This window comes from Carassius auratus, chromosome 46 (genome assembly GCF_003368295.1).
Source record: "Carassius auratus strain Wakin chromosome 46, ASM336829v1, whole genome shotgun sequence".
In the NCBI taxonomy this organism is placed as follows: Eukaryota; Metazoa; Chordata; class Actinopteri; order Cypriniformes; family Cyprinidae; genus Carassius; species Carassius auratus.
In genome coordinates this window covers 12,860,254-13,004,432 of record NC_039288.1, presented here as the reverse complement: position 1 = coordinate 13,004,432, position 144,179 = coordinate 12,860,254, and the positions used below count along the sequence as shown (strand labels likewise).

The 144,179-nt window shown below is 37.3% G+C and overlaps 10 protein-coding genes and 1 pseudogene across 12 annotated transcripts; 5 read left to right on the top strand and 6 right to left on the bottom strand.

The window, feature by feature from the left end:
• Positions 1-1,051: 1,051 nt before the first annotated feature.
• Positions 1,052-1,987, bottom strand: LOC113063663 (olfactory receptor 52E8-like). The gene has a single exon (XM_026233998.1). It carries the CDS (start codon positions 1,985-1,987, stop codon positions 1,052-1,054), a length of 936 nt encoding a protein of 311 aa, XP_026089783.1.
• A 5,383-nt stretch (positions 1,988-7,370) lies between these two features.
• LOC113063662 (olfactory receptor 52E8-like) lies at positions 7,371-8,306 on the bottom strand. The gene has a single exon (XM_026233997.1). The coding sequence runs from the start codon at positions 8,304-8,306 to the stop codon at positions 7,371-7,373; it is 936 nt and encodes a 311-aa protein (XP_026089782.1).
• A 2,358-nt stretch (positions 8,307-10,664) lies between these two features.
• On the bottom strand, positions 10,665-11,600 carry LOC113063661 (olfactory receptor 52Z1-like; annotated as a pseudogene).
• A 2,315-nt stretch (positions 11,601-13,915) lies between these two features.
• LOC113063746 (olfactory receptor 52D1-like) lies at positions 13,916-14,839 on the bottom strand. The gene has a single exon (XM_026234070.1). The coding sequence runs from the start codon at positions 14,837-14,839 to the stop codon at positions 13,916-13,918; it is 924 nt and encodes a 307-aa protein (XP_026089855.1).
• Positions 14,840-28,344: 13,505 nt separating this feature from the next.
• On the top strand, positions 28,345-29,289 carry LOC113063660 (olfactory receptor 52Z1-like). Its single transcript, XM_026233996.1, has one exon. The coding sequence runs from the start codon at positions 28,345-28,347 to the stop codon at positions 29,287-29,289; it is 945 nt and encodes a 314-aa protein (XP_026089781.1).
• Positions 29,290-39,106: 9,817 nt separating this feature from the next.
• Positions 39,107-40,051, top strand: LOC113063659 (olfactory receptor 52Z1-like). The gene has a single exon (XM_026233995.1). It carries the CDS (start codon positions 39,107-39,109, stop codon positions 40,049-40,051), a length of 945 nt encoding a protein of 314 aa, XP_026089780.1.
• A 10,144-nt stretch (positions 40,052-50,195) lies between these two features.
• LOC113064252 (transforming growth factor beta-1) lies at positions 50,196-54,578 on the bottom strand. 2 transcript variants are annotated; one of them, XM_026234918.1, is made up of 8 exons: positions 54,314-54,578; positions 53,725-54,220; positions 52,922-53,182; positions 51,839-51,913; positions 51,619-51,766; positions 51,370-51,520; positions 51,176-51,286; positions 50,196-51,088 (listed from the first exon to the last, which is right to left on the bottom strand). In XM_026234918.1, the coding sequence occupies exons 2-8, from the start codon at positions 54,062-54,064 to the stop codon at positions 51,041-51,043; spliced, it is 1,134 nt and encodes a 377-aa protein (XP_026090703.1). In that variant the 5' UTR covers positions 54,065-54,220; positions 54,314-54,578; the 3' UTR covers positions 50,196-51,040. The 2 variants fall into 2 exon arrangements, with proteins under 2 accessions (XP_026090703.1, XP_026090704.1); XM_026234919.1 differs by lacking the exon at positions 54,314-54,578 and having other exon boundaries at positions 53,725-54,236.
• Positions 54,579-58,437: 3,859 nt separating this feature from the next.
• On the bottom strand, positions 58,438-60,174 carry LOC113064251 (B9 domain-containing protein 2). Its single transcript, XM_026234916.1, has 4 exons — positions 60,023-60,174; positions 59,462-59,556; positions 59,233-59,358; positions 58,438-59,146 (listed from the first exon to the last, which is right to left on the bottom strand). Exons 2-4 carry the CDS (start codon positions 59,547-59,549, stop codon positions 58,833-58,835), a joined length of 528 nt encoding a protein of 175 aa, XP_026090701.1. The 5' UTR covers positions 59,550-59,556; positions 60,023-60,174; the 3' UTR covers positions 58,438-58,832.
• A 4,897-nt stretch (positions 60,175-65,071) lies between these two features.
• Positions 65,072-66,028, top strand: LOC113063745 (odorant receptor 131-2-like). Its single transcript, XM_026234069.1, has one exon. The coding sequence runs from the start codon at positions 65,072-65,074 to the stop codon at positions 66,026-66,028; it is 957 nt and encodes a 318-aa protein (XP_026089854.1).
• A 3,984-nt stretch (positions 66,029-70,012) lies between these two features.
• Positions 70,013-74,729, top strand: LOC113064250 (diablo homolog, mitochondrial-like). Its single transcript, XM_026234915.1, has 7 exons — positions 70,013-70,115; positions 71,261-71,368; positions 71,596-71,728; positions 72,480-72,605; positions 72,692-72,802; positions 72,923-73,019; positions 74,078-74,729. Exons 2-7 carry the CDS (start codon positions 71,328-71,330, stop codon positions 74,212-74,214), a joined length of 645 nt encoding a protein of 214 aa, XP_026090700.1. The 5' UTR covers positions 70,013-70,115; positions 71,261-71,327; the 3' UTR covers positions 74,215-74,729.
• A 7,053-nt stretch (positions 74,730-81,782) lies between these two features.
• Positions 81,783-143,855, top strand: LOC113064249 (nectin-3-like protein). 2 transcript variants are annotated; one of them, XM_026234914.1, is made up of 8 exons: positions 81,783-81,993; positions 108,845-109,195; positions 112,289-112,588; positions 114,828-114,945; positions 115,626-115,777; positions 131,049-131,193; positions 139,430-139,529; positions 142,679-143,855. In XM_026234914.1, exons 1-8 carry the CDS (start codon positions 81,900-81,902, stop codon positions 142,844-142,846), a joined length of 1,428 nt encoding a protein of 475 aa, XP_026090699.1. In that variant the 5' UTR covers positions 81,783-81,899; the 3' UTR covers positions 142,847-143,855. The 2 variants fall into 2 exon arrangements, with proteins under 2 accessions (XP_026090699.1, XP_026090698.1); XM_026234913.1 differs by lacking the exons at positions 131,049-131,193; positions 139,430-139,529; positions 142,679-143,855 and adding an exon at positions 118,480-121,007.
• The last annotated feature ends 324 nt before the right edge of the window (positions 143,856-144,179 follow it).

The window sequence follows — 144,179 nt, the reverse complement described above, 5'->3', positions numbered from 1 at the left end:
CATAAAACACTTCAAAACTTTAATAAACAATTATAACATTCAGTTTTCAGTAATTTGAACAAATATTATTTAGAAACTCACCAAATCCGTGGTTCATATGCTTTTAATCATTGATTGATTGTGATAATGACTGTCTAAATAACTAATTGTCCGTACATTTTCACACATTTACACACATACTTTTCAAATAAACATAAATACATATGCATAAAATATTCTTTGTTTACACATTTTTTTAAAAGCTCTTGCTTATTTGTAAGCTTCCACATAGTGTATTCATAAAAAGTCCAATATAGCATAGAATCAGCAAGATGCACAATGCAGCAATATTAAAATATTAATTTATATATACATATATGTTGTATAATAAGTAAGTGTAAAACAGGTTAGAATTCTGCTATATAAGAAACAGAAAGAAAGAATATATAATTTTCAAATAATTATATTTCTAATAAAATACTGAAAGTATTAAACAAAAAGCTGAATAAAGTCATTGCAATTTAAAATAATAAAATAAGTAAAATGACTAAATGCCTAATTAACATTCTATCTGGACGGAGACTGCGCGTGACGTCATTGAGACGAGACGCGAAAGCAACTTTAGACACAGGCATTGCTGATCACGAGAGAAAAAGCAAAGATGAATCTGAGGCAAATATCTAAATAATCCTTTCTAATAATATGATGTATAATATGTTGCAGACCTCTTATTTAACTATACTGGGTTATTTTTAGAACGTGATTGTTGATATTGTGAACCCCTGTGAAATCCAATGTGGGTTAAATCGATCAATCAATTAATAAAAAAAACACCTTCAGGGTGATACAAGTCCTTATCATCTTGTTAAGGTGTTTTTAGTCACTGTAAAAGATGAATGTATGTTATTCCATTAGCAAAGTTTTAAATGGTTTTCACCATGATGAGAATATAAAAACATGATTGTTGCTTGATTTTTCTATTCCTTGACTTGAATCTTTACACAAAACCCATGCAGGCAACAGTTCACTTTTTTCCCTGACAGAATACACTGCAGCATATACACAATATACTTCAGTCTTTGTCATCTTTGGTACAATTCATGCATAATTTTAGAACTCTTTTGCGAATTTCTGATAGTTTTATGCCATAGATTACAGGATTGAAAAGAGGTGGCACTACAATCATCTCTAAAGCCAAAAACATACGGAAATTTACAGGGAAATCACTTGATCCATATCTGTTATAGATTGTGTCAAAAAGTATTGCTACAGTGAGATTTATCAATGAAATTACATGAGGCACACATGTCTGCCAAAATTTTCTTCTGCATTCTAATGATGCTTTACATGCACTGATAAGTTTTATATAGGACATCATAATTACAATCACAAGGCCAAAATACAGTGAAATAAAAATAAACCCATAAATGTTATTGATCACAGTTGACTCACATGAAAGTTTCACTATTGACCAGTTGTCACAAAACAATTTGTCAATATGATTTCTACATGGTACCAACCTGTTTGATAAGAAAACTGCAATGAACATAATAAGAAATGGTATAACCCAACATAAGCCAAGTAATATGCTGCATGAAAATTTGTTCATTTTTGAGTGATAGTCTAAAGGTTGACATATGGCCACATATCTGTCATAAGCCATCACTGCTAATATAGAATATTCACACATAACATAAGTATAAACAACAAAAGCCTGGAATGCACACATGTAAGATGGAATTACATATGAATTCAATATTAAATCATGTAAGAATTTAGGATAAAATGCTGCTGTTCCATAAACATCATTTACACACAGATTACACAGAAAAATGTACATTGGTTCATGAAGGGCTTTTTCCAAAACAATGACTACACTGAGCCAAATGTTCAAAAACAGTATCATAGCATAGAGGAACAAAAAGCCTGTGAAATAAATATACCTGAATGATTTAGCATTATGTGGTTCCATCAGAGTGTAGGTTTTAAAACGTGTCATATTTTCCATCATGTATTCAACAAGAAGAAGTAACTGATGAGTACTGACATCATCTTCAACTTAAAAATATGGCATACATGCTTTTAAAATACAATAAGCTTTAACACCAATCAAACATTACTATTTCATTACCTTGAACTGTGATCTAAAACTCACATTCATGAAATGAAAGCACTATGGACAACTGACCCGCTTATAAATAGCTTTTTTTCACAGTTTAAGTTCTCTGCTCTACTAAATAGACTCTAGGGAAAATTCAGAGAGCACTAAAGCCATTAAAGCTTTTTTTTTTTCAAGGAAAATTAGACCCAAAAATCCCGGCAAACAGAGTAAACTGAAGAAAAAAGTCATTAAAAACATTTGTATTAACCATAGATCAAGCTTAGATGACAAATACAACGTCAAAACGTATTTAAGTTATGATTAATGTTCCAGTGGTTAAATAATAAAGCCATAGTATTAGATTTTGAGAGGATGTGGAATATTGTACCTTGTAAAAAAAAAATCACCATAAAAAGAATATATCATAATTTTTTTTTAATCCATAAATGTATCTAGGAGCAGTGAAACCATAAATTATATATACATATACAGATGTTGCAAGTTTTGAGGGAGCATGCAATTGGCATGCTGACTGCAGGAATGTCCACCAGAACTGTTGCTCGTAAACGGAATGTTCATTTCTCTACCATAAGCCATCTCCGAAGGCGTTTCAGAGAATCTGGCAGTACATCCAACCGGCCTCAGAACCACAGACCCTGTGTAACCACAGCAGCCTCAGGACCTCCACATCCAGCATCTTCACCTCCAAGATCATCTGAGACCAGCCACCTGGACAGCTGTAGCAACAATCGGTTTGCATAGCCAAAGAATTTCTGCACAAACTGTCAGAAACTGTCTCAGGGAAGCTCATCTGCTTGCTTGTCATCCTCATCGGGGTCTCAACCTGACTGCAGTTCTTCACTGTAACCAACTTTAGTGGACAAATGCTCACATTTAGTGGTGTCTGGCACTTTGGGGGAACGTTCTCTTCACGGATGAATCCCAGTTTTCACTGTACAGGGCAGATTCCAGACAGCGTGTATGGCGTCGTGTGGGTGAGCGGTTTGTTGATGTCAATGTTGTGGATCGAAGTTCCCATGGTGGCAGTCGGGTTATGGCATGGGCAGGCATATGTTATGGACAATGAACACAGGTGGATTTTTCTGATGGCATTTTGAATACAGAGATATCATGATGAGATCCTGAGGCCCATTGTTTTGCCATTCATCCACGACCATCACCTCATGTTGCAGCATGATAATGCACGTCCCCTTGTAGTAAGGATCTGTACACAATCTGGGGAAGGTTAAATCATACCAGTTCTTGCATGGCCAACATACTCACTGGACATGTCACACATTGAGTATGTTTGGAATGCTCTGGATCTCTGGAACTTTGCACAGCAATTGAAGAGGAGTGGAGCAACATTCCACAGGCCACAATCAACAACCTGATCATCTTTATGCAAATGAGATGTGTTGCAGTGCATGAGGAAAATGGATGTCACACAAGATACTGACTGGTTTTCCACCCCCATAATTACAATAAAACTGCACATTTTAGAGTGGCCTTTTATTTTACACCTGTGCAATAATCATGCTGTCTAATCATTATCTTAATGTCTAATCATTATCTTAAACTAAAGTGTAGTATTTATAATTTGATTAATTAGTGCCCAGCAATAATATATAATTGTTTTTTTTTTGGTTTTTGTTTTTTTTCTGTAATGTTATCATACTGTTCTTATGATGTTCCTACAATAATGTTGACCGGTTGTACATGGTTGTTTATCAAACGTTCTGTAAGAATTCATTCATAAAACAAATTATAACATCTTTTCATGTCTGTATCAGTACATCAAGTAACTGCTATGTTTTAAGCCTTTTTAAACTCCTGAAATGTTCACACTTGTCGAAGTATATGACACAAAATCGTTTGCTTTAAAGGAAATTTTAGATTTGTACAATTCCACAATTTTTATTTGTTATATTGATTCTTCTAAAGCCTTTGATTGTGTAAATCATGAAAAATTGTTTTGCAAGTTAGGAGTTCCTAAATATCTAGTGGAGATCTTAAGCTCTGTCGCTCCTGATGGCAATGGCTCAACAACCATGGCAGGCTCTGGCTCTCTGTCTGCGGTGGGCTTGGGTTCCGCGCCATGGGGTTGTCCTTGACTGGGCTTTTTGTCCAATGTGGGGCTGGTGTCCACGGTCCATGGTCGGATGAGACTTGCAGGACACCAGCACCCACTCAATGAAGGTGGCGATGCTCTCTCGGAGGCCATATGTGGACAACGGCACTTGTGTGGAATTATTAAGTCCAGCTAGATAGAACTAGCAGAAGCAGTTGTTCTGGTAGTGTGACAGGTTAGCTAGGAACAAAAAATATTTTATGTGGTCCATGAGAGGAAAATTCCCCTGCTCCAGCAGGAGGACAAGGACAGAAGGGTCTTTCATAATAGAAAATAAAAAGTAACAAAAACGGAAAACAAAATGACCGGAAGATACTGCTTAATTAGCTTTTGTATAGGTTAAGTATTCTGTCACAATCATGGTGTGTGGGAACAGGCAGGACAATGAAGAATTCCAATAATCACTTTAATAATCCACAATAGGTAATCAAGACAGGACAGGAACACATCAGGTAACATTCTCAGTACTCGACAAAACAGAACTGAACTAGCTTAGCTCTAAGTACAGGCACAAATGGGGGAAGTCATGACCTAGTGGTTAGAGAGTTTGACTCCTAACCCTAGGGTTGTGGATTTGAGTATTGGGCCAGCAATACCACGACTTAGGTGCCCTTGAGCAAGGCACTGAACCACCAACTGCTCCCCGGGCGCCGCAGCTTAAATGGCTGCCCACTGCTCCGGGTGTGTGTTCACTTCTGTGTGTGTGCATCTTGGATGGGTTAAATGCAGAGCACAAATTCTGAATATGGGTCACCATACTTGGCTTTATGTCACCTCACTTTTACAAATGAGGATAATTAATTGAAGTCAGGTGAACAGAAAGGCACAATCAGACACGAGGAGGAATTAAGGTCACACTAAGCACATGGGGAATGAAAACACAACAAGACAGTTCTGTGGTGTGACGCCAACATAAGCCAAGTAATATGCTGCATGAAATCTTTTTCATTTTTGAGTCTAAAGGCTGACACATGGCCATACGTCTTTCATAAGCCATCACTGTAATGTAGAAAATCAACACATAACATAAGTATAAACAACAAAAGCCTGGATTGCACACATGCAAGATAGGATTAAATGCTGCTGTTCACTAAATATAATTTACACACAGATTACACAGAAAAAAATTACATTGGTTCACGAAGGGCTTTTTCCAAAACAATGACTAGACTGAGCCAAACAGTATCATAACATAGAGACAAAAAGCATGTGAAATAAATATACATGTTTGATTTAGCATTATGTAGTTCCATTAGAGTGTAGGTTGTAAAATGTGTCATATTATCCTTCATGTATTCAACAACAAAAATTAAGTTAGTACTGACATCATCTTCAACTTGAAAAAATGGCATACATGCTTTTAAAATACAATGAGGTTTAACACCAATCAAACATTACCATTGAATTGTGATCCAAAACTCATATTCGTGAAATTAAAGCACCATGGACAACTGACCCGCTTATAAATAGCTGTTTTGCTCAGTTTAAGTTCTCTACTCTACTAAATAAACTCTAGGGAAAATTCAGAGAGCACTGAAGCCTTTTTCTTTTTTTTAAAGCCCTTGCCAGCTCCCTCAAGGGGAAACCCTCGTGACGCTCTTCTGTATCGGGATGATGTTCCATGGTGCCCTGAATGGTTACTGCACTGGAGGCCTACTGTTCCATATCTGTTCTGAGGGACCTAATAAGCACCCACACCCACTCTCCTTTGAATGTTATGTGGCGTTAGAACAAGCCTTCCCAAGGGGGATTCATGGAACAATGTTCCATGTTGTGTTTGTGTTTTTTCTCCCTGTGACACAGTTTTCCTTCTCATGTTGATAATTAATTTGATTCCAGGTGTTCCCCGTTTGTTTCATTAGTTTAAAGTGTTCCTCATCTTCCCCTTATGTCCTGTGTATAAATAGTGTTTCCAGTTTAGAGTTCCTTTGTCCACTGTTAAGTGTCTTTAAGTGTTTTCCCCATTACAAATGCAATTAAATTCCATGTAGAAGTGTTCTCCAGCATCACCTCGTCTCCCAGTTCCAGCATATCGTGGCACTTAGGTGACAAATACAGTCAAAATGTATTTAAGTTATGATTAATGTTCCAGTGGTTAATGAATAAAGTTATACTATTTGATTTTAAGTGGATGTGCATAATTTTACTGCCCCAACCCCCAAAAAGGCCATAAAAAGAACAGACGATAATTTACCTCATGTCATAATAAGCTATATGTGTATCAGCAAATTCCCATGTTCTTTTTTCTTTCTTTTTTTTAAGACAAAAATCCATGAATGTATCTCTGAAATCAGTGAAATCATTACAAAATAATATATTAAAAATTGTTTCTTTTTCCCCCCTGGAATATTTTATCATATTGTGCTTAATGATGTCCATACAATAATGTTGACAAGTTGTACATGGTTGTTTTACTGTTACGACTCATTCATAAGACAAATTATAATGTTTGCATGTCTGTTTCAGTGGATCAAGTAATTGTTAAATGTTTTAAGCCTTTTTTAGCTCCTGAAATGTTCACACTTGTTGAAATACATGAGTCAAAAACTAATGCTTTAAATGGGATTTTAGATTTGCATATCAGGCACAATTCCACAATATTTATTTATAGTTCCTAAGTGAGAATTCTGGTTTACTGATTATACAACATATATGCATATATAAATTAATATATTAATGTTGCTGCAGTGTGCATCTTGGTGATTCTATGCTGATTATATGATGGACTTTCTCATGAATAAGTGGAAGCTTATCAATAAGCAAGAGTATTTTCAAAAATAATGTAAACAGAATATGTCATACTTATGCATTTATGTTTATTTGAAAAGTACTTGTGTAAATGTTGGAAAATGTACAGACAGTTATTTATTCAGACAGTTATTATTACAATAAATCAGTTGATCGAACAATTAATCAGTCAATAAAAAACATGTTGATCAAGTCCATATCATCTTGCCTAGGCGTTTTTTTTTTTTTTTTTGTGACTGTAAAAGCTCAGTGTACATTGTTCCTTTAGCAAAGTTTTAAATGGTTTCTATCATGGGAATATAAAAACATAATTGTCGCTTGATCTATATCTTCCTTGACTTATCTTTACACAAAGACCAGGCAAACTTTTTTTCCCTAACAGAATACACTGCAGCATATACACAACAAACTTCAGTCTTTGTCATCTTTGGTACAATTAATGCATACTTTTAGGACTCGTTTGCGAACTTCTGATAGTTTTATTCCATAGATTACAGGATTGAAAAGAGGTGGCACTACAATTATCTCTAAAGCCAAAAACATACGGAAATGTACAGGCAAATCACTTGATCCATATCTGTTATAGATATTATCAAAAAGTATTGCTACAGTCAGATTTATCAAAGAAATTACATGAGGCACACATGTCTGCCAAAATTTCCTTCTGCATTCCAATGATGCTTTACATACAATGATAAGTTTTATATAGGACATAATAATTACAATCACAAGGCCAAAATAAAGTGAAATAAAAATAAACCCATAAATGTTATTGATTACAGTTGACTCACATGAAAGTTTCACTATTGACCAGTTGTCACAAAACAATTTGTCAATATGATTTCTACATGGTACCAACCTGTTTGATAAGAAAACTGCAATGAACATAATAAGAAATGGTATAACCCAACATAAGCCAAGTAATATGCTGCATGAAAACTTGTTCATTTTGGAGTGATAGTCTAAAGGTTGACATATGGCCACATGTCTGTCATAAGCCATCACTGCTAATGTAGAATATTCACATAAAACATAAGAATAAAAAACAAAAGCCTGGAATGCACACAAGTAAGATGGGATTACATATGAATTCAATATTAAATCATATAAGAATTTAGGATAAAACGCTGCTGTTCCATAAACATCATTGACACACAGATTACACAGAAAAATGTACATTGGTTCATGCAGCGCTTTTTCCAAGACAATTACTACACTGAGCCAAATGTTCAAAAACAGTATCATAGCATAGAGGAACAAAAAGCATGTAAAATAAATATACCTGTCTGATTTAGCATTATGTGGTTCCATCAGAGAGTAGGTTGTAAAATGTGTCATATTATCCATCATGTATTCAACCACAAGAAGTAAGTGATGAGCATTTGACATCATTTTAGACTTGAAAATATGGCATACATGCTTTTGAAATACAATAAGCTTTAACACCAATCAAACATTACCATTGCATTACCTTGAACTGTGATCTAAAACTCACATTCATGAAATGAAAGCACTATGGACAACTGACCCGCTTATAAATAGCTTTTTTGCTCAGTTTAAGTTTTCTGCTCTACTGAATACACTCTAGGGAAAATTCAGAGAGCTCGGAAGCCTTTTTCTTCAAGGAATAGTTCACATATTTTTTTTTAGACAAAAATACATTAATGTATCAGGGAGCAGTGAATCATAAAAACATTTTATCTTTATACACAGTGGTGTGAAAAAGTGATTTCTTCTTATTATTATTTTTTTGCATGTTTGTCACACTTTAATGTTTCAGATCATCAAACAAATTTAAATATTAGTCAAAGATAACACAAGTAAACACAACATGCAGATTATAAATTAAGTTTTTTATTATTAAGGGGGAAAAAATTCAAAACTATATGGCCCTGTGTGAAGAAGTGTTTGCCCCCGTTAAAACTGTGGTTTATCACACAAGTTCAATTTCTCTAGCCACAACCAGGCCTGATTACTGCCACACTTGTTTGCAATCAAGAAATATCTTAGGGCCTGCCTGACAAAGTGAAATAGAACAAAAGATCCCTTAAAAGCTAAACATCATGCTGTGATCCAAAGAAATTCAGAAACAAATGAAAAAGAAAGTAATTGAGATCTATCAGTCTTGAAAAGGCTATAAAGCCATTTCTAAAGCTTTGGGATTCCAGTGAACCACAGTGAGAGCCATTATTCACAAATGGCAAAAAAATGGAACAGTGGGGAACCTTCCCATGAGTTGGCGGCCGACCAAAATTACCCCAAGAGCACAGCGATGACTTATCCAAGAGGTCACAAAAGACCCCACAACAACATCCAAAGAACTGCAGGCCTGAACTGCCTCAGTTAATGTCAGTGTTCATGACTCCATCATAAAAAGAGACTGGGTAAAAATGGTCTGCATGGCAGAGTTCCAAGACGAAGACCGGTGCTGAGTAAAAAGAACATGAAGGCTCATCTCCATTTGACAGAAAACATCTTGATGATCCCCAAGACTTTAGGGAAAATACTCTGTGGACTAGCGAGACAAAAGTGTAACTTTTTGGAAGGTGTGTGTCCCATTACATCTGGCATATAAGTAACTCCACATTTCAGAAAAAGAACATTTTACCAACAGGAAAACTCGGTGGTGGTAGTGTGATGGTCTATTGCTGTTTTGGTGCTTCAGGACTTGCTGTGATAAATGGAACCATGAATATTGCTGTTTACCAAAAGATCCTGAAAGAGAATGTCTGGCCATCTGTTTGCAACCTCAAGCTGAAGCGAACTTGGATTCTGCAGCAGGACAATGATCCAAAACACACCAGCAAGTCCACCTCTGAATGGCTGAAGAAAAAACTAAATTAAGACTTTGGAGTAGCCTAAAGTCCTGGCCTGAATCCTATTGAGATGCTGTGGCATGACATTAAAAAAGCGGCTAACGCTCGGAAAAAAACCCTCCAATGTGGATGAATTACAACAATTCTGTTGTACAACAAATGCTTGATTGCAGTTTTTGCTGCTAAGGGTGGCTCAACCAATTATTAGGTTTAGGAGGCAAACACTTTTCAACAAAGGGCCATGTAGTTTTGGATTTTGGTTTCCCTTAATAAAAACCTTCATTTAAAAGCTGCATGTGTTCACATGTGAGGGATATCTTTTACTAATATTTAAATTAGTTTGATCTGAAACATTCAAGTGTGATGCATGCAAAAAAGAAATCGGGAAGTGGGCCGATAGTTTTTTCACACCAGTGTGTGTGTATATAATTTTTTTTTTTTTTCTGGAATGTTTTATCATACTGTGCTTAATGATGTTCATACAATAATGTTGAAAGTTTTTACATGGTTATTTTTCAAAACTTACGTTAGAATTCATTCATAAAACAAATTATAACATGTTTGCATGGCTGCATCAGTGCATCAGGTAATTGTCTACGTTTCTAAGCCTTTTTGAGCTCATAAAATGTTCACACTTGTTGAAATACATGAGGCAAAAACTTTTGCTTTAGAGGAGATTTGTATATCAGGCGCAGTTCCAAAATTTTTGTGTTATATTGATTCCTCTAAAGCCTTTGATAGTGTAAATCATGAAAAACTGTTATGCAAGTTACACAACAGAGGACTTCTTAAATCTCTAGTGAGAATTCTGGCTTACTAATTATACAAATATGTATATATGAATCAATATTTACTGAACGAATACACTGCAGCATATACACAACATACTTCAGTCTTTGTCATCTTTGGTACAATTCATGCATAATTTTAGGACTCTTTTGCGAACTTCTGATAGTTTTATGCCATAGATTACAGGATTGAAAAGAGGTGGCACTACAATCATCTCTAAAGCCAAAAACATACGGAAATTAACAGGGAAATCACTTGATCCATATCTGTTATAGATATTATCAAAAAGTATTGCTACAGTCAGATTTATCAATGAAATTACATGAGGCACACATGTCTGCCAAAATTTCCTTTTGCATTCCAATTATGCCTTACATGCAATAATAAGTTTTATATAGGACATCATAATTACAATCACAAGGCCAGAATACAGTGAAATAAAAATAAACCCATAAATGTTATTGATCACAGTTGACTCACATGAAAGTTTCACTATTGACCAGTTGTCACAAAACAATTTGTCAATATGATTTCTACATGGTACCAACCTGTTTGATAAGAAAACAGCAATGAACATAATAAGAAATGGTACAACCCAACATAAGCCAAGTAATATGCTGCATGAAAATGTGTTCATTTTTGAGTGATAGTCTAAAGGTTGACATATGGCCACATATCTGTCATAAGCCATCACTGCTAATGTAGAATATTCACACATAACATAAGTATAAACAACAAAAGCCTGGAATGCACACATGTAAGATGGAATTACATATGAATTCAATATTAAATCATGTAAGAATTTAGGATAAAATGCTGCTGTTCCATAAATATCATTTACACACAGATTACACAGAAAAATGTACATTGGTTCATGAAGGGCTCTTTCCAAAACAATGACTACACTGAGCCAAATGTTCAAAAACAGTATCATAGCATAGATAAACAAAAAGCATGTAAAATAAATATACCTGAATGATTTAGCATTATGTGGTTCCATCAGAGTGTATGTTTTAAAACGTGTCATATTGTCCATCATGTATTCAACAAGAAGAAGTAACTGATGAGTACTGACATCATCTTCAACTTGAAAATAAGGCATACATGCTTTTAAAATACAATAAGCTTTAACACCAATCAAACATTACCATTGCATTACCTTGAACTGTGATCTAAAACTCACATTCATGAAATGAAAGCACTATGGACAACTGACCCGCTTATAAATAGCTTTTTTGCTCAGTTTAAGTTCTCTGCTCTACTGAATACACTCTAGGGAAAATTCAGAGAGCACTGAAGCCTTTTTTTTTTCTTTCAATGAATAGTTTACCCAAAAAAAAAAAAAAAACTGAAAAACATAGTAAATTGAAGAAAAAAGTAATTCAAAATGTTTGTATTAACCCCAGATCAAAATTAGATTTTAGATTTATACAATTCCACAAATGTATGTGTTATATTGATTCCTCTAAAGCCTTTGATTGTGTAAATCATGAAAAATTATTCTGCAAGTTACACAACAGAGGAGTTCCTAAATCTCTAGTGAGAATTATGGCTTACTGATTATATAACAGATATGTATATCTAAAAAAATATTTTTATATTTCTGCAGTGTGCATTGTGCTGATTCTATGCTGTATTGCACTTTTTTATGAATAAGTGAAATCTTATCAATAAAGAGCATTTAAAAAATGTAAACAAAGAATATTGCATATACATATACATTTATGTTTATCTGAAACGTACTTGTGTAAATGTGGGAAAATGTGCAGACAGTTAATTATTAAGACACAAATGCATTAAGCAGCCGCAGTGGATGGATAGGCTAATAAAAAACAAACTAGTGATCTGAAACAATGGCCTCAGGACCCGAAGTTGTTTTTCACAATTCATTGGGAGTCACAATTCATTGTTGATTAACTGAATGTGTATCAGTATTACATGCATGCCTTCTGTCTTGAAGGGACAGCATTCCTAGTAAATCTGTCATTAATGCTAACCAACAAAAGATGTTAAATGAATACATGTTAAGTAAAACCTACTGTATCTGAAAAATTTATCTCTATTGTATTTGTATTATTGTGCTTCTTTAAGTTGCTCCTTTTTCACTTAAAGGGATAGTTCACCCAAAAATGAAAATTGTCATATTTTTTTTTCCAAATTCAGTCCTGGATTCAAATTTCCCATAAGCTTAATTGATTGACTGATTAATTGAGAGAAGAATTAATGATTATTTTAGTTTAAAGACTACATATAAAAACAACTACCAAAATAAATTTTGGTAACTACAGTTTAGTGAAAACTATTGACTAAAAGTTGACAAAAATGCAATGACTTTTTGTCGACTAAAACTAGACAGAAACTAAGAAAGACTCAGATGACTAAAATGTGACTAAGACTATTACCGTATTTTCCGCACTATAAGGCGCACCGGATTATAAGGCGCACTTTCAATGAATGGCCTATTTTAGAACTGTTTTCATATATAGGGTGCACCGGATTATAAGGCGCATAGAATAGAAGACTGGGTTTGCGTTATGCATCCACTAGATGGAGCCATGCTAAAGTGAATGTCAACATTTTGACAGATTTTTGAGAAAATTAAAGGCTTTTACGTGCGCCTTATAGAGCGGAAAATATGGTAAGCATTTTCGCCTCAAGATAAAGACTAAGACTAAATTAAAAGTGCCTGCCAAAATTAACACTGTTCAGAGTGCCATCAATATAATGCTCCTGTGTTCGTTGCTCATACCATATCCCACTGCCACCATGGGCCACTCGATCCACAACATTGACATCAGCAAACCGCTCACCCACACACTGTCTGCCATCTGCCCTGTACAGTGAAAACCGTTTCAACCGTTTCAAGTTAATTGTGTTTGTGGTCACAGTTTCGCAGGTACTTTATGTCAAATATGACTGACTGACCAATATTGACTTATTGCATATTACGCCCAAAGACCACAACCATTATTCATTAAGAGAACAGAGACAACCCATTTAGACTATGCGCCCGGGTGCTCCGACAGTTTTCCTGTTATGAAACTAGCAAAAAGTGTTTCAGACATGCTCTGAGTACACCTGCACTGTGTGCTTAAGACCATGCGCTTAGATCATTATGTTAGGGCCCTAAATCACAAATATACACCAAACTGAATTTATGTATTTTGGTTCTTAGATTTAAAAAGCAGTTTTTGAAGAGTGCACATGTGCATACAAAAAACTTTTTGTTAAAACTAGTAAAATTTGCAAAAAAATGTATTAGCATAATAAATAGCATCATTATTACCATAATTATGTGTGACAATTTGAGTGAATATAATATAGCAAACAGTACCAAGTATAATTAATTCTTTATTGTATGATATTTACACATGATTTTAAACCTTTTTTACGCACCTCTTTGAGTTTTAATACATAGACTAAAGGATTGAAAAGAGGCGGCAGTATAAGCATCAGTAAGGCAAAAGCAACATACACATTCTGTGGGACATCACTTGAGCCATATCTATTGCACATGGCATCAAAAAATATAGTAAAGCCACAATTAATCAATGAAAATAAATGTGGTCCACATGTCTGCCAAAATTTTCTTCTGTTTTCTAGAGATGCTTTACATGCAACAACAAGTTTTATATAAGACACAATAATCAGAACTGTAAGACAAATATAAAATAATGAAACAATTAATGCCATGAGGTTATTAATAACCACTGATTCACATGAGAGCTTTACTATTGACCAGTTGTCACAGTATAATTTGTCAATATGATATTTACACACAGCCAACCTATTTGACAACACAACTCCAATGAACATAGAAATAAATGGTACAGTCCAACAGAATACGAGTAATATGCCACATTTATTTTTAGTCAGTTTTGAGTGATAGTCCAAAGGTTGACATATGGCCACATGTCTGTCAAATGCCATCACTGTTAATGTTGTGCACTCACACATAGCTGAACTGTAGATCACAAAAGCTTGGAGGCTGCACATAAAAGAAGGAATCACATATAAATCCAGAATTAAATCATGCAGGAATTTAGGATAAAATCCTGTTGCTCCATATAAATAATTTATACATAAATTGCATAGAAAAATGTACATTGGTTTATGAAGGGCTCTCTCCAAAGCAATGACCACACTGAGCCAAATGTTAATCACCAGTATCAAAGCATAAAGAAGCAAAAAACATGTAAAATATATATGCCTATAAGATTTAGAACCTCTTGGTTCCATCAGAGTGTAGATTGTAAAATGGGTCTTGTTGTCCATATTCTATTAATGTTAATCCAAAAAGTTGTCTCTATACAAAAATCATGTTGATTTGATTCCTAAATAAATCCAAGTTGAGACTAAATGTTATTGATTAACAGCAATATTCCAGTTGAAAATATGACTCAAAAAATGACACATTCTCTACAAACACATTTGATAAACCATTGCTGGTGAGTTGTTATCTTGTATGTTGAAAATCATGAAATGGAAGTACTGAATTTCATTGATGTGCATATAAATAGCTTTTATTGTGCTCTGGAAAATTCTCTGATGTTCAGAATAAATCCCAGGGGCTCTATAAACTCAATAAACAATTGTGTTTTGTTTTGTGCTTTTCAGAAAAAGTTATTTCTATTAAATATATTTAGAAAAGAATACATAAAATATAATGTTGATATGAGTTACAACAATGAATTTGTTGTTAAAATAATTCTAAATGATTTACAAAAAAAAAAAAAAAAAAAGTATTGGAAACGTGAAGCTTATCAAAGAAACCATATTAGGCACGTGTCTGCCAAAATGTCCTTCTCAACTCTAATTATGCTTTACATGCAATGGCACAATTTTAAGAAAAATGGTTCTAAACAGTACCAGAAAAGGGTTCTTCGACTTGTAACAATAGCAGAACCCTTTTTAGTGCTTAATTTAAGCTTTTTTATAGGGTTTCATGTAGAACCATGCTTTGAAAATGCTATATAGGACCTTATTGGTGCTATAAATAACCTTTTTAATAGTTTTTCATTAATATGTTAATACCATTCATATTAATATTATTTGTATATATTATTTATTAATTTAGTTTTTTACCCCTCAATCGGCTTGGTTTTATGATATTTTGAATTGTCTTTTAGGTTTTTACATAAAATCAACAACAACATGTCAATTAGGTACTTTTTTTAATGACCTGAACTGAAGAACAGTTAATAGCAGAATACATTAAAAAATGACAATGGACAATGAACATAAATAAATGCTTTAAGAAATAAAACAAAATAGAACATAAAATAGTTTATTGAAGACCAAGCTCCAGTGAAATATCCTCTTTGATGTCTGTAAGCTAAACATTATGTGCATTTTGGTGTGATTGAATGGCAGTTTCTCTCTGCAGATAATGAGGTTGTAGGATGTGACAGCATCTAAAATGGACAATTGAGTTTAGATATACAGTTTGTGTCATTTTATTTGTTTATGTGAAAACAATTGTTTATGAAGGCCAAAAGCAGAATGTTGTCAGGGTTTGGCAAGGAGGAACTCAGGTGCAGACAGGAAGTAACTAAACAAAGGATTTATTTGTACAAAAAGGGAAAAACAAAACCCACGAGGGGGAAAACACTGAATAGGGTAAAGACTAAATAACTAAACAGGACTGGGCTGACCAGATAACAAGGACTCTAAACACTAACTATAAACAAACACTCACGGTAATACAAAGACTTCTTCAGGAACATATAGAGACACTCACGATATGGTAAACAATCACATGTAGGAACAATCACAATTGTGGAACAATCTCAGTGGAACAGTTTGAGGAAACAATGAACCGACAAAAGACAGAGCACACTAGGAGATCTAAATAGGGGAACTAATTAAGCCACGACAGGTGGCACAGATAGGACAATCACGGCAAGACTAGGATAACAAGGAGGGCGGGGCAAGGGAACGAGACAACACAAGCACATGGCCCAAAGACAAGGCCATGTGCTTGTACACAAAACACGGGTCTGTCATGATCCTGCCTCAAGACTAGAGAAAAGTCAGGACATGATGGCAGAACCATGAAAAATGTAAGCACTTCACAAGGGCACATGTGATGTTGTTAAAAATAAACTTATTTTGTGTTTTTGGTGTAATGAAATGTGTTTATGTGGTTTAAGGTTAAAAAAACACATTATTTTCCACACATTGTACATGATTGTTTCTTCGCTATGCCCCCGCCTTTCTCCGCGTAATTTTTTACAAAGCTCATCATTCTGAAAAGAAAGTTGTGCTCTGATTGGCCAGCTATCCAGTGTATTGTGATTGAATGAATGCATCAAGCATGTGACAAAATTGTCAGTGCTTTTAGCAACAGTTATTAACTGAATACATTAGTGAATGACAATTGACATTGAACATTAATAATACATAAAGAAGTAAAACACAAAATAAGAACAAAAAAAATAGATGTGATGAAGACCAACTTTCAGTGAAACCATCAAAATCCAATCAATATGATGCTTTAAATTCAATCATTTTGTAGTGATTGAGTAGTGGTTTTTCTCTACAGATGATGAGGTTGTGGGATGTGAAACATCTGAAATTCATAATTGAGATTAGATTTACAATGTCACTTAACAGAGCACTACTTTATATATATGTTCACTCATCTCCGTATCTCACTGACTGTTTCACTTCAACTTCTAGAGCTTAAGTTATGTTTTAGTTTTAAAACTTACCGTTTAAAGTTCTACTTCAGTTTGTGAAAATAAAGAAGCTCTGAATTGTTCTTCCTGTGTATGCCTCTTTATCCAGCCGTGACAGAAGACCAGTTCTACAAAACGGAAGAAAATTTACAGATTGAAGTCTGTTATGGAGGCACAGAGATCACTCACTCCAGATCCCTTCACTGAGCTAGTTCAAGCACGCAAGCTCTACAGTCTTCTACTGTCATGCCATCAGCTTCGGCAGGTCCCATGGCCAAACCTGTGACCTGTTCCAGTGAGGCGGCCACCTGCAGCATTTATTTTTACTCCAATGTTCACTATACTTCGAATTACAACTACTTCAATTTGTGAATCATCAAGTGAAGATCGCACTACTGTCTGGAAGGGCCTTGCAATGGGCTGAAGCTCTCTGGAACTCACGCAGTCCCCTAGTGTGCTCCTATGAAGCTTTCTTTGATTTCTGTGAGGTGTTTAGTAAAACTACTTCAGCATTCTCAGTGCACAAACTCTTCAGACCACGGTAAGTTTGTATGTCCATCCATGATTATACCGTTCGATTCCGTATTCTCACAGCGGATGGAACGAAACGACTCTACTATCAGCATTCTGACGTGGTATAAAGTCTACAATCAGACAGCAAATGTCCACCTATGAAGACTCATTGTGTCTGGAGAGTTTTCTACAAAAAGTGCTACACCTCTCTCAACATCTAACCACTTCCTGAGCAGATGCAAACTAACTGTTATCATCTATCAATTGTGGAACAAGCTCGCAGAATCACCCAAGGCCTCTGTTTATACCGTGGATCCAAGGAGAACCTCCTGCCTTCTTCACCTCACATGCTCAACAGTGAATACGGTCCATATTCATCCTGATGTCTCAAATTTACCTGTGTTAATGTCTGTGTTTGTGTAAAAACAATTGTTTATGAAGACGGAAAGCAAAATTGCACTGTATGTGAGCCCTTCTGTTGCAGAGCCACCAGCCACCTGCACCCATTCACAATTACCTGATTACTTCTTACAAACACAGGATGTCACTTACCAGAGCACTATATCTTTTCACTCACCTCAGTATCTCACTGACTGGTCTCAAGGATACATGCATCCCTCTGAATCGCTGTGGGTCTGTGTCTCGCACCGTCTTGCTGGATCTTCCTGGTGAGGACTATTATATGGACTGTTAGAGGACTTTCCACAGCTTAGCAAAGCTCCACACACTTGCGTTACCAAAAAAAAAAAAAAGGGTTTAGAAAGCAGTTACATTTGTATTAACATTTTAAGAATTAAACCATTCACTTGTTGACAGTCTGTAGTTGGATCACTGAAATCCAGAAAATCAGTAATGAAGTGCTTTGTCAGTTTCAGATTTGAAAAACACAAAGGCGGGAATAAAGAACCCTAAACTCTAACACAAAGAACCATTTTAGCATGAAATGTAATATTTAAAATATTCACACATTGCTGAACTCACACATACATGTTTGTCTATATTAAAATGGTATAAAATGCAAGAACCCCACGTATCTGATTTAGTCACTTATTCCTCATGGTATACAGCACATGTTATCAAAATTTAAATGAAGTAAAGTAACATAACGTAAATGTAAAGTTAACCAATTTGCTTTGGATGAGCAACTGTGCAGCACCTGAGTATCATAGCATGTACAGTATGGTAATCAAATAAGTTATTATGAGTTGTATTACTGGCCTTAGACTGGATTCTGGAGGAATGTGATAAACATCTGCTTTAATTTTGATGCAACAATCTTTTTTTACTGTATTGGTCTTATATTTTAGAAGGATAGTACTCAAAATAAACAATGCTTGTCACTGGTAGCCATATATTAATCATATTAATCTTGTTAATGATCTGTCTAGTTGATTAAATATTGTTTTAAAGTCAGGTTTGGCACTTACTAATCATTGTGGTGAAAGGAACATTTAAAAAAAGAATTTAATCAATTCTCCTGATGTGTCAGAAAACCCAGAAATTTTAAGACAAGTTCCTTTTATAAGTCAGTTTGCTCAATCTGCTTGGCTCAACCTACATACTGTAATTCAAGCATCAGACAAACATAAGCAAACCACCATCTTTTTCAGTCATACTGGTTCAAGGTTTGGGCCATCTTATTCCAAGTCACCAGACCAAAGTGTATCAGAACCAATAGCAATATACTAGCCTTTGTGGGCTGTAAATTGAAGCGGTTCCTTAATCTGTTTGTTTGGGAGAAATTAAAACACATCAGGGTGAAAACGTTTGCCCTTCAATGCTCTTTGGATTGTTTCTCTAAACAGTAACACTGTAGTAGAATTAGGCTCACATTAAATATTACATATAAATTGCATGGAATGTTTGCCATCTTACATCTGAGCACATTTATCAAATAGTCATTGGTCTATAACTCTAGAGTTACTTTGTAAAGCCGTATCATTACAAAATGTCTGTGTCACAAAATTAGATAATGTTTACTAGGGATTAAAATGGCCTGAGAGGAGAATAAAGAGATCCAGAGGTCATTAACTATCATGGGTTTGATAATTGACCCCCTTGGGACATAATTTATCTGATTGGTCCCAGCTGTGAGACCCTTGGACAGATCACAGTGCATTTCATAGTGATGACAGGCAGGCCACAATTTGACAAAAATTTGTTTTGATGTGTAGGAAAAGTATAACCCATTCTCGGAATTTGTCATAAAATGAAAATTATGTCAAAAATTACTCACCCGCCTTTCATTCCAAACCCGTAAGATTATTATGTTATTTTTTATGAGATCTGAGAGCTTTCTGGCCCTCCAGAGACAGCTAACTTCAAAGTTCAAAGCCCATAAAGTTAGTTAGAACATTGTTGACATGGTCCATGTGACATCAGTGGTTCATCCATAATTTTACAAAGCTACGAGACTACTTTTTGTGCGCAAAAAAAAAAAAAACAATAACGACTTTATTCAACAATTCTTCTCCCGTTGAGTTAGCATTTACCACCATTATCGAGGTTAACATGACTCATGTGCATGATGCTGTTGAATAAAGACTTTTTTTTTCTTTTTTTTTTTTGCACACAAAGTATTATCGTAGTTTCATTATTATGAATATTTATTATAAAATTATTATTATTACAGTTGAATCACTTATGTCAGATGGATTATTTTATTGATGCCCTTACTACCTTTCTGGGCCTTGACCGTGGTGCACGTCCTGATTTTGCCAAGTCCGATGTGTTCCTAGGTCAACATATTTTGTAGACCCTGGAACAACATTTTACTCCAAAAATATATTCTTAACCATATCCCTACACCTAAACCTAACCTTAACCATGAGTAATCCCTAAAATCAGAGGAAATGATAGATAAATGACACTGATGTACAAGCACCAAACACTGATTTTAAGCATAAACTTCACAAAATCTATAAACTGGTTCTTCAAATCTGATTGGTTAATCACAATGTTGTTCCAGGGTCAACAACGATGTTGTCCCAGGAACATGTCTCACTTGGTAAAATCAGGTTAGGCTGACCATGGTAGTTACCTTGCTGCCTATGGAGGGTCAGAAAGCTCTCATATCTCATCAAAAACATCTTCAGTTGTGTTCTGTGTGTCTTACATGTTTTGAATGGCATGAGGGTGAGTAATTAAAGACAGTATTTTCATTTTTGGGTGACCTATGCCTTTTAACACATCCAAGAGCACACACACACATCAGTGATTAGTGAACATACACACACCATGTGCACACACCCAACGCAGTTGGAAGCCATCTGGAGTAATTGGGGTTTAGTGACTTTCCCAAGGGCACCTAAGTCATGGGTACTGAAGATGAAATAGTGCACTGTTCATTCACTGCCCCCACCTGAGAATCAAAGCCACAACCTTTGGGTTACAAATCCGAATCTCTAACCATTAGGCCACACCTGCCGATTTCTGACTGTGTACACTGTAAAAAAGAAAAAGTTAGTTCAACTCAAATTTTCAAGGCAAACGACTCCACAGAATTTTTGAGTTGAAGATATCAACTAAAATTTTAGGTTTTGAAGAACTACAAATATTAAGTTGCGTCAGCTACGTTTTTCAAGTTCTGACAACTAGGTTTTTTTTTATTCAAGTTACTGGAACTTTCAAATCTGTAAAAGCTCACAAAGCCTTAACATTTCAACAATATGAAATTCTTTGTTCAGACAACTGTGTTTGACTAGCTGGGGCAACATTTGGGGTAATTTTGTTGGTCTGACAAGGATTTTTGGTATTCCTCAGAAGAAACCAGAGGAGGTCAAGGATGACACGGATATGTTTCACATCACTCAAATGGAACCCCTGCCTGTCACAAGTGCTCAAATTCAACAGGAGACAAATCAAGATCCTGTACTGGCCAAGATGTTTGATCTGACCATGAAAGGATGGCTAGCTAAAGGTGATCTATAGCTTCCCAAGGATGTGTCATGTGGGGTACCTGAGTGATTATGTTACCCAAACTGTGCCAGGATACTTAGGTGTCATTAAAATGAAAAGCCTGGCTAAAAGCTATGTTTGGTGGCCTGGACTAGATCACCAAATTTAATATTCAATTAGCATCACAACACTTTTATATTAATCTGCACCCTGCCTCCAGTAAATGTTTGATATTCCTTTTGCCCCAAATGAAGAACAAAAAAAAAGAACTTTGTTTGAAGTATGTAAGGGCGGCCTTTGACAAACATTTGAGAATGGAAGAAGTCACCAATTCTCATGATCAACATAGAGCTTCAAACTAAAGTCAACCATCAAGTTCTCTGATATAGTTTGAGATATCATTTTGTCTAATCAAATTGTGGTATACAGTCAATAACATAAGTAATCCTGTAAATGTTTGAGATTTAATAATAATTTAATATTTAGGACTTTTAAATTCTTTATCACATTAACGATAGGATAATTGTAGGTTCAGGCCTATGCCTGCGATCTTCAGTGAATATTCTCAGAATAGATAGAAAACAATGGCAGTTGTATTTAATATTTTTAAAGATGTAGCTGATATTAAACTGTTAAACAGGATACCTATCTTTTTTTTTAAGATTAAAATGGCCGGCAACAGTTGCTAATACACAACTGTGGTCATGTTTAATCACTGTGCCTTTGAGAAAACAAAGACAAATTTGAAACTAGATAAACATGTTAATTAGGGGTCATTATTTCTCAAAACACACAAATTCCCAGGGAGGCAATTAAAAAAATTCACTGATGAATCTAAAGTACAAGGTCAACAAACTGACCCCAATGGACAGTGTCAAGATGACAAAATCAAACTATAAGGCCATAATGACATCCCCAAAGAGGGCTGGCTACCGTAATACTATGCAAACAATGCATACAAACACTGATGCAATCAAAACACAACATTTCACCTTTTAGCTAAAAAAAAGAAAATTATATTACATATGGAAATAAAGGTAAACTCTTAAAGGCTTAAACAATTATTGCAAAGAAAAGAAATAAAATAATTAAGAGTAAGATCTATAATATGCATTCAAAAAAGAGTGAATTTTCATTTCAAGCCAACTTTAAAAAGTGCCTGCAAGTGTTATGTTTGTGCATTTACATAACATTATACAGACACTCAGATCGGAGCTAAGCTTGAACATTTATTTACTGCACACTTGCAATCATGACATTCACACTAGAGTGTGCAAATGCAGAATACTTTCTTTTTAGTTATTGACTCAATACACAACACTCATCACCCTAAGGGTGAGGGTTTCACACTCTCTGTTGTGTTTTGAGGAGAGTTAAACTGTGTTGCGGTTGCATCCAAAAGATGATCAATGTGTCAATGCCAAACCATGTTAGTACTCACTCGTACAGTGTAAGTGAAAGGTCCAGTCTTAGACAATGACGTTTGGAGTGTGTGTCTATAATCTCTAGCAAGCACATTTTTACCAACTTGCAGGGTCCTGAGATCAGATCATTTTGGATGTTGGCTACACTGCTTGGTTTGCACATGTCAGCATAAGTCAGGTTTAAGTAAGTTTTCGACGTGAGTGAAGACTTCTTGCCATGAAGAGCGTGGATGGAGACTGACCTGCGGGTGAGTGACCTGAGTTCCTATAGGCAAAGAGAAAGTTTGACATCTTTTCTTGCAGTTTTACTTTCTCCTCTCCTTATGGCTTTCAGTGATTGTTTTGGGGACTGAATAAAGCGTTTAGCCAGGCCATTCATTGCAGGGTGGTAAGGAGCAGATGTAGTGTGCTTAATTCCATTGCCCTTAGCAAATGACTGTAATTCCTCTGCGATAAACTGTGTACCATTATCGCTGACCAAATGCTCTGGTAGGCCAGTACAGGAGAACAATGTGTGAAGCAGCTCAAAAGACTTTGTGGACGTAACGTTTTTGACAAGAAATACCTCTCGTCACTTTGAATGTGTGTCCACTAATACCCGGAACATTTTGTCAAGGTATGGTCCTGCATGAAAAGTTGAATATGTTGACACCCAGAACATGTTTTAATTGAATATTAAATTTGGTGATCTAGTCCAGGCCACCAAACATAGCTTTTAGCCAGGCTTTTCATTTTAATGACACCTAAGTATCCTGGCACAGTTTGGGTAGCATAATCACTCGGGTACCCCACATGACACATCCTTGTGTTACAAAAAGCTGTTCACAGTGGTTTGAGGATTTAGGAAGCTATAGATCACCTTTAGCTAGCCATCCTTTCATGGTCAGATCAAACATCTTGGCCAGTACAGGATCTTGATTTGTCTCCTGTTGAATTTGACCACTTGTGACAGGCAGGGGTTCCATTTGAGTGATGTGAAACATATCCGTGTCATCCTTGACCTCCTCTGGTTTCTTCTGAGGAAGGCACAAAAATCCATCTGCATAACCATGGTACTTTGTGCCTTTGAACTCGGTTGAATAGTCATGACCACTAAGGAATAATGGCCAGCTCTGTAATCGTGCTGCTGCCATCACCGGAACACTTTTACTAGGGCTATAAATAGCCACTAAAGGCTGATGATCAGTAATCAGAGTGAAGTGTTTCCTGTAGAGGTACTGATTAAACTTCTTTATTTCCCATATCAAGCTAAGAGCCTCTCGATTGATCTGGCCGTATTTGCATCCTGTAGCAGTCAAGAACCTAGATGCAAATGTGATCGGTCTCTCAGATCCATTTTGTGAGACCATACAGCGCCTATTCATAGTGTGTTAACAGTCTCTGAAGTAATCAATTGTTTAGCTGCTTTGAAAGCCATGTCACACTCTTTGGACCACTTCCATTTGATTTCCCATTATAGCAACGCACTCAGTGGATGTATAGTGGTAAGATTTTATCATAATAATTCACAAGTCCAAGAAATTGTCAATTTGATGTCCACAGTACTTAACTAATTCTTAGAAAATTTTGCATTTGCTTTTGTTTTTTCTCAATCCATACTCCACAAGCCTTTCAAGAACAGCATTCAAGTTTGATAGGTGGCCGTCATGGTCGTGGCTATATCAGCTAAATAATACCGTATGCCTGGAATCCCTTGCAAAACTTGATTTATAACTCTTTGCCACAGAGTTGGTGCTGATGACATCCCAAAAATGGAACGGAAGAAACCCTGTAACAATCCTTCATAATCTTCGGGAAGAAGGAGGCGGGAACCGGCGGACAATCAAAATGAAACTTTAATTACAAAAATAAACACAAAACAGCGCATCAGCCCCTCACGGACGACTGATGCGCACAAATAAAAAGCAAACACAACTAAAAGCCCAGGCCTGGTCCTATCTCGTCCGTCACTGTCGTCGCTCCTGTTTTATATCCTTCCATCTCCTCCGTGGGACTTGAGACCGGTGGGTCGAGCAGGTGTCGCTCATCTCCAATCACTCCACCGGCCTCGCTTTGTTCCCACGTCTCTCGGCCCCGCCCCACTCATCACAACTCCAATCAGTGAGGTCAAAACAAGCTTGTAATCACTCTCTGCTTCATAAGTCCATCTTTTAATGGTCCTTAATACAGGTTTAGCTGATTTCAGTTTTTGCCTGTAGGTCGGTATAAGATGAACCAAACAGTGATCAGAGTCACCCAAAGCTGCCCGTGGAACAGAGTGATATGCATCCTTTATTGCTTTGTAACAGTGATCCAATATATTCTCTGGTGGGACACGTAATGTGCTGCTTGTATTTTGGCAGTTCACGGGAGAGATTTGATTTGTTAAAATCCCCAAGATTTATTAAAATAGAGTCTGGGTACCTTTGCTCCATTTAAGTTATTTGTTCGGCCAACTGTTGCATTACAGCGCTCACGCACACATCCAGAGTCATGTACACATTCACAAGAATGAAATAGGAAAACTCCAGCGACGAGTAGAAAAGATTTACAGTTTATGATGAGTGCCTCTAAGTTAGGACACCATAACTTTTTCAGTGTTGTTACATCTGAACACCAACTTTAGTTGATGTAGAAACACAATCCATCACCTCTCGTTTTCCCCATGAACTCTGCGACGCGATCGGCTCTGAACAGCTGATATACCCCGGCAGATCAAGTGCAGTGTCTGGAATGGCTTCACTCAGCTAGGTTTCTGTGAAGCAAAGTGCAGCAGAATTTGAAAAGTCTTTATTGATGCGTGTGAGGAGAAGTTCATCCGTTTAGTAGCAGCCCTTTATTGTCACTAGTCACAAGTACCAGCGAAATAAGCCATCAACCTGTCCAAACATATATACACAACATACATACAATATGACAAGGGGGTAGACAGGACAGGAAGACAGGGAATTGAGGAAGAAACACAGCATAACATTAGGGAAGCAAGCAGAAAAAAATAACAACACCCAGACTATGCTCCTTTGGGAGTACAGTGTAAGAACAGGAACAAAAGCACTTAATCAATACAGCATACAGCATCAACACACGACTTTGCAACAAGGTAGGGAGAGTTTGGGGGGGTCGAGGTAATCCAGCGCAGGCAAGCAGCCGTCCTGTCCTGCAGCCATTCTCGGCGCTGGTCACAGACCCGCTTATCAGACTAGCGGTACAAAGCAGCGAAGGCGAGGGATGGGGGCTGTGAGGGTTTAATGCGTATCTGTATATATGTGCGTATGTGTGTGTGTATGTATGTAAGCGTTCCTGTATTTGTAGGCCTGGAGAGCTGGCATTCAAATCTAGGTGCATCAGTCCACAGCTTGTGATAGCGACACAACAGTTGCCATGGAGACAGTCCTGGTCAGGTCCTAGACAGAGTCAACAATCAGGAGGTGTCAGTGGACTGGGGGGACGAAAGCAAGAGCGTCTTGCTGCAGTGCTCTTCCAGGGTAGTTGTTGTTTCCAACATTGGCCTCGGCAGAGGCCAGTGCTGGTAGAGGGGAATGACGAAAGAAGATAAAATTTCAGATTGTTTGGTCTAGGGGCGAGTAGCCGCATTCTAATTTACCGGCTACTCTCTTTGTCCATTCTGGTCTCCAAATCCATCAATTTTTCTTTGCAAAGCCATGAGCTTCTCTGTGATGATATCCATATTGCAGTTAATAGTCTCAGTCTCAGTGCTGACCGCTCTGCAGACTGCTTCAATCATGACGGGCATCCTTATGAGGCTTTGGACAGCTGTTCCCATTTTCTGAAGGATATAAAACAGAGAGAGTCTCTCAGAAGTATTAGGGTGCTTTCACACTTGGTACACTTGCCTGGTCCGAACCCGAGTTCAGTTGCTCCCCCCTCCCCCTGCCCCCGCTGGACTGTGTTCATATAATAATATTTGAGTCCGAACTGCTGTTCGCTTGCATCATCAAGCCAGCAGCTGTTTACCCAGTTGCTTAGTAACGACAGCGCAGGAGAAGGTGGCAAATGCATAACATTACTCTGTGCACTTTTATGTATTACATTTTTGAACTGTTTGTTTTGTTGATAAAGCTTCGGTACATAACGGCACTTGCATCTGTCTTACAAATTTCCTGAAAATGCTCTAAAGAACGTAAAAGAACGGCGAACATAAAAGAGATGTACAGCTCTCTGCTTGCAGTGCGTCAGTCACGCTCATCAGGAAAGTGAGTGAAACACACGCACAAACAGACATTTTCATCAAATAATTTGTCATTAAAAGCGGTTCACTTCGGCGAATTGGTACGATCGCGTTCACATGAGCAGCGAACCGTACCAGAGTTCACATGAAGTGTACCCCAGACCACCATTTTTAAGTGGACTCAGGTACGGTTTCGTGGGTGCGCATACGAGTACGGAAGACAGCATACACATCATCCAAACGAACCGAATTCTGACGTCAATCGACCCCGGGTGCGCACCAAAAGTGCTAGTGTAAAGGCAGCCTTAAACGATAGACAAAAAGAGATGAGAGCAAGCAGGTTAGTTAAGGGGAGGACAGGTAGAAAATGCGTTCACCTTCACTGAGAACCACAGAGAGAGATCACTGTTGATCACAATGGAGATCACAGGAGTAAACTCTACAGATCACTAGAGATCACAATCTTGTGTTAACTCCAGAGATCTCCAATGTTTACTCCAACATTAACTACAGCGATCTTCCTTGATCTCCAACGTTAACTCCAGTGATTCCCTACTTTATCTACAGCAATCTCCAACATGAACTCCTGTGATCTCCACCTTTAACTCCTGTCATCTCCAATAATATCTCCATCATTAAAGTGATCTCAAAAATTATCTCCAGTTCAAATGTTCAACTGTTACATAAAAAATTATAATTATAAAATAAAACAATAAAATCTGATTATTATTTCATGTCAGACTTTAACAGTACAATACATGTAGAATAAATAAATATTTTTAATTCAAGAAGAATACACAGAAGAATACTAGACACAGAGAAATTCATCATCATGTGATCTGAAACCCCAAGACAGTCATCCAAAGTTAAACACAATGCTCTATATAAACAGCATGAATGCACAGTAAAGTAAGAGCCATGATGTTATTCATTTGTGTTGTTCATTTGATTTGAACTATTTTGGATTACTGTTTGTAGGTATTTTAACTTTACACATTGACTGGATTACTGCCAGCACCTAGAGACAATGAAGACTGAATCTAAAAAAACATTTTAATCTAAATATTTTGTGTTTACAGTGTGTTGAACATTATTGGGATGAAAAACTCATCAGTTGTGTCATTGATAATACTGGAAGCCTTTTACAGAATGGAGGACCTGAAATATCTATACATTGTCATCTTTTTCATGTTATACATGCTTGTACTCTTTGCAAACCTCACTGTGATCTTTGTCGTTATTAGCAACAAAGTGCTTCATAAACCAATGCACATCTTTCTTTGTAACTTGGCTGTAAATGGCATCTATGGTAGCACAGCTTTGCTTCCCCCCATGCTATCTACTTTAATGTCTCCTTTTCATGTGGTATCTCTGGCATGCTGTAAGGCTCAAACTTACTTCCTGCACACATATACTATCATAGAGTACACCATTTTGTCAGTGATGTGCTATGATCGCTATGTGGCAATCTGCTATCCATTGCAGTATCACACTATTATGACGATCACAAAAGTGTATAAACTAATAGTTTTCTCATGGGGTTATCCTTTAGTGGCATTCGCATTGTTTTTTATTCTGACTCTGCGCTTGACACAATGTAGAAACATTATAGGGCGAGTCTACTGCTCCAACTATTCGCTTGTCAAACTGTCCTGTGATGACACAAATGTTGTGAGTACTATTGGACTGGTTTCTGTTGTTGTATACAGTTTTCCTCAGATTGTGATGACTTTCTATTCATATGGACATATTCTTAAAATATGCTTTACTGCAAGTAAAGAGTCTAAAATAAAAGCACTGAAGACCTGCACTCCACACTTATTTGCAATAATGAACTATAGTGTGGGATGTTTTTTTGAAATTGTACAAAGTCGCTTTGACACAAGTTATCTCCCATTTGAAACACAAATATTTATGTCACTTTATTTCTTGATATTTCCTCCTATTCTGAATCCTGCCATTTATGGGCTGAGTATTCAGGCTCTGAGAAGCAATATTTTTCGACTTTGTGGCTCTAAGAATAAGTTACTGCCTTTAAAGTAGGATCTTTGTTATTTTCTAGGTGAAAAAAAGCATGTTTTCAAATGTTTCATTGTGTCAATTAAACAGCTTACTTTCCAAACATTTTTAAGTTATATCTGAATTATGCTAAGGTCTCCACGCAAGATGATATGTTTCCCTCCGAAAGCAGTAGTCAGTAAACAGTGTAATGAACACTGATTGTCACCATTCAAGAAAACAAGTAATTCAACAAAGTTTCACTTGGTGTTCTGTTCTTCTCCTTACTGAGAGATGTGGGAGAAAAAAAGAAAAGTTCATGGATATGGGTTGATACAGTAGATGGTGCTAGCAGGTATTGTGCAGAGGCTGGAGAGTCTGTGGTCAGGACTGCCTGAGCTAGCCCCTATAGGCCAAATCAATCCCTGATGTTTGTCTGCATCAACAAACACTGGGCCTAAAAAAAATTCAGCGACTGGGGTCTAGTCATCAAAAGGCACTCCAGTTAAGCTTTCCATCCCAAGAAAGACTTAGGAAATAACAATTAAGACAAATAAAATGCATTTCCTAGTGATAAGTTCACTCATGATTTTTTTTTTTTTCAGGGGCTGCTAAGGCCAGACTCCTATTTCTGCTTGAAAGCAATCTCAGGTTAAACAATGCAGCCAAGAACAAAAATAAACAGTTGTTTATTTTCTGTCAAAAACAGTTACTTCTAAAGCTGTTGTATAATGTTGTTCATTTTAAGGAATTTGCATGCTTTTTATTAGTATATGTTTTGCCCTGCCTTGCAATGATATGACTGTCATGTTGTAGTATCCTATTGCGGAGTGTTAGAAAATGTATTACAGTAATTACTAAAATAATTTGTCTACATTACTATAGTAGAATTACCACAACAAATGACCATACATAGGTTACAATTTACTATAATACCTTGACTATAATATGGTTCAAAACACTACAGTATTTACAATGGAAATATTACTACATTTTCTAGAAATAATTTAATACAGTACTTTAATACAGTACCGTACTTTTTCATGTGGGCAGCCAGAGATCAGTTAAATATATGGGATCTGTTTAATTATCTTCAACTTGCGAAATATTTTGACAACATTTTTTGAACAGCGGATGGTAGCAAATAAAGACAAATCACAATAAACAATACAGATTTTAAATGCTTTCCCTACATGCCTTCTTGACTCACACTCGCTGATTCTGTCATTACAAAGGCAAAACCTGTTGTGTATATAAAGTTTTGACATTAAATTTGCTATTACCTGTAACCTTATTTGCACCTATCATTTGCATTAATACTAATAAAAAAATAAAAATAGCAAGTGGAATCACTGAAATTATATTTATTTTAAACCTATATTAAACCCAGTAAGCTAATAGTTTTTGAACTATTAATTTGAACTAAGTTAATACTTCGAGATCTTTTTTTTTTTTTTTGATTATGGTCAAGTCAAGTCACTCTTATTTATATAGCGCTTTAAAAAAAATACATTGCGTCAAAGCAACTGAACAACATTCATTAGGAAAACAGTGTGTCAATAATGCAAAATGATAGTTAAAGGCAGTTAATCATTGAATTCAGTGATGTCATCTCAGTTCAGTTAAATAGTGTCTGTGCATTTATTTGCAATCAAGTCAACGATATCACTGTAGATGAAGTGACCCCAACTTAGCAAACCAGAGGCAACAGCGGCAAGGAACCGAATCTCCATCGGTAACAGAATGGAGAAAAAACCTTCGGAGAAACCAGGCTCAGTTGGGGGGCCAGTTCTCCTCTGACCAGACGAAACCTGTAGTTCAATTCCAGGCTGCAGCAAAGTCAGATTTTGCAGAAGAATCATCTGTTTCCTGTGGTCTTGTCCTGGTGGTCCTCTGAGACAAGGTCTTTACAGGGGATCTGTACCTGGGGCTCTAGTTGTCCTGGTCTCTGCTATCTTTCAGGGCAGTAGAGGTCCTTTCTAGGTGCTGATCTACCATCTGGTCTGGATACGTACTGGATCCGGGTGACTGCGGTGACCCTCTGATCTGGATACAGACTGGATCTGGTGGCTACGGGGACCTTGGAATAAGAGAGAAACAGGGTAAAATTAGTTTAATTCAGTTTAGATTCAAGATGAATGGCGTGCTCAATCCCTTTTAAGTTTGATTTGAGTGCTCTTCAGTCCAAGGTAGAACATCTTAAGAGGCAGTGTAGAGAAAAAGAAATCTCTGATAGCCGAGGCACTCCATAATTAAAATGTCTTTATTGCAAAAATGACATGTCCTAAATGGACAACTTTAAAATGCCCACACGTAGCGGCATGGGGCCTTCTTCAGGGCATAGTGAAGCAGATAAAAAAACTGATCTTATAATGACAAAGACACACAGGTAGAAGCAAACACACAGGTGCTGACAATCAGTATTGAAGGTCTGCAGGTAATTACTAGGACACACCTCTCACACCGTTCTCAGCACTAAAGCTATTAGTTACAATAATAAACAGAAACACAGGCAACAGATAGCATGCATATATATTCATGCATACATTGCTAGGACACGCCTCTCACATGGTTCTCAACACCGAAGCTGCTGGTCACAACAATAAACAAAGAAGCAACAAATAGCATGTACATAGATTCATGTATATATTACTAGGGCACACCTCTCACATGATTCTCAGCAATAAAGCTGTTGGTCACAATGTAAGCAAAAAAACGAAAGCAACAGGTAACATGCATATATTCATGCTTACACCTTCATGTATACATATGCATACACATTGTAACGGAAACAGGTCAATTTAGCTCAAAGAGAATGATTTAATATTTTAAAGGGAATTTGAACAGAATCACTGTTTCACAACTGATTACTGAGACGCCCTGCAATTCACTGAACAAGCCGTTTAACATCAAATCTGCGCTGGATATTAATATCCAAACTATAGTGAAACACTTTCAGTTAGCACAGTAATAAGATCGTCAGTTTAAGACATTAACTTGTAAGCACAAAACACAAGATACTTCTCTTTTCAATATGAATAAGGCTTTATTGGATAAATCTAAGACATATAAATTGATCTAACACATTCACACAAGTTTCAGGAAGATCAAAAGTTAGGGAAAGATGAGTTTAAGAGAATGGAAATATGAAATCCCAAGTTTACAGCATTACATTAAATTGCATAGACATGAACAACCATCAATCACGTAATTAGCCCTCGCATTGAGTTCCTCAGTGAGGTTAAAATTATATTAGATACACCAGTAAAGGTCACAGTCTGGAGGTAAAGTTACTTGCGTCTCCTGTGAAAAAGGAGTCCCGGTGAAGGGGCTATCCTGAGGTCGTTGATTGGCTAGAAGTTCAGTCGCTGAAGTGACGTCTTGGGAAGCCCGTGGTTGTTGGCCGTTGGCTGAAGATGGAGTTGTGTGGCTGGTTGGAGTTGAAACGCGCAGACGAGGTCGACGTTACAAAACTTAACTCAGAACACGAAACTCTCAAATGGAAAAGAAAAGAAATAAAGTTTGACGAGACGAGGTGGTGTTCCTTCTCATTGTGGCTAAGTAGCAGCAGGCTTGCAGGCCGAAGCACGCTGGAACCGCGCTCAAAGAACAGTGATGACAAAAAAACATGGCTAATAGCAGAAACACAGCTAGAGACTAAAAGCAACATTTTATGGTGTCCTAAGTATTTAAACTGGCCTGTTGGCCACACCTCAAATGTTGTCTTGACCAATCAGATATTGTCTTGGCTCGGGGGTATCATAAATCATGTGTTTATCTTACCAAGCATGTGGTCCGAATTTTCCCGCTCTGGCAGGGTCTAATTTTGGAAATGATTCCTATAACATGAATACGATACATGGGACAAATAAATTATTGTCTGAACTAATTCAAGAAAGCAGATTCGATCACACACATACCAAACATAATTATGAATCATTAAGCTATGCCATAGTTATTAAAAAACATACACAATACGTGATTATAAGATGATAGTCAAATGTGTGGGTTACACATAAATGAATATGGAGTGAAGCGATGGACTGATTCATTTATAAGTCTTTTTGAGTTCATTCTGGTCCATATATATGTACAAAAAGCAGTTTCTTTGCCATTCTCATGATAAAGACTTCTGTGGAGACTAAAGACTAAAGACTATTCCCCCTTAGGAATTTCAGTCTGGTTCTGCTAGGTGGGGGGAAGTCAATGGAAGTGTTTAACTTGATCTCCTGGGTTTACATGTGATGTCCAGCGTTGCATTTCCATTACGAACAACACATTTGACACCAAATTTCTCGTCTTTCGAATTGAAATTGTAAATAATTGTTCTAGTGGTGTTAATGTTGAAAGCTGTTGTGTTAACAAGTTGGTTGCTCATCTTGCTTGGGACTTGTGGCACAGAATGTTTTATGACTTCCTGAGGAAGTCGGCTCCGTAATTCACACACAGCTTTGATAGACTCTTTAATTTGTCTGGTTCGACTCATTTCTGTTACAACATATACATATACAATATGCGAAAAGAGTAGTTACAGGAAAGAACAATATTACAAAATCACAGAAAAAGTCTATAATCTATCTCCTCATTAAATCCTGGATAGTCCATTGCTTTGAAACTCCATATCCAAAAGGTTTCGTGTTGCAATAACTGTTTTAAAATATCACCTCCACGTATTGATTTTTTTATAATTTCAATGCCCTGAATTCTCAAAGATGAAGGGTCACTATGGTGTATTTCTTTATAGTGTTTGGCCATAGGGTAATCTTCGTTATTGACTGTAATTGCGTATTTGTGTTCATAAAACCGCTCTTTTAGTTTTCTTTTAGTTTTCTTTTTAGTTTTCTTTTAGTTCTGCCCACATAGAAGCACCCACATGGGCATTGTAGGCGGTAGACCACGTATTCAGAGTTACAGTTAATAAAACCATTAGTCTTAAATTCTCTCTGCATTCTCAGATTGGCCATAGGGTAATCTTCGTTATTGACTCTAATTGCGTATTTGTGTTCATAAAACCGCTCTTTTAGTTTTCTTTTAGTTCTGCCCACATAGAAACACCCACATGGGCATTGTAGGCGGTAGACCACATATTCAGAGTTACAGTTAATAAAACAATTAGTCTTAAATTCTCTCTGCGTTCTCAGATTACAAAAAGTCTTACTTTGAATGAGTAGCTCACAATGACTGCAAGATCCACAACTATAGGTTCCCCACAACCCTTTTTCTAGCCATGTTTTTTGTCTAGGACCTGGAAGGTAACTTCTTACAAGTTTGTCCCTTATGGATGGTGCCTTCTTGAACACAGTCATAGGCGGCTCTGGAAAAACTTATTTCAGAATAGAATCACTGAATTAACCCCCAATTGGACTTAATAATTTGTTTAATTTCAGAGGCACTACTACTATATTGGGTAACAAAGACAGGTCTAGAGTTGTTTTTAGACATGTCTTTCCTCTGCTTTTTTTTCTTTAGTAGATCAGAGCATGTTGTGGAGCGTGCTTTTATTATTGCTTTTTCTATTATCCTTGGTGAGTAGCCCCTAGCCCTGAACCTTAATTTCATATCTTGAGCCTGCATTTTGAAATCAGAGTCATTATTGCAGATGCGTCTAAGACGCTGAAATTGTCCAAAAGGAATGTTATCTTTCAGGCTCCTCAATAAAGGGTTTCTGTCTGTGCTTTTCCTATATATTGTTGTGTGCAAAAGATTATTGTCATCTATGGAGATAGTCAAGTCCAAAAAATTAATTGATTTTATTGAATGTTCAATTGATAGTTTTATATTAGGGTTAGTTGTATTGATGTACTCATGAAAATGCAAAAGTTCTTCCTCATTCCCAGACCAGACAAAGAGGATATCATCAATAAAGCATCCCCAAAATACTATCTTGTCACAGAATTTGTTACTAGATCGATTATATATGTATTGCTCTTCCCAGTGACCTAAAAATAAATTGGCATAGTTAGGAGCAAAACATGCACCCATCGCTGTGCCCTTGAGCTGTCTAAAGAAATAGTCTTGGAAGAGGAACACATTATAATGTAAAATCCATTCTGTTAGAGAAAGTAAAAAATGGTTGGGTGGTGATGTCTCCGACCTATGTAACAAATAATGTAAGGCTGATAGGCCTTCCTGGTGGTCAATATTGGTATATAGAGAGGCTACATCTAGAGTCACCAAATACAAATTTTTGACATTTGTGATATTCATAAGTTTACATAGCACATCAGTAGTGTCTTCAATGAAAGAAGGGAGATCCCACACTAGAGGTTTTATAAAAAAAATCCACAAATTGGGAGCAGGGCTCAGTCAAAGATCCATTGCCTGAGATAATGGGTCTACCCGCAGGTTGTTCTAAATTCTTATGGATCTTCGGCAACATGTAGAAACATGGCATTTGGGGATTCTCATTCATTAGAAAAGCAAATTCATTGTCTGAGATCCATTTTTGGTCTCTACCAAAGGATAAAATGTCCCTCAGTTCGTTTTTCATTTTTACAATTGGATTTCTCTGCAATTGTTCATAATAAATATTATCTCCTAGTTGTCTTTGTGCTTCAATAATACATGAACATTTATCCATTACTACAACTGCACCCCCTTTGTCAGCAGGCTTTATTATTATCTGCTCATTCTTTGTTAGAGAATGCACTGCATCTCTTTTGCGTTTTGAAAGATTGTGTTTTATTCTGTTCTGTCTTTTGTCAAACATATTGTCTACGTCATGAGAAACCTTTGTGGTAAAAGCAATCAAGGTGTGATTAGAACTCTTGGCATAAAGTTTGACTTAGGCTTAAAATGTCTATTGGCATCATGAGTGGTATCAAAGTTCAACTCAGGTGTGCTATTCAAGAGTTTATTCGATTGATAGTACCATACCTTCAAATGAAGGTTTCTGTAGAACCTAAAAAGGTCCACCTTAGTTTTAAATGCATTAGCTTCACTTGTAGGGGAAATAGTCAATCCTTTTGATAGCATATTCTTCTTGAGTTAATATATATTTTGAAATATTAATTACCGTGCATTCTTCTTTTGGTTCCGAAGATTCCAACGTGGTTTTTGAAGAACTTGACAGACCTCTCCCTCTTTTGTTTTTTTTTCTTCTTCTTCCTCCTCCCTTCCAAGTCGATTGTCGACCTCGAGCTGTTGAGTGTGGTTGGTCCTCCAAAAAATCCTTGGACATGTGTGTAACATCAGATTCCTCACCACTTGTACTTAGGTTGAAGGACACAAATCGTTGACGGCATTTTGGTCTTGTAATTTCTTTCCATTGGTAGACGTTGCCATCTTTGTAGTCTCTCTCATCCCTCTTGAATTTTTTCAGCTTATACTTATACTGTATGCTTATAGAGGTCAGTCAAGTTCTTCAAAAACCACGTTGGAATCTTCAGAAAAAGAAAAAGGAAATTACATATTTACATGTTGTTTGTCACTGGTACAAATTTTAACACATTTATGAATGTCAGATGGTATTACAAACAATTTTGTACAGTCTAAATAACCTGTATTCTTCATTATTTATTAATTCATGATTGTTCAATTGTTCATAATTGAAGCATAGGCAAAATTATAAGAATAAAACCAAGCAAGAATAACCCAGAATCACAAAAAAGTTAACACATAAATGGTAAAAATGACTATATTTTGGGTTTTCTCAACAACCCATCCTGCTGGGTTAAAATGTGTAAACCAGCATGCTGGGTTCTGTCCAATATTTATCCAGTGCTGGGTTGCCAATTGGTTTGTTTTTATCCCAGCCATTTTTAGAGTCTGAAGCTCAGTTTGAAACCATATATGCAATTTCCGAAGGTTTCTAAATTATTAACCTGATCAAAACTGCTGAAAAACAAGCATGTTGTATACAGTCCACTACTTTTATTCTGTCATCTGACTGATAATTGATCATCTTTTAGCTAATACATTTTAGTTAAATTCTATAATGTCAACTGTCACAGAACTCCAGACATATGACACTAGATGTTATGAACCAAATCAGCAGGTATTTATTGCACAGATGTAGAGTAATAGCAGTTAAATACATGATCAGGTATGTCAGTGATGGAGTAACAGTTTTAATGATGTCTTTGTAGGTTCAGCACGGCCATATGGGAGCAGACAAGAGTATTTATGAAGACATTGGAGGTCGCTGGAGATAATGTTAAAGATCACAGAGGTGGATGTTGGAGGTTGCTGCATATAAAGCTGGAAATCACTGGAGATAACGCTGGAGATCACAGGAGTTAAAGTTCATATGATGAGATTTAAATTTTTCCTTTCTCTTTGGAGTGTTTCAAATTCTTGGTGCATAAATTAAGAAGATGTGTAAAGTTGCAAAGACTAAAGTCTCAAAACCAAAGAGATATTCTTTATCAAAGTTAAGAGTCAACCACGCCTTTCTAAAAATCATGTCTACGTCATGATGTGGGAAGATTTGCATAACACCGCCCAAATGTTCATGCAAAGAAAGAAGGTGTAACTATTGTTCTTGCTGTTGCCGCTGCAGCCATGCTGTGGAGTCGCTGTGTGTTTTGTTGTGAAACCGAAATTACTTTGTTTCGCCTTCTAAAACAGGACACAACTAGAAATCGGTGGTTAAGTTGTATTTACAACACTGTTCCAGAAAAGTTCCACCTAAATATTCAGATGTGTGCAATGTAAGTAACTCTGTAAGTAAGTTATTTATATTTAAAAAAATTGCCAATGATGATTCAAACTTGAGTTTTGAGCATTGTAGAGTAACGCTTGTTGTTGTTTCTCCAATCACAAATGCACCCATGGTTTTATGTTTACACAGTGCAATACAAAGCACGTAAAAAAAACAGTATACGTCTTTATAATCAGTAATCATGTGCCCACTGAATGCAACAAATGCCTTGTTTGTAATGTTTTTTTTTGGTTTTGTCTTGTCTAGTGATGTCCAGAGCAAGGATCATTCTATTTAACCAAATCTTCTTAGTGAACCAGTCAAACCTGAATCATTTGAAACGGTTTGCATCTCCAGTACGCAATAATCTACAAATTACTTAAGGTATTCGGTTTCTAAACATGCCTGACACTCCCTCTGATGCGAAAATAAACAAATATACTGAGTTATTCAGTTACTCCTTATAGTACATTGACTGAACTGCTAAAAGAGAACTGATGATGGGATGTGCATGAGCAGAGCAGCTGGACCGAGCTTTGTCCTGCTGGGAGACGGCATTACAGTATGTTAAGGGGCGTAACAATTCCATCACACGCTTGAGGCATTTAGCCGACACACTGGATAGCTGGCCAATCAGAGTACACCTTGCTTTTTTAGAACAATTAGCTTTGTAAAAATCTATGCGTATTGGAAACAATAATGTACATTATGTGGAAACTTTTTTTTGACTTAAAGTTGACGAAAGAGATCGCTGGTGATAACAATGGAGATCACAGGAGTAAACTCTGGAGATCGCTGGAGATCACAGAATTTCTTTCTATATTTATTTTATGTCAGGCTTTAACGGTACAATAAATGTAGAATAAATAAAAAAAGGTTAATCAGGAAGAATACACAGAAGAATACTACACACAGAGAAACTCATCATCATGTGATCTGAAACCCCAAGACAGCCATCCAAAGTTAAACACAATGCTCTATATAAACAGCATGAATGCACAGTAAAGTAAGAGCCGTGATGTGTTATTCATTTGTGTTGTTCATTTGATTTGAACTATTTGGACTACTGTTTGTAGGCATTTTAACTTTATGCTTTGTCTGGATTACTAGAAGCACCTAGAGACAATGAAGACTGAATCTAAAAAAAGTAACATTTTAATCTAAATATTGTGTTTACAGTTTAATTACACAATTACAAATATTGTGTTGAACATTATAAATATGAAAAACTCATCAGTTGTGTCATTGATAATACTGGAAGCCTTTTACAGAATGGAGGACCTGAAATATCTATACATTGTCATCTTTTTCATGTTATACATGCTTGTACTCTTTGCAAACATCACTGTGATCTTTGTCGTTATTAGCAACAAAGTGCTTCATAAACCAATGCACATCTTTCTTTGTAACTTGGCTGTAAATGGCATCTATGGTAGCACAGCTTTGCTTCCCCCCATGCTATCTACTTTAATGTCTCCTTTTCATGTGGTATCTCTGGCCTGCTGTAAGGCTCAAACTTACTTCCTGCACACATATGTTATCATAGAGTTCACCATTTTGTCAGTGATGTGCTATGATCGCTATGTGGCCATCTGCTATCCACTGCAGTATCACACTATTATGACGATCACAAAAGTGTATAAACTAATAGTTTTCTCATGGGGTTATCCTTTAGTGGCATTCGCATTGTTTTTTATTCTGACTCTGCGCTTGACACAATGTAGAAACATTATAGAGCGAGTCTACTGCTCCAACTATTCGCTTGTCAAACTGTCCTGTGATGACACAAATGTTGTGAGTACTATTGGACTGGTTTCTGTTGTTGTATACACTTTTCCTCAGCTTGTGATGACTTTCTATTCATATGGACATATTCTTAAAATATGCTTTACTGCAACTAAAGAGTCTAAAATAAAAGCACTGAAGACCTGCACTCCACACTTATTTGCAATAATGAACTATAGTGTGGGATGTTTTTTTGAAATTGTACAAAGTCGCTTTGACACAAGTTATCTCCCATTTGAAACACAAATATTTATGTCACTTTATTTCTTGATATTTCCTCCTATTCTGAATCCAGCCATTTATGGGCTGAGTATTCAGGCTCTGAGAGGCAATATTTTTCGACTTTGTGGCTCTAAGAATAAGATACTGCCTTTAATGTAGGATCTTTGTTATTTTCTAGGTTAAAAAAAAATGCATGTTTTCAAATGTTTCATTGTGTCAGTTAAACTTACGTTCCTAAAATTTTTTAAGTAAGTGATATCTGAATTATGCTGAGGTCTCCATGCAAGATGATATGTTGCCCTCCGAAAGCAGTAGTCAGTAAACAGTGTAATGAACATACTCATTGTCACCATTCAAAAAAACAAGTAATTCAACAAAGTTTGGTGTTCTGTTCTTCTCCTTACTGAGAGATGTGGGAGAAAAAAAGAGAAGTTCATGGATATGGGTTGATTCAGTAAATGGTGCTAGCAGGTATTGTGCAGAGGCTGGAAAGTCTGTGGTCAGGACTGGGACTCATCAAAAGGCACTCCAGTGAAACCGTCCATCCCAAGAAAGACTAAGGAAATATCAATTAAGACACATACAAGTAAATTTACCAGTAATAAATTAACTTGTGTCTGTTTTTCTCAGGGATTGCCAAGGCCAGACTCCCATTTCAGCTTGAAAGCAATGTCAGGTTAAACAATGCAGCCAAGAACAAAAATAATAAAAAACAATTACTTCTAAAGCTGTTGTATAATGTTGTTTATTTGCCTTGCCTTGCAATGTTATGGCTGTCATGTAGTATCCTATACTGGAGTGTTAGAAAATGTATTACAGTAATTACTAAATGAATTTGTCCATATAATTATAATAGAATTACCACAGCAAATGACCATTCATAAGTTACAATTTACTATAGTACCTTTACTAAACTCTTGTTCAAAACACAATAGTATTTAAAATGGAAATTGTATTACTTTTTGTAGAATACGTTTTCTGTAGTATTTTTTCATGTTTCATGTGGGTAGCCAGATATCAGTTATCAGGGTTAAAAGATCTGGGATCTCTTAAATTATCTTCAACTTCCAAAATATTTTGACAACATTTTTAAACAACAGATGGCAAATAAAGACAAATCACAATAAACAGCTTATTTCCATATATATATATATATATATATATATATATATATATATATATATATATATATATACTCAAAATAAAAAGCAATCACATTGAAGTGGAATCAATGAAATTATATTTATTCTAAAACTCAGTATGCTTATAGTTTTTGAACCATCTCAAGTTACAACAAGTTACAAATTCAAGATTTTTTTTTGGGGGGGGGGGGGTTAAGTTTTATTCATCCAGGGATATTAGCCTAAACAAAAATTACAAACTGTTGTTCTTTCCTTTGAATATATATTCATTGTCATATTTATTTGAAAGTGTGTTTCTCGTTAAGCAATTTTCTATTTCAGCATCTATTGATAACCTATTACCTATTACTCTTTCGACGTCACGTCAGTGACTGACAAATTGGGATATCGCTTCGATAGACCAATCTACTTTGAGTGTAAATTAAACGAGCCAATGCATATTGGCATGCAATTATTGCATCTAGCTGCCACCGATCACAGAGTGAGTATTATAAGGCAGCAGGTGCAATGCATAACAGCTTTTCAATTCTGCGCCGAGTGACAACATCGCTCTGCTCCATCCAAGTGTCTTCAGTGAGCTATGAGTTCAGTGTGCTCTTGAAAGCTTTTGGTGTTGGCGGTATGGCGCTTCAGCAGTGGTCGTTGCTGTGTCGAGTGGTTTGCGCACTTCAGGCTGCACTAGCCCCTGTTATGCTGCAAGAGGCCATTCTCTTGTGCGCCCCAGCACATAAAAGAGCATTTCCCTAAAAAGCCATTTCTCTAAAAGGGCAATAAATGGGTGCGTCTTTGTAAAGATAACGGATCATCCTTATAAGGATTTCATCCATGCGTTTCTGGGTGCGGTCATTACCTGGTGATGGTCACGATCGCTGCCTCATGTGTCTGGGCATCAAGCACTCTGAGGTGGCCTTTGTGGATGAGTCATCTTCCCACTGCGGGAAGATGACTATGTCAGAGCTGCCAACCAGGCTCGCTACCTTAAGTGGAGTCCCATTACCGCTGCCATGATCTCGGGCTCGTTCTGGCAGCCGACAGACGAGAACCACTTCCAGCAGTAGTGTGGGTGGTGGCAAACTCCACAGGAAACCAACCCTCTGGGGACCATCACTCCTCCAGCACATCTGATCCAGTGGAGTGACCCACGGAACGCATTGGGCCCTCTTCAATGAGTGTACCATTTGTATCCATTGGACCTCCATTGGAGCAGTAAGGGGGTATACAGGGGTTCCTCCAGTGGAGCGGTCAGTTGCAATGCAGTTGCATTCTAATACCACCTCCACTCGACAGGGCAAACCATGCCTCCCCTCCCTGGTCTGTAGGTATTCCCTGGCCTGTCCGGCGATGCTTACAGTATATAGCCTGTGGAGAAGCTGCTAAGGTGGTTTGTAGCACCCTATCCTGACAGGCTCTATCTCTGGGTCCCAGGAGGTCACGAAGAGTCACGGACGGCCAAGCACTGGACCACCTGCTTCGCCAGATTGGCAGATGCAGACAGTTTGAGAGCATCAACAAAGGCTCTACTCATGCACCCTCTGTCAACCTGTGGAACTAGGTGAGCCTTGCACCCCACACTCACACCCCTCTCCTGCCCTTCTGACTGTCCCTGTATCCCCGTGTCTACACGAAGCTCGCAAAAGGGGCTCTAGTTCCCCTCAGAGAGCAAGGTGTTCGCATCCTCAACTATCTAGACAATTGGCTTATACTAGCACAGTCTCAGGTTCAGTTGTGCAAACACAGGGACTTGACTCTCTGGCACCTCAGCCTGTTGGGCCTTCGGGGTTAACTGGGGAAAGATCTAACCCATGCAGAGGATCTCTTTTCTCAGTATGGAGTTGGACTTGGTTGAACAGACAGCATGCCTTAAAAAGGAACATGCAAGGTCGTTGCTAGACTGCTTAAATACATTCAGGGGCAGGACAACGGCCCCACTGAAACTTTTTCAGAGGCTGCTGGGGCATTTGACGGCCGCAATGATACTTACACTGCTCAGCCTGTTACATATGAGACTGCTCCAGCACTGGCTTTATGGCCGAGTCCCGAGGTGGGCGTGGAAGCGTGGCATTCACCGGGTCCAAATTACAGCAGCCTGTCATCAAACCCTAACCTGTGTTCAGCACTTACGTTCCTCTGGGCAGGGGTACCCCTAGAACATGTTGTGGTTTACATGGATGCCTCCACCACTGGCTGGGGGGGGGGCACATACAGTACAGTACAGTACATACAGTTTCTGAGGTCACTTTGTGCTATTCAAATTCAGAGCCTGCACAACCATACAGCCGATAAGCTGTCTCAAGCAATGCTCCCGGGAGAATGGTGACTCCATCCCCAGATGGTCCAGCTCATTTGGAGACATTTCGGAGCTGCTAAGGTAGACCTGTTTGCCTCTCCAGAGACCTCTCATTCAGCCCCCTGGACTTTGCCCAGTATCTGTGTGAGAAGCAGTGGCGGCTCCAGACAATTTTGATTGGGGGGGCAATGGGGGGTCCTGGTCTTTTCAAGGGGGGTCTCATGAAAACCAACAAAAAATACAGTGGACATGGCTAATAACTGCTTATTACTGCTACTCGACAACAAAAACACCTTTGCAATGTAAACAAATGACAGGCTACATTTGTTATTCATATCCTTCACACTTCACTTTCATGTCAGGTATATTATACATTTTTATTGACATTGATATTTTAACATTTATTTCCAGATAGATATTATTGAGTTTACAGGCTAAAGTGGTCTTGCTGTTGTAAACACTGTTGCTATTGTAGAAAAAATATTTGCATCACATTTAAATTATAATTATATTTTAATTCATTTCTGAATTGTTTTTATTTTTATAATGATAATTCAGAGAATGAGAAAATCTGAATAAGCCTTACCAGTGTTGTGATAATTATTTTTACATGTTAAAAATAAATAGGTACTGTAATATAATAAAAGTTTATTCAAATAACATAAAAAAGACCAGACCCCTCGATGCATGTGAAACTTTTCTCCCTCAAACCGCACGCTAGTGTTACTTCTACACTACAGGCTATGCACAGCAATATAAACAACATATCTGCATGTTCTCACATCACATCGTTCTTGTAAAATAATAATAAGTAAATAAACATCAAAATCACTTCGCTGAGAATGAAACACCACTTACCAGCTGCCACGATGTTGAAAATATCCTCTAGCAATTCAAAAATGCGCGTGCAGAATGAGGAATCTTCCCGGTTGGATAAGGTCGTTGTCAGGTGAACGGTCATCATGTTGGTCATTTTATTTACGGCTAAATTATTATTAATAAATTGTACTAATATTATGATTGGGCATGGGCAGGCATTCACAAAAGTTTATGTTATTACAAAAAAAATTCGAGGAAATTTTGCTTTTGACAAAAGGGCACTTAAGGGGCAAAGGAGCAGGTGCTCAAATGAACCGGTTCTTTCGGACAATTCGATCAAATAAACCAGTTGAGAAAAAAAAAATGGTTCACCGGTTCTTTTGCGCTCGATGTAATGCCGTCATTGGCGATGATTGCCCTTCATTCAAGCCTTTGGTTTACACGCGCTTATAACATTAGCACAGAATCAGTTCAGAATCAATCACCAAAAGAATCAGTTCGGTTCAGATGCGCTCTGTGTCAGTCTGCTTCGCGCTGAATCACGCATGCGCAGTTATCATCAGCTCATCGGTTCTCGAATCGGACACGTCCGACAGAAACGGTTCTCGGTTCAGTGTATGAATAAATGTCGAAATAATTATTATTTATTATTGTTCTGCGTAGTTTGAAGAGAAACATTTTTGGATCTTTATCCCGAATATATATTTTTTTTAATCAGGAAGAGGCTGGGGGGTCAAATGGGGGGTCAAGGCATTTTTTGACAGGGTCTTGAGACCCCCCAAGACCCCCCCTGGCGCCGCCGGTGGTGAGAAGGCCAGTGCATGCGTGCCAAATGAGAGGTCTCAGGAGAGGCAAACAGGTCTACCATAAGCGCCCTTTGAGACGGTTCAAGGCAAGGCATACTGCTGACAGCTCTAGGCAATTGATGTGCCAATGCAGCTGCGGGCCCGTCCAAACCCCTGATACTGCATGCCCATTGCAGGTGGCCACCCCAGCCAATGGTGGAAGTAGCGAAAACCATCACTTTGGCAAGAGCACCATCTACGAGACATGCTTATTCCTGGGGCTTATGCCCTGGAGGAGGCAGACCCAGCCCTGGCTTTGCTCTGTCCTGTCCGAGCATTAAGATGCTACATAGACATGGACTGGGTGATGACCTACACGTTCGCTAGATTCTCACCTCAAACGTGTAGTGGCACTGAGAGGCCCCGGTTAGTGTCGGCTTGCTAAAACTGCTCCAGAGTGTCCATACTGTAGACCCTGTTGAGATCCTCCATCACCCTTGGGAGCTGGATGCGGCGTTCCATATTGAGACCTAAGTGGTACTCGTATGTGTCTAGTCCACGGTATAGCCTTAGAGCCCGCGTTTCACCGGCAGACTTCTGCCTTCCCAAGAGGGTTACAATCACCTCCTAAACGGCTGCTATATGTGTATTAGCTTCTGAAAACTCCTTTGGGAAGGATGGGGTTTCCACAGCGTCCAGGTTCTCAGTGGAATGGCTATGTATTGCACCTGTTGCCTTAATATACTCATGCTGTCATCAGCGGCAGCTGGAATGCCAATATGCATTGGCACATTTAGTTCACACGCAAAGTAGATTGGTCTATCGAAGCAATATCCCAATGCTCCCTCCAAGAAACGAGGGTTACCATAACCGAGACGTTATGTCAGCTGATAACTACAATTTAAGATTTTATAACATTTAATATAATGTGTATTTAAATTACACCTGAGTAATAAAGCTATCAATAAAGTTTATCAACATGATAAGTAAGCATGACTTGCACTTTCTTGCTGTTGTCCGGTTTAGAGGAGGAGCAGCTTCGCACTGAACAAATACTGAATGTCCAAGAAAATAACATTTCAAAGCTCAACAGAAGACTCTTTATTTCATGACTTAATGGGATACTCCAGACCAAAATGAAAATTCAGTCATTATTCACTTTCATTCCAAACCTGTGAAAGTTTAGTTTATTTTTCGGAACACAATTTAAAAAACTTTTGGATGAAAAATGGGAGGCTTGTGACTGGACCATTAACTGCCAAGTAAATTACACTGTCAAGGTCCAGAAACCTATGAAAGACATTGTCAGAATAGTTGATCTGCAATCCGTGGTTCAATGAAAAAGGACTAAATTTGGGTCATATCTCAGTGTAACTTTATATAAACTCACAACAACATATATATCTCCCATATATATGAAAACCTACAGTGAATAGGCTATACTTAGGCTACAGTAGATCCTGTATCATTAAATTGTTCATTTGATCCAAATATGTGTATTATTATTTTTTAAATTCACTAGGTAAATGTTAATGTATTGTTTTTTTTTTTCAAAAACATTAATTCAATTGTCTCCTGTAGGCTATGTATGCAGACCAACAGTGAATATTTACAGATATTTTAATCTATAGTGCAGATCATCTGATATCTTAATGTAATCTTTATATTTAAATTCACACACAAAATAAACAACAACAAAACTCTCAATTAGTCCATTTCTATAGACGGGACCAGTTTCAAGTGTTGGTTTAATAATTTTACAGTACATCCTCCTTCCCCTACTTGACACATCAGGAACAACAGAGGCGTAAAACTGTCTGGAACGTGAAGCTGTCTGGGCCAAAAGTCTGCCTGCTGCTGTATAGGACTTAACGGCAGACTAGAAACCCACAATGTCCAAAAGAGTGGCTGTAGTTACAGAGCAAAGGCATCAGACAAAAAAAAAGGTTTCAATGGAGATATTGTCCTTACTGCACGGAATGAGAAACTGGGACAAGGGGCGGTGGCTGGCTGCAGTCTGAAGAATGCAAAAAAAAAAAAATTAATCTTCTATCAACTTGATATATTTGACAAAGGAAGCTCTCTGAAACTGAAAAGGTTTCTGGAGGAGAAGTACGGCAGCCTGGATTTTCTTATTAACAGTTGCCTTCAAACGTTAGATTCAAATACCTATATTTCAACTGAGAAGTGTCAGAGAACAATTAAAATATTTTTCAATTAAAACATTCTATATATAATAGATTTAATTTGTAAGGGATAATGCAATGCTAGCTGCTCTCTGCTTCGCATTGGGGGGTTCTCGGCCTATGTCGTGCATTAAAATCGTTTGATGCATGGTTAGCTGCATTATATTCGCTTATACCATGATCATTTGCCAGCATTGACAACTAAAAGCTGTTGTTTGATTGTTTGAATGATGTTTACAGTGCAATATTTGAGGTTAAAAATGATGGTTGTTTTCATCAGTTACGTCTCTTTAGCGCTAGCAAAATAACACAGACATTAAATATTGTGTTAAGACCACATTTATTCAAATTTATTTGAATGAATTTCCATTGCATATTTTGTTTGTCAAAACATTTGTGAACTTGTGCTCTTAAATTGTAACCATTTAAATTATTTGTAGTAAGACTGACTGCCTTCACATTCTTCATGCTCAAAGGTTATTTCTCCTTAAGTCATGTGCTTATTCAAGGATACTTAAAGCATTCAACAGATAATTATTTACTGTATTATAGAATACTGATTACTGTGCTCTGCAATTACAGTGCACAATCCACAGTCATACCCACCTCAACACTTCTGATCACATGAAGTAAAACACCAGTGATGTTATGCAAGCTTTTGTTGGTTCAAACTCTGCTCTTGAGAAATCAAAGCCATCATAAAGCAATTTGTAGAACAGTCCAGCTAATAAACTGGTAATGTAACCAGTGTAAAAGGTACAGTATATCTTAAACCATATTGGCCATCAGAAAGTAGTTATCACTGCAGAGAATGTAATATAGGATTTTTGTAATGTATCTTAACTATTACTCTACCAACTGGCAGATTAAAGTTTGGCATATGTCAGAAAAAAACAGCGCTTGACTCAAAATCCCCACTCTCAGGATCATTAAACTCTTGTTGTTTGGATCATTCTCACAATATTACATTACTAAAGTCAATGATGTATTCATTGAGAGAAAAAAACAACAACAACAATATTACTTATTTCCCGTTTTACATTTTTAAATAAATGTTTGTATGTATGTTTAGCAGCATTAAAATAACTCCCCATAATTATTTGGACAGCTAGCTTAAGCAATCGCTCTGTTTTTAACTGTAATAAATTTGTAAGGTACATATTTATCCAATAGAGGGCGCCATAGATATTTGTGTAAATTATTTAGCACGAGGGCAGGGAAAGCCTGCAACACAATCAATGCAAGCATAATAATTATTGGAGCTGGAATTCCATATTCAGAGTTAAGAATGTCATAATATCTTTTATAACAAATATCTAATCACTTTAGAATCATATCGAAGAACCTGTATTCATGTCCATTCGTTTGTGGAAAGTCCAAATACAGTAATACTAAAAGCGCTTCACTCCAGTTGTTCCACTAGATGGCAGCATAGGACAATTTCTAAAGAATATCCTCAAACTCTTTACCTCTCCTGTTGGGTCCTTCAGACTTTTTGAAGTTGTGATTGACCAAATATTACATTTTCTCATATATATATATATATATATATATATATATATATATATATATATATATAAAGTTATGTCCCTTAGTCTGAATTTAATTTAGACTCCACCCATATGTGACATAATTTATCCAAAACGACATCATTCAGGTATCTTTAATAGCGGTGCAGGAAATGGTAAGCAATAGGCCTATCATACTTTTTATTCCAATCTTTTATTTTGGATGTAATATGTCCACTTTAACCAGCAACCCACATCAGTTGCAGAAAAACAGTGCTGGACATGCAGATATGTTGACCCAGAAAGAAAGGGAGAATATGAGAGACAAAAAAACCTGAAAATTCAAATTGAAGGCAATGTATCCCTTCAAATGTGTTAAAGTCTTCAACCCCGTAACCATTTGTCACATTAATATTTTTCTGAAAAAAAAAATAGGGAAGACAATTAAGGATGAAAGCATTTCTTTCTGATTACCATCTGGCATGTTACAGACTAAAACAATAAAAGTGTGGTTTTGCTTTAACATCTACATTAACTATATATAGAGAGAGATTTTTTATTATTGTTCTTTTCTCTTTTTTTCCAGATAAAGAGATCATATACAGTGTCACTTGAAAGTTTGTGAACCCCTTGCAGAATCAGTAAAAATGTGAGTAATTTTAACAAGAGAGATCATACAAAATGCATGTTATTTTTTATTTAGTACTTTTTGGAGTAAGATATTTTACATAAAAGATGTTTACATTTAGTCCACAAGACAAAAATATTAAAATAACCCCTTAAAAAGTTTGGGAACCCTTGGTTCTTAATACTGTGTGTGGTTACCTGAATGATCCACAACTGTTCATGAGTCCGTTGTTTGTTCTGAACAGTTAAACTGAGCACTGTTCTTCCGAAAAATCCTCCATGTCCTGCGGAATCTTCAGTTTTCCAGCATCTTTTGCATATGTTAACCCTTTCCAGCAGTGACTATGATTTTGAGATCCATCTTTTCACATTGAGGACAAATTAAGGGACTCAGACACAACTATTAAAAAAGGTTCAAACATTCACTGATGTTTCTGTAGGAAATAGGATGCAATTTAAGATCAAGGTAAAGTGTACCTCTTTTGTTTTCCGGTACACATGCAAGTATATTCTGTTGCTTCCGAAGGGCAGTACTAAATAGAGAATAATTATATTTCTACAAAGTAAGAAATAATTGGACATCTTCATCCTGTTCAAAAGTTTTCACCCTCTAGCTCAATGCATTGTGTTTCTTTCTGGAGCATCAGTGAATGTTTGGACCTTTTTTAATAGATTCAGATTTTCACAGATTCTGCAAAGGGTTCACAAACCTTCAAGTGGCACTGTATACACCATTTGGCCTATTTTTAACTTCAGTCCCATAAAAAAAAGTAAGATAAATGTTACATTTTTTAATATCAGCTGCTATGTGGGATGCATGTATATTTATGCATTATATATATATATATATATATCAAACTGGTATATACTGTAAACATTATTGATCAAAATAAACTGGCTCTATTTCTATTTTCAGTAATCATAAAATAAATTACATAAAATGCAGTAATCTACCACACAGTGTACAAACTTTTAATTCACTTCCTTAATAAAGAAATAAAAAAAATAAAAGCCTTGCCAGCTCTGAAGCCACAACAAAATAGCTTGCAGGAAATAGTCTTTCCTGAACACCTGTAACAAATGTGGATTCTGGGAAAAACAGAAAAACAATATGCACTGGTACATGCAACAAACAATCAGTGGTGATCACAAATACAGTATACAGCAATAAAATTACACCAACAGCACATACAAATTACACCTGAAAGCAATAAAATTAAATTACACAGCAACTGTGCTTACTTTTGGAGCTGAGGGATTAATTTGAGAAAATAATATAAAATAATTTGCAAGCACATACTGTATTAAAAATCAAGGAAAGTTTTTCAATGTCAACAGCATAGTTAAGTAACAACAACATAATTACGTTAGCAATGCAAGTACAGATATAAACAGTCTGCACAGAACGGAGAGATATTATATTCCACTTAATACAGTAAACGACGTGTCCAATAGTTTTTATATGCAAACTTTTATTCAGAATAATCTACATCGAACTGTGATGAAAATTTTAAGTCACAATTTGATTTTCTGTTAAATAATAGTTGACACCTCTAAATAAAACAATGAATATTGCCACTTTTATGACAACATGTACAGCAAATGTAGAGTATCATCAACATAAATGTACAACAGTATCAGTACATCGAAGTGTGGTACAGCGGAGTCAAGTAAAATGAAAAGGACCAAAATAACAGGAATAAAATAGTTCCCCTCCAAAAATACTGGGTTAAAACTGCTTCAAAATGTTCCTCTCTTGATTTTGCTCACAAGAACCAAACAGAGATATGGCTTTCAGCAACACTTGCAGGTCTTCACAATCATATTTGACAGTTGTTCTACCTGGGGAAAGTTATAGCGAGCATTATTTAGTTTATATTTCTGTTGACCACTGATGACATCAAAAATGTCAATAAAATCTATTCCAACCTTATGTTGCCGGCCCACATAGTAAAGGATGGGCAGTGGGTCTAGAACCTGAGGTACACAGCAGGGTTGAGCAGATGCACCAGGATTGTGATGCCTATACAGCGCAAGAACCTGTAGGCAAAGAAAATCAGACAAAATCAGACCCAAATTTTCGGTTAGTTCAGTTCTAAGCATATGTCAGTCCTGATTGCTACCTGTGAGTATTTATTTTCTGAAGTCCAGACGAAAGAGCAAGAGCCAGTGCAATAGTTGGCGTAATAACCAGAAGGTTCATGTATCCACTTCCAGCCCAGGTCTTTGCGGAAGTCAATGTACAGACTTCTGACACAGCAGCTGTCAGACTTACTGCATTTAACAGGAAGATGGCACACTGTGTAAGGCTTTTGATATAGAAAGAGTAAAGAATATCCATTTTACTTTATGTTTACTCATAAAAGGCTTACTCGGTACAAACTTGTTCTGTTTCAGTTTGACGTTTTCTGCGAGATTTTGATGAGCTGCGGCCTTCAAGGGGAAGTGACATGACCAAAATGTGAGGCTTTGGCATATGGTCTGCTAAGGTTTCTGTATCACCTCTTGTAGTTGACAAACCTGCAAACACAAAGAGCAATATTAGCTTATTCCATCAACATCAACACAGGATTTGAATTTAAATTTACAAACCTGCTATTTTGAGTGGAAATGTAGTCGAAGGGTCACAGTTATCTGCCATCTTCAATTGAAATCCCTGCTCTGCCTCTATGAAACAAATTTTATAGAAAGTTCTATTTTTGTTTATAATGCATACATTACATATATGTAATAAACACTTATTTTAAACAGATACACCAGGAGATTAACCTCCAAAATGCTGGACATCATCCTCAGGATATCATCATGTAAATAATTTTATAATTATAATATTAAACATTACATCAATCTGAAAATTAAATAGATTCGATTTTAAATAGATTAAAAAAAAGTAAGATTAAAATGTAAATGCAAAAAGAACTACACACAAAAAACGAACAAGTTTGCAAATTCTGCCAATTTTAGTTTGCAGCAGTTTTATTTTAGTATTATGTTTTAGTTTTATTATTTAATAATATTGTAAACTAGTTTTTATTTTTATATTTTCCATTTTACTGCATTATTAATGTAATTAATATACTTTATGTGCTTTTGTCATTTTATTAGTTTTCATTGGTATATATATATATATATATATATATATATATATATATATATATATATATATATATATATATATATGTTTAGCTTCCATTTATTTTAATTTCAGTTTTAGTCATTTTAGCACTTCAAAAACATTTTATTTCCATTTTTCAGCTCAATATTTTAATTACCACAAACTATTTTAAATATGATTTTTAGGCATAGTTAACAATAACACAGTGTTGCAGTTATTAATAAACATGATTTGAAACTGTATTTGTTTTTGAAGTGATGGAGGGAAAATGGTTTGACACCTTTTTAAGGATTTTTCTGTATCAGGGAAAAGTTATGTTTTAAGGTTGAATGCAAAATGTGGGACACAGCTAAATTCAGATTAGAAACCTAAATAAAATACTTTTTTAGTACAATAAATGTAACATATTATGATATGTAAGATTTTAATGATTACATGCAGTTGAGTTCGTCATTTAATGTGTTTTAAATGAGCTACTTTCTATGCTAGGTTAATTTGACATTAGACGGTAGTTTCTCACAAAAACACGGTCATATTTGGCAGGCAGCACTGATTCTCACCATTTCTCTGGAGCCAGTCCTTCAAGGTCTGTGTCACATCAAACGTTAGCCATTTGCTTGCCATTTTGTCGGAAATAAAGCGTGATTCCAAGTAGCGCGACTTGTTCCCAGTGCCCTGATACAGCTCCAGTCTCTGCTCTGTAGCACCTGAAAAACTCATGATGCGCATCCGGAGCTCCACCTGGGAGATTGTGCAGTCTAAACCCAATGTGTGGCTTATATCTGTGATGTTGAACAATATCTTGTCCGGGGTTCCCTGTTCTGGTGATAAAATAGAAAGCAAAAATGTTGGAAATATGACCCTGTTTGAAAGGAGCACAGGAAGAAGAAAAAAGTGGAGAACAACGGATGTTTTTTAATGCATTTAATGCAAGCTGTGGGGGATGAACTAGAGACAATAACTACAACGGGGCTCTGTGTTTTGGCACGTGGGTGTGCGTGTGTGGCAAACCAAGTGGCTATTGTCATTGTCAGCGGGTTTATAAGTTCATTACAGACACCAAAACACCCCCAAACAAGTGCAATGTTGTCTTTTACATATAAATAAGGCTTTAAGAAACAATAAAATATCAAGAGATGTTTGGAGTTGAGTGGTTCTATAGTTTACCAAGGAACTCTCAGGCTCAAAGTCACTTCATTAGCATTCTCTTAGCAGCCTTCCTTCCTGTTTGTGGTTAGATAATTTGCACGCACCCTCAGTTGTCTGAGGAAATCGTTGGGCACATGGCATTTCAGCCATTTAAATAATGCATTGTAATCATTTAAGAATTGACAGACAACAAAGAAAGGACAGACCCACTCACTCAGTTTTATGGTGAATTTGTGAACCTCTTTAGCATAGTATTCCTCCTCCATAGGATCTTCTCTGGGTTGTTCAAGAGGGGCCGCCTGCTCCTCATTTAGCTCCACGGTGCTGTTGTATACTGAGATGAGCTCTGCTGGGACGTTTTGTAACTCCTCTTCCTCGTCTACTTCTGGTTCTTTATACAGTCGTAGTTTGCTGAGAATCTGTCCTCGAATCGCTTCGATTCGCTTTCTCTTTATTAGCTCTAGGTCTAAAGAACTGCATGTTGACAATCCTCCGCCGTAGTGTACAAATCCCAGCAGGCATTGCAATGCTAGTAATAAACTCTCCACCTTCATGGTCAGTGTCGCTGGAATTTATGTTGAGTCTTTGAATGTGGCACTAGATGGTTACAGAACTGAAAGGTCTTCTAGACACTTGCTACAATACTGGCGTCACTTTAGCATTGCTACAGAAAAAGTTGGTGTTGTCTTCTTTACTTCAAACCCACCGGCCTGAATAAGAACCCAAAAATCACTGAGATATTGATGCCCATAATGCTGGCACAACAGAGTCAATGGATCTGAAATAAAACAAGCAAAACTCACCAATAAAGTCAGAGGACCATAGAAATTACTCAATAGATGTCTTTGCAAGCCACCATGCTTCAGTTAAAGTAGTTTCCATTCGATAACCTCAACGTTTCCTTGGGTCCCGCTCAACAGGAGCAAATAAATGCACGTATTTGAGGTTCAAAGTAATATCAGTTACTTTCTTGTGCCGTATCCTTGTTCTGAAAACACTTAAGTTTGCTCTCAACTCAAGGAATGACAAAAGAGGAAAAGGAAGCAGCAGAGTTTAACCAAATGACACAACACTTCCTTTGCAACGCAGCAGTTTCCCTTCTAGATTTAACACAAACTGTGGACAATATGTGAGGCAAAGGGTTTAAATGAAATCATGGTGGCATTCATGTGCCTGGAGTCTGCTGGCTACTGCTATCCACTCAAATTCAACATTTAGAATGAAACAGAGTGTGTTGAAATGTAAAAGACAAATTCGGTAAAAAAGAAAAAAATTCAATGTGAAGGATTGGATGACTGATAATTTTCTCCTATTAAATTCGGATAAGACAGAGATATTAGTTATTGGACCAAAAAACTGTACACAGAATCTAGTAGACTACAATCTGCAACTAGACGGATGTACTGTTACTTCCTCTACAGTCAAAAATCTTGGTGTTATATTAGACAGCAACTTGTCTTTTGTAAATCATACTTCCCATGTTACAAAAACTGCATTCTTCCATCTTAGAGACATTGCCAAGCTATGAAACGTTACCTGTTTCTAATGCAGATAAGCTACTTCATGCATTCATGACCTCTAGACTGGAATATTGTAATGCACTTCTTGGTGGTTGTCCTGCATCTTCAATAAACAAGCTACAAGTAGTCCAAAATGCAGCACTTAAGAGTCTTTACCAGGTCAATAAAATATGATCATATTACCCAAATTTTACAATCTCTGCACTGGCTTCCTATTAAGTTCCGTATCAGTTACAAATTATTATTACTTACCTATAAGGCCCTTAATGGTTTAGCTCCTGTGTACCTAGTCTTCTACCACGCTACAACCCATCACGCTAGGTTACAAAACTCTGGACTTTTGCTAGTACCTAAGATAGCAAAGTCCATTAAAGGAGGTAGAACTTTTTCGCATTTGGATCCCAAACTTTGGAATAGCCTTCCTGATAATATTCTGGTTCAGAAACACTCTCTCTGTTTAAATCTAGATCACATCTCACATCTCTTTAGCCAATCATTCAAAAAATGCCTCCAATAATCTCGGACTGCAGTTATATCTGATCTAAAGTGCATTGTTATTCTTCAGCTTGGGTTAAACAAATTAATTTTACTTGGCCGGAACAGCAGTTAGATACGCTAATTATGTATCTATTTGTTTGCTTCAGTCTGGATCCAGAACACCAGAGAAGAGATGATGTCACCCCCTCAGAGGTCCTCAGATGATGCTAACCCCGAAACAACATACAGAACTAACGAATATTGCTACAAGTTTGATTGCATCATAATAATTGCTGTTAATAGTGTTCATCATCTGTTTGATTATGTCTTTAATTTTTTTGTACATTTCTGCCATATGCACATAAACTGAAAGTTACCACTGTTAAGCTACTACTAAATATTGTAGAAACTTAATTTTCTGCAAAGTTGCTTTGCTATGATCATAAAAGCGCTATACAAATAATGTTATGTCATAGGTGGGTATACTCTGGGAATACAACTTATTTGACATTGTTGTGTTGTTGTACTGAACTTCCGATGCAAGTATATTGTGGCCTTTAGGATACTGCTATCTCATGTGTGAGTTTTGTACATATTTCTCAAAGGTATTAATTATTTATATGTTAAACTTTTTTTTAATGAGTAAGAAATTAACAAGGTTAGTTGGGTATGTTAAGGTAACAGTTAAATGGCAGAACACAGAAATGATGCTAGGGCTGCAGTTTATCTGTTTGGAATATCTTCCACATCTTGCGTTTACAGAATACAGACTCAATTCCCAAAGGAGCTATTCTACTTTCAAACACTTAGAAAAAAGCAGACACTTTTTAACAGTAAATTAGTAGAGGGTACCAAAAAATTACGACAGCTACACACTTTTTTTTTTTTTTACACATTTTTTTTTTAAACGCCCTCCCCCATCTTTATTTCTGTCTATATATAAAAAAAAAAAAATTTAAGAGAGGAACTGATGAAATTCAATGCAAGAAGGATGTGAAACAGTGCATCAAAACATTTCTGAAACAAGATGGTGTCAACATATGTGACCCTGGTCTCAAGTCACTGGGGTAGCCAGCAATAGCCATAAAAATAAAAAAACATTGTATTGGTCAAAATTATAGATTTTTCTTTCATGCCAAAAATCATTGGGATAATGAGTAAAGATTATGTTCCATGAAGATATTTTGTACATTTCCTACCGTAAATATCTCAAAATTAAATTTTTTATTAGTAATATGCATTGCTTAGAACTTCATTTGGATACCTTTAAAGGCGATTTTCTCAATATTTAGAATTTTTTTGCACCACCCGCAGATTCCAGATTTTCAAATATTTGTATCTCGGCCAAATATTGTCCTATCCTAGCAAACCATGCATCAATGGAAAGATTATTTATTCAGCTTTCATATGATACATACATCTCAATTTAGAAAAATTGGCACTTAAAGGGTTAGTTCACCGAAAAATGAAAATTATGTTATTAATAACTCACCCTCATGTCGCTGATTTTTTGAAGCATCGAAAATACATTTTGGTACAAAAATAGCAAAAACTACGACTTTATTCAGCCTTTTCTTCTCTTCAGTGTAGTGATATCCGTTCACCAAATCGAACTGAATCATTTGAAACAGTTCTCATCTCCAATACACATTAATTAACAAATGACTTAAGCTGTTAACTTTTTTAATGTGGCTGGCAATACCTGTGAGTTAAAACAAACTAATTTCCCCGAGTATTTCATTTACTCAAACAGTACACTGACTGAACTGCTGTGAAGAGAGAACTGAAGATGAACAGAGCCGAGCCAGATCATGAACAAAAGACTGACTCATTCTATATATATAAATGAGCAGTCTTTTAAATATTGTTCCGCTCACTTTGACTCACCATAGCCTGCTGATTGCTGATGGCAAAAATGAACTGTAACTTTACTTACTCTTTGATCTTTTTTTAGTCTCACTAAAACAGCTTCAAACTCCACACAGGAAATGAGCAAAATGTGATAAGCTGATTCTCAGTATCTACAAAACGCAGAGCATGCTACAAAATGTTACAGTTAGTATGTTTTAAGTCACTGGGGTATATTTGTTGCAATAGCCAAAAATATATTTTATGGTCAAAATTATAGATTTTTCTTTTATGCCAAAAATCATTATGATATTAATTAAGGATCATGTTCCATGCAGATATATTTTGTACATTTCCATTTTTATTGTATTTATTTCTATATATATATATATATATATATATATATATGAGTGAAGTGACATTCAGCCAAGTATGGTGACCCATACTCAGAATTTGTGCTCTGCATTTAACCCATCCGAAATGCACACACACAGAGCAGTGAACACACACACACACACACACTGTGAGCACACACCCGGAGCAGTGGGCAGCCATTTATGCTGCGGCGCCCGGGGAGCAGTTGGGGGTTCGATGCCTTGCTCAAGGACACCTAAGTCGTGGTATTGAAGGTGGAGAGAGAGCTGTTCATGCACTCCCCCCACCCACAATTCCGTCCGGACCGAGACTAGAACCCACAACCCTTCGATTGGGAGTCCAACCCTCTAACCATTAGGCCACGACTTCCCCTGCTATATATATAAATATAAATATAAATATACATATATATACACATATATACACATATATACATTTTACATATATATATACACACACACACACATATATATATATATACATACATATATATATATACATACATATACATAGACATATATACATATACATATACATATATGTATATATACTGCATAAGGTTTTCTCATATCAATCCTTGATGAATGACTTAAAAAATATTTAATTCAGAAATGATAAACATTTAAAAACTGCCAAATTGAATTGGATCAAAACAAAATACAATACATACATATACATAGACATATATACATATACATATACATATACATATATGTATATATACTGCATAAGGTTTTCTCATATCAATCCTTGATGAATGACTTAAAAAATATTTAATTCAGAAATGATAAACATTTAAAAACTGCCAAATTGAATTGGATCAAAACAAAATACAATTGTATAAAACATATAAAGTGTACAGAAAAATGCACAAACTGAAACAAAAAAATATTGTTTGAGATCCAAACACATGATCAGTCTGTGAAGATAAATCAATCACATACCATTTTAGTCAACCCCTTGTATAACATACTACATTCAACAGTTTTACATTCACACATACCTTACAGAACTACCTCCTGCTCATTATGACACAATATTTTACCTTCTTTTCACTCCATATATCTCTGATCTGAAATGTGTGACAATCAGCAGTCCATTCTCAGCTCTCCACACCATATCTGTCAAAGTGGCGCAGAAAAATGCACAGCTCTAGTTCAACTGTGCCCATGCCAACTGTGTGGAGTCTGTATCGGTCTGCACCACTGTAAATGAGATCTGGCGAGCGCAGCTGTGGACCTCCTCCTACAAACATCTCAGAAAGTTGATCCTGCCAGGATCCCAGCGGTCGCCATGTCACGCACTGCAAACGATGCTGTCCTGGGCTTGATGGTATGTGGATATAACCATAGCCATACAGCTGGCATCGGCCAAAAGAGTCCTGATGCCACACTTGGAGATGAAGCTTTGGCCATCCTAGAAGGAGAAAATGCTTCTATAAATTAAATCACGCCTAAGTGATTATAAACTCTTTCTGCCACTCTAAAACTCAAGATGAATACCTTGTAGGCCCTTAGTAGTGTAGTGCAAATCAATGGGATGACTCCAGTATGCCATGTCCCCTGTCTGAGGCATGTCTACTTGAGTCTGGCCTTCCTTCAGACCAGAAAGAAGTCTCCACGCTCCTCCTGGATGGCATTAAGTGAAAAAGGTTGTATTACTTCATATTAAGACAAACGTTGGGATATCAAATAAACATTAAAATAATAATTCATAAAATAAAAAGGACACCTGTGTGTACACCCCATTTGCAGAAGAGGCTGTTCTGTGGGAATCCGGTGGCCCCGATGATTTGTCCAATTATATGCAATTCTGCCATAAGAGTCCTGAAATATCATTATGCAGTGTATTAGTTATCACATCCATCTGTTCAAACGGCTATATAATCAATTTCGTATACTGTATTTCCATTATTCATATATTTTGAAATTCGTACGTTTTATATTTCTTTGTGTTTTGTTGTTTTTTGCTCCAAGATAACATGTTTGTTATTTATTATACATACTGTATCGTTTTTAGCATCGACAAACTTCATAAACATCATACTTTTCTGATATAAATACAATTTTCACACCCGTTACAAGTTCATTGGGTGCGTTAAAACAGGTTTAGACAACAACTTTTGTTTGTAGTTAAGTCTAACGTTCCAGATATCTAACTACACCTCCCGTAACTTAGTCACTGGCGTAAATCAAAACTAACAGATCGCTAACGTAAGCTAATTAGCGACCCATCTACACTCGTTTCACAACTGCATTAACAAAGTTGAACAGTTCAAATGAACACTCATACCACAGTCATCACAATCGACTCATTGATCGGCAATGCTGTAAACTAGAAAGCGAGCTAATCCAGCAAACTCGCTAACTGTTTTCTTTTACTGTCTATGGTTTACAACGCCTTCCTGTCGTCAAGGATGATTTCCTAAGCAACTCACTTCCTCGTGCTCTGTGTTTGTGGAGATTCTTAGTTTGACGAGGGTTGAGTCTGCCATCTGGCGGCAAGTGTCTGTGTTGCATTGCAAGCAAAGAGGAAGAGGTCATAAGAGTCCTTTCTTGTTTTCTCGTGATTATCTCATGATCTTGACATAACAAAAGCTGTTTTCTCGTTATTACGACTTTATTTTCTCGTGATCTCTACATAACAACAGTTGTTCTCTAAGTTACACAACTTTGCCAAAATGTGGCAATATAGAACTGAATATAACTGATGGGGTGATTTATACTGTATATCCGTTTTACGTTTGGGACAGAATAAGGACCTTCTTCGTGATTGCTATAATTTTAGCAGTATTGTTCATTACTGACATTTAATCAATTCATAAATTGTAGGGTAGTGGGGATTCAATATGAGATATGTAATGGGAAACCTCCCAAAAGTGTGAAAATATTATTCATTTTGTGCATTTAGGATACATAAAATGTTAGTTATGTGGGTGAATGTTTTGGCCTAAATTCAGCAACTTATATGACAGCTCCAACGAGGTTCATGCAACATAATACTCTTTACATGTTGTTAGACAAATGGAGAGTAAAATATGTTCCAGTGTCTGTCACTACATGTCAACTTCTTAGAACATCCCCTGAAGATGTCATGTTTATTTAATACTTTGATGTTTACATAGTGCACTCAATAACAGCATGTGCCAAACATAAGGTCCCCTTCTCCCTGTGGCCCAAAGTATCCACCTCAGGAAGACACTAATACCACATCTCAAACCCTCAGAGTCCACATTTGTACAAATACACAGACAAATAATAAATATTTAATGAGACTCATAATTGAAACGCAAGGGACTGTGTGTGAGTGGATTCTGATGTAACCTCCAAGATTGACATGATGTGGTTATGAAGTTCAATACTGTATGTGCATATCCTATTTTAACACACATTATAAAAAAAATGAAAAATAAAAGACGACCATAGTGCAGTCACCTTAACTTCATCACAAGTTAAACCCTGTAGTGATGACTGCAAGAGGCCCACAGGAGGACTATTGAGGGCCAGACACTGTTTTGAGGCTTATAAAACAAGGTATTATAGTGACTGAAAGCACTTATGTTGGCCTTGTCACTCCAGCTGCAAATGGAATTTTGAACCAAATCAGTGCATTTATATGGACCAATACACATTGGAAATCAAAATTTGACGTGAAATACATTAGCACATGTATTTCTGCTGCAATGGATTCTAATTTAATATCTAGAAATATTCTCTTTTTTGATGACTCAAATTAAATAAGTTCAGAAATATTCATTAAATGCAATCAGTTTGCCCAAATGGTTTGAAATTCAAAACATTTGCTGAAAATGTACTCACCCTTAGACCATCCCAGATGAGGTCTGGAGAAATTTAGCATCTCATCACTTGTTCACCATTGGAAAACTGCAGTGAATGGGTGCTGTCAGAGTTTAAACAACTGCTAAAAACATTTTAAAAAAAAAATCCAGAAAGCTCAAGTCAATCAATTGACATCTTGTGAAGTGAAAAGCTGCATTCTAAACCGTTCTGAACAAATATTCAATTCAATTCAAGTTTATTTGTTTAGCGCTTTTTACAACTTTACAGAAAATTAAGTTTCTACGATATTTAGTAGTAGCTTATAAGTGGTGATCAGTTTATGTGCAAATGACAGGAATTTTCAGAAAAATGTATACAAGACATAGTCAACCAGACGATGAACACTATTAACAGCAATTATATTGTGATTGCTTAGTAAGTAGCAATATTTGTTAGTTCTGTATGTTGTTTCAGGGTAAGCAACATCTGAGGTCATCTGAGGGGTTGGCATCATCTCTTCTGAGGTGTTCTGGATACAGACTGGAGCTTGTGTAAATTCTACATCCCATGCCAAAACAGAGAAACAAAAAGAGACATCATTACCGTAACTGCTGTTCCAATAAAGTAAACTTAATTAGTTTAACCCAAGCTATAGAATAAGAATGCACACTTGATCAGATACAACTGCAGTCAAAAATTATGATATCTAGTCACTGTGCTAAATAAAAACCTTGGATTGTTTTTGTTATTTTCACTGAGTTTGTGGATATGCTCGGCCCTGGCAGTTTTTAGAGCCTGTCTATAGCCGGACAAACTGTTTTTCCACACAGTTATAAGAACGTACAAGTTAGTTTTTCTCCATTTGCACTCAAGACTACGAGTTTCCTTCTTGAGAGAGTGAGTATTACTGTTATACCATGGAACAGTACATTTTTCTCTGAGCTTTTTCAATTTGATGGGGGCAACAGCTTCGAATGTATTTGATAAAATAGTGCCCAAGTAGTCAGACTGTACCACTGGTGGATCAAGATGCATCGGTGAAGTCTTGCTGTGTGTAACCCCACATCTTATTTTCCTCTATGTCAACGGGGTCATGATCTGCACCCTGAGGAAAAACCCAGTTTTTTTATGAAGCTTCCCACTACATTCTCCAAAGCTCCGAAGCAAAGTTGTTTGTGTCTGCTGTTAGATTATACTATAATGAAAAATGTCTCACTCCTCTTGCGGCTGCACAAGCCTGCCTTACTAAATCTGGCTTCATAGTCACTGGAGAGGTATGGAGAGGTATCTGAGTCCCTCTTGAAAACACTTTGTCCATTGTTTGGATGATGGGTTTGATTCAGTGTTTGTCTTCTATTTATATGACAAAGCAATTCTGCCTTTGTTTTGCTCAAGAATATTAAAATATTTTTTTTCTTCAGAAGCAGGCATTTGTCATTGTTGTATACCATGTGCCTTGTTAATGCTAGGAGCCTTAGGAAAGTGTATTGTATATATTATTGTTTTCTTTTAATCAATGTTTTTTTGCACCTATTCAACCAGAGATGTGTCAGCTGTCACAACAGAAAATAAAACACTGTGAGATATAAAATAAATATTCATTACTTACCATAAATGTTTTTAGATCCTATAAAGCAGTTTTCATCTCAGGCCTTCTAAAAATCTGCTATTTAGCTGTCATCCAACATGAGCTTCAGTGTGTAAGAGATAATGAACAGTCAACCGGTCAAGAAATAATAATAACAAGAGTGCTGCAAGCAATATGAAACTAGCAGTGAGTAGAAAACTTGTTGCCAAGGGAAACAGCCACTTATACAGTTTAGAATACCTGCAATGATTGAATTAAGATTAGATCGAAGTTTTGAAAAGACTGCATAATACACTATTTTACATGATTTATCTATCCCTTAATAATAATAATCATTTGTTAATTCCAATCCTTCCCTCTTGCCTGTGCAGACCTATTAATTTAAGGAGAGGGTGTTTGAATGTTTGCTTGAGTTTAAAGCTGTGCAATACAATGTAAAATCACAACACTCCATAATGACTTTTCATCTACAAGTGAACAGGGTTGAGTAAGCATGGACACCATGAGAAAAGAACAGATACAGGTGAATCCTTCAAAACTGCTAGCCCTAATGATCCATGGACATGCAGGAATGGGCCCAGTGACTCACTCAGGTGTCAAATACATCAGAGCCTTCATTATATGAACAGACTACAGATTCATCTCTTTTGTGGTAGAAGTTGTTGAGATAACTATGCATATACCAAATACGATTCATCGTGCAGCCCTGTCTGGACAGAACAAACACGGAACTGACTCTACTTGACTCTTAACTTGATTCTGCTAGTTTCCTGTTTATCACTTTGAAGCTGCTTTGACACAATCTGTATTGCTAGAAATAAATAAGAAAGTGAAAAAAAATTACCCTCATAAGAATTAGTGGTAAATAAACTTAGTAGTGGCCTTTGCTATGTATAGCACTTGACATGGGCCTCACAACAGAAGGGATCTTCCACTTGTGCTGAAAAAAAATAATTAATTAAAAACAATTCACACCATGCACAGATCAGGATCTGAAATCAACCAAAATTACCCAAAAATTAAAGATATGGCGAAAAAATGTCCTGTAGAGGTTGTTGCCTTTTTATAACATGATATAAGCAACACATATACGAGCAGGAGTGCTATATTTTACAGAATATGAGCACATATGATATGTGCATATCAAATGATATTTGACTGAGAGATTTAATGACTCATTTCATGAGACAGTGACATGCATACACCTACTGGTGGTTTTTGTTTCATATTTAGAAGCATAATTTCATATATATATATATATATATATATATATATATATATATATATATATATATATATATATATATATATATATATATATATATATATATTATTGGATTTTATATGTTATTAGATTGTTCAATATGTATAAACTGGCTTTGAAAGAAGCCATGTTGTAAAAAAAATATTTCCTCTTGATGTAGCATATTCCTGTTCAAGTCATTTTATAAATTCCAATTAAACCCCTTATCAAATCCCTTATCATTTTTATTTTGAGGGTGGTGAAGATTAAATGTTGTTTTTGTTTGCAGTGGTGATTTTGTAACAATAGAAAAGCTTCATTAAAGCTTGATAGACTGTTTTATAAGTAGTCTAATAATAGTGAAATATTGGAGATGAAGTAATTGCATATATTATTCTTTCAGTCTTTTTTTGGAAGGGGTCCAACTATTTCTTTGAAATGGCCTCCGAAGATACTGTACCACCTCTGACGATATGCTATATTGTCTTTCAGCTATTAGTGAAATGCACAACCTAGATCTCTGTGACACACATACACAAATGACCTACTGGGATTCAGTTTCACAGTATTTAAAATGTTGCTCTGCTCTCTGTGCCTTCAGCAGCACCTGTGAGGGAAGCACGTGCTGTAGATTTGCAGTTACAAGGACTTTGGAGATTGCAGTATTAGTCTATTCAGTGTTCGTAATAGCATCTGTGGTTAATTTGATTTGATGTCTTATGCTTCTGAAGATGTCTAATTTGAATGCCTCTAAATCTAATCTCACTCAGACTCTGTTGGTGCTGGATCAAGATGCACCAATGAAGGCATTTTTATTTGTGACTCCGTGCATTATTTTCCTCTATGTCAATGGGGTCATGCTCTTCACTTTGAGGAAAAAGACTCTTTTCCAGGAAGAATCCCGTTATATTCTGTTTGGTCACATGCTTTGGGTCGATACGCTCAATCTCTTTATGAGTGTAGTGTTGTATATATGTGCTGTCAGTAGGATTTTAATTATGAAAAATGTCTGTCTTGTTCTTCTCATTGCTGCACAAGCTCTCTTTCAAGTTTCTACTATAAATCTGGCTTTAATGTCACTGGAGAGGTATGTGGCCATCTGCTTTCCTCTCAGACATGTAGAAATCGCCAGTTACAGAAGAACTCATATAGCCATCTGTGTTGTTTGGACTATGGGTTTGATTCAGTGCTTGTCTGAGATGATTATTTTCTATGCCATTGATTCTACAAACACAGCAATGCATTTGTTCTGCTCAAGAACTACTCTTTTCAGACTTCAGATCTATAAGAAAATTGATATAGCTTTCACATGTCTATTTTTCGTGTCTGTTACTTTTGTTATTATCTTTACTTATGCCTCTATAGCAGCTGTGGCTAAAACAGCCGCCTGTGATAAAATGTCAGCCAAAAAAGCCAACAAGACTGTTCTGTTGCATCTAATACAGCTGGGTCTCTGTGCTGCATCTATTTTAGTTGGAGTTATCCAAGAAGCCATTTTCGTTTATGCTGACTATATGACTTCATTGAATGTGATGTATTTTTGCTTTTTAGTGTTCATTATTTTCCCCAAATGCTTAAGTCCTCTTATATATGGTCTGAGAGACAAGGCCTTCAGCTGTTTGTTTAAATACTACTTCAGTTTTGGTAAAGGCAAAGTCAAACCGTTTATCATAGAGCAACACGTTTAGTAGCAGTGATTTAAAAAATAAGCACTGAACCGTTTCAAGCAAAACCGACATCTAAATGAACTGATGTACTGTAAGTAAAGACCTGTTCATTCACTGACTCACTTGCTTGTCTGCGGAGACATTAAAACTATGAGAGAGAAATAATGAAGTGTTGATCTGGAATGAGATGCTTCTCCTTTCTAAACGCCGGGCAGAATGTTTCACAAGAGATATTCTTTAATGTTTGACACATTCTATGCATCTTTGAAACCTTGTTTGTCGAACATCACATTAACAAAAACAGTGTTATGAATATTTAATGTAACTGACAAGGAAAAACAAAAAGGATTTAGTTAGACAAGGCTCTACATTTTCAAGGCCCAGACTCAAAAGCAGTGGCCAACCGATTTGTAATAAATGTAATGCTTTGCTTTTATTAACGGTCAAATATTAACCTTTATGAATTCTCTGTACCCCGTTAAATGACCATATGGAAGTATGAATTTCTTTGTTTTGCAGAATACAAAGAAAATATTTTGAAGAATATTGGTAACTAAAGAGCTTCAACTTCCATTGTAACCAAAACTGGTTGAGCAACATTTTTCAAGATAGCTTTGTTTATGTTCCTCCTTTGTTTATGTTCCTCCAAGAAAGTCATACAGGTTTAGAGTAACATGAGAGTGAGTAAAAGACAACAGAATGTTCAGTTCTGTGTGGACTCTTTGTGTGGATCTTGTTAAATGTAAATGTAACATTTTTACATTGTCCTCTATGACACTGAGCACAGGATGAAACCCCCCTGTTGAACTTATAATGCCACTTCCTGCAGCTACATACATAAGCTTCCTCTGGAGGTCTCCCATCTATGGACTGATATCCAGTTTAGCTTCAGTGGGTTTGCAGTCTAATGCTACAGGTTAAGCTGCTAAAGCTGCAAGTGCTGACAAGACACTTGTCAGGACACTTTATTTAATTGAAATAACTTTTCATTTTAACGCTAAGTTCCAATAATGGTAAATTGATCAATACAAAAAGAAATTAATGTACTGAAATGTTATTCCAAATCATTCAACAATAATCTCAAAATGTATAAGAATATTTATATATATATTGGACCATATATTCACAGACTTGCTCCATACAGATTTGCTCAGTTTTACAGACATTTTGTTTTTTAAATCAAATATATAGTTCATTCATGAAACTCTAGAAGGCGCAGGTGATAGTATGTTAACGTAACCAATGATATTCAGGGAGTAAAATGACTTGGCACAAGCTGATTGGTTCATGCTGAACATGTAGCCAATGAGCTTACTGCCTTGCATTTATATGTCTGGCTAGCATTCACTAGAGTTCCTGCAGCGCCTTCAGAGTTTCTCTGAAACCCTCCACCTTCCCTAGCTCCATCTGTATAGATCTGCTATGGGTTATTTTATATGCTATTTGTGCAGCAGCAGTATGTCTTAAAGGGGGGGGTGAAATGCTATTTCATGCATACTGAGTTTTTTACACTGTTAAAGAGTTGGATTCCCATGCTAAACATGGACAAAGTTTCAAAAATTAAGTTGTAGGTTTGAAGGAGTATTTTTGTTCCCAAAATACTCCTTCAGGTTTGTCACAAGTTTCGGAAAGTTTTTTTCGAGTATGGCTCTGTGTGACCTTAGATGGAGCGGAATTTCCTTATATGGGTCCTAAGGCACTTCTGCCGGAAGAGCGCGCGCTCCTGTATAGCGAGGCTGAGCAGCACAGACATTTCACTGATCAGAGCGAGAGCGTCGCGAAAAGTCACAAAAGAAGTGTGTTTTTGGTTGCCAGGGCAAGACAACCCTGCACAGATTACCAAAAAAAAACAGCATTAAGGGACCAGTGGATGGAGTTTATTTTTACAGAGCATTAACGGAGTTGTGCAAGTGTTTGTGTTTGTTCCCTGCATTTCGAAGATGCTTGTTCACAAGGCCCAGTTTGACGACGGATTTGCGTATCGTTTATTTCTTAAGGATGATGCAATCCCAAGGAAAAAGGGTCACGATCGTGTGTTGGAACCGCAGGCGGTGAGTAAAACTGCTTCAAATATCTCTGCCTCCTTGTTAGTGCGTCCGCCTCCCATGCCGGAGACCTGGGTTCGAGCCCCGCTCGGAGCGAGTCGTTGCTGCTGATGCTTTCGTTCGGTTTCAGCCTCTGGATCTGATTCTGGATCATAAATAAACGGCTGAATCTGACTGTAAGCCATGGTTTGTTTTGGATGATGGGTTTTCCCTCACGGTAATGTCACAGTTTCCACATGCTCTAAACGCAAAAGCCTACTGGCGCTCGTGATTCTTTAGCTCCGCCCACACGTCACGCCTCCGACCACTCGTGTTTTTCCGGGAAAAATCGGTACAGACTATCTTTCTCTTATGAATATAATAAAACTAAAGACTTTTTGGATTTATGAAGGATGAAGTACTACTCTATATGTACTCAAGATTAACAGGATATTGAGTGAAAACGAGCATTTCACCCCCCCTTTAAATACTCGTGGTACCGTATAACAGTTTGCATTGGCTTGAGCAAGTTCCTGTACTTGCTTGCAGCAACAGCAATAATCTACAACTACAGCAATAACCAACATCAGCAGCAATTAAACAGCAGTGTAGCAGATCTATTAAGCCAAGACCAAATACATTAAAATGGTCATATCCATCACCATGCTAAAAAAAAGAGTTGTCATGATTTAAATAAATTTAGGCTATTTGTATATTGAGAACTGACATCATCTGCTGTTATACTCAAAATATTCCATATTATTAGTGTATCTTTAATGTTTATTGTTATGTTAATTCATGTTTAATATTCATATGAATTGAATGGGAAATTGCACTTACTTAATTTATTGTCACAACACAGGCTAGGTACACAGTGGTAAGTGGTCAACAAAGAGGTATTTATTGAATAAGGAGCCACGAGGAATTAGGAGCAGACGAGAGGTGAGTGTGGCACAGAGAGTCAATTTCAGAATGTCTTATCCTGAGGTAATGGATCTCTGTTTTTCTGCAGGATGAACATGGAGGAGCATTCTTTTAATTGAAATTGGCGGCCCACCTGTAATACCATCGCGACCCCACTAGGGGGCCGCGGCCCACAGGTTGAAAACAACTACCTTACACCATGGGCATTCTCCTCACCCCTCAAGATCCATTGAATCTACTCCTCAAGATGGTCGCCCAATTGAGGACTATGAAGTGGAGTTTCTCGAACTCTCACATCAAGTGCCCTGGAGCAATGACAATTTAAAGACTATTTTCTGGTTCGATTAGATGATCACGTTACCTCTATCAACATGTTCCAGCAGGTGCTACTCCAGGTTCTTTTCATGAATATTTTGACGGTATTCTGATGTTGTGTGGATCACCATTTACCCTATTTGTTTATTTTCCTGTTCCTTTCCCAATTTAGATTTATCAGTTCAAGCTGTGTTTAATTATTATCTTATTTGCTTCCTTTTACTTAAGCCCTGTGTGTCCCTGTTTCCAGTGTCCGCTGTCATTTTGTGTTATCAGTTTTTCCCATGTTCCTGTATTCCAAGCTTTTTTTTTTTGATTAAAGACTTTGGAATTTGCTTTACTCCTCATCTCCTCGTTCCTTAGTTCTCGTGCTTCCACTGTAAATCATTTATATGGATAGTATTCTAATTAATGAAACATTTTTTTTTTTTTATAAAAATTTTGTTTGTGGTATCAACCTTACATTTGAGGCTTATTTTTCATAAATAATGCCTTAACAGTACATGAACATTCATTAGAATATATTACTTGTAAAATCAAACAAAGAATTCAGAGCTTTTAAAAGTATTTCATTAAGTAGGCTAATTGTAAAAACTTTGTACAGACTTTTAAGTTTCTTTTTAAAAATGTGAATAATATTGACAAAAAGTTTTGATAAGATCTAAAATGAGAGCAACAACAAAAAACATGATGACATTCATGAAATGTCTTCAGCATTTTCAAAGTGCATCATTGCTGTATATTTCCCTTCTGTGATTTTTAGAAAAGGAACTGCTTCTTTTGGGACTTGAAAGCTCTCGGGTATAAAGACAAACAGCCACACTGGAACTACCCTCCACCTCAAGGTTAGTGATCACATTTATTATTTATGTTCACTTTTTGTGTTTGTTTTATATGATTGTTTAGGGAATAGGCATTTCCATAAAGACTGAAAAAGATTAGCTAATAGTCCTTAGGGCCTAAATCCTTCACTAAAAAAAAAAAAAACATTTTTAATGAGAGGTTAATCTAAGACTCACTTCTCTATTTTTAATGATGATTAATTACTATATTAACTTGAGCTATAAGTGATAGCAGAGGACATCAAACAGAGTAATAATTTAGAGCAGTGAAGGCATTTACTTCTTCTGAAGGCTTGTATTGTTTGTAAATTAATTTGGTAACTCCTCGAAACTAAATAAACTCCTGTCTTCCTTCAGGGTTATTATCATTCACTAAAACTGAAACTAAAACCATTTTTAAAAAAAACTTTACTTAAAAATAAACATTAACTGAAATAAAACTTAAGTTGGCTAGTTGCCAAAACATTCCTCATTTTCGTTTAGTTTGTGTTGAAGTACTGCAATAATGAAAACTAAAAATGAAAGGATAATATGTACAGTATGAAGACATATCTTTGTAGACATATTTTTTAATAAATAAATACAATAAAATGACTGGAACTGACTAAAATCAATTATTAACGAAAACTATAATAGTATCTAATAGTAATTGATGCTACAATAACAATCTCTATTTGGCTTATTATTCAGACTAAATCATAAAACTGCATGTACATAAACTACTTGATTCTGAAAGAGACTAATAAAAAAAGATAAATAATGTAGCCTAACGCCATGTTGCAATGTTATTCAGGTCATACTGTATACGGGAGGACAGATAAGGTCAAACCAAAAAAATCTAACTGGAAAAACTGGATACAGGCTTTGATTAAAATGTCATGGAATTGCTGAAAGAAGAATACTTGCGGACCTGGTTATGGCAGTTGAGGTAGTACATGAGAAAATGAAAGAAAAGAAAAAAGCATAGGATGTATGAAAAAAATCTGTGTAATGGATCTTGTAATGGTGGTGTAACCCTAAAGCATTATTTTGTTGTGACAAAACATTAACAGTAGCAGCAGCAGCAGTAGTAGTAGTATTATTGTTTTTAAGTGTGTAATCCGTTTCTATCTTCTTAAATATTCATAAGGCTCATTATTATTAAACAGGACCTGAAGGCGTAATTCTCAGTCTACACCGATAGGGGGAAACTTTCATTTCTTCATCTCAAAAAGTATGGCGGTGTACAGAAGGAAATTGTTTGCTGTTGGATTGAGGTGGTATTTATTATTAATTGTCTCATACTTCAATATGTCGCTGTCTGTTGATTCGTTTGCGATCTTTCTTGTTTTAGCTTCATTTTACGGAGCTTACTTTTCGTTTCATTTTAGCCTCATGTGTTTAAACTGTTATGAATATGACGTGTCGTCTTTGTACTGAGTGACTGAATTATACATCGTTGGTTGTTCCTGATATGAGCTTTGTCGCTCTGTGTTTTGTGTAGCTGGGCATCTTCTTTGATGAGCAGAAGCTTCAGTCAGAGGAGCCGCAGACTGGCTGTGCTACCCACTCTCCTCAGAAACAACTGGAAGACTTTGAGTGTCACAGGTGGTCTGTGTGCTGTTCCTTTCATCCAGGTCTGATTGGAATATGGACTGTTTTATTGTTATAGCTGCTTATATATAGTACACAAATGCAGAGTTCAAAATATATCATCGTTAATTATATAATTTTGTATTCTTCACGTATAATTCACTATAATTATATTCAATTCATTGAGTTTGTTTATTTACACATAAAATAATTAAAAATTAATGCATTTTATTTTCTAATCATATCTTGAAGTTAAACTGTTGACATTTCAGGTGTGACATTTATTAACATTTGGGCTGTGCTGAGAGTCATTTACCCAATTTAATTTAAGCAGCCTTTAAAAATTGCTTATATATACTTTATTATCACCAAATCTCAGATCTAACCTTTTTGTCAACTTGTTTTTTTTCTGTATAGCATTTTGTATTTCTTTTTGGGATTGATTGTTTGATTGAGTTTATACACATTATTTTTTAATGAAAAAGGTATTTTTGTGGTATTTTTTGTGGATAATATTGGCAGTGTTCACTCATAAACTGAGGTACTTAAGCTCATATGAGGCATTACAAACAATCAATTCCAAAAAGAAATGCAAAACCTTTGCTAATTGAAAACAAGCAGTTTATAAAAATATTGAATTCTTTATTTGGAAATAAAATAGCATGAGCTAATTAATATTTTTGAGTTCAGTCTTCACTATTTAGTGATGTTACAATTCACCATGTAGAACTTCATTTCAACTAAACTGGTATCTGACAAACCTCTTAACCACTCTTTTCTCTTTATCTTGTTTAGAAACCAGACAATCTGTCTAATGAAGATCGGGTTCTGAGAGCATCATTTCTGATCACAAACAGTGCTAAAACGTACCTCTCACAAACGACTTTAGTACTGCTTGATTCCATCTCAAATTATGTTAAGGTAATCAAAACAATTAGAACAGTTGCTTTCATTTTCTTGATTTAAAAAATCACAAAAACAGCATCCAACATACTTGTCTTCTCTAGGCTATGAGGAAACTTGTAACATTACAAAAGCACTATGAGGATTCCATTGACAGATTATCATCTGTGGATGAGGATAAAATCTGGCAGCTCATTCTTAGGAATCGTCAGGAGGTAATGACTTGAGTTATTGTCACAAGCGTTCAAATTAGAAGTAATGCTATCTTCTTTATATCTTCTTTTTAACCAGACTGATTGCAAAGTTGTTGTTGTTGTTGTTTATTTTTTTATTAGGTAATTGACAGGAGAAAGGCTTGCAAAAAATTTGAATCCTGCTGGAAGACGGCAATCAATCTCGCAGAGCTGGCAGCAAAGGCAGCTTTCAATGCTGGTAGCTTTCATTTTCTGGAACAGACATTTAACACTTTTTATATTATATTATATTTTATTATATTATGTTATATTATAAGTTTGGGTTATTTAAATTTTTTATATTTTTTAAAGAAGTCTTATATGCTCACTAAGGCTACATTTCTTTGACAAAAAACAGTAATGTTATCTTTAATGTTTTTATGAACATCAAGATTTTTAGTTAATAAAAAAAAATCAAACGATGTTTATATTATATTATAATTTACTATGTAAATGTGGGGTTGGTATTTATTGTATAATTTGTATTGTTATAATATTTTAATCACATAAATGCAGCCTTAGTAAGCATGTGAGACTTTTACACACACACACGCACACACACACACACACACACATATATATATATATATATATATATATATATATATATATATATATATATATATATACATATATGTGTGTGTGTGTGTGTCTGTAAAAGTCTCATATACAGTCTATATATATGTAAGGCTGCATTTATGTGATTCAAATATTATAACAATTTAGAATAACTTATTTATTTAAATATATTTTTCTTATTTATTCATGTGATGAGAAAGCTAAATTTTCTGCTGCCATTACTCCAGTCTTCAATGTCACATGATATAATATATATAATATACATATATTATATGAATGTTTGTAATTTGCTGTATTTGGTCACCATTTTCACCTTTTGCATGTTCTTGTGCATTTTTATTGACCCTGTGTGGTGTGACAAATGACTTCTTAAAAGTACAAATATACTATGTAGTCTCAATTAATATGAGGTTAAAAAGCTGCATCTTTTATATAATCATAAAATATAAAGATGAGTAAAGAACAAAATGTCACCACAGTGCATGTCAATAAAAGGTTTTATTGCCAGTTATTATAGAGATACAAGACAAATTATTTTACATCATATTACTAAGAAATAAGTGTGATTTATTGTAGAGCTCTATTGAAATTTGGCACCTACTGGCACTTGGTGGTAATTTGTTGAATTGCCCTTTTAGCCTTAAGTCGAAATAGCTCAAACTTGCTTGTCCTCTCCAGGGGCTGACCAAGCTTCTGTGACCACAAAGGACAGTGTAGAGCTCGCAAAGTCTCAGGTGGAAGAATTACAACAGATGATGCTGATAACTGAGAGACAACTCAAAGACTCTGAGGCTGAGGCAAGTGAGAGGCTTTAAAATGCTCTCAGCAGTGCAGTAAAGGATGAAGATGTCCCAGATGCATATTTACGAGAGGACTACACAGAGACCTTCAATACAGCTTTAAAGTATCTTAAGCACTCTGATACAAAGACCTGTACTACCACTACTGAAGCACTTAATTGTATTTTTGTTTGATTAATAGGGCAAATGCTGTGAAATGTGGGAGACTCTATGGTGCAGCCAGGAGAATTTATATAAATTAAATAGCAAATACAAAACTATGAGGGTAGGAAAAGGGACTTGGTAGATAAATACATTCTAGATCAGGGGCTTAACATTTGCTTGTGATTTTCAAATGCAATTACAATGTAATTAAATAGATTTAAATTCAAACCAGAATCTTCTATTTTGCTGTATATTGACAATGTGTTTGATTCATAATTCCAGACAGATGCTACCTTTGTGATTTCTCATGAATTTTTTTAATAAACAGTCTCTCGTCAGTTTGGTTTTTCAGAGCCAGCCTTCCAAACAGTCTCCTCTATCTCCTCTTATCTCCAACTGTTGTTTATGGGCTGAAGGGCTCATTAGCAGCGGATCCATCTTGTCAGTAGAGGTCTTAACTGCCTTTTTGGCAGTTGAACTTATCAGTATTTCAGTCGGCCCTCAAGAGCCAAGGTTTCTGATCCTTTCTGATCTCATGGCTTACAAGGTAAATTTTACACACGCAAAGATCAATCACAACTTGCTATCAACATTTTTGTTAATTGTATTTATATATTATATTTATATATTATATCTTTCCTTTCCTTTTTTTTTTTTTTTTTTTTTTTTGACCAAGTTTCAATAATTAAATTTATAGAATTTTTACAGTACTATATGTCCGGATTTAACAAACAGTGGATAAGAAAAACATCTCGACTGATGATTGAACAACCAGAAGGTGGGGCCATAGGACAAATTATAGTTGGCATGAAACTATTACTTCTGTTGACGTGAATGGTTGTTTCCTATGTGTTCTATTCACTATTCGATTATTCATTCGCATATTGATGCAGAGACAATTTGAGCATTGAAATTTTATTATTTTACATTTTATTATTTATTTATTTACCTTTTTTTTAGAGCTACAATTTCAACTGATGTTTAGAAAATACTATAAAATTCACAACTAGATATGTATATTTTATTCTAATCCTTTTTTAAACCATCTAATCAAATGTGATCTGTCATCCCTTCTAGACTTATAACCCCAATTCCATAAAAGTTTTGTAAAATGCAATAAAATCAAGAGTCTGATTTATTCTCTTTAACATTTTATGTATCTGACAGAAGTATAAAGAAAAGGTTTCCAACGTTTTGTAAATATAAACAAAATTAGATTTTGGTGGGAAATGAAAATGAAACTGTTTTGAAATAGTTCACAGTAAGCAGGTGAACTGGCAATAGGTGAGGACATCGTGTTTGGGTATATAAGGTGAAACTGGATCATGGCTTGTCACTTTGTGCCAAATTTCATGAGAGAAGCATCAAACCAATCAAAAGTGACATTTCTTAAGAATTTAGGTCCTTTCCCAACTACCATACATAGTTTTGTGAAAAGATTCAGGGAAACCCAGAGAAATCTCAGGACACATAGGGCAAGGTAGGAAAAGGTGAATGTGCATGAACTTTGAGCCATCAGATGGCATTGAATAAGAAACTGTCATCCTGCAGTGTTTAAAATATAGCCACATGAGCTCAGGAGTACTTCGGAAAACCACTGTCACTTTGTCTGCTGCTTCATCAAGAAATGCAACTTGAATCTCTGTTTTAGAAGAATTCTATGCAGTGATGCAGCGGGGTTCTCTGGGCCAGAGCTCATCTCAAATAGTCAAAAAGACAGTTAAATAGTTTAAAGAGAATGAACAAATAAATTTTTAACAAAAACATCCCAGCTTTTCTGGAAAATTCAAAATTATATAAAACCTAAAATGTAGTACAAATAGATTATATGATCAATACATTAAAAACATGCTAAAAGGCCAAAGATGAAAGATCATATGATTTCAAATATGGATCAAATATGGCCCATAAAGACCACAGATGTAACACTTTCTAAAGTCGTTTTAATAAAAGCAATTGTATTTTTAAAAACTAAACTGAAAATGAGCATTTATTCTGTTTGTTTAACTATTCTGGACATTGTGGCAAAACCTGGTTCCAGTGTCAAAAAGAATGTGGTATTTATAGTGTATGCTTTACCAAACATTGTTCAAAATGACAGGAAGACAATAGAAGAGTCAAAAACACTGTTCCTTCCAAGTCATCATTCTGAAAATTCTTCATGGGAAACCGCTTGCTAAATGGACAAAGTAAACGGTTTATGTAACTAGGTTTGGTTTTATCCTATCAATGACTGCCCTCTGCGACCATTGTGATGGAAATTCATCTATGACTGCATGGATTTAAACACTGGATCCCACTTCAGAACTTCACTAGCATCCCAGTGTTGACTGAATACTGAAGTAATTTGCGGTTTGCTGGACTAATCAAAGGAAAACCCATAGTCGGCCCTGAAAGCAAACATTTTGTTTTTGATCTTGCACTCGGTATTTATAAAGCAAAAGACTTGTATATTGAATCCAAAATAAAAGAATGAGAATAAAAAGAATGCTTCACTTTGAGTGATGAGGTTGAACACAAAAATGAGACTGAGAGCAGAAATGCATAAACAGCTCCTCGATCCTTCCAGCCGGCATCAGACACCCTTCATTCCCTGCAACTCTTGTGTGCATAAGTGCTGGTTACTGGCATGCTATATGATGAAATTAGACAGATGATTTATTTTCCAAGGGGGTCTGCTCTATGTTACTTGTCTAGGAAATGTTTAAAACTGCAGCTTTATGAAATACTGTAGTGTATTTACTTGAATAAACTATAGTGTGCTGTGCAATGAGGGAGTTAAGTCAGGACGTGTTGGTACAAAAGAGAGTGCACCAAACCTCCTCTTTTAAGGGTCCTTGAGGACTCATGCAACATTCCTGGAGCAGGCAACACCCTCAGTGCGCTTCCTGGTTTTCCAAAATGCAAGGGTGAAAAATAGCATTTTTAGGAGGTAAAATATACTAAACATTAGTGTTTGAATTGAGGAAAATCTTTCAGGCACGTAATGCTTGATAAATTACAAAAACACTTTGCAGAGTTTGAAACAACAGGTTCGAGCAATTGCATTTCAAGTGCTCTAAAGTATGTCCATTTGTTCTGGTTCCAAGACAATGTCTGGAGCAAGATGAAGACTAGATCAACTGCATTATCACTTGAGTTCAGCATACATTACCATTTGAATGTTACCATGGCTTCACACTATTGGAGACACAAAACCTCTTTGAGGGAAGCTTGCCTAGTGACTAATATAAAGCTTTTAGTTGCTATCTCACAAAAATATTTGTAAATTAGACAATCAGACTTTTTTTTAAATTAGGCTTTAATTTACACTAATGTAATGATTTGATTCTTATAAAGGTCAAAGGTCATAATGGTTTCAAATACAAATCAAATATCTCTAAGTTGGATAAAACGGTGGCCATTTTTGTGATTCTCTGATGTTTTTATCTTAATACCTTAATAAAGTAAAAAAAAATATAGGCAAATCTACAGGAATCACTAGTTTAACAATTGTGTGTGTGTGGGGGGGGGGGGTTGTAGTTTTTGTTGTACTATATGTTATACTGTGTGTTTGTGTAGTATAACATAAGTATTTTCCTCGAGATTGACTTTAATTGGACCAAAACACTCTAAAGGAAAAAAAGAAAAAACTTTATTTGTTCCCTTGTCATACATTAGGAATAACTGTGGGATGTACATCAGAAATAAGTTATTCATAATCATAAAATTGTCATTCACCCTGTGAGTAAGTCCTTATTGAATTTTTAATCACTTGGAGTACCTCATAAATAGCCCCTCTCTCACTGCCAGGTGAGAACGAGTGCCCAGTTTTCTTTCACTTTTTTTCACCTTTTCCAAATTAACAAATGGTGAAAGAATGAGTTAGCAGGAAAATTTACTTTAAATTAAATCCAGTCCAAACAGTAAGGTGAAACACTGGCACACGTTATAGCAGTTAAAGAAAAAAACTGAATAAAGATATTCATAAATTTCTGGAGTCTCCCCAGAATATTATATTCCATTAGGCATCCCTCACATTGAAAACCTAAACATGCCTGTGTCTAATGATCAGAAAGAAAGAGAGAGTTAACAAACAGCAAAAAATAAATAAACAACAATGAGGGATTCATGGTTTAGCTGGAGGAATGATGATGATGAGTCTTTGTAACCCAAAAATTTTGCGTGCAGATGAACAAAACCTCTGCTGAATGGATGGAGTCTCTCTGTGAGACTGTTGATCAGAAGATGTTTGGTTCATTTATGCTGAAAGAAACAGATCCTCAAAGAATGAGGTGCACTGCTCCATTCAGAGGGGTTGTGGGAGAGTCTGGGGATCATTGTCTTTGATGTGCTGTTTTCATGGAGGAGATATCAGAAACAGAGTGAGCTGACTTTGTTGACAGTGCATTGAAACTCCTGGGAAATAGTTCGACAACATCTTAAAGGCCAAATGTACAGTAAAGACACCCTTTTATTTTTGTTTTCAGTTATCAACCTCTTTTTTTTTTTAGTTCTTTCCTTGCATGCTGTGATCTACAATGCCCTGGAGATAAAATATTAATTTCTCTGTCCAATAAATCAAAGTAACAGTAGGGTAGCACAGCTAGCTACACTTCTTTCTTTGCTTTCTAGCTCCTACCATTTAGATTAATGATTGACCAAAAGCATATCCTGGTCGGATTGAAGCAAGACGCAAATTCAACAGATTGATAATCTGGCATAAATGGGGTGGATCTATTAACCGCCCAGTGCATTTGTTGTTTGGTAGGATTAGCTTGTTATATATGGCCCAATTAGGATTATCTTATTTATATATGGCCCAAAAAAAAAAAGCACAGATTGGACTCTAGATGAAATCTTAAAAAGGGGGATGGGGGGATTAGCAGAAGGTACAGGGGGATTAAGTCTGATGCTAACAGAAAATTAGCACCCGTTTGTTGGACTGGACAATAGAGTGACAATTTACAATGTAAATCCCTCCACTAAGCAACAGAAGTGTTAAATAGAAAACCCAGCTTTTTTTAAATTGTTTTATTTCTTTACATCACAAATTTAGCGGGAATGGGGTCATTTGTTGTCTCGAAACTTAAAATCGCAAAGAAAAGGAAGTAGCGACAGATATTTTCTTAATTATTATCAAAAAAAGCGATTATCAAAACTGATTATTGAAAAAGAAAAAAATGTGTGTAAACTGTTTAAATATGGAGGTGAACTCCAGATTGTTGGCTGCGAATATAACAATAATACCAATAACATAAATTTACAAAATAGAAAGGGTGAATTTTTTTATTTCATGCAGACTCTGTTCACGGGCTAACACGCGTTTTCACCCTGATGAAGCAAAAGGTGGCGCTATAACAGTGTAGCCTACATGAATTTGTGTTAAAGGGGTCATATGATGCAATTAAAAATTTTCCTTTCTCTTTGGAGTGTTACAAGCTCTTGGTGCTTAAAGAAAATCTGTAAAGTTGCAAAGATTAAAGTCTCAAATCCAAAGAGATATTCTTTATAAAAGTTAAGGACCAACCACGCCCTCCTGAAACAGCTCATCCTAAGGCTGGTTCACACGGCAGGATAATTAGACCGATTTTAGCCCCGATTCACCCCTTCCGACAATTTTAGGATGCTCCGATTATCGTAAAATAATCTGATCAAATATTCCTGCCGTGTGTGGTGTGTTAAGACTGCTCTCCTCTGCTCGGAAGAATGTCGGGGCCGCTCCGATCTCAAATCGGGGATATCCAACATGTTGGATTTATTTGGCCCGATTTCTTCTCGTTTGTGGTGTCCCCCGAGGACAAACAATCACGCAGCCTGTGGACTGTGGGTGTAGCCAATCAGAAAGCGAGGTGACGAGGCAGTGATAGTACCGGGAAACAAAATCAAAACAGCCGGCGTATATAATATAACAAATACAAATAAAGTCGATGGGCATAACTACATCCACAACTGCAGTCCACCAGAGTACAAACGAATATATGAACGTTTATTTCAACGGTTATTAATCTGTGTAGTACGTAACAACATTTCTATGAGATAAAACAACAACTTATCTCCATATTATGATATAGCAAGTATAGTCCATGCTCGCGTTGTCTCCACCTCTTTGACCATCGCCTTTTCTTGTTTTTCTTATGTTTTTTTCCGTTAAAAACAAAGCACAAACTATGACCACTGCATCCTCTTCGTCCGCCATGATTGTTTACTCTAAAGTCACGTTTGATCTCGAGGGATTTTGCGAGATTTCCAGTCTGACCTGGGAATGCTCGGGAGTCAAATCGGTTCGTGTGTGATGTGTTGATTTTGCCGTGTGGCTGCACACCACACACGGAACGACCAAAACTGTTAGATCCGTGATTTTTTATCGCTGTGTGTGGGGTCTCTCATATTTGGAAAATCGGCCGACAATTTTAAAATCGTCCCGTGTGAACCAGGCCTAACATGCCCCCATGTCTACTTCATGATGTGGGAAGATTTGCATAACACCGCCCAAATGTTCACACAAAGAAAGTAGGCGTGACTTTTATTCTAGTCTTTGCTGCCACCACCATGTTGTAGAGATGCTGTGTGTAAAATGTGAAAGCTAAACTACTGTGTTTGGACTTCTAAAAGAGAACACAACTAGAAATCAGTAGTTTAGTTGTATTTACAACACTGTTCCGGAACAGTTCAACCCAAATATTCAGATGTTTGCAGAGCATTTTACGGAGGACGAGGACTGTTTCCTGGGAGATGCCGGTGTCTGTTTCTATAAAATGGGGCAATTCCCACTTTGCAAGGACAGTCTGGCGCTTCTGACTCACAATCGGTCAGTACGTTTTCATATTTTAAGAATTTGCCAATGATGATTCAAACACGAGTTTTGAGCAGTGTAGAGTAACACTTATTTGTCATTTCTCCGATCACAAATGCAGACATGGTTTTATGTTTAGGTGGCACGATACATAACACAATGCATAAAAAGACAGTATCAAAGTATTGTAAGGGGCGTAACATTTCCATCACACACTTGAGGAATTCAGCCAATCACAACACACTGGATAGCTGGCCAATCAGCCTACACCTTGATTTTCAGAAAGATGAGCTTTGTAAAAAATCTATATTTCAGAAAGGCGGGGCACAGAGGAGCAACAATAATGCACATTATGTGGAAAATAATGTGTGTTTTTAATAAATAATGAGTTTTTTTTCCTACCTTAAACCGCATAAACACATTGCATTAGCCTACACCAAATATACAAAATAATGTTCTTCTTAGTAACGTCATGTGACCCCTTTAACAAATATAACAAAACATTTGATGTTTTAGAAAATGAGCAATGAAAATGATCTTCTTGGACTCTGTGTGTGCGATGTATGTAAATAACTTGTCTTGATGAACCGCCAGCTACTTTTGTCCATCAACTCAAGTAGATAAATAATGGTTTGCATGGACTGCGCTTCACGTGAGACTGCACTCCCCCATAACTGGGAGGCAGAGTGGTACGGTCCAGACGCAGCTTTCCCGATGGAGTTGTTGCCGAGGAGCTTTCAGAGTTTCGGGGAGCGAGAGAAGCGAGAGCACGGGCGGTGATATGGTGCTGACAATGACTGCCCACTATCTCAGGAATAACCCGATTCACCCGGGACTGAATGTTAGAGTCCTGCTCGTGCTGTCATTTGTGTCAGGTAGGTTCTATCACATCTTACTTGCTGTGTCGTGAGCGCGCGAACCCTCGGCAAAGTTTGGGGGAATCCAGCGGTCCGTGGAAAGTGTCGAGCGCGTGAACCCGATGCCGTCCAGACTCGCGGACAGTCCTTCAGAACGTCACCGTGCAAAGTCGTTTGTGCCACGAAAAGTTTCTAAAACTTAGATTTTGCTGATTTCATTTTGGATAACTGCGACATATTTCTAATGGAACCCAAATCTAGCCTTTTTTGTCTTCAATCTGTTATTTCTTTCAAACAACGCCGATTGTGTGAACGCAGGAATCTCGCACGAGGACTGAGATTCAGCTGCCATGGAAACATCCTAGCAGAAAATGAGAAACAAACAGTCGCTGTTTTTCTTTTGTATAGTTATTTATTTATTTATAACTTCATATCTTTAAAGAATAGTTGGATACTCGAAGTAACCCCTTGACATTTATGTTGGCAGTGGAATGCTAGTCATTGTTTGCCAGCTGGTAACGTTAATCCATGCCAAATGTTGCGCTCGTTTTTTTTTTTTTTTTTTTTTTTTTTTTTTGCGTGCAATTGTGCTCATATCTGGAAAAGAAGAATCGATGTTATTTGCTTCGTTTGTTGACTGAAAGTTAATTTTACTTGGAAGTTTGTCACACATCAGATTAGTAATTGCCAGTTCCTTGTAACTAAACCAGTAGTATTTCAAGTGACCTAAGTTTGACATTTCCATTTGATAGACGCTTATTTGGTTTTGCATTTTGCTGGCTAATGACATCTCTGCTGAAACATCCAATTTAAAATTGTTACCTGGTTTCTAGCTGGTCTAAGCTGATCATACCTGCAACCTTGCAGTTAATTTTAAAAAGGATTTTTCAACCGACATCGTTCTCGTTGACAGTTAAAATCATTTTGTCCCGAGCACACCTGTCACGACCACAGTTGCCTTCTTTTAGCAACGGGCTTCAGCTGTGTATCATTCTGCAGCTGTTGGGGACACATTCAGCCAGAGGTCAGACCACAACACAGCACTCCGGCTCGTGCACAGTGGGGCGGTATCATGAGACGGTGTCCTCGCGCCTGAATCGATCACTCACTCACGCACTCACTCAAAGCAATTCCATCATTTTCCAGCTTTTGTTGTGTCTAGGGCATTACAACAATTGTCGTTTTTGTCCGTTACGTAGTTAATTGTTACAGTAAACGTTTGGACTGAGATGGGATGTTTTAAAGATCCACTTTGTAACTATCTTTGGTTTGTATTTTTATTAATCTAGGAGCAAAGGTTGGGACTTGGCTTATTCTTTGTATTTTGTTACTTCTATACATCCAGTTCATTTAAAGTAAACAAATGTCTGGCCAGACGCCCTGCTGACACTAAAGACCTTGTGTCCAGCAGGGTCAGCCACTGCGTCTCCTGTCCTCAGGTTTGTCCAGACATGGTGTTGTCGTTCTCTGCACTGCAGTAAGTGATGGCGGCAGGGGAATGAGGAGAGAGAGGAGGAAAGAATAACAGTTAAAATACCACACAGGAGCTGGGGATTAGCCCTGGCATTTCACTCTGTGTGTCCCACCCTCCCTCCTTCCCTCTACCTCTCTCAAACTGCTCTTCGCTCCATCTCATTCATGTCGTCCTAATTGCTTCTCTCTCGGTCTCTGTCACCGTGTTCCATTTTTATCCCTGAATCTAATTGGTTGGTTAATAACTTGGACTTTAAATTTTCTCCCAGGCCTTTTCCTTTGTTAAACGCAAATTTTCTCCACCCGTTGTGTTATTTCAGTCGGGTGATATCAGTATCTAGACTTTTTGTATAGATAACATTGTACTTTCTATGAATAGAGTACGCTTGGGTGTCCCATTACTGAGCTTGAGGTACAAATTCCATGTTTTTCTGAAGACAATTAGGTTTCCAAAAGTATTATCTAACATAAGATCAACAAGTATGTTTTGAATGTATCAACTGTCAGTAATGACAATGCTTGTGTTTCACAAAGGGCTCGACCTTTCTGTACTTGTATAACAAAGTAATGCAACAGTCTCATAATTTCGATGTTAAACTGATATTTAATTCATTGTAGCAAGGTTGAGGTTGCAGAGGCTGACCTCTAGATGGAATGAAAGTAGCAACAGATCTTTTTTTTTTTTGTATTGTGTCATACAATTGAGTGAATTGAATTATCATAAGGACAAAAATGTAAGGCAGGGACTTTGGTCAGTCCATTAGCCATTGATTGAATGGAGGCAGATCTGATTGTGACAATAACATGCATTTAGAAAATAGATGAATAGGTGGATTTCTATTTCTTGCTATACTTAAGATCCTCTAAAAAAACACTGTGTGATGAACACTTGCAGTGGTGGTTTGTATTATCACATGCTAGAATTGAACAACTAAAAAAACGTTTCATATTGATGACATGGGGGAAAAATCTCTATTACCAAATTGTCAGCCAAAACCCCTTTTCCATCATTAGGGTGCTGGTGTCGGATCCCGCGCCAAATCTGAAACCACTGGTCTGGAAAAATCGGCACTCTCCAGGGCCCTAAATTCATGCCAGTCCCGAACCAGGAACCACTAACATCAGAGGCTAATGATAATCTCACTAAATGAAAATAATTTATATAAATAAATATTTTCTTTCTAATTCTTCTTTGACTTGTCTTGACTGTCTTCTTCTGTGATCGATAAAAGCACTACAAGGTGATGTGGGAATTGATGCATTAGTGGTGTTAAACACGATCCTTTCAACACTTTCAATCTCTGTGTTTCTCTAGAGCTTAAGTCACTGCTACCCGGCCCCCTGAGTGCTCGCTCTTATCAAGACAGAATGGATTGAGCCGGCGGTGTGTCTGCAATTAAGATCCATGTAACATGATTTTATTGATAATGTTGTAATGCTGGTGGCATGGAATCTGTGTTCCACCCGCAAGACCATTAAGGCATCAATACATTGTACACATTAAGAAGTCTTAGCCAGGTTCTTTTTTTCATGAATAACCTATGAAAAACATGCATGATCTTTGGTTGGAGGAGTAGAGATTTCTCCACTTTGGCACTCCAGGTCACACTGCTTTGGAGCGGGGTTGAATAATGAATGACCTCTTTATATAGACCCTTTCATCTGTGCTTGTGAGAGTCTGTCAGCGTAGGGGTGTACGTGGAGAGTGAGATCACCTTCTGCACCGGTCCTGATTCTAATGTCACTCTTTACACTCTTACATAATGACCAGTTTTACATATGGACTCTACTTTTAGAAAGGTTGTTGTTTTTTCAACTTAGAAATTAGTACTATTTTTGTTACGAGTACTTCAATTCAGCAAGGATACATTAATAGATACATAAAGAATGACAGTAAAGACATTTATGATGTTAAAAATGATTACAATTTCATTATTTCAAACTTTGTTTATCAAAAAATCCTGGAAGGAATGTCATGGTTTTCACAGAAAGATTTAAGCAGCACAAATCAGCATCTCACAATGATTTCTGGAGGATCACGTGACACTGAAGACTGAAGTGATGGCTGTAGAAAATTCAACTTTTACCATCACAGGCATAAATGTAAAATATTTGTATATTAAAATAGAAACCAGTTACTTTTAATTGAAATAACATTTTACAGTATTACTGTTTTTATAAATATAAAAAAATCCTTATCTGACCCCAAACATATGAACGGCAGTCTAGATTTGTGACCAGTTTGATTCCAAATGTAGATTTTTTTTTTTTTTTCATTGGTGTCTACGACAGTCTTAAATTTGAATGTAATTTTTATCTTAGTCTATAACAAGTACTCGACTACCCTAATGCATGTTGCACATCTCCACAAAAATGTTTTTTTTCTTATTGTACCCTGCCTGCAGGATCAAGATCAAGAGCTGTCTTTGCACCATCAGAAGCTGAAAACAGAGCGCTGCCAGAATTATTTTACTGCTCTGTGCAGAAGAACAAAAATAGACGTTTTTTTCTGAAATTAAGGATCACAGGGAGATTTAATAGCCGACATAGATCGATTTAAAATTTTGTGACTTTTGAAGAGGGGGTCGATGAAGTGTCAATGCTTTAGAGACCTGGGATTCATTCATCTGTCCCTCTGTTGCAAAAGAGGATTAGGCCCAAGCAATAATAGAGAGGCAAGCTTTGTTTTTGTTTTTTTGTGTGTGGGTTGTGATTGTGCTGTTGCTAACATAAGAGAGACACAAACAGTCAGTCAGCGATCACTGACTACAGTTCTCCCCAGTATTAATCTCTAAGATGACCGGCCCAGCTTTTTTGCCGGAGCATGAAGGGCAGTCGTGTTTCAGTGACCTCCTCATCAAGCAGCTGTCTCTCTGTGGGTGGGGAGATGAGCTGTGTGTCTTCTATGAGCCTGTGCTCTTTGGTTAACAGTGACATTTTCACCCTGTGTGTAGTTTCTAACGTCTTTCTTTGGCTTGATCACTTTCTGCAGCTGGCAGTGGAGGATGGCAGTCATAGATATTTTTTGTGATCTTTGCTCTGCTGCTGGTTAGTGGTTATGGCTTGATGTGTTATTATGATTCCAAAGGATTTGCATTTTTTGCACTGATTTTGGGAGAACTACAAGCTTGAATACTCCACTATGGATATAAACATGATGAAATGTTGTTTTTTCTAACCAGGCTCATTGGAAAAACTTGCCTGTGGTAACATTTTGTGATGATACTTTGTTTTTTGTACATTTCTTGACCCTTTCAAAGTGAAATGAACTAAACATTTAGCATTTAACTATAATAATATTTATATAATATTTAAACTTAACATTTAACTATACACTCAACACTACCTCTCATTCCATCCTGATGATCCGACGGTAGCTATTCGCATCTCAGCTTGTCTAACAGACATTTCTTCCTGGATGATGGACCATCACCTTCAACTCATCATTGCAAAGATAGAACTGCTTGCGATTCCAGCAAACCCATCGTTTCATCACAATTTCAGCATCAAGTTAGGCACATCAACCATAACTCCTTCAAAAACAGCTAGAAGCCTTGGAGTTATGATTGATGATCAGCTGACTTTCTCAGACCACATTGCTAAAACTGTCCGATCCTGCAGATTTGCTTTATTCAACATCAAGAAGATCAAGCCCTTTCTTTTGGAACATGCTGCACAACTCCTTGTTCAAGCTCTTGTTCTGTCCAGAATGGACTATTGCAATGCTCTCTTTGCAGGTCTTCCAGCCAATTCTATCAAACCTTTACAATTAATTCAGAACGCGACAGCAAGATTAATTTTTAATGAGCCAAAAATAGTACATGTCACACCTCTGTTTATCAATTTGCACTGGCTTCCAATAGCTGCTCGCATAAAATTCAAGGCATTGATGTTTGCCTACAAAACTACCACTGGCTCTGCACCCATTTACCTAAATTTGTTAATTCAGACTTATGTGCCCTCTAGAAGCTTGCATTCTGCAAGTGAACGTCGCTTGATTGTGCCATCCCAAAGAAGCACAAAGTCACTTTTGCGGACTTTTAAATTAAATGTTCCCTCCTGGTGGAATGACCTTCCCAACTCAATCCGGACAACTGAGTGCTTAGCCAAGAATTGGCTTAAAACACATCTCTTCCATCTTTATTTGACCCTCTAACTTTAACACCCACTATTCTAATTCTATTCTTTAAAAAAAAATCGAACTACCTTTCTAATCTTTTTATATTCTATTTTCTTTTTATTAATTATGCAATTGGATGTGTGTGTATGTTTAAAGACCTCTAACACTAGCTTGCTCTATTTTTATTTTATTCTATCTGTTTTCTTTATATTATATTATTAGGGCTGCACGATATTGGGAAAAAATTACATTGCGATATTTTATTTTTCTGCGATTATATATTGCGATATGAAAACTAATTTTTTTCTTAGCTACAAACAAAAACGGGGTGAGCACACTTACATTCTCATTTTAAATGATTTAAACATGGACACCATCATGTCAATTGATTAATATGCATGAGGGAGAGAGAGCAAGACACCGTTTGTGTTGTTTGAAGACATTTAGCGTGCGGCCGGGCCTTAAATTACATTTATATCTGAATATGTCAACCTATAGACTTTCAAACATCTAAGTGTCATGAATTAATATGAATCTGTGTACAAAATGACATATAAACATATTTTTCTATTGTATTTTGCATGAAAACGCTTCCAGCACGCTTGCGTGTCACGTGAAAAATAGGCGTCGGTTCTATCTCTAGCATGCACGCGTTTTCCGCTCGGCCCGAGCCGCGCGTCTCACGCAGGCAGTCTACAAGCTCTAACCTGTTAACATGGGAGCCGAATTAAAAACGGACACGCCACGCAGCTGAGACGCTTGCGCCACGCATCTAGTGTGTCGCCGGCCGCACGCTCACGCGCTCTCTGGCCCATACAGTTAATGAATAACGGATCAACTATGACAGCCTACATCGCACATCCTGCGATGTGACTATCGTGGATTCATACATCGCGATATCGATGCTTAAACGACACATCGTGCAGCCCTATATATTATTTAAAATCCCATGCTATGTGTACTGTGTTAACCTAACTGAGACTGCTTATAGCACTTATCATTGCTCTTTTTGTTGTTTTTGATTGCTTCCATTGTCCTCATCTGTAAGTCGCTTTGGATAAAAGCGTCTGCTAAATGAATAAATGTAAATTAAATGTCCAATGATTGGAGCTAAATGCTGGTTCAGTTTTATCCAAAACATATGAATGTTAACCTGACAGTGTTTTTTGTTGATTGTTGTATGTATCGAGGCAGAAAATTGAAATGTCTGGTGAATGTAATGCTCTATCGTGTTTGAAAATAGTATACCACCTACACTAGACCCTGGTTATAGCCCAACCAAGAGCAAATGCGAGAGAAAAGCACATTTCCTGAAGCGTCCGTGTAATTTTACCTTGTTTCAAGTCTGAACTCTTGAGTATTGTTACCACACCCGAGCGCTCCTCATTGCAAGTGCTGTATCAGGTGGGCTACCGAGCATGTTTACTACATCAGAAAAACCATATGAAGCTGGTAATGTGGTGCAAACAGAAAATGTGTTAGTTTGCAAATAGTGTATGGTAAAAGTGTTTTGTGATCATAATGTATTGTTGTGCTAGGGACTGGGAACTGCAGTCAATTGTATAAATGTAACATTGATAACAATGTTTTTATATCTTACTGAAAACATTGCTTTACATTTTATGTGTGGAGTTTTGTGAGTAACAGCCATTGGTTGCAAACATCAAATGTCCTATAAATGGTTTGCTTGCAGTTGCCCCTCTACATGAAACTTGCCCAGGAGGAACTGTTTAAACATTGCAAAACACCTGTGAGTAATTTTATTGCATGATGTTATGACATGGAGAAGGGAACGCGTGTAGATTTCATGCAAAGTGTAATCCATCCTGACTTGTTTCTTTTCTTAAGTGCTGTTTTGTTGCCATGGCATCTTTCTCTCCCACAGTTCCCATCTTTTCTGTTTGATTCCATATCTTTAATCCCATATTCTATATTATTTCTAAAATAACCTGTTCTGGATTAGTTTATGTAGCATTACATCACTTGCTCATCAATGAATCCACTGTAGTAAATGATCAGAATGATAGTCCAAACAGTTTATAAAAACACCACAATAATCCACAAGTAATACACACAAATCCAGTCCATTAATTAATGTCTTGTGCTGCATGTTGTAAATTCATCATCATAAGAATTTTTTACTTCAAACTGTGGTTTCCTGTTGAAATATGAATCCTCTATCCACAATGTTGCTTTTTTCAAATTTCAATGAAAAAGTCGTCTTGTCTAAAGCAGGAGAGAAAAAAATGCACAGATCAAGCACTGTTCACAAGCAAAAACAGTCCAAAACCATTCTGAACAAATATATTAGGGGTTTGTAATGTGAGAAGACAAAAGGAGGTGGATTTTTCCACATGAGAAAGCATTATGGACGCCGGTTTTAAGTTAAAATGCTTTGATGGATTTATTTATTAAACTTGCAGCTTTTTTTGTTCACAAGATGTTAATTGATGATCTGAGGTCTTGTGGATTACTAGTGATGTTTTTATCAGTTGTTTGAACTCTTAATTCTGACGGCACCCATTTACTGCTGAGGATCCACTGGTGAGCAAGTGACATCATGCTACATTTTCCCAAATCTCTTCCAATTAAGAAGCAAACTCTTCTCCATCTTGGATGGCCTGGCTGATTAAATTCTCTGTAACTTTGCAGCTTTTTTTTCGGTGAACTATTCCATTGAGGCAGTGCAGTGTTTGGTCGAGATGCAATGCAAGCTTTTTAAGCCAGTTTTAAAATGCTTGGAATGCAGCGGATTGGAATCTGATTTAAGAATGTTCTCTAAACTAACTGGAGTCGTACTGTTGATTTGACCTGATGCTGAGGTCATTGTTAAGAACACATTCATAAGCTTTTGGTGCTGATTGGTCTAGATGGATACATTATTGTGTTGTTGTTGTTAATTTTGGCTCTGTGACAACCAGAACTTTGTTACGAGCTTCTGTTTCATTTGGAATGCAGTGCCTTTTACTTAACACCAGTCTTTCCTGGTTTTCAACAAGCCTTCACAGCCCCACTGGGACCGTGAAGTGGTCAGTCATTTCCCACACAAGCACTGTCTATGCAGCCTCACTTATCAGCGTTTTTGGGTGTGAACTATGTTTGGCTGTCTGATCCTCTGAAGTAGCCCTCTTCACTGCTTATCTTCATAGTGTGTAGGGCTGGGATAAACGATTATTTTTTTAAACGATTAATCTAGCAATTATTTTTTCGATGCATCGATTAATCTAACGATAAATTTTTTCAGACCGATTCGATTTTGATTATCTCCCCATTAATTGACTACTAACAATTTATACATGTTGATTTACATATCTGAATGAAAAAAAACATGAATTCCTTAACATTGTTCCATATGTTTATTGCTCTTAAAATTACAAAATAAAAGACTGACTAAGAATGCATTACTTTGCACTTGTATAGAGATAGCGTTCAATAAAACCTTGAAGCCTTGAAAACACATAGCTTACTGAAAACAAGCTTACTGAACACATAGGGTCTAGCTTACTGAAAAAAGTTCATCTTTCAGATGAAAATAACAAAAACTTGATGTCTAGCATTCAATAAAAAGGTCACCCAAAATACTTGTTTAGAGCAATTGAAAGAATACAGTAACCAGAGAGTGCTTTTCAAAAAAAAGAAAATGTATAACAGTGGGAGCCAGCAGCTTGTCATGGAGAAAAAAAAATCTCTGAATGCTCCACGTGAAACCTTGGTGTTCCGCCCTTTTTCTATCGTTTCTAATGATTTTGCTTAATATGCACAAGGGAGAGAGAGAGAGAGAGAGAGAGAGATCAAGACAGCAAGACAGCACTCGTGTAGTTTGAAGACTGTGAGTGCGCGAGCGCGCATGAAACTTTGGTGTTTCGCCCTTTTTCTATCGTGTTTAATGATTTTGATTAATATGCATAAGGGAGAGAGAGAGAGAGAGCAAGAAGCGCTCGTGTTGTTTGAAGACTGTGAGTGCGCGCACACAGCCAGGGCTCTCTCGTACGCGCCCTGTCAGGCGCAAATAAGGCTTTGACAGCCACCAAAAAAAAAGATCAATGCAGAAAAACCCTGGATTGGTTATATAACGTTGGACAGAATGTTGATCCGGCCATCGTATATTCAGCGCACATAAGGTAAATGTTTTGCAAAAGTTTTTTTGAGAAATAAAAACAGGTCGATGAATCGATGCGCATATTTTGCGTCGACGTATTTTTTGCGTCGACGTCATCGATGACCTCGATGCGTTGTCCCAGCCCTAATAGTGTGACATCTTTGGATCTTCTTTGGAATACCACAAGCAGTGTTAAGCTATTAGTTTGCTGCTATGGGGTTTTTATTGATTGCGATTAACTACCGTATTAGTCGTACTTTTTTTATAGTTTGGCTGATCCTGTGACATATAGTCAGTTGCAACTTATTTATCAAAATTTATTTGACATGAACCAAGAGAAATTAACCAAGAGAAAACATTACCTTCTACAGCCGCGAGAGGGCACTCTATGCTGTTCAGCAATCCTGTAGTCTACACTGAAAACATAGAGCGCCCTCTCATGGTTGTAGACTGTAATGCTTTCTCTTTGTTCTTGGTTCTAAATAAATGCGACTTATAGTCCAGTGCGACTTATGTTTTTTTTTTTTTTTTTTCTCATCATAAAGTATTTTTGGACTGATGCGACTTATACTAAGGTGCGACTTATAGTCCGTAAAATACAGTAACTTCTAATTCTAAGATATTTCTAAATGAATATGTGTGAGCTGATAATCGATTTGATTCTCTGCTGTTTATTTTTGCTAATTCTGAATAATTCAGTTTTGTATTTAAAGAAATGCATTTGATTATTTAAATACTTGATTGAATTTATTTACCTAGGCTACAATGCCAATCAAACCAAAATTTAAGTCATATTTCAAGATTAATGTGTATGACTTGGCTTTTCTTATGACTTGTTTGTTTTTTGTTTAGCTTTTTTTTTTCCTTAAACTTTTAAATCTAATTCTCAAATAAATAAATAAATAAAAAATATATATTTATATACACACAAATGGAAAATTCCAATATTTTCAGTCATTTTAAATAATATTTGTCCTTGTACAGATTGTATTATGACAGGTATATAATCTGTAATTTTTATTTAGATCTCTGTGATGCATCACAGAAGAGGTACATGAAATTACAGAATTGCTATAGGATTTTGTATCAAAATTTTACAATAAGATCTACTTAGTTTCATTTAGGTTATTTGAAAACTGTAAATATATCAGTATCACTATTTTTCTGCTGATGTCTTTGAACAACGTCTCCCAGTTCAACCAGAGGATAACAGTCTAGCCACCTTTTTCTTTCTTTTTTTGTAAATGATTCTCCTAAAATCCTTTCACTGTGGAGGCACACATGCTTTAATCATTCATGGAAAGATCCAGGTTGCAGACTATATCCTGATCTCCATTTAGCCTGGTTGGAGCACTCAAACTCGTCTTTTTTTTTTTTTTTTTTTTTTAATAGCGTTCCACTGATGGAGTCCTTCCTGTTTTTTTGTTTTTTTTGTTTGTTTGTTTTCATTTACTCTCTCTCTCTCTCTCTCTCTCTCTCTCTCTCTCTCTCTCTCTCTCTCTCTCTCTCTCACCAGACAAGGATTGCTGTAATTGTGTTTCCTTTCTTTCAAATGCGCCAGAACATTATACAGCCACTGTAATTATAAAAGCTGCCGAGCTCCTCACTGCTGACGTCACTAGATGGCTTCAGCGAAGCGTTTTCTGTCATGATTGCAGGCAAATGTGAAACTCTGAATGTGACTTCACATACTGTTGTCATCATCCTCATCGTTGCATACCTTTGTTGTCATATTATACACAAAGAGAACTTTGGAATTCTTGGAGCTCATGTTTTAGCATTCTTCTTTTGATTCCTTGATGTGAATGCTTTACCATCAAATTCTTCAGGACACAACCTTTTAACTTCTGGGTCTGCAGTAGCGGAAGTCTTTTGATTTTGTGAAAGGCCTTGTGATAGAAAGACTGTCGGTTTCCTTGAATTTAAGTACTAATCAAATTTTTCTTCATGTGTTTTTCATCCGTAACCATGTGCAGAGAAGCTGACTACTGCATCCCACCCAAGTGCATCTGTCTCCTCTCACTCTTTAATTAGATAGTCCCTAAGTGCTGTTAAATTGGAGCTTATGAAAGTCTTTTGGGCTTCAGTGCAGGCATGTGTGGTGTGCATGCACACTCAAACACACACACAATAATAAATAAATGTATGTTTGAATAAAAAAATTTTTTCTACCTATTTATCAAAGAAACCTGAAGAAAATTGTACACAATTTTCAACAATAATAACTATAAATGTTTTTTGAGCAGTAAATCAGTATATTATAATTATTTGTGAAGGATCATGTAACTGAAGACTCCGTAATGAATGCTGAAAATTCAGCTTTGCCATCACAGGAATAAATAACATTTTATAATATATATTCAAATAAAAAAAAGTTAGTATAAATGTAAAAGTCTTTGACAATATTACTGTTTTTGCAGTATTTTGGATCAAATAAATGCACTATGGGACGTGGCGGGCATGTTGATGAACAAATAAACAGAACGAACATACAAATTAAACCCTTTCAAACAGGGCCCACTGGTACAACCTGAACCGGGGCCCCCGCAAACCCCAACTATGGCCCTGTTTACCTTACAAACCTTGTAAGTGAACAATGAGGGCAAAAAAACTAAACAGAAACAAAATAATCGTTCATTAATCGTAATCAAGGTAAAATGTTAAATTAATCGAGGTTTTGACTTTAGGCCATAATTGTCCAGTCCTAGTAGTGTGTTTGTATATATGGTAACATGAAAATAATTGTCAGTTCATTATTATGCATTGCTTTAGAACATTCATCAGCAGCTTTACTGAAATAATAGTTTGTGAAACTTTAAGCATTTTATTGTTTTTCATATGAAGAAACACATTTTGTGATTTTTGCTATTTGCTTTTCATTTGACATCAAAACATTATATTGAATCATTAAAATATTGACAAAACCGTATTTTTGGCTCCTTGGCTGCACCACACTCGATTTGGTTGTTTTGGTCTCATTGCATGTCAACATGCTACATAGTTTCCTATAAGTGTATTTGTTTTGTATGAGTTACATAAAATGAATGCAGAGTCGCAGTTCAGTTGATAGAAATAGGTCTCTGAGTCAGAGCTTTTCTGTCGGGCTTCTTCAACAGAAAGATTCAGTGAGATCACACTGGCTCGTTCTCTCTTTTCATCATTCAAGTAAACTTATTGTATTCCAACATCCTCCACATTGGCAAAGCTGAGTTAAATGTGTGTGCGTATGTGTACCCACCCTCTCCCTTGTTTTCCTATCTGGGATATAGACTCTGAAAAGGGATTTTTTTTTAGGGTAATACGCTGGGCAATTTTCCTAGACGTCAGAAAATCTCCCATAGGTTCAAACCTCTGTTTGTTTAGGAGGCCTTATTGGAGCTCTGCTGCACCTACCACAGTGAGGAACTCACGTCTCCCACGCTCAAGTATGGATTCGTCCCCCAAACCACCCATTTCTCAGTCCCTCCCTTTTGCAGCGCAATCTTGACGGGCCGACCTGAAAGCAGACTGTTTTGAAGCAAGAGTCCATCGGTCCCTTCAGAGACTTGTGGTCAGACGGATCCTTGAGACCCACTTTGCCTTGTGCATTTGAATCTGTCCTCACCATGCTAATGCATCCCAGAGCGGGATTAGTGCTTGAGATTGAAACCAGCCCTTTATATCAGATCTGGATGAACTATGTAGAAATGAATGACCTAACTACTCTGATCTAAAGATTGGACATCCAGTCTGGATCAAAATTCCAGCTCTGTCATACTATTTGACATTTCATTACTTCCTTGTTTAGACAACTGTTTTGTTTGAAAACTGAGTAAGCTGTCTACATAGGCAGCATTTTAAGACATTATAAAAACACTCCAGGCTCAAAAGGTGTAGGGAACTGAATTATGGTGCCTTATAAGGTTTCTTAAGATTTTTAAGCATGCAAGATGTTTGTCTATCAAAATCAAAGATGCTGTAAAAACTGATATTGTGAAATATTATTACAATTTCGAGTAACCGTCTTCTATTGTAATATAATTTTAAAATTTAATTTATTTCTCTGGTGGCAAAGCTGTATTTTTAGGAGTCGTTAGTGTCCCATGAATGATCCTTCAGAAATCATTCAAATATGCTGATCTGGTGTTAAAGAAATGCTTCTTATTATTTTAAGGGATACTCCACCCCAAAATGACAATTTTGCCATTAATCATGTTCCAAACCCGTAAATAGCTTTGTTCGTCTTCGGAACACAATTAAATTATTATTATTATTATTTTTTTTTTTTTTATGAGAACCGGGAGGCTTGTCAGTGTCCCATAGACTGCCAAGTAAGTTACACTGTCAAGGTCCAGAAAAGTATGGAAAGCATTGTCAGAATAGTCCATCTGCCATCTGTGTTGAAGTTATGAAGCTGCGAGAATACTGTTTGTAAGTGAAGAAAACAAAAATTAATTACTTTATTCAACAATTCCTTTGTCAACAGTCTCCTCTCAGTCTCTCCACATCAGTCAAACTGCCTAAGCTCTTCTGTGTTATCCGTGCCACAAGATGTGCTGCTTCTACGTGTATTTATGCTTTGATTTGAAAGAAAACTGTGCATCCTTGTGGCGAGGCTGACACAGAAGAGCATAGGCAGTTTGAGTCATGTGGAGCGACACTGAATAGAACTATATATTTTTTTATTTTTTTCAAAAGACCTGACTGACCCCAAACTTTTGAACTTTATATTGTATTTTTATTTATTCATTTATTTTTCAGAAAAAACAATCCCAAAACTGTATACAACTACATTATTACACTGTTTTTTATTTGTCCATTACATGGAGCTGCTACCTATAGAGTGCTCCAGATCAGTCATTTATGAGGTTCTGTGACTGTTAGGGTGCTGCCTATGTACAGTATGCTGTGAGGATTTGGAACAAAATGCATGTATCATTGCCCAGTGTGTGTAACCTCTGTGAGAAGTTGCAGGGAATGAGGAAACAAGTTGGCTGGACGGTGAAAACAACCGGGACTTTCCCATAAGAAAAGCATTTCTCCTCCTATTAACAGCACACATTAAAGCCATGTTTCATTAATCTTCCTGTTACTGCTGCTTGTTAAATGGAGTGCCGAGAACTCAGGGAACAGCATTATATTGGGATAGTTGATGTTGTGATTAGCAGTGTTTTGAAGTGGAGAAGGAAGGAAATCACTGTTCAGAGACCTCTTATGTTATCATGTGGAAAAGCGGGGACTCGCAGGGAGCGTTGGGGTTGAGCGCACATGAGGTGCTCTGTCATTTTGCCCATGAGCTGGGATGGTTCTTATTCAGACAACCTCAGCTTTGATGTAAGTCACATCAAAATGTCGTATAGTTAAAGGAATTGCTCATGATTCACTCACCTTCATGTTGTTCCAAACCCATGATCTTTCTTTTTTTTTTTTATTTTTTTTTCTTTTTTTTTTTGTGGAACTTTAAAAAGGATACTTTTTTTTTGGAGCATCTTTGAGTAACTTTCAATACAACAACAGGTTACTGACTGAGTTTCTCAAGCTGAAAAAGCAAGAAATCACAGGGTCCAATATTACAGTTAATCCTAAAGCCATATGATAGCTTTGTTAGAAATACACTGACTTTTGTTTGGTGCAAATATTGTCCTGTGTCATGGCTCTCAAATAAATTAATTTAATAAATACATTAAATTTTCCGGACTCTAAGTCGCACTTTTTTGATAGTTGTGACTTATAGTCAGGTGCGACTTATTTATCAAAATTAATTTGACATCGCGGCTGTAGACGGTAATGTTTTCTCTTGGTTCTTGGTTCCAAATAAATGCGACTTATAGTCCAGTGCGACTTATGTTTTTTTTTCCTCATCATGACGTATTTTTGGACTGATGCGAATTCTACTCAGATGCGACTTATAGTCCGAAAAATACGGTAATTAATTTAGTTTTAATAAATTTTTAATAGCTTTAAATTCAACTATTTCATGTGTGTATATATATATATATATATATATATGAGTTTTTTGTTTACTTGGCATGTTATTGCCTGTTAATTTTGCTCTAATGATTGTAGTGTTTTTTTTTTTTTTTTATGAATAATACACAAAAAATGACATGAGTAAATTTTATATATATATATATATATATATATATATATATATATATATATATATATATATATATATATATATATATATATATATTTTTTTTTTTTTTTAAATCTTTTAATCGTAAGAGCGACATTTGATTTTGGGACAGATAATGTTGTTCATTGTGAATACTTTTTGCCAGAACGTGTTGAACTAGTCAAAAGTATTATTCTCCGCAGCTTCCCTTTTTTCACCCTATATATTCCTTTTTATGTATGTAATGTATATGTGGAAGAATTGACAATAAAGCAGACTTGACTTCACTCTGGTCTCATTTCAACCAGGCATATGGAATGATATTTACCTCAGAGGGATGGAAAAGACAACCAAAGTCGAAAGAAAACTTTGGTTTGTTCCGCCGGAGCAAAAGGAAGCGTGTTAAGGTTTTGACGTAGGAGATGAGAAACGGCTGTTTTTCCATCGCTGTTTTGACCATTAGAAAACAGTGGCTTGTGAATTGCAGCTCTGTGAGGTTGACTGATTAGAAGCCTGAGGAACAGAGATGCTGTGACTCAGCATTAGAGTATGACCTGGGCTGCTGCGCTAGCCATTGTGCTGTTGCAGCTTTTCAGTCACGTGGCACAATCAGGGATTTTTACAGCAAAAAGGACTTATTTCTGTGTTATTTCTGCGCATCAGAATAGCAGGTTTGGGAAGCTTTGCTGTTATTAGGGGTGCTCCGATCACGATCGGCCGATCGTTATGCGCATCTCGTCAATAAAGCCGGTTTTCTAATCAGCGGTTAATTCCATCAGGTGCGTGATTTCTCATAGAGCAGCTGTTACTACACAGAGCCGTTGTTAATAGAGAAGATGCGCAAATCACATTAATTTTCAGCGTTTATTGGCCCATCTTCTCAGTTAACAACGGCTCTGTGTAGTAACAGCTGCTCTATGTGAAATCACGCACCTGATGGAATTAACCGCTGATTAGAAAACCGGCTTTACTGACGAGATGCGCATTAACGATCGGCCGATCGTGATCGGAGCACCCCTACCTGTTATAATCTTACTTTGTTTTTGCAGTGTCATCTTTACTCTAATATCACAATATAGACACAACACTTTTTCTGATGTGCAATATGACAAACTTCTTTTTAATTTTAAGATATGGCAAACTATAATTGAAAAACCAAAAGAAAATTGCCGTAGGACAATTTTCACTCAAAATTAATAGTACATTTTGCAAACATTTACAAATAAATGGCAAGTAATACAAATTAAACTTTAAATTCTAAAGTTGATGCCCAAGAAATGTATTTTAGGGTGCACGTATGTGGGGGTTCCTCATGCTATATTTGACTTGGGTGCGTCATATATTTTTTTTCTTATCCCCAGAATCCTCCGGTGCAACCGCCTTCCCCTCACACTGACTGGTATCGGGTAGATTCTGGCAGTCTTCTGGCCTCTCTGTGGTCTAGACTAGAGCTAGTGTGCCGTTTTCTGAAGGAGCACGATGAGTCACTCTTCCCAAAACCACCAACCATCTCCGTGTGAGAGCATCAGCTTCACTGCTGCCCTGAAGACATCACCACTCTGACTGTCACAACACAAGCTTACACTCATTTATTCGGTCTCTTAACATGCATTCCCGCTGGTCTCTTGCTCGACGAGTTCCTCCACCAGGATTGCTGTGAGGTGGCTCTGTTTTCTGTCACCAGTGATTGGCCGTTCTTTGAGAAACCAGCCTGCTGACAGATGGTGAATTGCTTGTCTGGCTGGTCGTAGTTTCGCAGTCTTGCTGTTAAAAGTTTAAGCTTGAGAGTTCTTTGTCATTAGGGGTTTCTAATTCTAACCAGCCAAACTGGAACACCTTCTTTCAGAGAGGTGGGTGTTTAAGGTAGAACATGACATGTAAGAGCACTGAAATAGTGCTTCATCTTCAAACAGGTTTTTTGAAAACTTTCAAAGCATAACATTCATGCAGATATGCCTCAATACTGTGCTCTATGCAGAGCTTGGTCCGGCTATTTGTCTTTTTCATGAAGGAGGAGATTTATTTGAGGACTCTGGTGCATTCCTGCTGAGTGCTCAGGCCGCTGGAGATGCAGTGACCACATTTATGTGAAACCTGAAGCCACTTCTGCTGCTGCTACATACAAAAATGGTGTGACCCTTAATGTCAGTGCCTGTCAGTGTCTTTATGTACACATTCACAGATAAAATGACCTTTACGACCTTTAGCCACATCCTACACGCCTGACGTTTCTTTAATCGACCTTGAGCTCTTCAGTCAGCCAGGTCTATTTTCATTGTGTCTCCAGCCCCTTTCAGATGTCTGTGTCTGACGTGCGCAGATGCAGTCATATTAAGCTCACTGTCTCTGTCTAGAACACCTGTTTCTCTGTACGACTCTGCAAGCTGCTCCTTTACATCCCCCTTAATGTTCATTTATCATTTGTTCTATGTTATATTTTGAAAGTAGGTTCTCCAAAATGGTCAGAGGTCAAAGGATTTTGTTTGTCACATACATGCAAAGAGTCAGCTTCAGCTTATCTGTGCAATATGATGGAATAATAATAATAATAATAATAATACATTTAATAACAAAAAATAATTGATACAGTATTTATACTACGGCCGTTGAATGCTTGAATCTGATTGGCTGATGAACGTTCTGAGGTGTGCAATTATTTGTGAAACAAACGGTGAACGTAGTTCCAGACAGCTCTCTTGAGTGCATTACAGTTCCACATCACTTCGCATAGTAAAGCTGTAAAAATTGAAATTACAGGACTAACAAAAACGACAACATGACAGATGATTTTCCGAAAGTATATAAACATGACATTTCTCACTAGCGAGTTAATAACAGTGCTGTTTAGAGACGCTGCTGCAGCCTAATTCTCACAAGCTCTCTCTCTTTATTTCTCTGTTTGTCTCTTTCTCTATTGCTCTCTTTGTAATAACTTCATTAATAACTGCATTAGAATGCTATCAATGGCTCATGCCTCAATTACCAACTTTAAAATGACGTTTTGGAACTAGCAAAAGAGGTGTTGGATGAGATGCGGAAGAAATAATCCTACTTACAATAGTGGTTTAAGTACAAAAACCGGACGGATCCCTTTAAATATATCATCTGACCAATGTCTTGAGGTAGTATAAGTGGAATAATTGACTCCAGGCTGTTGAATCATTAGAACAATTAATCTGCTTTGCATCATGTCCACATCACCACCTCGGGTGAGCATTATTTTTCTAATAATTCAACGGCCCGGAGTCAATTATTCCTTATTTATTTTCTCAACTGAAAAAGCTGAATAGCATGTTATAGAACCCTTACCCTACCTTAGACAAAAATGTGTTACAAAGTTCATGATGTTGTTGTTGTTGTGGTTATTAATATTTATTATTATTATTATTAATATTTATTATTATTATTAACTTTTATTTATTATTAGCCAATTCCATCTATCCATCTTCCACTTATCCGGTGCCGAGTCGCGAGGGGCAGCAGTCTAAGCAGAGACGCCCAGACTTCCCTCTCCCTAGACACTTCCTCCAGCTCTTCCACAGGGATACTGAGGTGTTTCCCAGGCCAGCCTAGAGATATAGTCCCTCCAGTGTATCCTTGGTCTTCCCCAGGGCCTCCTCCCGGTGGGACATGCTCAGAACACCTCCCCAGGAGGCATCTGGAACAGCGGCTCTACACTTCCCAAGTGGCCGAGCTCCTCACTCTATCTCTAAGGCAGGACCCAGCCACCCTACAGAGAAAGCTCATTTCAGCAACCTGTATCCGGGATCTTTTCCTTTCGGTCATGACCCACAGCTCATGACCATAGGTGACAACAGGAACATAGATCGACCAGTAAATCGAGAGCTTCGCCTTGCAGCTCAGCTCCTTCTTTACCACGACAGACAGGTACATCGACCACATCACTGCAGAAGATGCACCTATCCACCTGTCTATCTCCCTCTCCATCCTTCCCTCACAAGACCCCAAGATACTTGAACTCCTCCACTTGAGGCAGGAGCTCTCCACCAACCTGAAGGGGACAAGCTACCCTATTATTAGCCATTTAAAAACGTTTATTATTTTCTCACCTAAAGAAGCTAAATAACATATTTTAGTACCCTAATCCTATACCCTATTTGAAAAAAAAGCATAAATAATAAAATATAATGGTAATGGCTATTATTATTATTATTATTATTATTATTATCTAAATTTAAATAAATATATAAAATTACTATAATGGTTATGATATTATTATTATTATTATTATTATTATTATTATTATTATTATTATAGTGGTTTTTATATATTTATTTTAATTTATCACCTGAAGATGAATAACATTTTAGTTATTTTTTTAGGATATTGATGAGGATATTTATTTCAACAACAGAATGTGAATCTGAGCTAAGCTAATCTCGTCTTGGTTGGAATGGTTTGTGTATTGTTTTGTTGTTACCTGACCTGAAGAGAAAATGTTTGCAAAGGGAAATGAGAATGTTAATTTTTTTTTTTTCTTCAGATTTCTTTCTCCTTTCTTCTTTTCTACCTCATTCATGAATATTAATTTCAGTAAAGGAAATGTGGCAGAGTTAAGCCCATCTGCTGAGTCATGGCAGAGGTGATGGCTTCATTGCGACCTGCCATGTGAAATTAATACAAACTGTCTTTGAGAGGGAAAACTGAACCCCGTCACCTCTCAGTACACAGACGTGCAGCTTCTCTCACAGGCACACACAGACACCCTCACATGCACCAACACACCTTGCAGGTAGCTAGCACTTGTGAGGGAATAGCTGACCATGGCAGAATAGAGAGCAAACCCTTCTGGGAGCTTGGTGTCCTTGCCGTCAGGACAGTTAACTTCCTGTGCCGCTCTGACCTCTCGGGCTGTATGGATTTGTGTGTGTGTGTGTGTGTGTGGATGCAGCAGTGAATGTGCTGTGGAGCATTCATGAGTTTTGTATGTTGCACGATTATTACACCATTCAGAAATTTATTTGGTGCACTTGATTCTCAGACTCAGACTAGTAAATCACATTAGTCATAAGTGCATTAGGGAATATTTATTTTGGCACATGGTGTTGGTAAAAATCGTCTCCTATGTGGAGAATCTGGATAGACCTGCTGAAACTAGTCTGAAACGGGCACATTATCAGAAATCTTTATTTTTAGCCCAGGCCTCTGAAATAATCACACAAACACAAACAAACAAAAAACTGAGAGGGACCGAATACTTTCCTTTTGGGAATGTGTAAATGGACAAACTCTTATAAATATATTACATATAAAAAATACAAATTATTAATGGTTTATAAAATATAAAGAATACGAACATTGGGTCTCATTCATGAAACACGAGCAGAACAAATTTTTGTGTAAATCGCATGTAAAGTGGTTTTGGCGTAAATTTTCGGATTCATTAAAACGTTCGTATTTTCCAAATGTTAATTGGTACGAAAGAAATCTACACCTGCTCCCAGCCACGCATAAATAGTGCGTTTAACGTCTGAACGTTTTGCTCATTAATACGGCTACATTTTAATTCACCTTAATCGGGTACATATTTACACAGCATTTTGAAAAAAATATTATATATATTAATTACATACGGTTTTTCTTAACTTTTATTATGAGAGCCAGTAATAGGATCTGTAATATGCTGCCAAACTTCAATTTTTAGGACCTGATACGCCACTAGTACGCTTGAAAATAAAATGTGGCGTTTTTAATGAACTTCTGATAATAAAACTTCAATTTCTGCAGCTGAGAAATGTTTCTTTTTCAGTCGCTTTTGAGAAGACATGTTGAAATCCTTCGTTTGGTGTCATAATATGATGCTCATATATAGTTGTCAGTCGGATTTAATAGGCGGGATTTATGGTAATTTAGAGTGAGCGTGCACGCGCGTCCCATTTACGACTGATTGGAATTCATTAACACACACTTCACTATCACATCTGACGTTTACAAAGTTTTTGTGAATCAGGAGAAGAGTTTTCGGGAAGTTCTCTTTACGCACAAATCACTCAGATATTTACTCGTATATTTACGTATGTTTCATGAATGAGACCCATTATTTATAATATAAAAACACCAAAATATGAGCCAGATAGTTCTCTCTCAGATCCACCATTTATTGCTTATTTCATCAGACCGAACATAGTGTTTGACCAAAACTTAAAGTGTGTGAGTGTGTCTGTGCGTGTGTGTGTGTGTGTGTGTGTGTGTGTGTGTGTGTGTGTGTGTTGTTCCACTTGTAGGACCAAACAGACTTGCAAAACATAACTATTTTACATTTCCTGAAGTAAATACCAAGGTTTGGAAGGCTACAAATCATGTTAAAGTTAAATAGTTTTAGGCATAAATATTAAAGGTTATGGAGCTTATAAAAGGTCAAATGTTGAGGTGTTACTTTTGTAGCAGTAACACCTCGTGGCTGGTTTGTCATGAAACCAATGATTAAGGGATAGAGAGGCCTGCATTTTGGCATTCCCCATTCACTATGTGTGACTCAGAGGCCTAAAATGCCTTTGTTTAAATGCTGAAGGCATAACTTTAGTCAACATTTACAGCCTGAAATCCTCCAGTCCAGATCATTTCCTCCCTTGCTCATCCATTCCTGTGAGGTCATCTTTTGGCTTTGCTAACCAGCTCATTCTGATGAAGATAGAACTTGTTCCAAACTTCTTTAATGATTCTTATTTGCCACATTTTGACACTTTCTTTCCCTCCTCTTCTATTCACATTGAGGATGTACAGTCGAGACAAAAGAGGGAGGGTCATCGCTGGCAAGACAAACGCTCCGGCGGAATGTTTAAAGTCTGTTGCCAAGCAATGTGGCGGGTTTTGATTTACGATTACATCTTCCGACGACAGCTTGTTGCAATTAACATTGTAGTTGGAGAGGCCCAGTGAGTGAACGGGTGGGTGTATGCGTACGTTATTTCTGTTTATTGGATTAAAATATGCTCCAGAATTCTATTCACAAGATCTTCACTGATCTTTCACACTGCCTGTTGTGTTTAACATCTATCTGTATCCTCTGTTTTTAATCTTTTCTTTTCTTTCCATGTCTTCCTATTGAGTTGGTCACTATATAACATGCATGGTCTTTAAGCGAATGACAAAGACTGTAGATTAAATCCAGATATTTAGTTTTGTTTGAAGTGTTGCTTTGACTGGACCAAAATGACGCAGTTGCATGAAAGGGATGGTTTTTATTCTCAGAATCAGGTCAGCGATCGGCCAGCAAACATGCATGAATGTTTGTGTGGAGACTTTCATACTCTAAGATGGCTGGTTTTAGGGTCTTTTTAGATGAAGAGCATCTCTGGGAGATCATAATGTGTTTATGATGCTAAAGCTTTCCTCACTAGGCAACACTAAAGAACAGGCCTGTTGGTTTGATGTCAACCAGAGATGAGACGGATTGTGTGCCTCTTATTTATTGGAAAGTCCTGATCGGATCGGATTGGATTGATTACCAAAATGTGATATCTTGTATTAATATTAAAGTGATACCTTTTTCAACAAATTAACAGCCCCATAGGCATGATAAAAAGAAACTGAGGTTATCTGTGAATAAATCAATATTACATACAAAACCTTTTTTTAAGTCGCCATTTTTGTTTTAAAAAAGTCTTAAACCGTCTTAATTCACCCTTCCACAAATTTAAGGCCTTTAAGGTTTTAAATCAGAGCAGAATGCCTTAAATACAAGTATAGTAGCATTGAATTGCACCTAGTATTCCTCTTTTTACAAGATGTAATATTGGTCCTGGGTGTCCCCAGAATGTGTCTGTGAAGTTACAGCTCAAAATACCCCATGTTGAAAATAACATTTTTGGGGCTTGTCTAAAAGAGCGCAGTTTTGGTGTCATATCACTTTAAATGCAAATGAGCTGCATATTCCCACCCCCTCTTCAGAAAAGGGCGTGGTGTATATATTTCTGCTTTGCATATCTACATCGGTAAACAGCTGGTCTTAGACGGAGTTCTGTGACGTTAGTTAGGTTAAAGATTGAGTTTCGGAGTCTATGGTCACATAATTCGGTGCAACATGAATGAGAGCAAGATACCGGTGTTCAGCGTACATGTTTGAGAGACTTCAGAAGAAGAAACACCTATGAGAAATGAACCTGGTCGTCGCAGAATGGTTATTTAATATATTTATGTACTTACAGAGTTTTCACAGCCCATTTGGAAAGATTGATGAGTGACACATACACTCACATGTTTTGGTAACGCTTGCTATGCGCTTCAACTAAATGACACATCCACAAATCCAGTTAAAACATTAGCTAAGCACTACAACGACATATTTATGTGAGGGACACTGTCGTGTCATGTTCAATTATTACTTCTCGTACAGGTGTTCATGTGGCAAATGTGAGGATGCCAACAGAACCAGAGAATGTAACTTTATGCTGCCTTTAGTGTTTTTAATGTCTTTTCTTTACAGATAACACTCAGTTTTTCAAGACAATCGCCTTTAACACTGTTCTTTACAAACGTGTGGTTATACAGTATATAAACAAGTAGGACTGGGCGATATATCTAACGATATGATCATGCGCATCTAATCAGTAAAGCTGCTTCCTTGATCACTGCTAAAATCGCCATCACCTGCTTATAATTGCAGTGGCATTTAATAGACAGAGCGGTAGATCGCTGAAAAGCTACGCAATATCGCGTTCATTATCGAAGGCGATTCATCTGCGATAATGAACGCGATATTGCATAGCTTGTCAGCGATCTACTGCTCTGTCTATTAAATGCCACTACAATTATAAGCAGGTGATGGCGATTTTAGCAGTGATCACAGAAGCAGCTTTACTGATTAGATGCGCATGATCATATCGTTAGATATATCGCCCAGCCCTATAAACAAGGCTAAAAGTAGATTTTGTCTCTAAGCCTTTAGCCTCATTTGTTGTGTAACTGACGATGTTGTGTAAATGACGATTTACTCAAAAATAAAAAATATTTGATACAGATCCATCCTTGATTAACAACTTTAGAGCAAAGCCTGTCTTGGATTGCCCCTCATTCACAAAGCAGTCTGTGGTGAAATCATTTCCACAGACATAAATGCATTTTGGAACATTCTGAGTTGCATTACCTTCAAAAATAAAAGTAATCCACTGCATCCTCAATAGCTTAGATGTCAGGAGCAAATGAAGACTTTTGACGATTAGTCTTACATCCAAACACAGAACACTGTGATTGTTTAAGAGACATTATTGCTGTTACAGCTGCTCAAGCGCAGAGAAAATTTTGTTTTCACAAATTTCTGGGCATGACAAAACTTCTCCAGGCCCCAAAAATACCCTTAAACTCCAGAGGGTTAACTTTCGTTGTATGAACAGTAAACAAAAAACAAATCTTCTTTCAAAATATATTCATTTGCATCCCACTAAAGAAAGTAACAGGTTTGCAACAGCTTAAGAGCGAGTAAATAAAAACAAAATATTTATTTTCAGGTTACCATCCATTTTAAGAAATTGAATTAATTTCAAAAATCATGCTGTCTGACCTTCTGAACTTTGCATTATAAATTAAGATACAATGTGCTCCTATTCTGCAATCTTGTTCTGTGGCACCGCTGTGCACTCCTGCAGATGATTGATGTGCTGTTGATGTGGGAATCCAGAGAAGATCCTACCAGATGATCTGAATTCCATCATCTCCCCACAGAACACATTGATTTGCCTCCGTCACCACATGAGAGAGGCCACATGCGATTGCGCTTTGTGTTCGTGTGTGTGTGTTACGTGGATTCAGATGGTGCGGGCAGGCACAGCTGTCTGGGTGTAATAAGACACACAGGTTGTCCTCAAGTGGCCTTCGTTGTTTCTTTGGCATCTTTTAGCACTCGTCTCGTCTCTCCATCTCATCCGCACGCTCCGCTCATGCACTCATTTCGCACGCACACACGCCCTCTTTCAAACATAATTAAGCTTTTGTTTCTGCAAATGGAAAGAGGAAAAAATGATGACGGGCTGAGCGATGGAAGGTAGACTAGCGGAAAGGAAGAGGAGGAGGTAGGGAGGAGAACAGTCCGAGTTTTTGTAGTGAATGCTCATGTTGTTCCTATTTTAAAGCCCTGAGAGCCTAATGGCTGTGCAGACGGGCACTTTTGCCACTCAGCTATTGGTCTGTGCACCATCATATCAGCCTGAAAGAGTTTTTTTTTTTTTTTTTTTTTTTTGCTGTGACTCCATTGATCCTGACCCATTTTTAGACTTTTCAGATAAATGTAAAGTCTTTTTTTTGTTTAGTTTTTTTTACTCTTTCCTCAGTGAGAATAAAAAGTTAACATCCAAAAGAGCCATTGCTCGCTTCAAATCCAGACACCAACACAGATCAGTTGTTAACTTAAAGGGGACCTAATACACACACAGTTTATGCCAATCTCATGTTTTTATTTTTTTTTCAGAATTCTGAAAGTCTTATACAAACAAACACAAAGGAGTGTATTTGTCACAGAAATACTCAATCAAATCTTCAACTAGTTATTTTTAAACTTTAGCCATGATTAGCATTAGAATTCAGTACAAATAAGTCAGAAAGCATTAAGTAGCATTAGACCTCCCCATTAAGGTTAGACTTATGAAACGGTGAAATGAAAATAGTGTGAAAAAAGTATTCCTTTAGTATAAAAAAATACATTTTCCATGGGTTATTTTTAAATGATTTATTGACTATTTAGTTTTTTGTTTTTCTCCAGTTGTACCCTTACTGCATTGTTCCTGACCTTATTTTAGAAGTGTTTTTGCAGCAAGTCAAATGTTAGGGTTAATTTAAGCCTCCCTCCAGCATAATAAAACATTTAATTTGCTCCTTTTACACCTCAACAAATTACACCAGCTAACCAGTGTGGTATCGGTCTCTTCCTCAGACGTCTTAGCTAAAGGGAATTGACTTTTCTCGTTTGGAATTAGGAGCTGCACTAAGAGACCTTGGCGTCTGATTGATCGGAGCTTGAACAGGATAAAAACGGATTTGTCAGTAGAGATGGTTCAAGACCTCAACAGCACTTTTCTGCAGCTGCTCGAGTGTCCTGGCTAACGATGTGTGCATTTCTCTCTCCCAGGGCTGGTGTATGGCAGTCAGGTGGTCGTCCCCCCAAAGGTGAACGCTGTGTTGGGAAAGAACGTCACCCTCAGCTGCAGGGTTCAGGTGGACACGAACCTCAGCCTGACACAGAGCTCATGGGAGAGGAAGCTGCCCAGTGGATGGGTGACTCTGGCTGTGTATAACCCCATGTTTGGTATCTCCATCCCACCCGAATATGAGCGACGGCTGTCCTTCCGTTCACCCTCTATGCACGATGCCACCATCGTCCTGGAAGACGTGGGTTTCGCTGACATCGGCATATACACCTGCAAGGTTGCCACCTTTCCGCTGGGTAACACTCAGGCCTCCACCACTGTCAGCGTCATAGGTAATAAAAGATGGCGTGTGTTTTTTTTCAGTCTGATTAATTTAGATTATGCACTCATGGTGCTTGTGTATTGATGGGAAAGTGCCGTGACAAACCTTTTGCATGTGTGCGGTTGAAAAACAAAGGAAGGCGTGCGAATGGATCCACATCACAGCTGCTGAAAAAGGCGCTGCTTATTTGTGTAAGTAGGCAAGTATGCAGTGTGTGTGTGTGTGTGTGTGTGTGTGTGTGAGAGGGTGGAAAAACATTAAGAGCAACTTCAGGGCAGGAATGAAAGCATTGTTTTGGGAGACAGTCCAGCTCTTTTAGAGAACATGGTTATGTTTAAACTCTCTTCCTCCACCAAACCCCCAGAGGCATCTGCTCTGCTAAACACAGATACAACCAAACGAAGCGGTGTGCTCCTGTTATCTGGTTGTACAAGAGAAGTTTAAAGCACAGTGCTTTATGTTAGGTATATCAATTATGTATCGCTCCATGGAGGCATGAGGAGAGTCACTGTTTCCTCTGTGAACTCAAGATGAAGGTTATACTGTGAACAGCCTGGAAGTGTCATTGGCGGCTTCAAGAAGACTTATTGTAGTATTGCTACAACGATGTATAATTTATACAGTAATATAATTATTTAAATGCAAAATAAATAAAAAATCATAGCCAAAAAAAGTTTTTTTTTTTTGCGTATCGTACATATTTAGCCTGTTAGTTGTAATATAATGATAAATATTAAATATAAATGTATATTTACATGTTTATTTAATATTCCTTGATTTAAAATGTAATTTACTAATATAATATTTGAATAAATACTGTATAATGTATATGTTGTAGCAATTATATTAATTATTATTATTATTATTATTATTATTATTATTACTACTACTACGGTACTAGTATAACATATATAGCAAGTGTGTGTATATACTATATATATATATATATATATATATATATATATATATATATATATATATATATATATATATATATATATATATATATATATATATATATATATATATATATATATTAGCACTTTTCTCGTGCATATTTATATATAATGCGCACACACACACAGACACATCAGGCTTTGCTGACAAGTTGAGTGAAGGTTCATAAAACTCAGAAAGAGATAAATTGAAAAAGATGATGTCATAGATAAAATGAGCTGTGAAAAAAAAATGTAACGTGAAGGAGAGCAGATATGAACAGGGACTGAGCGCTTTAATAAAAGGAGAGATGGAGGGGGCCTGGATGGTGAAGTGAGAGCGCAGGAACGAGGGAGGGGGAACACGCGCCGGAGCTATAATTAGATCAGGAGGAATGTTCAGGGTGTGTGTGTGTGTGTGACGGAGAGGGGAGTGGATGAGTGTGGGAATGATGACCGCTGCTTTTGGGATCCACTACACTTAAGGGTCAAGGATGTCATTGCGAGGTCCTGTTGAATTTGTGGTTTAAAATGACACACGAGAGTTGCCACACACACATGCAAACAGGAACTCATGACATGTCACTCACTGCACAACAGTGGATGATTGAAGGGACGACAACCACAGCTGTTCCTGTTGTCTCTGAAGGTCAACTGCCAATGATAATACTTCTCAAGATGGGTTGAGAGAGAAAGAGAGAGGGAGAAACGGGCTAATCAATTGGTTTATTTGGTACACATCCTTTGACTTCTACAAAAGAATGTTTATTATCAGCATGGGTATTGCCAACATCACCAAATATGATGTACATTGTGACGCTAAATGATGCCTTAGGTTTTCTCAGAACTAACTTAAATTTTTCATTACTTTAGGGGAAGGGGAAGTATGAATTCTTTTTTTTATAAAGTATTAATTAATACATGTTTCACTAATGTTTGACAGCAAAGTGAGATGCATCATGGTTGTGATGACCTACTGCTTCATTAATACAATTTTAGGAAATTATATGCAGAAATTATCATGATGCACTGCCGTTCAAGTGTGTGTGTGTGTGTGTGTGGTTGATCTAAGTTAAAGATTTTGAAAGTATTATAAAGATTTCTATTTCAATTTCAGAGAATCCTGAAAAGAATGCGTCTGGGTTTCCACAAACATATTAAGTGTCACAGCTGTTTTCTACAGTGAGGATAATAATAAGAAATATTTGAGCACCAAATCAAATCATTAGAATCAATGATTTCTGAAGGATCGTGTAACACTGAAGACTGGAGTAATGATGCTGAAATTCAGCTTTGCCATCACATTAATATATTACAGTAAAAATATTGTATAATAGAAACAATCATTGTAATTTGTAATAATATCATATTATATAAAATAAGAATTAATTAATATTTCACAATACTACTGTTTTGTATTTTGATCAAATAAATGTAGGCTCAAAAAAATGTACTGAACCACTAACGTTTGAACGGTAGTGTGTGTGTGTGTGTCTATATATATATATATATATATATATATATTGGCCCTTCTTGATTTAGTGCACCTCTCTTGTCACAGGAGCCTGGGACAGTGTTCCCATTGGTCTCCCACCGTTGGTGGCAGTGGAAGGGGGAAGCACCCCGCATGTGAAGTTTCTGTCAGCTGCTGTAGAGGCAAAGCTCAGTTTTCCAGGCCTGAACACTGCTAGATTCATAACGGCTCACACACACCCAAGCCCCGCCCCGGTGCCATATAAACTGGATAAGCCATTAAAACAAATAATTTCATCTCTGGAAAAGCACTTAGTGCTCTCTGATGAGAAAGTGAGGCTGCCCTCAGTGGGTAGTCACTGTAACAGAGTTTTTTTTATTTAATTTTATTTTTTATTTTTTTAAGTCCGATAAGTCTTATTTGTTTTCAGCGAAAATGTAATTATTCTCTCAGTCATACTTACCAGTTCATGAATTCACTGGCTGTGGTACCAGAGAGATTCTTAATATTGAGGGGATTAGCTTTTATTTAACCTTGTACTCTTGTCTGAATGGATTTCCTTTAGCTCGGTTCGTTATCTTGATAACGTTTTTCTAGTAATAGTGCGAGTGTGTTTCCTCACATTGAAGCTCAGAATTAAACGCGAGTGATTATATGTGTGTATATAACTCAAAAATGTCTCTCCCTGTCTTAGTGGAGCCAAAGGTATATGTCTCAGCCGGATCTTCTGCTCTGATCGATGGCGGCAATGAAACCACAGTGGCCACCTGTATTGCTGAGAGGGCTCGGCCCCCTGCCAACATCTCCTGGGAGACGAATCTGTATGGCACATCTGATGCCCACATGCAGGACGATGCCAACGGCACCACTACGACCCAGGTGCACTACTCCTGGAAGCCCTCCCGTCACGCCCAGGGTCACACGATAACATGTGTGGTCAAACACTCCGCACTACAGAGCGACTTCAGGATACCCTATATCATCAACGTACAGTGTGAGTATCTCATAAGGTTTTTTATTTATTTATTTAATAAATATATAATAGTCTGATGCTGTTTATGCAGGATTCACATTTTATTTTTTCTATAGAAATAGGGCATAGAGTAAAATAAAAAAAGATTACAGAACAGTTTTTAGAGCACACTGTGTAACTGTTTCGTTCCTCACTGTGTTCACTTTTTCCTGTTTAACTATTTTGAAAGAAGCTTGTGGAAATGTTTTCAATAAGGTTTGTACAATAAATGGTTTGTATTATATTGTATGCATATAAATTAACAGCTAATTTACATATTTTGTAAAATATATAAGTTTTTCTGTAGTCATTCTAAGGAGTTAGTCATTTTAAAAAAGTTTGCTAATTTTTTAAGAGTACTTTTACACAAGAAATTGTGTTTAAAGTTGTGAAAATTGATCTGAAATGCATCCACAACGAACAACAACAGGTTGAATCAGAATCATATTGAATTGGGATATTTTGAATCAGACTCTGGTCAAATCTGTTTTGATGATCCGCCTGAGAAGCATGTCCTTTTTTTTTTTTTTTTTTTTTTTTTTTTTATGTGAAAATTAGATTTTAAACCATGCAAGTGCTTATCTGCCAAGGGGCCACTAAACCCGTTAACTTCCAAAGGCCTGAAAACCTGTTTTACTTAATCTAGCACAACAAACCCAAAGTAGCTTCTCCATGAAGATTTCACAGTAACTTATATTTTGTGTTTTCTCTATACCACGTCAAAGCAATCAGATTTATGTCCAGATCTCACATCTGTTTTCCATATCACCGCAATACGGTAACTATCCACATGACATGATGTCTTGATGCGGTCTTGTGCACGATGGAGCTAAAATCCCTTTTGCTAAGACATGACCCTTAAGGTTACATGGACTTATTGAATATAGGTATTGGTGCTTCAGACAAATGATTTATTAGTGTTGTGTAATGATTTCTGAACACCGATTTCTACTAATCACCATTGAGCAGTGAAGGTTGGCGTTTAAGTGTGTATCTGCGGTGGTGGCGAGTAAGTGAGCGCAGATGTCTGCTCTATGAAATCTAGATGTAGCAGTGAGGGGGAAGGCACAGGAAGTAGCAGGTACAGTATAGGGAGGGAGAGGTCACATCAGTCATGAGATGATGCTTCTGTGCTCAATGGGGGCTACCGTCTAGGAAGCTTCTTTCTTTCATTTTCCATCTGTCTTTTTTCATCTCAGTGGGTCTACACGACTTTTTGATTCCGCACACTCCCTTAAAGAATTTTAAAGAGCTTTTTCTGAAGGCATAAATCAATACATTGTCCATTGTCTTTTGTAAGTGGTCTTAAACTGCTGGTCAGACACACACAGTCCTAATGATGCATTTTGTTTCTTAATGATCAGTTAGTAATAATAATGTTGTTGTGTTATAGATTGCTACTGCCTCAGCAAAAAATAAGGTAATTTCGATTTGCAAACTTAAAATTGCCACTTCATTTCTCATAATTGTTTCTTTATATCTAGAAGTTTCTTTATATCTACATGTATAGAGCAATGTGTAGTCACTTTGTTAGATACAAAGTCACATTTATGATCAATATGGTCTCAAATGGGAGGCAATATCAAAATTGCAAAATTGTGACTTTAAATCTAAAGACAAACTTTTTTTTTTTCTCAACTGCAACTTTTTCACAGCTTGATAGCATAGTTTTAAGTTAATGTCACGTTTTCAAACAAAATGTTTTTAGTTTTGACCTTTAGTCCATGTATGTTACCTTACATAAAAATTAACCAAATTAAATTATAATTATAATTTATACAGTACAGTTGTTTAAATACCAAATAAAAAAATACATATTTTATATATAATAATTATATATTTACATAAGATGGCGTGTGTGTGTATACAGATGTACCTGTACACATTTATATTGTTTTTGGGAGAATGGGCCAAAAATATGAAGACTTATTGTGCACTGCACTGGTTTTTATCCAATCAGATGCTCTCTAGCACGAGACTGTCCCGCCCCCTAAGCATGACAGCTGGTGATTTATGGCTGTGACGTAACTTAAGCGTTTTAGGTCTTTAAAAATGGATATGTCCTGCCCAGACATTCTATTTCAATAGGAAATGCGTCAACACAGGACCAGAAAACTGCACTCATCATGTCATTTCATAGGCCTTTAAACAAGGCATAGCCTAGCCTTACCTTTCTTAAACTACTCTGAATGATCCCTTTGTGCGTTGTGTGTGTGTGCAGTTGCTCCAGACATCCTGGTGCTGGGCTATGACGGCGACTGGTATGTGGGCAGGGAGAATGTGCAACTTAAGTGTCGAGCCAAGGCCAACCCGCCTGCCCAGCACTTCAGATGGATCAGGTGGGTAACCCCTACATTCACAAGAGCCAGAGCACACCATGTCTGGAATGGGATCAAGAGTTTTATTGCCTGTTTCCTTAACTCCTCTCAAACAGCAGATTATCTATATGATTCACAGCACCAGCAGTTGCTTTCAAACTGTCCGGATTCAATGCAAATGAGCCGGAGGATGCCCAAACCAAATACAGTAGAAATACAAAGCAAATTAGTTTTCTGCCTCCAATCTATTGTTCACTCATTTAGAAGATTGCACATCAATCATATGAGCTTAAACATTTATTAATCGTAGTAATATCTGCCTTAAGCATTATAAATGTTAAACGTTTGGACACACTATTCTTTGTGGAAAATAATTAAGTATTTTTAACTATAAAATGACACTGTGTGGGAATTATGAGCAAACCAAAAGGAAATTGTTAGCTTTGTTTCTTTCAGTATCAGCTCCAGCATGTCCTTTTCACAAAAACATTTCACTTCTTTTTGTCTACAAATCTCAATTTAAGAATTTTCTGTAATTAACCATTCAATTTAGTTGGTCTTTAAGATCGTAAATCGACTTTAAAATCATGAGAAACGTGTTTTCAGTCAATCTTTCGACTGGTTCTAGATTTCTCCTGCTGCTGACATTTTCCATATCTTGCTATTTGAAAAGTTTGGTAAAGGTGTGTTTCTTATTTTAGGTTGGACGGAGAGATGCCGGACGGAGTGAAGGTGGTGAATAACTCTTTGGTGTTTATGAGACCCTTGCAGAAGAACGATTCTGGGGTTTACAGGTGTGAGGTGGCAAATGACATCGGGCTGCACATTCGAGACATTAGAATACATGTTCAGGGTGAGTAAGACACTTAAAACATGACACTCATCTTACCAAAGTCTACCAGTTCATTTCCCATGTGAAGCTGAAGAAATAATGATAAGAGATAACATCAAAACTATACAAATCAAATTTGTTTTAACATTCAAACACACACTGTGTTGGTGTGTTGAAATGTTGACAAAAATCAGAAACAAATTTGACTTATGTTTTTTTTTTTTTATTTAAATTTTTGTTTTTATGAAATTAGATTATTGAGTGAACTATTTCTATGAGCCCCACAGATCTTCCTGATGGTTTCTTCTTTTGATCCCACCTTTCTCATCACTGAGTTGCATGTGTCCAGATCCATTTTTATGAAGCACACAAGCTTATATTAATTTTCCTGAGCCAGAAGCCTTTGTCTGTTCATTAGGGTTTCTTGAGTCATTATCTAATTGACCTCTTAGACAGATGTTCTCTGTCACATTCAGTGATGTTTATCACCCATCATTTTTGCGTCGCATTAAACATTGAATACTGCTGTTTAATTTGTTTCTGTGATCGTTACTGTTGCCCCCCCCCCCCCCCCCCCCTTATCTGTTGCTCTTTCTCCCTCCCTCGTGTGCACTTACATCTGAGACTGTCACGCTGTTATACAAGGGGAGAATAGAGCGGAAGCAACCTTGACTGAGAGATGTCCTAGATTCATAAAACATTCACCAGCTCTTTTCAGCCGCCATTAATTATGTATTTTCTTTTTAAATTATTTTTTTACACTCTCCCCTTGAGAAAGATTCGGCTTCTTTGTGCACGAAGCTGCGTGTTTCTGTGCATCATGGGCGTGTGGTATTTTTATGTCAAAGTTGTCTGCCTTTTATCTTCTAAGAGTCCCTTTTTGTTTCATTTGAGTCGTGATGTTTCTACTATAATGCCCACTGCTACTGTTTGTGTATTTATAGAGTAACTCTGGGCGTGAAAGTGTGTGCTGCTGTTAGTTGCTGAACTTTGTGCATGAGTATGGGTGGGCAGAACCTGTCCTGCATGTTAAACACCCTGCTGCTACCTGTGTGGTCACCAATATCCACCCAAATAAAAACCCACACAGAGTGAATGAAACAGGAATGGGGTACCACATACTGTACTTAAATTGTGATCAATTTAAATTTGGTGGAGGCATATAGAAGAGATGCTGTGACTTATCCTCTCTTTATGTCCTATTCTCTTCCCTTCTGGACATTGACTTGCAGAGGCAGGAAGCTCTGCTGTTTATTGATTGAAAAAATTATTGATTGAAACAACTTGGTTGGCAAAATTGAATAAATTTAAATAAATTGACATTATCCATGCCCCTATTGTTTAAGGGGGATAGTTCACACAAAAAAATTTAATTGTCATTTATTTACTCATCATAATGTTGTTTCAAACCCATTTGATTTTCTTTCTTCAGTAGATCAAAGATATTTGAAGAATGTTTGTGCAGGTCTTTTAGTTTTCAAGTCTCCTGAAGCCATAAAATAACTTTATTTGTCCAAAATGTAAATCATTATCCACCCTTTGATTTTTGGGTGAGCTGTCCCTTATGGTTTTATATACATATGCAACAAATATTTGTGCCAGGAATATCATGGGAGTGTGAAAAGGATTTTGGTAATTTTTGTATCAAAAATGTTGCCAAAACAATGAACAGGAGATTATTTTTCCTGAACTACAAAGCTGCTCTTTCCTACATGCATATACGTTCACTCACCAGACTCACAAATGCATCCAAATTAACTTTAACCTTGCGGGAACAATACCGTTCAAGAATGCTTTATGTATGGTACGTTTATTACTCATTCCAACGTGGATGAGCAAATTATTCCCCACTTAAGCTGGAGCATTTGAACCGCGTAACCCTGAAGAGCTTGCAGCCCTGACTCCTGAGAGTGAACACACACGTTCTGCACTCAATGCATGCACACACTTCACAGCCAGCCAAATAGCTCTCATTGCGCTGGGAACAGGACACTTCGTAATGGGATAGTTTGACTTTCAGCTTCCAGTCTCTGAGAACGCTACTTGCATAGTCCAGATGCATGCCCCAGAATGCGATGAAAACCTACATCCTGCTCCCTAATACAATCAACAATCAATTCATGGTAATGGCGTTAACACAGTCTTCTGTCCTAGCACCACTCAAGCCACGCTAGCAGTATTCTCGATGTCTGTCCCCTTCCCCCAGTAGCACCTACCCTTTCCCTGACCCCTTCCTTCCATTTTAGTTTGTTCTCATCACTCAGCTATGTGGTCATTCGTACTCCCTCTCTCAGCTAACACAAATGTTGCTCATTAGGCTTCATTGTTGCCGAATACTGTACTTCAGTGTTAGCTGGAGATGTTAGTATGTAGCTCCTCATGAGTCCCTTATCATGAAGATCCCAACTCTCCTTTCTCTTCCATGTTTTAAGTCGTCTTTGCTCTGGACAACAGTTTCAGGTTTTAAAGCTGTCCGAAGGTTTAAAGTCGCATTCTTTCAATAAAAAACCTTAACCAAAACCTGAAGCTATTGCATCCACAGTAACAGAGGATAGTTCTTTTATTCATGCTATATGTCATGCTAGATGATATTACAATTTTGGTAGCAGATTCATAGGACTATTAATGATATACTGATGTAGCTGGCATTGACATTATCTACTTTTCTTTGTCTGTCCATCCCTTCCTCTTGGCCCCTCCCTCTCCTTCCTTCCCTCCATTAGATCCTCCCTCAACCACCACCATGCCCCCCACCACCCCTGTGCGCCTCCTAACCGCCGACATCTCTGCCACCGTGCCTGGCAAAAAGCAGCGAGCCCTCATCACATCTCCAACCCTGGCGCCTCTGCCGGAGGGGAGCTTAGGCACGATTGTCGGTGGGGCAGTAGGCGGAGCCCTCTTCTTGCTGTTGCTGCTTGTTCTAGGCGGAGTTTATTACCAGCGTCAACGGCGGACGTTCCGCGGCGACTACTACACAAAGCAGTATCACGGCCCCTCGGATATGCAGAAGGCTCCCCAGCCCCATGAGCTGCAGCAAGTCTACAGCAAAGGAAGCCCTGACACCAAGCTCAAATCGAACCAGGATAACGGCACCATCTACCCAGATAAGGATCGAGAAGAGTGGGGTGATTTCGACCGAGAGCGATCACCCAACGGTCGCAGCAGAGCTCTGAGGGAAGCAGGTGGTCAAATCAACAACCTTAACCATTACAACCATGAACGTGGCTACCACAGCAACCATCACCCCGACCATCCGCAAAACTTTAGTCCAGCCCATCATATCCAGAGGAGCTCGCTGCAGCCAGAGCCCCACAGATACGCCGCTCCGCAAGTCATGAGCAATGGCTCCCCCTACCTGCCGGAGGACTGTTACGACAACGACTATGTGTCGCACACCGATGGCTCAATGATCTCCCGGAGGGAGTGGTATGTCTGAGAAGAACGAGCAGGAAAAGACTACGTGGACACTTACGAAGTGCTTCAGACTGCAAAATGAGACTGAGATTATAAGAGTTGTGTAGAGAAAATTAATAGGAAATGCACCTTTTCTAGTAGTTTACACCTGCCAATTTGTTTTTGTACATTAGTCTAATCATTAGTAGCTGTTCATAGCTAGCAGGTGTAATTGATGTTTTGGGACCAAGAGAGGGTGTAATATTAGTCTTCGTTTCTCAGATTGGTCAGGCAACAAGACATCTGCTTTGAGTTTCACCAATGAATCAGTTCAGGTTTGATTTCAGGGGTGATTTAAGTTTGGTTGCCTTTGCCAAATCAATAGCCAGTCTCCTTTTCCTTGTACAGTAAAGGTGGGCTGTGTGATTTGTTTAAGCAGTTTGAACAAATGCAATTTGAATTGAAATAACCTGTCGATAAGTGTTTCAGATCAGCCCTGTCGTGAGCGATGAGTTTCAGTGAGTCACGTCAACTTTCAGTGCTGTCACTCTGATGGAAGCAGAAATTAGCTCCTGTCAACAGCCTGGCGGTTTCCATGGCAACATTTATTTCTTCTCTACTGGCATTCAGAGTTGCTGTAGGGAGGAGCTAGACAGGGAGGACCGTGCTGGATTTGATAAAGCCCGATGGGCAAAAGCCAGACACAATGATTGCCAAAATGGGGTGGCTGTATCAATTCGGCTTCCATTTGGATACCCTGCGTCACAGTATTAGCTCTGGATTTCTTTTGTTTGTGCCATCAAAAATGTTTGCCGTCGTGTGAGTCTGACTGCAGAAGATGGATGGACAATGTACATTTAAAAACTACTGCCCATGTTCAACATGAAAGCTTGTCCTGTATTGATGTAGCTGTCTGGCTTGTCTTTGTCAGACAATCACTGCCCAGTGTTAACAACCTCCGACTGCATTCAGCGACTGTGTATTACGTCACAAATGGAGTCCTGTGCCTGCATCTTGTGTTTCTGTGTCTGTTTGTAATTTGTAAATCAAATCAGCTGGTGTTAACTGACTGTGTTTTGATTAATCGGCTCGATGCCTGTGCAATAGTGTTCAGACTTCAAGTGTCAGATCTCTCACATTCACACACATAATTTAACGTCTAAGACGATAGCCTCACTCACTCGTTATTGATCAGTAAACTTGTGTTGGCTGGATCTTTAGAAAGCTAGCAGATGTGTATGGTTGGTTTTTGTGATACTGGAAATGATATTGTAGTGCCTTAAACTGAAGACGTGCACTGTAAGCATTATGATATGCATGCAGAAGCACGAACGAGTGAGGATCATTTTCAGAAGAAGTTTGTGAGTAGATTTAGAGGCATAAAATGGTCAGGTTTGGTCCTGAAAACATAATTTTGTACTGTCATATCTTCACCACCTTGTTTTATGTGCCAGTTGTATGATTTGCTTTTTGCAGGTTTTCAGACAATAACTAATTGTTTTGCTCGCATTAAATGACGTGTGACACTTGAGTCACGGTGCACATTAACGAGTTATGATAAAGTAAACTTAAAATGTACAGGTTTGGACAATGCAGAAGCGAAAAATTCAGTGAAAACAAGATTATGTAGATATGCTGGCATTTAGGAGAACCATGTTTTTTTTTTTTTTTTTTTTTTTTTAGTTCGTTTGAATTTAACTTTCCAATAGGAAGCCTGTGATTCGACAGTGGACCGCACTAGAAAACCCACCATTACACACAATTTGATGAAAGGATCACACATACACTTCTTCAAAACACCTTTTCCACTTTTTTTGTTTTCAGAAAGTGCTACAGTAAAAAAAAAAAGGAAAGAAAATACAATAATAATAAAAAAAATGGCAAAGAAGAAATGTATTTGTATAGATGATACTGAGCATTATTTTGTAAAATCAACTTTTGGGATACATTTGTTTTGAAATAAAGCACCTTTTTTTCTGTGACATGATTCTTTGTTTTATATGTTGGCCTCAGATTCATTTTGTGTTGGTTGGAGATGTGAATGTTTAGGTCTTCGGTGTGAATGGTTGCTTCAGCTGCAGAAATATTCCCTGTGGGGGTCTCCTCTATGTATTCCTCACGCCCACTTTTCCTTTTCTTTGGTTAACCTACTTCATCCCCAAAGAGCCCTTCGTGCACTAAACCTCATGCATATTTTGTGGGAAAGCCTGTGGCTGAAAGCTTCCTGTGGATGGGGGCTAAACTTCCTCTGCAGACTTACCTAGGATAGCCCTAAAGTGGGATGGATTATGGACGTGTTGATTCTTGTGTTTGTACTGCTGTTCTGTCGATCTGTGTGAGAGGAGATGGGGGAGATGGTTGACAAAGATCAAGCAGAGCAGTGGGAATAACATAGCCATTGTTGAGTCTGTCATCATGACCAATCAGCTGGTGGTGGGATAAGCCAGTAATTACAGTTGTCAAAAGTTCCATAAAGAGTCAATGTCCAAAGTCAGCTCACAAAACTTGCCTATTTAATCCAAGACAAAGAAGGTCAGGAGAAAAATGGGTATAGTAAAGCAGTGGTTCTCAAACTTTTTCATGCATTGGATCACTTTGCACCTTGAATCAGTGGAAAACAAGTGTCAAAATCATTACCTTATTTTAAGTAATGTACAAATGATCCTCCATTTATACCTTTTATTTTGACATAGCCTCAGGTTTACTATAGGGATGCAATGGAATAAAAATTATTTATATTAATATTAGATATATTTACTATTTTTATAACACTGCATAATTTCTGTGTGTGTGTTTTTACTTGTGAAAATGAGGGAAAATTATCAATTTTAAATTGTTAATCACTACAATCCTTAAATCGTAATAATATTTCACAATATTTCTGTTTTACTATATTTTTTAATCAAATAAATCCAGCATGGGTGAGCATAAACTACACGTTAAAATCATTTAATTAATTTCTATGAGTTGATTAATTGTATGATGGTGCTTTTTCTTTAGTTTAATTGTATGTCCATTTTTATCAGCCAAACAGCTTGTGAACCAATTGATGTCCTTAACAAGTTGTCAGTATGAGATCCACTGCAATAATCAGCACTGAAGCCTGTTCTTCTGAACAATGCCATTAATTAGTTACCTCAGTGATAGGAAATGACACAAACATGCTCTTTATTATAGGATAGACAGAATAGAGAGACTTTTCTTCCTTCAGGTATGTTATGTCCAGGTTACTGGATAATTCCATGGAAAGTGAGGTTAGCTCACTGAAAATAACAAAGTCATTCATTATACGAGCAGTCGAACTACCACGGGTGAAGAGGTCACTCTCTCACTGCACTGTTTGAATAGATTCTCTATGGAGCAGTATTACCTACCACCCCCCTCCCTGCTCCATGAGTGCCTCTGATTGGTTAAATTAGTCTAGTTGAATGGATTTGTTTGCAACAGCCCCTTTCCAAGCCATTGACATCGTCCCCATGGCAACAGACTCTTCCCAGGCTTATGATAGAAAGCTTGTTCTCTTGAGAGATACCTTTGCCTCCTGTATCGCTCTCCATCAAAGAATAAAAAGAGGGGTTACAGAGTGGATGAAAGGGGGCAATTCTGCGTGAAAAAGAAAAAAAATAGTGGAAATGGGAGCTAGTTTGAGATCGGAAGAAGGGAGAAGTCAAAGATGGACCAAGGTTAAAAAGGAGAACTGGGGGACGATGCAACTAAAATGCATGCATGAAGGTGAATTATGACATTATAAATTTCTTCTATAAAAGATGGACACTTTAAAAGGCTGTGATTTGTCATTGTGACCGAGGCATTTTCTCCAGAGAGAATATTTCCTTTGGAAAAATTGCCATTTTGTGACTCTCTCTGCTTCTCAGATATCCATCTTTTATGACATAATTTTCCACTAATACATCACAGTGGTCATGAAATCGTTCTCTCAATGGTAGGCTGTTATTAAATGTTCAGTGCTCCATTTTCGAGAGTCGCAGACTGGAGAGTGTTACTGCACTTTATTATTTCACAGTCACAGATACTAGGTGTTGTGTACAAATATGTAACCAAATATAATTATATTAATTGGCCTCCAGCTGGTTCTCAAGATGACATGTTAACTTCTAAAATGCAAATGCTAAGCACTATGTGTTTCCTTTCCTCATGGCATTTATTTTAATTCTAATTCATCAAAGATAACCTATCTATAGCTTAATGTGTTTGTTCATTAGCCATTTGTCCTTACACTCAAGACCATATTTTTTCAGCTTGGAAACAGTGTCGCCATTAGGTATTCAATCTGAAAAAGAAGGATGGTATCCTCTCTTTACTGTTTTTTCTTCTGGATAACATATTTATATACTTTGGACTGTGAATAGCAAATAGGTTGTGAGTCACCGTTTTGTGGACAATTTGGAACTGAATTCCTTTTAAATACTTTTAATTGAATTTGAATTAAAGTACATATCATGCTTTTAAATCCAACCTGTCCTCCAACCAATACGCTTGTATAGGTCGTTTGTCCAAATCCCTGAAATACGACCCATCAGAGCGTATACTACAATTGCGCCCCTATCGGCAAAAGGTCTTTTCATATTAATGTTTTGTACTCTTTTATTTGCTCTCTGGTTTGCGTTTCGTGTAGCTCTGTAGTTCTGTAGTTAGTAGATTATTGTGTTATACCTTGATATGTAATCATGCTATCATGGGTTCAATTCCATGGAACAGACCTGCACGAAAATCTATATGCTCAATAAATCATAATTTAGCAAGATTTCTGTGAGGGTTAGGTTTAGAGGTGGGGTTAGGTGTGGTCATTCGAATGAATAAGCCACCTACAGTAGGAAATACTGTGAGATCGGTGTAAAACGCTCACAAATTGCATTTAAATAAACATGCATTTTGATTGGTAATGACGCTATACGTCAATTCATGACGACAGATGCAACGCGATACTGTCATTATTTTTACGCCCGCTAGAGGGCGCTTAACTTTAAAACGTAAATATAGGTCGTAATAAATGTTTGCACAAACAACCTATCTGGTCGTTTTTTTGTTGGAGGACAGGCTCTTTAAATCGTACCTTTTTACTAGGGGTGCGCCGATCACGATCGGCCGATCGTTAATGAGCATCTCGTCAGTAAAGCCGGTTCTCTAATCAGCAGTAAATTACATCAGGTGCGTGATTTCACATAGAGCAGCTGTTACTACACAGAGCCGTTGTTAACTGAGAAGATGCGCAAATAAACGCTGAAAATGACCGTGGATTTGCGCAGCTTTTGCAAGTTCAAAGTTGCAAAGATTATGACTATGCTATGACTGTGCTATGACAATCTGGCACTTCTGAATCAGCTACTGTAAGTATCTTTGTTATTAGTTTAAGTATTTGCTATTGACTGTTCAAATGCTTTGTTTTTGCACTGAGTTTTGTGTGTCGCATGTGACTGCGTTTTGTGTGTGTGTTTGAGAGCTTGGTTATGTGGTTAATGAGGACACAAATTTGTATAATGACATGGGTATGACACAGGTATTACAATAGAGCATCACAGTCCACAATCTGGTGCCGGAAGTAAAAATTCAATGCAATTTCTGCATTGACATTTGGGGTATAAGCCATAAAAACGTAACCACACATGGTAGACTTAAAACCAGCTACGGCTGTACTAAGCGATAGTATATGCTCATATAAACGCATAAAAGGATCATGGGGCACTAACCTTGTTTTGATATAAATGCCTTTTATTCGCGATGTCTTGGCTAAGTACTTCATTACCCACAATCCTGAACAATCCCACAATCCCAAAGTGATGCATCTGATTGGTGGAGCTTGTGTAACCATCTGGTTAAACCCCGCGAAGACTGAAGATCATTAATGAAAAAATAAAATAAAAACCTGTGTTGCGTTTTTGTACAGTAGACTTATAAGTGCAATCATGATCTCCATGGCTGCCATGAGAAAATTCACTGGAGGATAAAAAGTTAGTGCGGGCGGCCGTCATCCATGCCGTCATCAGATTTGGAAATCGCTCAAAAGGCTCGTTCGCGGTTGTGGCTCCAGTCGAATTTAATGAGGCGCGGTGGTTTATGGGATGATTAGTACCTGCGCTCGAAATGAAAATATGTACACAGTCTTGTACCTTTGACTCATTTGGGATTTTCTCTTAACTTTTTCACTCAAAATGATACGTCATATGCTTATGAGTTCAGCCGTAGCTGGTTATCCTCACACATGCTCTAAAACTCTTTAGACACGGATTTTTCTGAAAGTCAATGGGAGAAATGAATGGGAAATTTACTTCCGGCACCAGAGCTCTCTCGGGCTGTGGGCGGTACTTTGATGCTCTATGATGAGGTGGTTTATGAGGACATTTTCAGTGTCCCCGTAATTCAAAAGGCTTATAAATAATTCAGAATTTTTTTTTTTTTTTGATGCATACATTTAAATGCATAAATTTTCCTGTGAGGGTTAGGGTTAGGTGTAGGGTTGGGGTAGAGCCATAGAATATACAGTTTGTACAGAATAAAAATAATTACGCCTATGGAGAGTCCCCATAAACCACATTTACCAACCTGTGTCTGTGTGTGTGTGTCTGTGTGTGTGTGAGAGAGAGAGAGAGAGTCACACAGTGGAGTCAGGTGTCTTAATCGTCTGTGACTTGTGTACTGTAAACACATATGAACTTCATCACTGTGTCTGTCACACCATTCTGTTCCCCTTTCAAGCTTGAACTGATAAGGACATTATTAACTGTCTTTACATTTATTTTGAAAGATGAACCTTGTGATTATGGAAAGGGACATTACATTTCCAACATGTGCTCGGGGTGTTCGGCCAATCACAATGCACTGGGTCAACTGGCCAATCAGAGCATACTGCGTTTGTTGAAAGGAGATACTTTGTAGAAAATTACATGTTTGAGAGAGGCGGGGCATAAAGGATTTACAATAATGTACAGTATTTGAAAAAGAATGTGTTTTTTTAACATTAAAGCATGTCAACACATTTTGTTACACCAAATAAAAAAAATAATATTTAAAAAAGGATCATATGACCCCTTTGCACTAAATGTTCTATATGTTGCCAAAAGGTTCTTTAGGTTATTCAAATGTTCTTCACACTAAGGAAAAAAATGGTTCAATGAAAGGTTCTTTGGGGAACTTAAAATGGTTATTCTCTGGGATCTCTGTGAAACCACATTTTGAAACCTTTATCAAGAGCTACAGACCACCCAGAAACAGCTGCTCTTCTCTGCAGTTGTGGACACTACAACCCCTTAATAAAAATCTGTCCATTTAAACAACAGCATTCACAACAGAAGATAACCTCTGACACTTGACCTACCCATCTCCATTCATTTGCCAGAACAAACCTCTTGCGGTGGTCTTTCTCTCATCTAGTGACCTCTACTATGACAAGCATGTTACATCATACAATCATTGAGCCTTTGCCCTTTTCAAGGACGTTTCTCCAGTTCCTCCCATTGTCCCAGAGACTGTATTTGAGTTTCACAGTAATTAAGACTCATAGGTTGCAAAAACCAGAAGCCTGTTCCAGTTCAACACAGACAAACTGCCTTCCTGCTCTCCAATATTGTTATCAGGTGTCAGCCGGCAGCGAGGGCCAGCTGTAACATTTACCAGAATGCATTGTGGTGCTTTATTCCCCACCCAGCTCCTTTTATCAAATACCCCCCAAGAGTGTTGAATGAGTACGGCAATATACGACAATCTGAGACCCATAACAGTCCGTCTAAGAAAAACATCTGATCCCTTTAATCCGGTTTAAAGATGCCTGCCACCCCTGAACCTGCTCCGAGCGAGTGTGAACTCATTTAATCCTCCTTTACTCTGGGATCACCTCTGAGCTGTGAATTTCTCCACCAGTGTCGAGCAATCTTAAATCTGCTAGGTAAACATGAATGAGAGCACCTTCAAAGGATACGGTTCAAGTCTGGGCTCACCTGTGAAAGGTCTTAAGTCCAGTGGGGTTAAAGCGAGTCGCTAAAAGGCAGCTGAATTATGGTCACAGCACTTAAAGAAGAGGAGCAGAGAAGAGGGAACAACAGATTTCAGAAGATGTTTGTTGAGGATCATTGAGAGAAATAGCTCAAGAAATAGCTTGAAAGAGCTTGTATGTTTACACAAAAAAACACCAAATTCTAGAAATGATCCAGCTACCCTAATATGCACTTGTATTGTACTTCAAATTAAAAGTATATTTAAATTTGAAAAAGTATATTTAAATTTGAAAAAGTTTTGGATACTATTAATTAAAGAGAGTACACTTCTATGGTTTTCTTTACACACTTAAGTACTTTGTATTAATGCCAACTTAAAAGTTTTGTTTTAAAGTACGTTTTAAATCATTAAGTTTTAATTATTGTTCAATAAAGAAACATTTTTTATTTTCATGTGCTGAGTAACATAATGTGTTGATGCGTTGCAAATGAATCTAAAGTATATTATGTTTGTAATAAGTATTTTAAGTGTTACGTGTTCCTTTTTCACATTTCTTTATTTAGATTAAACGTGAAGAAACCAAATTATTTTTTTAGGTGAATATTGTGCAGCGAATGACCGCTTTAACCCTTGCTGAACTGAACTGTAAAGGGTCTTGTGACTCACTGTGGGGGGCCCATCTGTGGTATTACCCACCAGACGGTAGAATGATGGTCTCTCTCCTGCCCCCTCCCAGCCCTGCCACCGTCCCTGACCCCTGTTCCCGTACACTGAACCACAAATAATCCCAAATGAAGTTAAACCTCCAGAAATCTAAAGACCTATACATAGAGACATGCAGGAATGGATGCTAAGCTATGTGCTAATTATTAATAAAAGAGTGTGGAGGGTAGCGAAGGGATTTTAGTGAAGAAACATTGTGAACATTCTCAGTTAATAACGGAGTTCCTCTCTTAACCTTAATCCGTTAACTCCTTGGATATTGTGCAAAACTAATCATGTCTTTTTGTTAACATTATGAGGTTAAAGGTCAATGTGGTCTGCACCAAAAACTTGAACCCATGCAAAATCTGTTTGGGGCAGATGTTTAACCCTTATACTATATTCCAGGGTTCCTATTGAAAAGACTGGATTTTGTACTTTAACAAGAAGACTTTCGTTTGACTTCTCCTCTCCTATCCTAGTTTGTGTAACTGTCAACACTGTCCCAATAACAAAATGTTGCTGTTTGTTTTGAAAAATAAGGAATATCATCAACCAAGATGGATGTCATCTGTGTTTTAATTTGTTTACAAATTATGTTGCGTAGCACCCTATTTAACAATTAGTAAACGTATTATATTTTCGAAAATTAAAAGTAAATTTCATTAGATGTAATTTTTGATGATTAATTGTCATTAAATTATAATTATAAATTATAAATAAATAATAAAAAAATAAATACACATTTTTTTTTTTGTAGACTACTTTGCTAAGTAGTCTGTTGATCATCTGAAAGGGCGCTCTTTGAGTTTGATTAATCTTAATTAAAAATACAAAAACTATGGTATAGAAAAAAAATAACAGATTTTTGGGGGCCCCAAATTTAATGGTAAATTACTTTGTGGAGTTTACCACTAAATTATATTTATTCTCAAAGTCTAACATACAAATAGTATTCACTTCGGGGAAAGAACTGAATTCCACTTATGCATTTCCTACCCTTTTAATGGTATAAAATGAATATTGTTATGAATATTCAAATTATATGAGGGGGAAAAAATATAGTGATAATGCTTTTAGCCATATTGCCCAGCCATAGAGGCACAGAAATTACATGCTTCACTTTTAACTCTTTGCAAGCTGCAGAAATCATAGTTTTATTACACTGCCTTCAGATATTGCCATTTGGACTTGCTGTGCAAAGATCTGTCACAAGCATGTTTGAATCACCACTGCGCCAAACCTCCGATTCAGTGCCAATTTTTTTTGCTAACATTCTCCATCCCAGGGCTTGTTTTCAGCCACAATCCACTCTCCTCCTGACACCTTACACCCTCGACCTCCTGCTCTCGCTGTCTTTATTCTTTCAGTGCCAGCTTCTGTCAGACACCTCATGAGCCGGACGTGTGCTCAGCAGGCCAAATATTTACCGCTTGCTACGCCTAAACGATCACTATTGAATGACTTGTGACTGAACATCCTGTTCTGTTCTCCTGTGAGAGCAGAGGTGAGCTAACAGTAACAGCACTGTGGTAATTATTAGGTTCGTGACCATAACACTCAATAATACATTCAGTTGATTTGTGTTAGGGAAAGATTACAAAGAAGGCAGAAAAAAACTAATGCTTTTGTCAACGACAGCATGGAGTTTCATACCATGGGTCAAGTGGCAAAGCTGGTTAATATGGTGACATTGTTCCACCCTCTTGGCTAAGTAGTCTGTTGATGATCTGAAAGGGCGCTCTTTGAGTTTAATTAATCTTAATTAATGGATGTAATCCTTTTATAGGAGTCCCGTTGTGGGGATAACAAGCCAGAAACCTCATTGATTGCGCAAGAGTGTGTAACTCACTGTAAAAACGAACGAGGGAGGAGGTAGTAATGACAGAGAAAGAGAGTAGAGGGGAAAGCTGGTGCAGCAAAGCATAAGAGCACTGCGGGGTGGGACAGAGAGTAACAGCAAGCTTTAAAGGAGGGAAGCAGGAGGTCCTAATTACTGAGCCTTAGAGCCGGCTGACTATAGGTTGCCCCCTGTTAACCGCTGCTCAACCCAGCCATCCACCTGATGGTAATTAATTTGATTCATCATGAACTGATTTGATTTTGAAAATTGGGTGTTAAAAAAACAAGATAAGAGCTGAAAAGATGTAAGTTTGCTTAAACAACTCCTAAATAAATAGCAATTGGTTAATATGAAATATCCAATTCTCATTATTTTTAATGGAAAGACATTAGAAAAGAAAATGACACTATACTATCTTGTTTAATGTTATTTACTATATAGGTTAGAGTTTTGGGGCATGTTATAGGACAGTGTATACTGGATTGATCTATTCAGATTGTTCTATATTTTATATGTTGTGTTAAACTTGGAGAAACCCAATAAACATAATGTAAAAAAAGGACATTACAGAAAAAAATAATTAACTATAGTTTCATTTTGACAAAAAGTGAAAAATATAGTTATATTAAAGTTTGAAACTACACTTTTGTGGCTACAAAAACTCACTTTTTAGAACAATTAAGGTACTTTAGCAACTAATACAGGAAATTTGCAAAATTTGAAAAAAGAAAAATGTTGATACTGTTATCACAACATTTGCATAAACAAGGGGCGGGGGGGATCCCTAAAACATAAAAGAAAAAAGTTGTAAACTTTTCCAGAACATTGAAAAAATTTTCATATAAAAAATAAATCAATAAATAATAAATAAATTATATAAAATTATATATATATATATATATATATATATATATATATATATATATATATATATATATATATATATATATATATATGCTAAATGTATACATGTAATAGAATAAATCTAACAAAAAGTTTTAGGTTTATAAAAAATAAATAAATTATAAACCGTTCTGGCTGCATGAGCTTTCAGTTTTTGCTGACTATGTCCTCACATCTTTATTTAACCGAGTTGCCTTGTAGTCTCTTGCTGTTTTTTATTTATTTACTTTTTTCTTGTCTGTCTTTTGCAATCTACGTCGACACATGCTGAGCTTTAGCGTGTTACATACAGCTGTGAGTTGCTTTAACAGGCTTTGCTTTGCTGTTTTGTGCTTTTTGTTGTAATTTGTGGCATTTAGCTGCTCTGTGTGAAGATCAGCAGCGTTTCGTCTTGTATTGTAACACACTGAAGATAACTGTAGTGGAACTTGATGTGCCTCCAGTTTCGCATGGCTGTGTTTATGAATTAATTAGCTTTTCGTTTGTTGCGGTGCATTTCAGACGTGTCTCAGAAGCAGATGACATCCTCCATGGCTATTGCTGGGGCCGTGATGGGAGCTGTGCTGGCACTCTTCCTCATCACTGTCTTCACCGTCGTCCTCATCACAGCACGCAAGGCTCCCTCACCCACATACACAGATAAAATGTGAGTATATGCAATATCTTAAGCTACAGATCTGACATTTACTGGGATGGTCACCTAACAACATGCAGGATAAGATCTGCTAGAATACCATCTTTATTCCCAAATAAATTACAGCAATCTTAGCAGCGAACAGTTAGCAATGTGATATGTGTGTTTTATTGAAGTGAATAGTTTATCGAAGACTGTAGTTTGTCCAGTCAGGATATCATTACGTTCATTAGACTCCGGCTCACCTGTTGGCCTGTCAGAACGAGGCATTTCAAGCCACAGCACCTCTTTATGGTTTAACCTTTGATTAGCCGCAATAGCCATAATAGATTTTGTCTGGTCAATTACTACTGAGCCCAGAAACCCAGTCAAGACTGTAAATGTTCTATTATATTGGGAGCAACATCAGATGGTTTCCCTTTGTTTCCTGGAAAGGCAACTGCATGTCATCACAGAGAGAGACTAGTCACAATAAACTACAGTTGTGTATTTGCTTTTGCAGTATACAGAGACTACCACACGATACATCATTGCGGAACTTGTGTAGGCAAAAGAGCTTCAGCTAGTTCCATTTTTTGACAAAGTATGTTGTTTTTTCAGTTGTTTTTGTTTGGTTCTTGAAAAAAGAGCCTCTTTATTGCTCTGTCGCTGAGAGTGTCTTGAGACACGAGCCCACAGACGTCTCATTTCAGCCAGCCTGGAGGTCTCCATCTTCCCACAGCCTTCAGAAAACAAGCTCCAAACTGGGCTTCATATGCTTCACGCTGCACTTAACCCTGGGTTATCATTTTGTTAATCTTGGTTTAAGGACAATAGTTAATCTCCGGTAAAGTTGTGTCTCACAGTTTTAGTGTTAGCATTACTTTTTAACCCTAGGTTAGCATTTGTTTTACTGTGTAAAAGTTTACTGTTTACAATAGATGACCATGAATATACTAAATGGTACTTAAAGGTGCAGTCACATTTACCGACACGTTTTTAGATTTTTGTGGGCAAAATTCAGTAATTTTAATAGGATTCCATGTAATTAATTTCATGGAATTGGGATTTTCGTGTGAGGGCAAAAGCTTTGCCCATGCAGATTTTGCAACCGGTTCAAATGGCAAAACAAATTCACCTCATTGACCAATAGAAAGCTGCTAAATTTGAATGGGACTTCTGTGTAATGAAGCATAATATGTAATTTTCATAGAAGCCTTGAAGCTGTCAAAAGTTTGCCGGATGATGATGCGTTTTTCGTCATCCAGCAGACTTTTGCTGACAAATAAACGGGGAGAATATATTGCACATTAAATGAAAAAAAAAAATACACATTGTTCATTTACTTATAATGGCAACAATTCAAAGCTGGTTGAAAATTGGAAAACATATTTTTTTGTACATTTTAATATGGCAAAAGTGTTTCATGTTTTTTTTTTTTTTTTTTTTTTGGCATAATGATTACCATTTGTATAACCACAGTTTTACTACAAATCCTATGGTTAAGCTATGGTTTGTGTAGCAAAACCATGGTTTAATTTGTGGTTACCATGGTTTAATTACAGTAACCATGTTTTAACTACAGTAACCATGTTTGGTCAGGTAGAAAAATGACTACTAAATGTGTAACAACTGTCAAACAAATGGTCAAACGATCAAGTGGTGATTTCAAACTAGAGGAAACAAACTGGTCTTTTGCTTTTGACGTTTAGAAGTGGCTTAAAACAGTTAGAAAAATCGTTCTTGTTAAGATTGTCTCAGACAGGCAAGCATTTTAATTATACGAATGGAGATATGTTCGTCCAGTTTTTATTGACCATATAAATATGCAAATTACAATGTTAACCTACATTTACAAATGTGTTGTGCCCACATTAGCCCACTCTGATTTGTTGTAGATATTTGTATTCTGTCAAGGACACGCCATTGTTAGTTTACCACTGGTTGTTAGTATTTGTGTCAGCAGAAATAACACTGAATATTTGTCATTCTTCAGACTGTCTATTAAAGAAAGAACTAGTGTAAATACAAGCAAACATAGCAAAAAAAAAAAAAAAAAGTAATGTTTTCTTGCTTTAGTGATGGATGCAGTTCTCATGAAGGTGAGGTCACAGTGGAGTCTGGTGTGATACAGCTGTTCACAGGCAAAATTGTATCAGGAAACAGGGGAAAAGCAGCAGGCGGACAATTCCCAGCGCTCAAATGTCTGGACTCCATATCATTTGTGGACTTTAAAATTTGTCTCAGAACTGTCTCTTTTTTTTTTAAACCTTCCACTGTTGTAATATGACCTGAGCTTGCTTCCAAACATGACAGCTAAGGGGACATTCACACAGGATGCATTCTGGAGTTCATAGCTTTTATCTGCCTGTAAACTTTGCTCTTAAACATGCAAGAAATTTACTTTTAGTAGATATATACCACCGTTCAAAAGGGAATTAATACTTTAATTCATCAAGGATGCAGTAAAGACTTTTACATTGTTTCCCCAAAAATAGTACATTTAGAATAAATGCTGGAAAAAGTGGTATGGTTTCCACAAAAATATTGAGCCAATAAGAAAAAAAATTCTTGAGCACCAAATCAGTATTTGAAGAGTCTGCTGAAAATTTGGTTAACATAATTAAGCCATAACAGGAATAAATTCAATTTTGAAACATGTTAAAATCGGAAACCATTTATCTTAAAGTGTATCTGTTTTTGATAAAAAAATTCTTCATAGAACATTCTTTCTTCTAGAAAAATTGACTAAAGTATTGCTAATATTACTATGATACATCTGCATCCATCTATTGAGTAGAAATTAGGGTTTATGGCTTTGACATACTGTAAATAATTGCCTTTTTAAATAATAGCAATTACAAAAGAACTCATCCTGTGTGAAAGGCCCCCAGGGGTTTCAAATCTGCTGAATTGTTGAATTGATCATTTTTTATTTATTACTTGTTTTCTGCTGTGCTATCTTTATCAACATCATCTATCTTCAAGTGAGCCCTCTCTGAACCTTCTCAGCGCTGCTGTCAGAAGCGTCACTCTCAGAAGAGATAAAAGAGACGCTGTTATCTGTTTCGGCTGATCCCTGTTCAGTCTCCGTGTGTCTTGGCACGGCTTTGCTTTGGCTGCAGGCTGCATGCAGATCAGCGTGGTGGGACAGCTGGGTTTGGTCTGATGGATGACGCTGCCTCTGCCCTGGAGACTGCAGGGACTCTGCGAGAGATAAGCAGCGTTGTGATGCTGATCCACAGCGCTTTTGCAGGAATGAATGGAAAAAATGTCCACATAACTCTTGACATCAAGATCTGATTGTATACCCAGTAAGGGATAAGAAAAAAATGCACTTCCCTCAAATGCTTCAAGAGGTATTTTAAAGGTTTTGCCATTTTGATTTTGAGTCATGATGATTTTGTTTTGATAGCTCCAGTTCATCTAAAGGAGCCTTGAATTGTCCTTCACAATGATATGGCAGCATCTAAAGTATTCTAAAGTATATAATGTTCCTTGCAGTCTGAGAAGGAAACAAATTATTCTGACCTTCAATTATCAATACGTGGGAGAGCTGAAAAGAGAGAAAAATACATGAGAACAATACAAACTTATTCCCTCTTTGATGCAAAGTCTAACATTTTGGCCCTTGTTTAGGTTCTTTGGACATCCAGTGAGAGTGTCCAGGCCTGTCTGCATCTTTACCTGCTTGTGCTACACAAATACACATATCCACTCTAGTCCGTGAATCACATCGACTGCTTTTAATCCTCTATTTCAGCCATAATTATTTTATGGGAAATGCTAATGTGATTCCATAATAGACCTAATGAGTCATAAAACACTTTTGTACACTGTTCCATCTCCGTTTGGGCAGGGGACACATTAGACAGGCTGATAGTCCATTGAAAATCAATTGTACAAAACAATGTACTACTAATGGTCGGAGATTAATGTTCACAGGAAGTGGAAAAACAAAGGCAAAGTTGATCCCTTGAGGAATGTGGAGCTTATGGATGCACACTGGCAAAAACACATATGAGGAGAGGTCACAGTTCACATGTTTTCCCTAAAGGGGTTTTTAACCAAGAGGTGTGAACGAACTTAGTATTTTAGGAGCTTGTTCTCACTGGTTGTCAATGCTTTTCCTCCCAGCAGTGAAGGCTTAAGATTCCTTATTTGTTTACTAATGGCTATAGACTATCTTTATGCCATTCTGTGGATGACCTTTTGGGTAGTATCTAAATCTGGGGAGTGAAGAAAGGTATCTTTCCATATATAAGGCATTCTGGGAATTCAAGATCAGGGCATGTCGACCCTTAGGACCTCCCAATGCCTGGGGCTACAAAGCAGAAGGTCAATAGACATTTGTCCACCGCAGTTAGGGATTTGAGACCGCGCCTCTCAGTTGCAACATGTCAAAACTCATCAATATGAAAGTAGAAATTGAAGGGTGTGATCAATAAGAGAGTAAACCGAAGAAGATAAGATAGAGAGATGATGGATGAGGAAGAAGTATCAACCAGGAAACCATCTCAATCACATCAGTGGATCTTTAGTACAAGGACATTCTGACTGGAGTCCAGGGGACTGCAAAGAAGTGCTTTGGGAGAATCAAGAAAAAATTCAGTGGAAAAAAAATAAAACCTGTCTCAGAGTATTAAAACATTTACAGAACTCCACTGTCACCTGAGGCAATATTTATTTTGATCACTTATATTTTATTTTTTTATCACTATTAATTTAATAGTGTAAAAAAAAGTGTTAAAACTGTGAAAAATCATTACAATTAAAAATAACTATGTTTGATTTGAATATATTTTAAAATATTCCTGGATGGCAAAATGTAATGTTTGGCAAAAAAAAAAAAAAAAAAAAATTCAATTCATTATTTATTTATTACTATAATTGAAAACAGTTGCTGTGGCGTCATATTTTTGTTTATTTTTTTCAGGATTCTTTAACACTTTAACAAGCATTTATAACAAGCATTTAGATTCAAAAGAACAGCGTTTATTTAAAACAGTATTTTAGTATGTAAAAGTCTTTACAATCACTTTTGATTTGTTTGATGTGTTCTTGCTGAATAAAAGTATTCAGTTCGGTTTTTTACCTTGCATATAAACATGTAAAATTTGATGTATTTTCTGGATAAAATTTTTAGAATCTCCTTTTCATATATGTGTTTTATATTATTGTTTACAGTGGCATAATATAACTGAGGAAATGCCAGGGCAATATTTAAATGTATGGTAGTGGTAATGTAGTTCATTTGATAATTTGTGTTTTAGATTGGTCCTGTCCATGTAGGCTTGGGAGGGATTGTGGAAAGAAGTGGTTCAAAAACAGGTCAAACATGAGCTTATCCCATAAAATCTGTGTTACATAAAATGTATGTAATTAATCTGTATGATGATGGTACATCAGAATGTAAATTATTTTATAAGATTTTATTTACACATTTTAGTTATTGATGCACTGGAGAGTAGCATATATATGTAAAGCATTTATATACAGTTTTGTTCAAAATAATAGCAGTACAATGTGACTAACCAGAATAATCAAGGTTTTTAGTATATTTTTTATTGCTACGTGGCAAACAAGTTACCAGTAGGTTCAGTAGATTGTCAGAAAACAAACAAGACCCAGCATTCATGATATGCACGCTCTTAAGGCTGTGCAATTGGGCAATTAGTTGAAAGGGGTGTGTTCAAAAAAATAGCAGTGTCTACCTTTGACTGTACAAACTCAAAACTATTTTGTACAAACATTTTTTTTTTCTGGGATTTAGCAATCCTGTGAATCACTAAACTAATATTTAGTTGTATGACCACAGTTTTTTAAAACTGCTTGACATCTGTGTGGCATGGAGTCAACCAACTTGTGGCACCTCTCAGCTGTTATTCCACTCCATGATTCTTTAACAACATTCCACAATTCATTCACATTTCTTGGTTTTGCTTCAGAAACAGCATTTTTGATATCACCCCACAAGTTCTCAATTGGATTAAGGTCTGGAGATTGGGCTGGCCACTCCATAACATTAATTTTGTTGGTTTGGAACCAAGACTTTGCCCGTTTACTAGTGTGTTTTGGGTCATTGTCTTGTTGAAACAACCATTTCAAGGGCATGTCCTCTTCAGCATAGGGCAACATGACCTCTTCAAGTATTTTAACATATGCAAACTGATCCATGATCCCTGGTATGCGATAAATAGGCCCAACACCATAGTAGGAGAAACATGCCCATATCATGATGCTTGCACCTCCATGCTTCACTGTCTTCACTGTGTACTGTGGCTTGAATTCAGAGTTTGGGGGTCGTCTCACAAACTGCCTGTGGCCCTTGGACCCAAAAAGAACAATTTTACTCTCATCAGTCCACAAAATGTTCCTCCATTTCTCTTTAGGCCAGTTGATGTGTTCTTTGGCAAATTGTAACCTCTTCTGCACATGCCTTTTTTTTAACAGAGGGACTTTGTGGGGGATTCTTGAAAATAGATTAGCTTCACACAGACGTCTTCTAACTGTCACAGTACTTGCAGGTAACTCCAGACTGTCTTTGATCATCCTGGAGGTGATCATTGGCTGAGCCTTTGCCATTCTGGTTATTCTTCTATCCATTTTGATGGTTGTCTTCCGTTTTCTTCCACGTCTCTCTGGTTTTGCTCTCCATTTTAAGGCATTGGAGATCATTTTAGCTGAACAGCCTATCATTTTTTGCATTTTTTGTTTTCCCCTCTCTAATCAACTTTTTAATCAAAGTACGCTGTTCTTCTGAACAATGTCTTGAACGACCCATTTTCCTCAGCTTTCAAATGCATGATCAACAAGTGTTGGCTTCATCCTTAAATAGGGGCCACCTGATTCACACCTGTTTCTTCACAAAATTGATGACCTCAGTGATTGAATGCCACACTGCTATTTTTTTGAACACACCCCTTTCAACTAATTCAACTAATTGCCCAATTGCACAGCCTTAAGAGCGTGCATATCATGAATGCTGGGTCTCATTTGTTTTCTGAGAATCTACTGAACCTACTGGTAACTTGTTTGCCACGTAGCAATAAAAAAATATATGAAAAACCTTGATTATTCTGGTTAGTCACATTGTACTGCTATTATTTTGAACAATACTGTATGTATCTATACTAACTATGTATAGTATTTATTTATTTATTTTTTGGTGGCATATGTTCTTAGAGAGCCACTGCAGTGATTCACTAGTCAAACCACTAGTCAGACGATGTCACTTGTTTCCATTTCTCTCTTTATTGTTTGGAGTTTTAAAGTGGGCTCCAGTTGTATTTGTGTATATGAGTAATATACACCTCCGGCCACATGTATACCCACACAAAGTCACTCTAGATGGGGTCCATTGTGGCCAGCAGTATTTGGTTTAGAGGTGCAGAGAGCTTGAGAAAGTATGTTTCAGTGTGACTGTAGGGGCTTGGAGACATGGAGGCCATTTTTAGTAGCTGGTGATTGAGTCAAAAGTGACACCTTGGAAGTGTGGGAGCTGGGAAACAGACTCTCAGATTCATTTTAACTTAAAAAATGGATGTGTGTGTGTGTGTGTGTGTGTGTGTGTGTGTGTGTGTGCGTGCGTGCGTGTGTGTGTGTGTGTGCGTGCGTGGTATTGTGTTCATATGGTCTTGATATGGATGTAAAACAGACAAAAAGTTCCATTCAGTTCCCAGAGCTAAAAGAAGGTGTGGTTGTTATTGTTCCTCAGACTAAACACATTTCATACTTTAGTCTAGTCTTGACCAGCATTTCCTCCGTCTTCTGACATCAAGACAAAACAGCCACTCCAAAAAGTATTATATTGTTTTATCATCTAGCAAACTTATTTTTGTGAAGTGTTTAGCCTGTATATATATAACAGTGTCTGAACAGTATATTTCTTCCAAATAAATAGCACTTGGTTTGATAGCTTATGTAATGTTTAAATGTGTCCAGATATTTTAGGGTGACCATATGAGCCATTTTCCCAGGACGTGTCCTTGCCAGGATTTCTATATTGCCTAAAACATTCAAAGTAGTTTGACCAATAACATGCAGGTATGGTACATAATCAACCAATCGTGGCGTGTGAGAAGGTGAGATCTATAGAGAACGATCAAAGCAATGCAATATAAAAATTCTGGCAAGGAAGCATCCTGGGAAAATGGCTCATATGGTCACCCTAAGATATTTTGGGGTCACTATAATCTTTTGAGTCATGTGACATGTGCAGTCAGTGATATACATCCTTTGATCGTCGCTGGTTTTCATCCCTCTACAGGATCGACCTCCCTCCAACTCACAAGCCTCCTCCTCCATATACAGAGAGGCCTCCTGCCATCCCACTGGCCTCTCAGGCCCCTCAGGCCTCATTCTCTCAGGTGAGCCTCACATTGCTCTCTTTACTCTGTGGGGGTTCTGGATCCACAGTCTGATTTATTCTCCTTCTGTGGTAATTTATAATGGAGCTGCATTTGAAAGATGACCACTGGCATGTTCCTTATTATTTATGGAGTGATTATATGCTCTCTTTTAGCTCATTTTTTCCAGAATAGTTTTTCTCTATTTGTCTTTTCTGGCTTTTTCACCCATCCAGGACCTAACTTTGCTGAAAAATACACCAGCCTCAGGTTGTTTGCTGTCAAGTTTGTCCAAACTAAGCTGGTTTTGTGAAAAGTGGCAGAAACTTTATAAAAAAATAATAATAATAATAAAATCAAACCGGTCTGTTTGTCTTCCAAGCTCACTGGTTTTCATCGACTAGGGTACCATTTAATCAGCTGTAACTGTTTTCAGTATATCAATGGTTTTACATTTGTGAACTTTCTGTTTCCTTATTTGGTCATCTTCCTTTTCTTGTTTTGTTAATTGATTGATCCCCACCTGTCTCCAGTTCCCTCCTTACCTCCTGTGCTCTCAAATACCCTGTCTGTTCAGTTCTTCCTGGTCCATGATTAATGGTGTTAATGTGTTGTATATTGTCTGTTATCTCCTTCGATGTTCAGTAAACTCCTCATTTGATCAAGACCCACCGTGAGGGCTTTATTCCTACACTAGCAAATACCCAACTGTAACAGAATCACGGACCAAAACAGTTTAGTTAGCGGCGTTTTTCTTTCTTTTTTTGTTTTTGTTTTCCTCCCTCTCCTGGAATGGCGATTCCAGCAGTCCGACTCCTATGCCTGGAGCAACTGGACTGTTCGCTGGAGGACCATACCAGGGACTTTCTCGATCTGGCGTGCCTTACCCACTTCCCCGACCGCTCGCTCTCAAATTTCTACTATATTGGCCTGAGCGAGCTGTGTAAGGCCGCCTTCGTGGGGTGGGTGCTGGAGAAAAATGGATCCACATTTACCATCTGCACTGCCGAAGAGGATATCTCCAGCCCCACTCCCGAACCAGAGACCAGCCAGCCTCCATCACACAGCACGGAGCCAGAGCCCACCGTGGCCGCAAAGCCCGAGCCTTTCATCGACAGGGAGCAGGACCACTGTGCGTAGTGGGAGTTTTAGTGGAGATCGAGGGTGTGGAGGAAAGCCCTGCCCACACTTCTACGACTGAGGGTGAGCTGTATTCGGTTTCTGAAAGTTGTATGGAGCAGTTTATGGACCTTATGGACTGGTTTATGGAGGTAATTCCTGAATCCCCTGTTTCTCCGCTGGTTCTGTCCAGCCCTGATCTTCCTGTATACCCTCCCAGTCTCCCACTCCCACCTCCTCCAGTCAGTTCCTCTGCTCCATTTCGGCTGGTTCTGCCCAGCCCTGAATTTTCTGTTTCTCCGCTGGTTCCGCCCAGCCCTGAATTTTCTGTTTCCCTGAGTCTCCTGTGTTCCCTCCCAGCCTCCCTCTCCTGCCTCCAAGACCTGCCGGTTCACCTGCTCCACTTCCGCTGGTTCAATCCAGCGCCGTATCTCCTGTCTCTCTGCTGGCCTTATCCAGCCCTGATCCTGTGTTTCATCCCATCCTTCTTCTCTCATCTTCTCCTAGACCAGCCAGTTCCTCGATCTCATCTCTGCTGGTGCCAGTCAGTCCCGCAGCTCACCCTCAGTCCGCGCCATCTGGGTGTGATGGTTCACCGCAGGACTTCCATTCTCCAGCTCTGCCTAGGCGTGTGGATTCCCTGTCTCCACCTCCAGCCTCCGAGCCCTGGACCCCTCTTTGGTCCTTCGACCCAGCGGCTCCGCCTTGGCTCTTAGCTCCCTCGTCTCCACCTGCATCTCACCTGCTCCAACGGGCTCCCTCGTCCCTCCGGCTCCACCTTGGTCAGTCGTCGACCATCCGCCGCCTCGGGACTCCATTCCTCTGGCTTCGCCTCGTCACTCCATCCCTCTGGCTCTGTCAGGCTCCTCCTTCCCTCCTGTTCCACCTCCATCCTTAGTCACTCCGGCTCTGCAGTGGCCTTCCAAGGCCCTGCCTCCGCCTTGGTCGCCTGAGCCTTCTGCTCCGCATAGGCCTTCCGGATCCTCGGCTTCACCCTGGCTCTGCAGCTGCTCTGCTCCATTCTCCATCCTCACCCACCGGCACAGTCTCCGTCTGTTGGCCCCCTGGTGTTGTCGGCTCCTCCTCCACCATGGCTCCTCCCGCCATCAACTCCACCGTGGATCTCCATCCTGGCTGGTCTCTGGAGCACCATCTGGCTCCTCCTGCTTTGGGCTCCTCCCTCCATCCACTCCACCCTGGTTCCTACCTACTTGCTCCCTCTTCGCCTGCCCCACGCCCGCCTCCAGAACCCCCACCCTCCCTCTCTCCCTCCCTCCCTCCCTCCAGGAGGGGCGAACCGTTACGTTTATGAACTTTCTGTTTCCTTATTTGGTCCTCTTCCTTTTCTTGTTTTGTTAATTGATTGATCTCCACCTGTCTCCAGTTCCCTCCTTACCTCCTGTGCTCTCAAATACCCTGTCTGTTCAGTTGTTCCTGGTCCGTGATTGATGTTAATGTGTTGTACATTGTCTGTTATCTCCTTCGATGTTCAGTAAACTCCTCATTTGATCAAGACCCTCCTTGAGCACTTTATTTCTACACTAGCAAATACCCAACTGTAACAAGTGGAAAAAAAATTATCCAATTCAGTTTAATGTTTGTTTATTTAGTGTTTTATAAACATAATAAAGAAATATAATACAAGTAACAATTATGTCCAAAGTATTTATAAATAGAATTTATATTATTCATTTGAATTTGTATTAGAAGTAGTATTATTAGAATAATTTTTATTAAATTTGTTACTTGTTTTTGCATCTTTGTTTTATTGAAAGGCCAGTAAAGGATTATTGTGGGCTTTTAAAGCTAATATTCATATCACGTAGTTGACTCATTTCAAATGTTTAAATTTCCATATCTTCAATTGACAGGCCTAATAAAAAAATTATAGTAATAGAAAGGGTTATTTTTTTTATCTAATCGCATTAAACAAGCATTTTATAGTCTAACAACATTAGCACCAACGGGAGCTGCTAATGATATTTTGGCTTTTTCGAACGAGTATGCACACGCATATTAATATATTTTATATCTGTTGTTTCATTTTATAGGCTCGTCGGATGGAGAGGCACTATGAACTGGCTGAATGGGCGCCAGCCAGGATGGCTCGCAGAGACCTCCAGAGCCCCACTCACCATTCATTGTCCTATCAGGAGTGGATATGTCATCAGAACGGGGCAGACCAAGTTTACATCAACCACAGAGAACACTACGTGTGACAGCGTCCTTGTATCAACTGCAGTGCACTGCCAGCCCCAAAGTGAAAACTGTTTACGAGAATACTGGGAGCAAATCAAATCAAAATCACCGCTGTACAGTAATTAAAACACTGAACTATTACTGGTGTATATACAAGGTCTATTTAATGCACAATGAAAACCCTGGCAGCGTATATATGTGTAATTGGTCTGGCTTGTTCAACATGTACAGTGTTGTTCAGACTATATGAGTCTTATTGTTCACTTATATTTCATATGTAGTGGTTAAAATGAGGGCGAATACAGCTGAAATTTGTAAGACATTACAAAAAGTACTGCCCGTTGTTTGATAATCACATTGCTTTACACAATAATTTTTCACTCATTAAAATGTTTCTCTTTTTTTATTTTCAATGTAGACATTTGTCATTTTAGGTGTGAATTTGACAAACTTTGAGATATTTGATTTGTTGCTTATGACAGATACTAGGTCATTTGCCATTAGTTTTCTTCTTTACACTGTGATGTACATAACACTTAAAAATAAAGGTTCTTTGTTGGTATCTATGGTTCCACGATGAATATTAATCCTCCATGGAACCATTCAAATGGAAAAATGTGCTTTTAAAAAAGTTATTACGCTTTTACAATGTTCTTCACACTAAGAAAAAAAAAAATATTTGGGGAACCCAAAATGGTTTTTCTATGGCATCACTGTGAAGACCCCCTTTCAGAACCTTTATTTTTAAGAGTGTGAATTTGAATCACAAGGCATAGCTCATGAACTTTGCCATTGCCTACAGTATGTGTGTAGATACTGTGTTACAGTATGTATTTTGTAAATATTCAAGCTCATAATGTCAGTGTATTTCACAGTTAAATGTGAATAGAGGCTCTTTTTCCCTCTCTTTTTTGAATGTTTAAGCTTAATTAGAACTTTTTTCCAGTCATCGTAGTGAAGCTTGAACTTTGAATCTCAACCAAAGCCATCTTTGCATTACATCATCCCAATAATCAAATAAAGCGATGTAACCAGCACATCTGTGTTAGTCTGTAGCGAACACATCTAAATTAACTAGTCGGAGTTACAGGCCTATATAAAGACAGCACTGCTACTTCTTCAACCCACACACAATCTTATCAGACAGAGGTTTGAGAGTATAATATAGGTTGTAAAACCTGATGAATGCTTAAAACACTGCTCTACATTAAGACTGCTGGACAACTTTCCCTAGTCGATGATGGAAAATATCAGACCACAAAATGCACTCTGGGAAGGCGCGAGAGACAGCAAATGGGGGCGGCGGGAGTGCTAGTAAGAGCCTTTCCACACAGACTTCTGTCTGCATGTCAA

Bases quoted from the DNA above. Each gene is read 5' to 3' on its own strand.
- LOC113063663 (XM_026233998.1), bottom strand. From the start codon at position 1,987: ATGGAAAATATGACACGTTTTAAAACCTACACTCTGATGGAACCACAT.
- LOC113063662 (XM_026233997.1), bottom strand. From the start codon at position 8,306: ATGGATAATATGACACATTTTACAACCTACTCTCTGATGGAACCACAT.
- LOC113063746 (XM_026234070.1), bottom strand. From the start codon at position 14,839: ATGGACAACAAGACCCATTTTACAATCTACACTCTGATGGAACCAAGA.
- LOC113063660 (XM_026233996.1), top strand. From the start codon at position 28,345: ATGAAAAACTCATCAGTTGTGTCATTGATAATACTGGAAGCCTTTTAC.
- LOC113063659 (XM_026233995.1), top strand. From the start codon at position 39,107: ATGAAAAACTCATCAGTTGTGTCATTGATAATACTGGAAGCCTTTTAC.
- LOC113064252 (XM_026234918.1), bottom strand. From the start codon at position 54,064: ATGAAGGTGGAGAGTTTATTACTAGCATTGCAATGCCTGCTGGGATTT. The intron at 51,767-51,838 runs GTTTGTAAATTT...TTGTGTTTGCAG, and splicing joins ATTTCCACTCAAAATAGCAG to GTTTGTCAACTACAAGAGGT. The intron at 51,287-51,369 runs GTAGCAATCAGG...CTTTGCCTACAG, and splicing joins CAGAAAATAAATACTCACAG to GTTCTTGCGCTGTATAGGCA.
- LOC113064251 (XM_026234916.1), bottom strand. From the start codon at position 59,549: ATGGCAGAATTGCATATAATTGGACAAATCATCGGGGCCACCGGATTC. The intron at 59,359-59,461 runs GTGTCCTTTTTA...AATGCCATCCAG, and splicing joins CAAATGGGGTGTACACACAG to GAGGAGCGTGGAGACTTCTT. The intron at 59,147-59,232 runs GTATTCATCTTG...TTCTCCTTCTAG, and splicing joins CACTACTAAGGGCCTACAAG to GATGGCCAAAGCTTCATCTC.
- LOC113063745 (XM_026234069.1), top strand. From the start codon at position 65,072: ATGTCTAATTTGAATGCCTCTAAATCTAATCTCACTCAGACTCTGTTG.
- LOC113064250 (XM_026234915.1), top strand. From the start codon at position 71,328: ATGGCGGTGTACAGAAGGAAATTGTTTGCTGTTGGATTGAG. The intron at 71,729-72,479 runs GTCTGATTGGAA...TATCTTGTTTAG, and splicing joins GTGCTGTTCCTTTCATCCAG to AAACCAGACAATCTGTCTAA. The intron at 72,606-72,691 runs GTAATCAAAACA...TGTCTTCTCTAG, and splicing joins CCATCTCAAATTATGTTAAG to GCTATGAGGAAACTTGTAAC.
- LOC113064249 (XM_026234913.1), top strand. From the start codon at position 81,900: ATGGTGCTGACAATGACTGCCCACTATCTCAGGAATAACCCGATTCAC. The intron at 81,994-108,844 runs GTAGGTTCTATC...TCTCTCTCCCAG, and splicing joins CGTGCTGTCATTTGTGTCAG to GGCTGGTGTATGGCAGTCAG. The intron at 114,946-115,625 runs GTGGGTAACCCC...TTCTTATTTTAG, and splicing joins CAGCACTTCAGATGGATCAG to GTTGGACGGAGAGATGCCGG.